The sequence below is a fragment of the Macaca mulatta genome, chromosome 6 (assembly GCF_049350105.2).
Source record: "Macaca mulatta isolate MMU2019108-1 chromosome 6, T2T-MMU8v2.0, whole genome shotgun sequence".
NCBI lineage: Eukaryota > Metazoa > Chordata > Mammalia > Primates > Cercopithecidae > Macaca > Macaca mulatta.
Genome location: NC_133411.1, coordinates 11,807,231 through 11,951,409, shown reverse-complemented (window position 1 = coordinate 11,951,409; position 144,179 = coordinate 11,807,231). Strand labels below are relative to the sequence as shown.

At 44.9% G+C, this 144,179-nt stretch overlaps 1 protein-coding gene and 1 long non-coding RNA gene across 2 annotated transcripts; one reads left to right on the top strand and one right to left on the bottom strand.

Annotated features, from left to right (window-relative positions):
• Nucleotides 1-44,546: 44,546 nt before the first annotated feature.
• Nucleotides 44,547-55,245, bottom strand: LOC144341381 (uncharacterized). Its single transcript, XR_013418268.1, has 3 exons — nt 55,063-55,245; nt 48,494-48,646; nt 44,547-44,691 (listed from the first exon to the last, which is right to left on the bottom strand). It is a non-coding gene; the product is annotated as an uncharacterized LOC144341381 (long non-coding RNA).
• On the top strand, nt 55,047-130,942 carry DAP (death associated protein). Its single transcript, NM_001257566.1, is given in 4 exon segments — nt 55,047-55,267; nt 68,296-68,392; nt 128,810-128,852; nt 130,247-130,942. Coding segments are annotated over 4 exon segments (309 nt in total). The 5' UTR covers nt 55,047-55,212; the 3' UTR covers nt 130,361-130,942.
• Nucleotides 130,943-144,179: the final 13,237 nt, after the last annotated feature.

Sequence of the window (144,179 nt, the reverse complement as noted above, 5' to 3'; positions counted from 1 at the left end):
CAGCTCATGTAAAGTAAAAAGCAATGTCCTTGCAAGAACTTAGAAGGTTCCACAGGAGCTGTCCACTCCCCACCCTCCTTACCTCTCTGACTTCATCTGTTGTGTCTCTCCCTCTTGAGGACTGTGTCAGCCACATTGGGGCACAAGCCAGCACATTTTGTTCACCTCGACTTTACCCTTCTTCCTTTCTCCTGGTCAGTACCCTACTTCTGCTGGGTCACCCATCTACCAATAGACTTGGGTTGGGTGTGGCTTTCTGGTAGACCACCAGAGGTTGAGAAGGTACAATCTGGCAATGTGAGGAAGTTAATTCCACATAAGGTGGCCTTTCACCAATGCAAAAGAGAATATGGGAGGGAGCCAGGCTGATAAACCCCTGCCTTTTGTGAATATACCAAGATGCAGTTCCTCCTTGCCATCCTTCCCTAGGACTCTGACAAGCCAAAGAAGATGCAACCTGCTGTGCCTATTGGCAGCTCATGATGCTGCAGCCAACTCAATATACATCACATTGCTTTACATCTCTCTCTCTCTCTCTTTTTTTTTTTTTACATGGAGTCTTGCTCCGTCACCCAGGCTGGAGTGCAGTGGTGCGATCTCAGCTCACTGCAATCTCCACCTCCCGGGTTCAAGCAATTCTGCCTCAGTCTCCCAGCCTCAGATCTCTTATCTCTCTCCTCTTCTTTCTATATTCTCCAAGTCCAGCCTTGCACCTCCCAAATCCTTGCTTCAACCTCTTCCTCCTAGAAGAGTAGAGCTAGCATTGATCGTATCTTATTGATTTGTAATATTTCATTATTTTATGTCTTCTTCCTAGAATGTAAGTTCAATGGGGGCAGAGATTTCATCTATTTTATTCACAGCAGAATGAATAGTACCTGGAACTTAATCAATATTTATAGAATGAATAGATGAGTTTTTAGTACGATATCCAGCACTGTACCTGGCACTTAGGAATTGCCCACTAAATGGAGATTTTAACTGTTATTCTTATTATCTACAATCTTTAGGATAAGCTGTACTATGTACTATGTATTTTACACAAAAATAAGTTTTTCTAGGAACAATATTAAAGACATGTATAGTGTAATATTTTATAATAACATTTCAAGACATTTTCTGGATTTGACTTTTTTTTTTTTTTTTTTTTTTTTTTTTTTTTTTTTGCTTAATACTAATTATACTCCAATGTCCTTACCAATGGGAAATAAACAAATACATATGACAAAAAAAAATAGAGGAATAAAAGGAATAGAGGATGTAGGCAAAACAGCAAAGAGGAGCAAAAAGAAGAAGCTAAGAAGGTAGAAAGATGTAGGATCTGTGAGGGAAGAACATTTCTGGATGCTGCAGCAATATATAAAACAAAGGAGTAAAGGACATAGAGAAGGAAGGGCTGTCAGAGAAAGAGGAGAGAGACAAAGACAATTAATAATTAATTACATATTTTTGCAATGTTGTCTCCAACCTTATAGCTTTGAGACTGTAATTAGAGTACTTAAAAAGCTATCTTTCCTTTCCTTGCATATATTTTTTTCCTAGCATGTTGCCAACAAGTTGTGGCAACTGCCTTGACTTCATTCCCATGGGTCATAAGAGACCTACTTTCTCAGAGATTCATATTTCAAACATTCCCTTGGAGTTTCTAACAAAAAAAAACTTTTCTCTTTATGATTATATATCTGGAAAATTCAAAAGAATCAAAGGAAAAGATACTATAATACTGAGAGAATTTAGTAAGGGAGCAATTTTTAGAATTAACAGAAAAATAAATGCTCATCATATACTGTAAACAAAAACCAGTAAGAAGATAGAAGACCACATCTGTGGTAGCAAAAATGAGAAGGAAATACTTAGGTATGAATCTTACAAAGAAGTACCCAAAACCTACATGAAGAAAACCAAAAAACACTCATGAGAGTGGCAGAAAAGTAGACTTAACAAATGGAAAGACACTCCATGTCCTTGGATAGGAAGACTTAGCATAAAAAAAAAATCAGCATTCACTAAGCTAATAAATAAATGTAATAGTAATACAAAATTGAAATATTCCCAGATTTTTACCTGAGCCAGACAGGCTAATTATATAGAATTTATTTGGATTAACATACAAGTATAGCAGCTTAAGAAAGGAGAGGAATGGCAGGGAGAGTGGTGGAAAGACCTCTTAGATGTTAAAACATCCTACAAAGCTGCCATCATTTCAAAAGCTTTATATTAGTGCTTAAATAGGTACACATGATTCAGAATATAAAATCTAGAAACAGACTTACGTGATTGTTAAAATGTAGTATACAATAAAGTCAACATCTTAAGTCAGCAGGGAAAAGATGGACTCTTTCACAGGTGATGTTAGGATAACTGGATAGCCATATGGAAGAAAATAAAATGGAATCTTTACTCGTGCTGTATGATAGGATAAATTTCAAATGGTATGTATTTAAATGTAAAAACAAAACCAAACCATAAGGCACTAGAAGGAAATGTGGCTGAATTCCTCTTTATCCTGTGAATGAGGAAAACTTTCCTAATTATGACTTGAAATCTGAAGCATTAAGTATAACACTTGATTAATTTGATCACCAAAAAACCTTTTGTATGAAAAAGAAACAGCATAAGTGAAGTAGAAAAGGAAAATAATAAACAAAGAAAAAATACATGTATCAAAAGTCAATAAACAACATAAAAGAGATTCTAAAAAGACAAAAAAAAGGTTCACAACTTGACCAACAGTAGTCTAGAAATATGAGCAGATAGTTTATTATAAGAATTAATGTCACTGATTTTAGACAAATGAAATGGTGCTCAACCTCACTTATAATAAAGGAAATTAATATTATACTAAGATGCCACTGGATTTAAACACATCAAATATGATTGAATTTATATGTTCACAATGATACATACTGGCAAAAAAATCTTCATTGATCAACTTTGGAGGTTGCTTGAGAACCAATTCATTATTGTGAAAATCGTAAGTAAAAAGAATCAAGCACTTGTCATGCTTTTCCTAAACGGACTGTCCCTCAGTGTAGTCAAAGAGGTAGTAAGGGGAGCTTTCTTTTTATAGAGCTGTTCCAGCTAATAAATAAAGAATGATAAAATTTAAATACCTATCACCATTTTGCAGCCCCTAACGGAATTCATGCCTTAGAAAAACCCAAATTACACAATGTATGCTGCTTTAGCTTGGCTATCCCACTTCTATGCTCTTATCCAATGATACACTGCTAAAAATCTGGAAATATATAGGTGATTCATTGCAGCACTATTTGTGAGACTGCATAAAACTTGGAACAATCCAAATGTCTGTCAATCAGGTACAAGGTGAATTAACTGGGGTGCATATACAAAGTATTAGGGTAGTATGCAGCTGTTAAAGACTAAGAAAGATTTCCATTATGAAGTGATCTCCAAGATTTATGATCAAATGAGAAAAGCAAGATGGAGAATAGTAAATACAGTAGTCTAAGACAGAAGAGGGATTGAACATTTATATAGAATTTGCTTAAAATTTAAAAGAAGATAATTTTTTTTAGTGGTTGCCTTATCGAAAGAAAAGGGAATAAAATAGAAGGGACAGGAATAGAAGCCGGACTTCTTTGAATAAATCTTATCTTGTAGTTTTAACTTTAGAACATAATTAGAAAACAAAATTAATTTCTAAAAAATCAATCTCTCAAAATCAAAGTGAACTAAATGAACTTAAGTGGCATCCAGTTGATAACAAAACCACAAAGAGGAACTATTCCAAATGCCGTTAAAACACATTTCCAACTGTACATCTCCAGCGACAAATCTGTAAGGCAAAAATAACTTTGAACACATTTTAAACTGTTTTCAGTAAACATATTGCTCCCACAAGTTTTGATATTGCGACATGAAACTTATGTCTGTGTGTCTTATGGGATAATGCGAATGAGTCATTACTTTGGTGTCACCGAGAACCTAAAATTTTAGCATAGAAAAAAATACAATTGTAAGACTGATGAAGCTAAGTAAAAACTCTGTGGTCCTAACTTTAAACTGTAAGCTTCAGGACATACACCAGATAAAGTTTATCTTAAACAGCAAATAAACAAACAACCAACCAAAAAAATGTTTTGTCTCTCTCTGTTGGAAGTCCTAGAATCAATGACCAGCCCAGTAGCAATAAACATCTCTAACATCTAGGTTTTGTCTTGACATTGCATTTCCCATTAAAACAAATATGTGCTCCTTGGAGAATGAGCTCTTCCAGGCCTGGGGTAGACATGTATAAGAAGAGTCTGGAACTTCGTGTTATGCCGGAAAGGAAGGAAGCCGTTAAAGACTGCTAGGGAGCTATCAAAAAGACGCAGGAGCCAAGAGGAAACAACTAAATGTCCATCAACCAATGGATGGATAAATAAAAAGTGGTACATCCACAGAATGGAATATTAATTGGCAATGAAAAGAAATGAAATATTGATACATGCTACAATGTAGAGGACCCTTGAAAACATTTTACTAAATGAAAGCAGCCAGGCACAAAAGACCACATATTATATTATTCAATGTATATGAATTATCCAGAACAGGCTCGTCTGTGGAGCTAGAAAGTGGATTAGTGGTTGCCTAGGTCTGGGGGTGGGGTGCAGGGACGGAAGAGGTAGGTGGAGGGAAATGGGGAATGAATGCTGGTGGGTACAAGGTTTCTTTTGGGGATGACAAAAATGTTCTAAAATTAATTGAGGTGATGGCTGTACAACTCTGTGAATATACTAAAAATCACTGAATTGTGCCCTTTAAATGAGTGTTTGTACTGTATGTTAATTATATATCTCAATAAAACTGTTGAAAAATATTCAGGGGCCAACCTGCCCAAAGATGGCAAATTTGATCCTGAATATGTCAAATATGTTTACATCCCTAAGTTCACAATTATACTAAAAGAAAAAAATCCTGATTATCTTTAGAGAATGTCTAGAAACAAACTCATTATTAAAATCAGTACATGCTATGATTTGAACATAGGTATCCCCCAAAATGCATACATGGGAACCTAAGACCTAGTGTGATAACAGTATTAAGAAGTTGGCCTTTGGGAGGTGATTAGATCGTGAGGGCTCTGCCCTCATGAATGGGATTAGAACCCTTATGAAAGGGCTTTGGGGAACTAGCCAGGCCTTTGGCCCTTCCGTCTCTCCTGCCACATGAAAATATAGTATCGGTCACCTCTAGCAACAAGGCTCTATCTTAGAAGCAGAAAACAGGCCCTCATCAAACATCAAAACTGCAGGTGCCTTGATCCTGGACTTCCAGCATCCAAAACGGTGAGAAATGAGTGTCTGTTCTTTATCAATCACCCAGTCTCACGTGTTTTGTTATAGCAGTCTGGAATGGGCTAAGATAGTAAGTAAACAGAAAAATCCAAGCGTTTATTGTGCCTTTCCTAAATGAACTGTCCTGGAGGGTATTAAATAGGTGACTGGTGGAAACTTTTTCTTTATGGAAATAATTCAGCTAGTGAATGAAGCGTGAAGAGTTAGGCCATCACCATTTTGCAGTCCCTTATAAATTAATGGATTTAGTCAATCAGGGATTGTTTCTCTGTGGCTCTCAGGCCAACAATGGAGTTTCTGTTTTTAAAGAGTGGTGAAATAAAACAAAAAAGAATACACAGCAGAGACCACAGGTGGTGTATTAGTTCATTCTCACACTGCTACAAGAACTGCCTGAGACTGGGTAATTCATAAAGAAAAGAGGTTTAATTGACTCACAGTTCTGCATGGCTGGGGAGGCCTCAGGAAACTTACAATCATGGTGGAAGGCAACAGGGACTCAAGGCACCCTCTTCACAAGGTGGCAGGAAGCAGAATGCTGAGTGAAGCGAGGAAGAGCCCCTTATAAAACCATCAATTCTCGTGAGAGCTCACTCACTATCATGAGAAGAGCATGGGGGAACCACCCTCACTATTCAATTACCTCCGCCTGGTCTCTCCCTGAACACGTGGGCATTATGGGGATTGCAATTCCAGATGAGATTTGAGTGGGGACACAAAGCCTAACCATATCAGATGGCTTGAAAAACCAGAATATCTACCATCTGGCTCTGTACCAAAGCATCCTGCCATCTTCAGTGCTCACCCGCCAGGTCCAACCTCACAAGGAGCTGTGAGGCATCCTAATGACTTTCAGTGGAAGGACGCGCAGCCCAGCACAGAGCTACCTTGTCAGTCACCCAACACCATCACCATGGCCAGTGGTCAAAGACAAAACATAGAGATACAAAAGGACGATGTCCTCACCTCAAAAGGGACCCACAATGTGGCAGGATTCCTGCCATGGAGCTGCCATGGGATCCGACAGAAGCTGGTCTCCAGCAGAGACCACATCCCCACCTAGCCCCGCACCCTCCACCGTGTGTCTTCCTGATCCCTCCTCCTCCTGAGAGTTCTGCCTCCATGGATCCCTCATGTCGTCTTCCCCAGCTCCAGTTCTGCTTCTGGGGAACTAAACTTAAGGCCCTGGCATCAGAGTGAGAGGGCGCAGGGGTTGGGAGATCTTTTGGTGCCCACGGCCCCTTCATAGCATGGAGGCATCTGCCAAATTCCACCAGTGCAGCAGGTTCTGATTTCACCCTTGTCTCAGGGTCTCCAGCTTGACTTCTCCCCTCCCAGAAGTCACTTCGTGGTTTTGACATCAGGGACACGGGGGCAGCCCCAGAAGTGAAGCAAGAGAACTTGCAACACTGTCAGGCAGGTTCTAGGGACATGACTCCACCCACCCTTCTCTACCAAGCAGTGGCAGCAACACAGATTCCAGAGGGACACCGACCCATCTTATTCCCAGCGGATTTCTTTCCTGCTGCACTCCTCCTTTCCTCCGCCATGCACAACTTCTCCATCTCAATGTGCACCGTGTCTGGGGATGCCTGGGGCTCATTATAGAACCTACTCAAGTCCTTGTCAGCAAGCCTCTCTGATGTGGCAGAGGGGAGAAAAAAGAAAGGAAAAGAAAGGGAAAAAATTATTACTGCTTTAAGACTCACAGAAAAAATAAATAAATAAAAACATGTTTCCCTACTAGATTTCACATGGCTAACAGTTTTAGCTCTCATTTCTCTCTTGGAGAAATGGAAAGAAAGGTGTTTTTTTATTTTTTGCTTTTTTCCTTATTTTGTAAGAGTCTGGAGAGAGAGGCAACGTTTTACTGGTGTTTTGTACGTTTTAGCTCTGTGTGGGTTCCTTGCTCAACTGATGGCCCAAAGAGTTATCAGTGAGGGGGAGAGTACGCAAACCACTTTGCCTTTGATCATTTTGCGGCACGTCTGGGCAAAACCACACTTGCAATGTATTAATGATTTCTGCATGTTTGCAGAGCAGATGGTTTTTAAGGGTATATGTGCGCTCTTGGAGGCCTGCTCCCTGCTGAACACTGCTGCTCGGGCATCTCGGATTCCAGAGTAAAAAGACCTCACAAAACCTCTGTATCCAACCAGCTTTCCAAGGCGAAGCTTCAAGTTGTCTCTGGGGGTCAAATGTCTTCCATGTAAGAACACATTTCAGAATATTCAACCAGAACTCTATCTTAAGTAGACTTAGAATGTATTTTCCAATATAGCTGCAGTGTCGGGGAAGCAGCATTCTCTCTTCTATTTAGTACTTGTCCCACCCAGGGTTTCAACTTCCTGCAGGTCATCCTAGGGTTGACACAATTTGAGTCGTGTTTCCTATTTCTTATTTTCTATGGACACAGTTTTCATTTTTTGACCTATTTTTGATCCTATTTTCCAATCTGGCCTGTCATGTTCATTCCATTCGTGTTTGTGAAAATGTGCCGCTTGTCTAGTCCTCCTAGATGACACGCTGAAAGGTGAGCAAGTCAAATAGGAAGGCAACTGAGTGCACACCTGAATAGAACACAGGCAGGCCTGATTCTGACATGAGACTTTTCCAAAGGATGATGGTGTTACCCTGGTGGAAGATGTCTGAGTTACCAAGGAATCCATATGGGTCTGCAGCAACCTCAATTCTTGCCTCCTCAGAAGAAAGAATTTGGCCAAGTGCAGTGGCTCACACTTGTAATCCTAGCACTTTGGGAGGTCGAGGAGGGCAGATCATGAGGTCAGAAGATCGAGACTATCCTGGCCAACATGGTGAAATCCCATCTCTACTAAAAATACAAAAGTTAGCTGGACATGGTGGCACATGCCTGTAGTCCCAGGTACTTAGGAGGTTGAGGCAGGAGAATCACTTAAATCTGGGAGGCAGAGGTTGCAGTGAGCTGAGATCGCACCACTGCACTCCAGCCTGGATGACAGAGCGAGACTCTGTCTCAAAAAAAAAAAAAGAAACAAAGAAAAGAAAAGAAAGAAAGAATTTGACTGAGAGGCATAAGGTAGAAAAAGAAACCAAGGAAGTTTCAGAGCAGGAGTGGAAGTTTATTTAAAAAGGTTTTAGAACAGGAAAGACAGGAAAGTACCTTGGAAGAAACCCAAGCAGGTGACTTGAAGAACAAGTGCGGTGTTTAACCTTGATCCTAGGGCCTTATAGTCCAATCCCTTTCCCACAATTCTTCCCTTAGGGTGGGCTGCCCGCACACGCAGTGCCCACACCCCTTGCCCTTGGGAGGTGAGCACCCACAGTGTGTTTAGGAAGCTGTGCACATGCCCGTCTGAGGTTTTCTTCCCTTTTCCTGTGGGGTGCCCTCGGAAGGTCATACTCTGACATTTTGTCTCTTAATGCACATGCCCAGGAGAAGTTGCTTCTCCCTGGTGTCTGCATTCAATGAATACTTTAGTGCAACAGGTGTGGGCCAGCAGGAAATGGCCTCTCCCTGGCACAGGCGACGAATTTGTCACTTTTAGAGAGGCAATGTGATCATTGCTGAACCATTACCCAACATTCCCAGTGGATGGGAGAGCCCTCTTCTGCCCTGCTCATGCCATCTGATGACCTGTAACAATGGGGGAGGTGAAAAAGAGTGACCCCACTAGATTGTAGCTTTGGGAAAGCATATGGCTTTATAAGGGAGATGGCACTGTGGCGGTTTTGAGTGATGGACGTGATTTCAACAGGTAGAAATGGGAAGGGCATGGTGGGAAATGTCTTTTGCAGAGGGAACAGCCTGTGCAAAGGTGAAAGGCAGGGAAGAATGGCCATATTCCCTGGATGAGAATCAGCCCAGTGTGAACTCAAGTCCAGAGCATGGATGGTAAGCAAGCGGGACAGTAGAAGCAGGTCCACACCAGATCAGAAGAGTCCTGAGAGGTGGGCCAGTGCTGTCACTGTTAAACATCCAGGAGCCACTACAGAGCATTCAGCCAGAGAGTGGCTGGACTAGAGGTAGTCCGTGTTTGGCTGTGAGGCCTTCCTTAACAAAGTGCCACAGACCATGTGGCTCAAACACAAATTTATTTTCTCACAGTTCTGGAGGCTGGAAGTCTAATATCGAAGCGTCACTAGGTCTTATTTCTTCTGAGGCCTCTGTCCTCGGCCTGTAGATAGCCGTCTTCTCCCTGTGTCTTTCCATGGTCTATCCCTGTGTGTGTCTGTGTCCTAATCACCTCTTACTATTAAGGACACGGGTCAGATTGGATTAGGGCCCACCCCAAAGACCTCATTTAAATTTAACTACCTCTTTAAAGACCCTACCTGCAACTACAGTGACATTCTGAGTTACTGGGTTAGAAAGTCAGCGAATGCATTTGGAGGGACACAATTCCACCTATAACATAGTGTATGTTTTTTAAAAATGCACTTAAAGAAGATGCGGACAACAGAGAAAGAGGCAATGGCACCACGGAGTCCATTGGAGTCTGGCACGATGAGTCCAAGAAGAAGCAATAAACAACAGAGAATGAGGACTTCAGAGATTTTGTGAAGATGGATGTTTAGAACTCAGCATCTGATGGGTGCATCGGGTGTGGGAGGGAAGAACTAAAGATAACTCCATTGGAACTCCACAAGTCAGCTTGAACCTGGCACAGACTTTTGCAGAACAATAGTTTATCAATAAATAGGAAGGGAAGGATGAATGGATCCACGGGAGAGCTGACTTGGGCAGGGACTAGGTGGGAAGCACACTAGCTCTCAACAGTACTTTGGTATTGCTTGAATTTATTCAAAAAACCAAATTCAATTCAAAAAATCAAAACCAAAATAAAAAATAATAAATAATTGTGGAACTTCAAGGGGTTTGCCATTCTGGGCTAGTTTTTCATGTCACTAGACTCTCTCCCTAAACCCTAGGCATGTTTGTTGAGGACCCCATCTGAGAAATCATGCCAGAGTAGAAATTGCAGTTGTCTAAGGTGAGGTCAACTGCTAGAAAGAAAAGAAGTAGAAATTCATGGGAACCACAGCAAAACAGTTATTTATGGAGACCAATTTGATATAAAGAGGATTAACCCTGGGCTCTTCCAAGAAGATTCAGTTATTGAGGTCCATCTCACCTCCCAACAAAGCCCACTACAAGGGGCTTCGGGTTGTTAAACTGATTGAATGAGATGACTCCTACAAAGTGCTTAGCACCACACCTAGTGCAGAGAACGTGCCCAGCAAGTGTTAGCTACTGTTGTGGCACTAATAAAGTCCTGTCATGCATTACATTTTGGGGACCTCCTCGGTGAGTTACATGGAGCAGAGGGTGCAGCCATTCTTGGTCACTGCCCCACAGCTCTTCCCCGTATTACTTACCAGCAGAACCTCAGCTATGTCCAGGGACTGGAAGTCCTTGAGCTTCTGGGGTCTGAGCTCCCTGTCTAGCCCCAGGATGAATTGGGATTGGTCTCGCCAGTCATAGTCATTTTACTCCTCTTATTGGTGGCTAGTTTAAGATTGTGTGATGGTTACTGTTATGTGTCAACTTGACCGTGCCATGAGGCATCCGGATATTTGGGTAAACTTTATTTCTGGGTGTGTCTATGATGGTGTTTCCAGGTGAGATTAGCATGGAAATTGGTAGAGTGAAGCAGATTGCCCTCTCCAATGTCGATGGGCCTCATCCAATCTGTTGAAGGCCTGATTAGAACAAAAGACTGAGCAAGAGGGAATTTGCTCTCTCTGCCTGCCTGACTTTGGGCTGGGATGTCTCTCTTCTGCCTTTGGACTCATGCTAGAACTTAATATCATTAGCTCTCCTGAATCTCAGGCCTTTGCACTCCAGATCTGGGAAAATTTCAGCCTCTATAATCATGTAAGCCAATTCCTTATTTTACACACACACACACACACACACACACACTCACATATATGTATATAAATATATCCATCTCCTATTGGTTTGGTTTCTCCGGAGAACCCAGACTAATACAGCTTGAAAAGAGGTCACAGTCATGGTCAAGGGCAGTGGAAGTGAGAATCTGCCAGGGAACCTCTGGGAAATTATCCCTTGCTCTTAAAAAGGGACAGAGATGTTGTCATCTACATGGCATGCCTGGAATTGTGGTAGCCATCTCTGCATCATGAGCGAAGCCAACCCTAAAAGGATAAATCAAGCCAACAAGGATCGCAGAGACAGGAGGGGGAGGAACTGAGGTTTAGAGGATTTTGTTGAACTGCTGAGTTAACCAAGCCTGGTACTGGCCTATCTCTGAACTTCTTGTTAAGGAAATAATGAATGACCTTAGCTTCTTTGTTACCTCGTCTATTACTTACAGCCAAAAGCACCCTAACTGGCAAAACATTGTTTGGTTCTTGTGAAAAGTTTTGGCTCCTCATCTGGTGCACCTCTCACTGTTTTCTTCATCCAGACTTGGGGTACAGTTTTAGGGGAGTCCCTGCTCAGGGGCCTAAAAACCAGCATTCTTCCCACAAGAGCATGTTACATATCCCTGAAGCATCTTCCTCCAGGAAAAAACTTGGGCAAACAAGTAGAATTTCCTGGTGGCCAAAGCCCATGTGTTTCACACTGAATTCTTCCCAAGTTAAGCCTTCTGTTCTCTCATAACTGCACTGCTTTTGCTTGGAGTCTTTTCAATGTTTTCAGCATCCTGGTGCTCATGTTTTCAGCATCCTGGTGTTCACGTTTCTAAACCCCAATACAGAATTCCAACTGTGGGCTCATCAGCTTTCTCCAGACTATTTTCTTTGTGCTTGCCAGGATTCTTTTCTGAGATGAGTCAGAATGTTTTTTCTACTGATAAAGAAACAAGTCAGCCTCACTGCCCCACAACCCTGGGCTGTCTGCCATTCTTCGATCCAATCTCCCCCAATGGACTTGAAATAGTAGCAATCATGACAATGCCTTACATTGCATTACATATTTCTCAATAGTTTACAAAGCATTTTCACACATGCCATCTAATTTACTCCTTGCAACAATGGATGAGATAAGTAGAGCAGACGTAATTATTCCTATTTTACAGAAGAAGCAGCACAGATAGAGAGAAGAGCTGGTTGGGCCAAGGTCAAATGGCAGATAGCTGGCCCAAGTAGAAATCAAGTTCAGAGTTAACCAGAGTTTCTCCCCATCTAATCCAATTCCACTCCACACATACTTAACCAGCCTTCCCCTTGTGCTCAGCACTTTGGGGCTTGGCTGAGACAATTGTGGACGGTGAGGATTAATGTTCATTTCCCTGCTTAAAAGAAATAGAAGGAAGCCAAACTGACATCAAACAGCAGTGGCTGGAATCAAGGAGCCTCTCACCTTGCCTTGGTTGTGTGAATTTAATGTGATTCCGGGAATTTATATATTCTATGCTTTCTTCTATTCGGAAAAGCCACTTTGGGTTTGTTTTTCCTTGAACTGTGTGTCAGGAATGAAAAGCAGGATGCAGAGGATGTTCAGTGCCTATGAAGCTGGGCAATGCCTGTGCTTAGCACGGACAGCAGAGGCCAGCAGGGACCAGCGAGGACAGTCATGCCAGAAGGGGCGAAGGCTCACCACAGGGAAACCAGTACTTAGGTGGGGAGCTGAACAACAAACTAAAGATACTAGCTACATTTATCCAATGTTTATTGTGCTCCAGGTGTTCCAGTTAGTTATCAATGAGCAACACAATACCCCCAAATACAGTGCCTTAAAATCACAACCGGCCGGGCGCGGTGGCTCATGCCTGTAATCCAGCACTTTGAGAGGCCGAAGCGGGTGGATCACCTGAGGTCAAGAGTTCAAGACCAGCCTGGCCAACATGGTGAAACCCTGTCACTATTAAAAATACAAAAATTAGCCAGGCATGGTAGCACAAGCCTGTAATCCTGGCTACTCAAGAGGCTGAGGCAGGAGAATTGCTTGAACCTGGGAGATGGAGGTTGCAGTGAGCTGAGATCATGCCACTGCATTCCAGCCTGGGCAACAGAGCGAGACTCTGAAAACACACATACACACACACACAACCATGTGTCAGTGTGTCATTTCTGAGCTGGCTGGGGAGGTTCTTCTGACCTAGGCCAGGCTCGGGGTTCTCAGCTTGGCTCGCTCATGTGTCTGCAGTCCACTAGCAGGATGGCTTCGCACAGGCATCCCTGTGAACCCAGAACGTGGCCAACCTCCTTCCAAGTCAGAGACCTCAACACAGCATTGCACAAGGAAAAAGGAAGGTCAAGGACAGCCCTGGCCCTGCCTGCTTCAGTGAGGCATGGAGGTAGCCAGGATTGGGGTACATAACAGAGTAAACACGTCATAGTGGAATAGTCCTTCCACTGCATGGAAGGGTGACACAAGGCCATCAAGCCCCAGAAAGAAGAAGAGGCTCTAAGCAGGTCCCTTGTTTTTCCCAGTGCTCAGAAAGACACAGATGATAGCCATGGTGAATGCTCCAGAGTCTTCCAGAGTCCTTATACTAAGCTAAAACTAGGTGAAAATTCTCACAGGCTGTGTTTTTTGTTTGTTTGTTTTGTTATTTTTTGTTTTTATTTTTTATTTTTTTTTTATTTTATTTTTTATTTATTTATTTTTTTTGAGACAGAGACTCACTCTCTTGCCCAGGCTGTAGTGCAATGGCACAATCTCTGCTCACTACAACCTCTGTCTCCTGGGTTCAAGTAATTCTTCTGCCTCAGCCTCCTCAGTAGCTGGGATTACAGACGTGTGCCACCAAGCCTGGCTAATTTTTGTATTTTTAGTGGAGATGTTTGTTTTATTTTTAACATTTTAGGTATTTACCTCATAATGGAGTAGAAGGCCTCTTTAAATGGTATTTCAAACATCAAACTAACCTGCCTGTCTCCTGGGCAATGGGGTGGGGTGGGAGTGCTGCTCTGAGCCTGGCCCCCTGAGTACTTCTGCCCATCTTCGGGACCAAGCCTCTGCCAGGGTTTCCCCCATCCACTCTGAGGCAAAAGCACTGTAGCCCAGGAACCCAGCATTTTTCCTCCCTCAGATGCTCAGTCAAAGCCGGAAGCAGGAAGTGAGAAGCCAGAAGCAGGAAGTGGGAAGTGGGAAACAGGAAGCAGCTTTTTGTGCTGCTTCAAGAGTCCTTCCTCTAAGGCCCAGGGCCTGGAGTATGGGTGAGGGCCCAGGGAACTTTCGTCTGGCCATGGCCCTTAAGATGATGGATATAAAGAACCCTTCCCTTGGGGTTCAACTGTAGAGAATATTTCTGGAAACTGTTGATCAGGGTGTTGATTTCTGGTATTAAAGAAATAGTAATGTGGGAAAAGAAAAAAATATTGGGAAGCCATTGTAGAAATGATGTTAATAAATGAAATGCTGTGATTGAATAACACTTAGGCACATTTTAAAAAGTCAACTTAACTTTGAGACAAGTTTTCTTCCATTATAGGAATTATAAATGGCTCATACCTGTCCTTTCCTTCTGGTGTTTTGGTTGGGTAGCATGGCCTAAAAAACAACTAGGCAGACATTAGCCTGTAATCAACATGGAGTGGACACCCCATGGTGACATTTTATCTAATATGATACTTGTATGCCTTCCTATCTGTAGTTGATGTGTTCTAAGAAAATTGAGTGCAAATAAAAATTTCCAAAGCCATATGGTATTTTAAATGTCCTTTAAGGTCTGTCTCTAATGTATGCATTCTAAAAGAGGAGATATTGTACTCAAGGGAGTGAAAATTTGAATGAGAGGGTGTGTGCAACAAATGGTACTCTTTTATATATCTTTTGTATATCATTTCATGTATTAGTAAAAAATATACAAACAATACATAAATAGGTACACAGTATGTCTTCAATATTAAAATTTCATTGGGAGAGTGATTAGGACAAAAATGTCTAAAAAGCCTTGCAATTGGGGAGGGAAGTAATGAGGAAAGAAATATTGAGAAATACTACTCCAAATGGACACTTTTGTGAAGCTCTTCTATTTTGAAGTGTCACCTTCTGATTAATTTTTAAAACAGAAATCTGGATTTTCACATATTGTGCTTGCTTAACGTAAGACAGATCTACAGAAAGTCCATTACTGCCAGAAGGCAATATTCATCCATCTTAGCCATGACATGGAGGCCCCCAGGAGAGTCTTCCAGCAGGAAATTTGTGCCATGCTATTATAAAATAATAAGGTGCTTATTGTCTACAGCTTGTGGAAACAGTCTCATTATTATTTTATGGCCAGATCTCTTTGGTAATAATAGTACTGATAATAACAAGACCACAATTCATCAAATCAAGACTCCACTGATTGTAAGATGCATCATTAAAATTTGACACAATGACACATTAAATTTGATACAGATGCCATAGGCGGTCAGATGCACTGAAGAAATGTTAAATTGTGGGAAAAAAAATGCATCTTAGGATTGATGAATACAGAATGAATAGCTGAAAATCACAGCCTTCTCTATGTGCCAAGCAAGACCTAGTTTATCTAATCAAACACTTTAAACAGTGATGCCTATTACATGCAGCGATATCTATTATTAACTCCAGTTTACAAAGGAGGACAGCTGAGATTCAGAGAGGTTTACTAACTTGCTGAAGATTGCATAGCTCCAAAATGGTGGAGGAAGGTCTCAACTTCAAGGCCTCAGGATCCTAATGTCTCAGCCTTCTGGTGAACACAAGGTTGTGTCTTTCTCTACCCCTGTTCTGTTTCCCCTGCTACTTAGAAAATAAAATTCACCTCAGTGCTTCTAAGGTACAAGTTTCTAGAAAATGCACAAAATGAAATGCTTATAGCGTTTAAATTGATGAGGGGGAAGTTAGTTTTTTAAAAGGTTGTTACATAAATAATACTTTTGATAATGGGGCACCCTCCTGACATGGTGAAAAGTTAAGTAATCTTGAGCCAGGGAAACTTGTGTTTGATTCTTTTTTTATTCTATATATAATAATTGTGCATCTTTATGGGATACAGAGAAATATTTCAATACATGTATACAGTGTGTAATGATCACATCAGTGTAATTAGCATATCCATTATCTCGAACATTTATCATTTCTTCATATCATGAACATTCAAAATCCTTGCTTCTACTAATTTGAAAATATACAATAAATTTTTGTTAACTATAGTCACCCTACAGCAATATAGAACACTAGAACTTATTCTATCTAGCTGTAATTTTGTATCCATTAACCAGACCCTCCCTATTTCCCTCTCCCCATTACCCTTCCCAACCTCTGATACTCACAATTCTACTCTCTACTTCCATGAACTCAAATTTTTTATTAACTCCACATATAAGTGAGAACATGTGGTACATATCTTCCTGTGCCTGACATTTCACTTAACATTACGGTCCCCAAGTTCATCCATTTACCATGAATTACAAGATTTTATTCTTTTTAAATGGCTGAATAATATTCCATTGTGTATATATACAGATTTTCTTTATCCAATTGTCTGTTGATGGACACTTAGGTTGATTCTATATCTTTGCTATTGCAAATAGTGTTGCAGTAAACATGGGGATGCAGTTAAGATACCTTTGATATGCTAATTTCCTTTAGAGTGTGTGTGTGTGTGTGTGTGTGTGTGTGTGTGTGTGTGTGTTTAAAGACCTGATCACTGTCACCCAGGCTGGAGTGCAGTGGCATAATATGGCTCACTGCAGCCTTGACCTCCTAGGCTAAAGCAATCCTCCCACCTCAGCCCCCCAAGTAGTTGGGACTACAGGCGCATGCCCCCACACCTGCTTAATTTTTGTATTCTTTGTAGATACAGGGTTTTGCCATGTTGCCCAGGCTGATCTCGAACTCCTGAACTCAAGCAATCTGTGATTTTTTTCTTTTGGATAAACACCCAGTAGTAGGATTGCTAGATTGTATGGTAGTTCTGTTCTTGTTTTTTTGATATCCCCACACTGTTTTCTATAATGGCTATACTAATTTGCATTCCCACCAACAGTGTGTAAGAATTCCCTTTCCTCTGAATCCTCACCAGCATTTATTATTTTTTGGTTTTTTGATAACAGCTATTCTACCTGGGGAGAGATGATATGTCATTGTGGTTTTGATTTGCATTTTCCCCGTAATTAGTGGTATTTAACATTTTTTCATATATTTGCTACCCATTTATATGTCGTCTTTTGAGAAATATCTATTCAGATCTTTGCCCACTTTTTAATCAGATTATTTGTTTTGTTTTTGTGTGTTGAGTTGTTTGAGTTCCTTGTAAATTCTGGATATTAGTCCTTTGTTGGATGAATAGTTTGCAAATATTTTCTCCCATTTTGCAGGATGTCATTTCACTCTTAGTGGTTTTCTTTGCTGTGCAGAAGCTTTTTAGTTTAATGTAGTCCTATTTGTTTATTTTGTTTTCGTTGCCTGTTCTTTTGAAGTCTCAGCCATAAGATCTTAACCTAGATCAATGTCCTGAAACTCTGGACGTTGTTTTCTTCTAGTAGTTTGGTAGTTTCAGGTCTTTCATTTAAGTTTTTAACCCATTTTGAGTTCATTTTTGTATATGACAATAGATAGGGGTCTAGTTTCATTTTTCTGCATATGGATATCCAGTTTTCCCAGCACCATTTATTGAAGAGGGTGCCCTTTCTTCAATGTATGCTCTTGGCACCTTTGTTGAAAATCAGTTGGTTGTAAAGATGTGGATTTGTTTCTGGATTTTGTTCCATTGGCCTATGTGTCTGTTTTTACACCAAGACTGTGCTATTTTGGTTACTATAGTTTTGTAGTATATTTTGAAGTCAGATAGTCTAATGCCTCTAGCTTTATTGTTTTTGATCAGTATTACTTTGGGTGCTTGGGGTCTTTTGTGGTTTCATACAAGTTTTAGGATTTTTTTTCTATTTCTATGAAGAATGTCATTAGTGTATTGATAAGGATTGCATTGAATCTGTAGATTGCTTTGGGTAGTATGGTCATTGTAACAATATTAATGTTTTCAATTCATGAGCATGGAGTGTATTTTCATTTGTGTGTGTCCTCTTCAATTTCTTTCATCAGTGTTTTGTAGTTTTCCTTGTAGAAGTCCTTCACATCCTTGGTTAAATTTATTAATAGGTATTTTATTTTATTTTTTGTAGCTATCATGAATAGGGTTGCTTTCTTGATTTCTCTTTCAGCTAGTTCATTACTCTCATATAAAAATGCTAATGATTTTTAATGTTGATTTTGTATCATGCAACTTTACTGAATGTATTTGTCAGTTCTGAATTTTCTGGTGCAGCCTTTTGGTTATATAAGATCATGTCATCTGCAAAAACGGACAATTTGGCTTCTTCTTTTCCAATTTGGAGGCCTTTTTTTTTTTAATTTCTCTTGCCTAACTGCTCTACTAAGGCTTCCAGTACTATATCAAATAAGAGTGGTGAAAAGAGTGGTGAAACTGGGCATCCTTGTCTTGTTCCAGTTCTTAAAGGAGGGGCTATCAGCTTTTTCCCACTCAGTGGGAAATGATGTTGCTGTGCGTTTGTTGTACATGACCTTTAGTGTGTTGAGGAATGTTCCTTTTATGCCTAAATTGTTCAGAGTTTTTAATAACAAAGGGATGTTGAATTTTATCAAATGTTCTCTCTGCATCTGTTGTGATCATATGGTTTTTGTTTATTCTGTTGATGTGGTAGATCACCTTTATCGATTTACAAACGTTGAGCTATGATTGCATCCCTGGGATAAATCTCACTTGACCATGGCATATCATCTTTTGGATGTGGTGTTGGATTCAATTTGCTAGTGTTTTGTTCAGGATTTTTACATCTCTGTTTATTAAAGAGACTAGCTTATAGTTTTGAGTTTTTTGTTGTGTCCTTGTCTGGCTTTAGTATCAGAGCAATACTAGCCTTTATAGAAAGAATTATGGAGAATTCCCTGTTTTTCAGCTTTTTAGAATAGTTTGGAAATTGGTATTAATTCTTCTTTAAAAATTCGGTAGAATTCAGTAGTAAAACCATCCAGTCTTGGGGTTTTCTTTGTTGGGAGGCTTTTTGTTACCAATTCTATCTTGTTACTTGTTGTTGATCTATTCAGCTTTCTGTGTCTTCCTGGCTCAATCTTTGTAGGTTATGAGTTCAGGAATTTATCCATTTTTTCTAGGTTTTCCAGTTTGTAGATGTATAGTTGTTCATAGAAGTCCCTAGTAATTCTCTGTATTTCTGGGTATGTCTCTTTTTGTTTGAGAGCTGTAATGTCTCTTTTCTGTTTCTGATTTTCTTTATTTAGATCTTGCCTCTTTCTTCTTAGTTAGCCTGGCTAGCAGTTTATTGATTTTCTTTATCTTTTCAAGAAACCAACTTTTCATTTTGTTGAATTCTTTCTATTTTTAAAGTCCCTTTCATTTAGTTCTCCTCTGACATATATTATTTCTTTCTTTCTTTCTAATAATTTGGGGTTTGGTTGCTTCTTTTCTAGATCCTTTTGGGGCATCATTAGGTTGTTTATTTGAAATCTTTTTACTTTTTGATGCAGGCACTTTTTGTTATAAACTTTCCTCTGGGCCCTGCTTTTGTTGTATCCATTAGGTTTTGGTATATTATGTTTTCATTTTCATTTGTTTCACAAAATTTTAAAATTTCCTTTTAAATTTCTTCAATGACCCAGTGGTCAATCAGAATCATGTCATTTAATTTTCATGTATTGTTCTGGTTTCCCAAGTTCACCTTGTTATTGAGCTCTAGTTTTATTCCATTGTGGTCAGGGAAAATGCTTTATATGACTTCAGATTTTACACATTTGTTGAGACTTGTTTTGTAGGCTAACATATGGTTTATTTTAGAGAATGTCTATGTGTTGAGGACACATAGACTATGTGTTGAGGAAGATTGTGTATTCTGCAGCTGTTGGATGAAATGTCTATGAATTTTTTTAGGTCCATTGGTCTATAGTGTAGATTAAGTCCAATGTTTTGTTGTTGATTTTTCTGTCTACATCAGCGGTGTCCAATATTTTGACTTCCCTGGGCCACACTAAAAGAAGAATTATCTTGGGCCACACATAAAATTCACTAACACTAATGATTGCTGATAAGCTCAGAAAAAGAAAATGTCCATGCATAAATCTCATGTTTTAAGAAACTTTATGAATTTGTATTGGGCCACATTCAAAGCCATCCTGGGCTGGCTTCTGCCCACAGGCCACATGTTGGACAATCTTGATCTAGATAATCTGTCCAATGCTGAAACCAGGGTGTTGAAATCCCCAACTATTATTGTATTGATTCTATCTCTTTCTTTAGCTTTAATAACATTTACTTCATAAATCTGGGTGCTCTGGTGTTGGGTGCATATATCCTTATAATTGTCATATCCTCTTGCTGAATTGATCCCTTTATCATTATATAATTACCTTCTTTGTCTTTTTTTATTATTTTTTATTTTTCTTTTGTGATAATGGTATGGTTTCATATATATATATACACTTTAAGTTCTAGGGTACATGTGCACAATGTGAAGTTTGCACATGTTTGTAGATGGTTGTAGAAGTGTGGTATTATTTCTGTGGGGCTCTGTTCTGTTCCATTGGTCTATATCTCTGTTTTGGTACCAGTACCATGCTGTTTTGGTTACTGTAGCCTTGTAGTACAGTTTGAAGTCAGGTAGCATGATGCCTCCAGCTTTGTTCTTTTGGCTTAGGATTGTCTTGGCAATGCGGGCTCTTTTTTGGTTCCATATGAACTTTAAAGTAGTTTTTTTCCAATTCTGTGAAGAAAGTCATTGGTAGCTTAATAGGGATGGCATTGAATCTATAAATTACCTTGGACAGTATGACCATTTTCACGATGTTGATTCTTCCTATCCATGAGCATGGAATGTTCTTCCATTTCTTTGTGTCCTCTTTTATTTCATTGAGCAGTGGTTTGTAGTTCTCCTTGAAGAGGTCCTTCACATCCCTTGTAAGTCAGATTCCTAGGTATTTTATTCTCTTTGAAGCAACTGTGAATGGGAGTTCACTCATGATTTGGCTCTCTGTTTGTTATGGGTATATAAGAATGCTTGTGATTTTTGCACATTAATTTTGTATCCTGAGACTTTGCTGAAGTTGCTTATCAGCTTAAGGAGATTTTGGGCTGAGACAATGGAGTTTTCTAAATATTCAATCATGTCATCTGCAAACAGGGACAATTTGACTTTCTCTTTCCCTGATTGAATACTCTTTATTTCTTTCTTCTGCCTGATTGCCCTGGCCAGAACTTCCAACACTATGTTGAATAGGAGTGGTGAGAGAGGCCATCCCTGTCTTGTGCCAGTTTTCAAAGGGAATGCTTCCAGGTTTGCCCGTTCAGTATGATATTGGCTGTGGGTGTATCATAAATAGCTCTTATTATTTTGAGATACATTCCATCAACACCGAACTTATTGAGAGTTTTTAGCATGAAGGGCTGTGGAATTTTGTCAAAGGTCTTTTCTGCATCTATTGAGATAATCGTGTGGTTTTTGTCCTTGGTTCTGTTTATATGCTGGATTATGTTTCTTGATTTGCATATGTTAAACCAGCCTTGCATCCCAGGGATGAAGCCCACTTGATCATGGTGGATAAACTTTTTGATGTGCTGCTGGATTCAGTTGGCCAGTATTTTATTGAGGATTTTTGCATCGATGTTCATCAGGGATATTGGTCTAAAATTCTCTTTTTTGTTGTTGTGTCTCTGCTAGGCTTTCATATCAGGATGATGTTTGCCTCATAAAATGAGTTAGGGAGGATTCCCTCTTTTTCTGTTGATTGGAATAGTTTCAGAAGGAATGGTACCAGCTCCTCCTTGTACCTCTGGTGGAATTCGACTGTGAATCCATCTGGTCCTGGACTCTTTTTTTTGGTAGGCTATTAATTATTGCCTAAATTTCAGAGCCTGTTATTGGTCGATTCAGAGATTCATCTTCTTCCTGGTTTAGTCTTGGGGAGGTGTATGTGTCCAGGAATTCATCCACTTCTTCTAGATTTTCTAGTTTATTTGCGCAGAGGTGTTTATAGTATTCTCTGATGGTAGTTTGTATTTCTGTGGGGTCGGTGTTGATATCCCCTTTATCATTTTTTATTGCATCTATTTGATTCTTCTCTCTTTTCTTCTTTATTAGTCTTGCTAGCAGTCTATCAATTTTGTTGATCTTTTGGAAAAAAAAGCTCCTGGATTCATTGATTTTTTTGAATGGTTTTTTGTGTCTCTATCTCCTTCAGTTCTGCACTGATCTTAGTTATTTCTTGCCTTCTGCTAGCTTTTGAGTGTGTTTGCTCTTGCTTCTCTAGTTCTTTTAATTGCGATGTTAGGGCATCAATTTTAGATCTCTCCTGCTTTCTCTTGTGAGCATTTAGTGCTATACATTTCCCTCTACACACTGCTTTAAATGTGTCCCAGAGACTCTGGTATGTTGTGTCTTTGTTCTCATTGATTTCAAAGAACATCTTTATTTCTGCCTTCATTTTGTTATGTACTCAGTAGTCATTTAGGAGCAGGTTGTTCAGTCTCCATGTAGTTGAGCAGTTTTGAGTGAGTTTCTTAATCCTGAGTTATAGTTTGATTGCACTGTGGTCTGAGAGACAGTTTGTTGTAATTTCTGTTCTTTTACATTTGCTGAGGAGTGCTTTACTTCCAACTATGTAGTGAATTTTGGAATAAGTGTGATGTGGTGCTGAGAAGAATGTATATTCTGTTGATTTGGAGTGAAGAGTTCTGTAGATGGCTATTAGGTCCACCTGTTGCAGAGCTGAGTTCAATTCCTGGATATCCTTGTTAACTTTCTGTCTCGTTGATCTGTCTAATGTTGACAGTGGGGTGTTAAAGTCTCCCACTATTATTGTGTGGGAGTCTAAGTCTCTTTGTAAGTCTCTAAGGACTTGCTTTATGAATCTGGGTGCTCCTATATTGAGTGCATGTATATTTAGGTTAGTTAGCTCTTCTTGTTGAATTGATCCCTTTACCATTATGTAATGGCCTTCATTGTCTCTTTTGATCTTTTTTGGTTTAAAGTCTGTTTTATCAGAGATTAGGATTGCAACCCCTGCCTTTTTTTGTTTTCCATTTGCTTGGTAGATCTTCCTCCATCCCTTTATTTTGAGCCTATGTGTGTCTCTGCACATGAGATGGGTCTCCTGAATACAGCACACTGATGGGTCTTGACTCTTTATCCAATTTGCCAGTCTGTGTCTTTTAATTGGAGTATTTAGCCGATTTACATTTAAGGTTAATATTGTTATGTGAGAATTTGATCTTGTCATTACAATGTTAGCTGGTTATTTTGCTCGTTAGTTGATGCATTTTCTTCCTAGCATCAATGGTCTTTACAATTTGACATGTTTTTGCAGTGGCTGGTACCGGTTGTTCCTTTCCATGTTTAGTGCTTCCTTCAGGAGCTCTTGTAGGGCAGGCCCGGTGGTGACAAAATCTCTCAGCATTTGGTTGTCTGTAAAGGATTTTATTTCTCCTTCACTTATGAAACTTAGTTTGGCTGGATATGAAATTCTGGGTTGAAAATTCTTTTCTTTAAGAATGTTGAATATTGGTCCCCACTCTATTCTGGCTTGTAGAGTTTCTGCCGAGAGATCCACTGTTAGTCTGATGGGCTTCCCTTTGTGGGTAACTGACCCTTCTCTCTGGCTGCTCTTAACGTTTTTCCCTTCATTTCAACTTTGGTGAATCTGACAATTATATGTCATGGAGTTGCTCTTCTCGAGGAGTATCTCTGTGGTGTTCTCTGTATTTCCTGAATTTGAATGTTGTCCTGCCTTGCTAGGTTGGGGAAGTTCTCCTGGGTAATATCCTGCGGTGTTTTCCAACTTGGTTCCATTCTCCCCGTCACTTTCAGGTACACCAATCAGATGTAGATTTGGTCTTTTCACATAGTCCCATATGTCTTGGAGGCTTTGTTCATTTCTTTTTGCTCTTTTTTCTCTAAACTTCTCTTCTCACTTCATTTCATTCATTTGATCTTCAATCACTGATACCCTTTCTTCCAGTTGATCGAATCGGCTACTGAAGCTTGTTCATGCATCCTGTAGTTCTCATGTCATGGTTTTCAGCTCTATGAGGTCATTTAAGGACTTCTCTACGATGGTTATTCTAGTTAGCCATTTGTCTAATCTTTTTTTAAGGTTTTTAGCTTCTTTGCAATGGGTTTGATCTTCTTTCTTTAGCTCAGAGAAGTTTGATCATCTGAAGCCTTCTTCTCTCAACTTGTCAAAGTTATTCTCCGTCCAGCTTTGTTCCATTGCTGGTGAGGAGCTGCATTCCTTTGGAATGGGAGAAGTGCTCTGATTTTTAGAATTTTCAGCTTTTCTGCTCTGTTTTTTCCCCATCTTTGTGGTTTTATCTACCTTTGGTCTTTGATGATGGTGATGTACAGATGGGTTTTTGGTGTGGATGTTCTTTCTGTTTGTTAGTTTTCCTTCTAACAGTCAGGACCCTCAGCGGCAGGTCTGTTAGAGTTTGTTGGAGGTCCACTCCAGACCCTGTTTGCCTGGGTATCAGCAGCAGGGGATGCAGAAGAGTGAATATTGCCGAACAGCAAATGTTGCTTCCTGATCATTCCTCTGGAAGCTTTGTCTCAGAGGGGTACCCAGCTGTGTGAGGTGTCAGTCTGCTCCCACTGGGGGGTGCTGCCCAGTTAGGCTACTCGGGGGTCAGGGACCCACTTGAAGAGGAAGTCTGTCCGTTCTTAGATCTCAAACTCCATGCTGGGAGAACCACTACTCTCTTTAAAACCTGTCAGACAGGGACATTTAAATCTGCAGAGGTTTCTGCTGTCTTTTGTTTGGCTATGCCCTGACCCCAGAGGTGGAGTCTACAAAGGCAGGCAGGCCTCCTTGAGCTACAGTGGGTTCCACGTAGTTCGAACTTCCTGGCCACTTTGTTTACCTACCTACTCAAGCCTCAGCAATGGTGGTGCCCCTCCCCCAGCCTCACTGCCACCTTGCAGTTAGATCTCAGACTGCTGTGCTAGCAATGAGAGGGGCCCCGTGGGCATGGTACCCTCCAAGCCAGGCACAGGATATAATCTCCTGGTGTGCTGTTTGCTAAGACCCTTGGAAAAGCACAGTATTAGGGTGGGAGCGACCCGATTTTCCAAGTGCTGTGTGTCATGGTTTCCCTTGGCTAGGAAAGGGAATTCCCTTACCCCTTGTGCTTCCCACATGAGGCAAAGCCTCACCCTGCTTTGGTTCTTGCTCAGTTGGCTGCACCCACTGTCCTGCACCCACTGTCAGACATGCCCCAGTGAGATGAACCTGGTACCTCAGTTGGAAATGCAGAAATCACCCGTCTTCTGTGTCACTCATGCTAGGAGCTGTAGTCTGGAGCTGTTCCTATTCGGCCATCTTGGAACCACTCTCCCTTCTTTGTCTTTTTTATGTTTTATGGCTTAAAATCTTTTTTGTCTGATATAAGTACAGTAGCTACTCCTGCAAACTTTTGGTTTTCATTTGCATGGAATATTTTTTTCTCATCCCTTTACTTTTGTCTATGTGTGTCTTTATGGGTGATATTTCTTTATTGTATGCTGCATACAGCTGAATCTTGTTTTTTTAAAACCCATTCAGGGAGGCAGTGGCAAGATGGTTGAACAGTAACAGCTCTGGTCTGCAGCTCCCAGCAAGACCAACGTAGAAGGCAGGTGATTTCTGTATTTCCAACTGAGGTACCCAGTTCATCTCATTGGGACTGGTAAGGCAGTGGGTGCAGACCACAGAGGGCAAGCAGAAGCATGGTGGGGTATCACCTCACCTGGGAAGTGCAAGGAGCCAGGGGACCTCCCTTCCCTAGTCAAGGGAAGCCTTGAGGGGCTGTGCTGTCTGGCCCAGATACTACATTTTTCCCATGGTTTTTGCAATCCGCAGATCAGGAGATTCCCTCGTGTGCCCATACCACCAGGGCCCTAGGTTTCAAACACAAAACTGGGCAGCTATTTGGGCAGGCACAAAGCTAGCTGCAGGAGCTTTTTTTGTACCTCAGTGGTACCTGGAACCCCAGCAAGACAGAACCATTCACTCCCCTGGAAAGGGGGCTGAAGCCAGGAAGCCAAGTGGTCTCGCTCAGTGGGCCCCACTCCCACAGAGCCCAGCAAGCTAAGAACCACTGGCTTGAAATGTTCACTGCCAGCACAGCAGTCTGAAGTTGATCTGGGATGAACCAGCTTGGTGCGGGGAGGGGTATCTGCCATTACTGAAACTTCAGTGGACTGTTTTTCCCTGGCAGTGCTAAGGAGGTTGGGAGGTTTGGACTGGGTGGAATTCACCACAGCATAGCAAAGTGGCTGTGACCAGACTGCCTCTCTGGATTCCTCCTCACTGGGCATAGAATCTCTGAAAGAAAGACAGCAACCCCAGTCATGGGCTTATGGATAGAACTCCCAACTCTCTGAGACAGAGCACCTGGGGGAAGGGGGGGTTGTGGGTGCAGCTTCAGTGGACTTAAACATTCCTGCCTGATGGCTCTGAAAAAAATCACTTGATCCTGACAAGGAGGATTCTCCCAGCACAGTGCTCAAGCTCTGCTAAGGGACAGACTGCCTCCTCAAGTGGGTCCCTGACCTCCATGCCTCCTGACTGGGAGAGACCTCCCAACAGGGTTCTACAGACACCTCATACAGGAGAGCTCCAGATGGCATTAGACCAGTGCTCCTCTGGGACAAAGCTTCCAGAGGAATGAACAGGCAGCAATATTTGCTGTTCTACAGGCTCCACTGGTGATACCCAGGTGAACAGGGTCTAGAGTGGACCTCTAGCCAACTGCAGGAGATCTGCAGAAGAGGAGCCTGACTGTTAGAAGAAAAACTAACTAACAGAAAGCAACAACATCAACATCAACAGTAAGGACTCACACACAAAAACCCCATGCAAAAGTCATCAGCCTCGAAAATCAAAGGTAGATAAATCTACAAAGATGAGGAAAAAACAGTGAAAAATGCCAAAAATTCTAAAAAACAGAATGCCTCTTCTCCTCCAAATGATCACAACTCCTCTCCAGCAAGGGCACAAAACTGGACAGAGAATGAGATTGACAAGTAGGCTTCAGAAGGTTGGTAATAACAAACTCCTCTGAGCTAAAGGAGCATGTTCTAACCCAATACAAGAAAGCTAAGAACCTTGAGAAAGGTCATTTAAGGTCTTCTATATGCTTGTTTATTCCAGTTAACCATTCATCTAATCTTTTTTCAAGGTTTTAACTTGTTTGCGGTGGGTTCGAACTTCCTCCTTTAGCTCGGAGAAGTTTGTTATTACTTATCATCTGAAGCCTTCTCTCATCTCGTCAAAGTCATTCTCTATCCAGCTTTGTTCCATTGCTGGCAAGGAGCTGCATTCCTTTGGAGGAGAAGAGGCACTCTGATTTTTAAAATTTTCAGCTTTTCTGCTCTGTTTTTTCTCCATCTTTGTGGTTTTATCTACCTTTGGTCTTTGATGATGGTGACGTACAGATGGGGTTTTGGTGTGGATGTCCTTTCTGTTTGTTAGTTTTCCTTCTAACAGTCAGGACCCTCAGCTGCAGGTCTGTTAGAGTTTGCTGGAGGTCCACTCCAGACCCTGTTTGCCTGGGTATCACCAGTGGAGGCTGCAGAACAGCAAACATTACAGAACGGCAAATGTTGCTGCCTGATCCTTCCTGGAAACTTCATCTCAGAGGGGCCCCCAGCTGTATGAGGTGTCAGTCTGCCCCTACTGGGAAGTGTCTCCCAGTTAGGCTACTCAGGGTTCAGGGACCCACTTGAGGAGGCAGAATGTCCATTCTCAGGTCTCAAACTTCATGCTGTGAGAATCACTACTCTCTTCAAAGCTGTCAGACAGGGACGTTTAAGTCTGCAGAAGTTTCTGCTGCCTTTTGTTCAGCTATGCCCTGCCCCCAGAGATGGAGTCTACAGAGGCAGGCAGGCCTCCTTCAGCTGCAGTGGGCTCCATCCACTTCAAGCTTCCCGGCCACTTTGTTTACTTACTCGAGCCTCAGCAATGGCATATGCCCCTCCCCCAGCCTCACTGCCGCCTTGCAGTTCGATCTCAGACTGCTGTGCTAGCAGTGAGCAAGGCTCTGTGGGTGTGGGACCCTCTGAGCCAGGTGTGGGATATAATCTTCTGGTGTGCCGTTTGCTAAGACTATTGGAAAAGTGCAGTATTAGGGTGAGAGTGTCCCAGTTTTCCAAGTACCATCTGTCACAGCTTCCCTTGACTAGGAAAGGGAATTTCCAGACCCCTTGCACTTCCCAGGTGAGGTGATGCCCCACCCTGCTTTGATTCACACTCTGTGGGCTGCACCCGCTGTCCAACAAGCCCCAGTGAGATGAACTCAGTACCTCAGCTGGAAATGCAGAAATCACCTGTCTTCTGCATTGTTCATGCTGGGAGCTGTAGACTGGAGCTGGACAGCATGCAGGTGTGCAGTGGCCCGATTACTGGAGGGGTGGGATGCTGCTGGTGGCAGCAGCCCTGGGCAGGTGGCCCCCAGGCTCTGGAGAGCATGCACTTGGGCTCCCTCTGTTCTGACAGTAGCCTTCCTGGTGTGCTGCACTGCCTGTTGTCTGTGTGGCAACAGGACACTGCATGGGCTAGAGTGCTAAGGATCCAGCCAAACCACTGGATCCAGATGGTGTTGCGATGCTAAAGACCTCTGGGTGGACATGGGGTCAGCTCATCAGGGGCTCCATGGATGTGGAAATGCAGGGGATATTGAGCTCCAGGGCAGAATGTAGGCTGGTGGAGGCTGGACTCTCAAAATGATGCCATGGCGTAGCAGCTTGGGTCTTAGAGGGTGAGAAGGACCCAGCGTTTCCTCTCGAGGACAATGCAGTCATGCATACTCCAGGCAGCTCCCTGTACTAGTCTCAGGGCCTGTGAGGGCCAAGGGGCTCTCTCATGGCCAGTACTGCAGGAGTCTGTGGTGGGAATGTGGACTGTTGGGAATCTCTTGCTTATCTTTTCCCCACAATGGGGAGTTCCTTCTGGCTTTACACCAATCGTAAGTGGGCCGGCTGTTTTGCTTTCCCCACCTCCATGCCTCAAAGTGTCTCTGCCACTTCCCTGCTGAATTCCAGCGTATTATCCTAGATGTACTGTTTGATGTGTGGTTATCTATTTGCTGTTTTGGTCCTTCTTTGTGGAGGAGGCAAGTTCTGGGTGCCTCTATTCCTGCTCCAAGAATTTCTTATCTTCTTCGGACCCGTATGCTATTTTCATGGCAAAAGGCAGAAGAGCATTAGGTTTGATTCTATCTCTTCCACTGACCAGCTGTGAGAACGTGGGTGGAAGTTTACCTTTGTGAATCCTGGTTTCCTCCCTCAGGAGCCTCTTGCAGGTGGAGGTGTGTGAAGCTTGACCAGATTACATGTAAAGCAGCCTGCTGTTTGCTGCCCCTTTCCTATGTATTTGTTTGTTTGTTGAGTTGTCTGTTTTTGAGACTTTGGATACTACATTTACTTAAAGTGATTATACCCAGACTCATCAGCTCCTTTCCTCTTATAAGCTGGAGTTTAATGTTTATCTGGAGTTGGAAAGAAGGTGATGCCTCATAAATTCAAGCTCTGATCATCTTATAGCTTCATTAATACTTTCCTGAAGGATGAGATGATAAACCTACACTTCTGATAGGTTTACAGCTTTCTGCTTGGGGGCTAGTGTCAGGGGGGAGATGTTCTATTTTTTTTTTAATTTATTTATTATTATTATACTTTAAGTTGTAGGGTACATGTGCATAACGTGCAGGTTTGTTACATATGTATACTTGTGCCATGTTGGTGTGCTGCACCCATCAACTCGTCATTTACATTAGGTATAACTCCCAATGCAATCCCTTCCCCCTCCCCCCTCCCCATGATAGGCCCCGGTGTGTGATGTTCCCCTTCCCGAGTCCAAGTGATCTCATTGTTCAGTTCCCACCTATGAGTGAGAACATGCGGTGTTTGGTTTTCTGTTCTTGTGATAGTTTGCTAAGAATGATGGTTTCCAGCTGCATCCATGTCCCTACAAAGGACACAAACTCATCCTTTTTTATGACTGCATAGTATTCCATGGTGTATATGTGCCACATTTTCTTAATCCAGTCTGTCACTGATGGACATTTGGGTTGATTCCAAGTCTTTGCTGTTGTGAATAGTGCTGCAATAAACATACGTGTGCATGTGTCTTTATAGCAGCATAATTTATAATCCTTTGGGTATATACCCAGTAATGGGATGGCTGGGTCATATGGTACATCTAGTTCTAGATCCTTGAGGAATCGCCATACTGTTTTCCATAATGGTTGAACTAGTTTACAATCCCACCAACAGTGTAAAAGTGTTCCTATTTCTCCACATCCTCTCCAGCACCTGTTGTTTCCTGACTTTTTAATGATCGCCATTCTAACTGGTGTGAGATGGTATCTCATTGTGGTTTTGATTTGCATTTCTCTGATGGCCAGTGATGATGAGCATTTTTTCATGTGTCTGTTGGCTGTATGAATGTCTTCTTTTGAGAAATGTCTGTTCATATCCTTTGCCCACTTTTTGATGGGGTTGTTTGTTTTTTTCTTGTAAATTTGTTTGAGTTCTTTGTAGGTTCTGGATATTAGCCCTTTGTCAGATGAGTAGATTGCAAAAATTTTCTCCCATTCTGTAGGTTGCCTGTTCACTCTGATGGTAGTTTCTTTTGCTGTGCAGAAGCTCTTTAGTTTAATGAGATCCCATTTGTCAATTTTGGCTTTTGCTGCCGTTGCTTTTGGTGTTTTAGACATGAAGTCTTTGCCCATGCCTATGTCCTGAATGGTACTACCTAGGTTTTCCTCTAGGATTTTTATGGTATTAGGTCTAACATTTAAGTCTCTAATCCATCTTGAATTAATTTTCGTATAAGGAGTAAGGAAAGGATCCAGTTTCAGCTTTCTACTTATGGCTAGCCAATTTTCCCAGCACCATTTATTAAATAGGGAATCCTTTCCCCATTTCTTGTTTCTCTCAGGTTGTCAAAGATCAGATGGCTGTAGATGTGTGGTATAATTTCTGAGGACTCTGTTCTGTTCCATTGGTCTATATCTCTGTTTTGGTACCAGTACCATGCTGTTTGGGTTACTGTAGCCTTGTAGTATAGTTTGAAGTCAGGTAGCATGATGCCTCCAGTTTTGTTCTTTTGACTTAGGATTGTCTTGGAGATGCGGGCTCTTTTTTGGTTCCATATGAACTTTAAAGCAATTTTTTCCAATTCTGTGAAGAAACTCATTGGTAGCTTGATGGGGATGGCATTGAATCTATAAATTACCTTGGGCAGTATGGCCATTTTCACGATATTGATTCTTCCTATCCATGAGCATGGTATGTTCTTCCATTTGTTTGTGTCCTCTTCGATTTCACTGAGCAGTGGTTTGTAGTTCTCCTTGAAGAGGTCCTTTACATCCCTTGTAAGTTGGATTCCTAGGTATTTGATTCTCTTTGAAGCAATTGTGAATGGAAGTTCATTCCTGATTTGGCTCTCTGTTTGTCTGTTACTGGTGTATAAGAATGCTTGTGATTTTTGCACATTAATTTTGTATCCTGAGACTTTGCTGAAGTTGCTTATCAGCTTAAGGAGATTTTGGGCTGAGACAATGGGGTTTTCTAAATATACAATCATGTCATCTGCAAACAGGGACAATTTGACTTCTTCTTTACCTAACTGAATACCCTTGATTTCTTTCTCTTGCCTGATTGCCCTAGCCAGAACTTCCAACACTATGTTGAATAGGAGTGGTGAGAGAGGGCATCCCTGTCTTGTGCCAGTTTTCAAAGGGAATTTTTCCAGTTTTTGCCCATTCAGTATGATATTGGCTGTGGGTTTGTCATAAATAGCTCTTATTATTTTGAGGTACGTTCCATCAATACCAAATTTATTGAGCGTTTTTAGCATGAAGGGCTGTTGAATTTTGTCAAAAGCCTTTTGTGCATCTATTGAGATAATCATGTGGTTCTTGTCTTTGGTTCTGTTGATGTGCTGGATTATGTTTATTGATTTGCGAATGTTGAACCAGCCTTGCATCCCAGGGATGAAGCCCACTTGATCATGGTGGATAAGCTTTTTGATGTGTTGCTGAATCCGGTTTGCTAGTATTTTATTGAGGATTTTTGCATCGATGTTCATCAGGGATATTGGTCTAAAATTCTCTTTTTTTGTTGTGTCTCTGCCAGGCTTTGGTATCAGGATGATGTTGGCCTCATAAAATGAGTTAGGGAGGATTCCCTCTTTTTCTGTTGATTGGAATAGTTTCAGAAGGAATGGTACCAGCTCCTCCTTGTACCTCTGGTAGAATTCAGCTGTGAATCCATCTGGTCCTGGACTTTTTTTGGTTGGTAGGCTATTAATTGTTGCCTCAATTTCAGAGCCTGCTATTGGTCTATTCAGGGATTCAACTTCTTCCCGGTTTAGTCTTGGAAGAGTGTAAGTGTCCAGGAAATTATCCATTTCTTCTAGATTTTCCAGTTTATTTGCGTAGAGGTGTTTATAGTATTCTCTGATGGTAGTTTGTATTTCTGTGGGGTCGGTGGTGATATCCCCTTTATCATTTTTAATTGCATCTATTTGATTCTTCTCTCTTTTCTTCTTTATTAGTCTTGCTAGTGGTCTGTCAATTTTGTTGATCTTTTCAAAAAACCAACTCCTGGATTCATTGATTTTTTGGAGGGTTTTTTGTGTCTCTATCTCCTTCAGTTCTGCTCTGATCTTAGTTATTTCTTGCCTTCTGCTAGCTTTCAAATGTGTTTGCTCTTGCTTCTCTAGTTCTTTTAATTGTGATGTTAGAGTGTCAATTTTAGATCTTTCCTGCTTTCTCTTGTGGGCATTTAGTGCTATAAATTTCCCTCTACACACTGCTTTAAATGTGTCCCAGAGATTCTGGTATGTTGTATCTTTGTTCTCATTGGTTTCAAAGAACATCTTTATTTCTGCCTTCATTTCATTATGTACCCAGTAGTCATTCAGGAGCTGGTTGTTCAGTTTCCATGTAGTTGAGCGGTTTTGATTGAGTTTCTTAGTCCTGAGTTCTAGTTTGATTGCACTGTGGTCTGAGAGACAGTTTGTTATAATTTCTGTTCTTGTACATTTGCTGAGGATTGCTTTACTTCCAATTACGTGGTCAATTTTGGAGTAAGTACGATGTGGTGCTGAGAAGAATGTATATTCTGTTGATTTAGGGTGGAGAGTTCTATAGATGTCTATTAGGTCTGCTTGCTGCAGAGATGAGTTCAATTCCTGGATAGCCTTGTTAACTTTCTGTCTCGTTGATCTGTCCAATGTTGACAGTGGAGTGCTGAAGTCTCCCATTATTATTGTATGGGAGTCTAAGTCTCTTTGTAAGTCTCTAAGGACTTGCTTTATGAATCTGGGTGCTCCTGTATTGGGTGCGTATATGTTTAGGATAGTTAGCTCTTCCTGTTGAATTGATCCCTTTACCATTATGTAATGGCCTTCTTTGTCTCTTTTGATCTTTTTTGGTTTAAAGTCTGTTTTATCAGAGACTAGTATTGCAACCCCCGCTTTTTTTTGTTCTCCATTTGCTTGGTAAATCTTCCTCCATCCCTTTATTTTGAGCCTATGTATGTCTCTGCGTGTGAGATGGGTCTCCTGAATACAGCAGACTGATGGGTCTTGACTCTTTATCCAGTTTGCCAGTCTGTGTCTTTTAATTGGAGCATTTAGTCCATTTACATTTAAGGTTAAGATTGTTATGTGTGAACTTGATCCTGCCATTATGATATTAACTGGTTATTTTGCTCGTTAGTTGATGCAGTTTCTTCCTAGCCTCGATGGTCTTTACATTTTGGCATGTTTTTGCAATGGCTGGTACCAGTTGTTCCTTTCCATGTTTAGTGCTTCCTTCAGGGTCTCTTGTAAGGCAGGCCTAGTGGTGACAAAATCTCTAAGCATTTGTTTATCTGTAAAGGATTTTATTTCTCCTTCACTTATGAAACTTAGTTTGGCTGGATATGAAATTTGGGTTTAAAATTCTTTTCTTTAAGAATGTTGAATATTGGCCCCCACTCTCTTCTGGCTTGGAGAGTTTCTGCCGAGAGATCTGCTGTTAGTCTGATGGGCTTCCCTTTGTGGGTAACCCGACCTTTCTCTCTGGCTGCCCTTAAGATTTTTTCCTTCATTTCAACTTTGGTGAATCTGGCAATTATGTGTCTTGGAGTTGCTCTTCTCGAGGAGTATCTTTGTGGCGTTCTCTGTATTTCCTGGATTTGAATGTTGGCCTGCCCTACTAGGTTGGGGAAGTTCTCCTGGATGATATCCTGAAGAGTGTTTTCCAACTTGGTTCCATTTTCCCCCTCACTTTCAGGCACCCCAATCAAACGTAGATTTGGTCTTTTTACATAATCCCATACTTCTTGCAGGCTTTGTTCATTTCTTTTTCTTCTTTTTTCTTTTGGTTTCTCTTCTCGCTTCATTTCATTCATTTGATCCTCAATTGCTGATACTCTTTCTTCCAGTTGATCGAGTCGGTTACTGAAGCTTGTGCATTTGTCCCGTATTTCTCGTGTCATGGTTTTCATCTCTTTCATTTCGTTTATGACCTTCTCTGCATTAATGACTCTAGCCATCAATTCTTCCACTTTTTTTTCAAGATTTTTAGTTTCTTTGCGCTGGGTACATAATTCCTCCTTTAGCTCTGAGAAATTTGATGGACTGAAGCCTTCTTCTCTCATCTCGTCAAAGTCATTCTCCGTCCAGCTTTGATCCGTTGCTGGCGATGAGCTGCGCTCCTTTGCCGGGGGAGATGCGCTCTTATTTTTTGAATTTCCAGCTTTTCTGCCCTGCTTTTTCCCCATCTTTGTGGTTTTATCTGCCTCTGGTCTTTGATGATGGTGATGTACTGATGGGGTTTTGGTGTAGGTGTCCTTCCTGTTTGTTAGTTTTCCTTCTAACAGTCAGGACCCTCAGCTGTAGGTCTGTTGGAGATTGCTTGAGGTCCACTCCAGACCCTGTTTGCCTGGGTATCAGCAGCAGAGGCTGCAGAAGATAGAATATTTCTGAACAGCGAATGTACCTGTCTGATTCTTGCTTTGGAAGCTTCCTCTCAGGGGTGTACTCCACCCTGTGAGGTGTGGGGTGTCAGACTGCCCCTAGTGGGGGATGTCTCCCAGTTAGGCTACTCAGGGGTCAGGGACCCACTTGAGCAGGGAGTCTGTCCCTTCTCAGATCTCAACCTCCGTGTTGGGAGATCCACTGCCCTCTTCAAAGCTGTCAGACAGAGTCGTTTGCGTCTGCAGAGGTGTCTGCTGCGTTTGTTATTGTTTACTGTGCCCTGTCCCCAGAGGTGGAGTCTACAGAGACAGGCAGGTTTCCTTGAGCTGCTGTGAGCTCCACCCAGTTCGAGCTTCCCAGCAGCTTTTTTTACCTACTTAAGCCTCAGCAATGGCGGGCGCCCCTCCCCCAGCCTCGCTGCTGCCTTGCCGGTAGATCACAGACTGCTGTGCTAGCAATGAGGGAGGCTCCGTGGGTGTGGGACCCTCCTGGCCAGGTGTGGGATATGATCTCCTGGTGTGCCTGTTCGCTTAAAGCGCAGTATTGGGGTGGGAGTTACTTGATTTTCCAGGTGTTGTGTGTCTCAGTTCCCCTGGCTAGGAAAAGGGATTCCCTTCCCCCTTGCGCTTCCCAGGTGAGGCAATGCCTCGCCCTGCTTCAGCTCTCACTGGTCGGGCCGCAGCAGCTGACCAGGACCGATCGTCCGACACTCCCCAGTGAGATGAACCCAGTACCTCAGTTGAAAATGCAGAAATCACCGGTCTTCTGTGTCGCTCGCGCTGGGAGTTGGAGACTGGAGCTGCTCCTATTCGGCCATCTTGCTCCGCCCCTGAGATGTTCTATTTTTATCTCTTTTTTTTTTTCCTTTGTTTTGATTGCTGTTCTGTAAAGGATCTTGGCTGTCCAGAGCATATTTCACTCATTTGGCTGGGATACTTTCGAATGGTATAGAGATAACCAATTGTAGAGTTTATATTGAAACTGAAGATTTTGCCTCCCTCAAGAATATTATAATCTTAACTTATTGTTTGAGGCTCCATTGCTTTTGAATAAATACAGAATGTATTTTCTCTTCCCCTATTCAAGTGGGCAGTGTTTTAAATGGACTGTAACAGGAGCTTTCTCTGTTTGCATTGAGAGCCATCTCAAGTCTACATCCAGAAAACCTAATAAAAATTTGAGCTGCAAACAACTCGGTGGAAGCAGAAGAATGAAAGAAGTTGTTTGATGAGGATTTTGCAGAATGATGGCAAAAGGCTGTTGCTTGCAGAAGGACTTAGCAATTTCTCAGGAAAGAGGAGTTTGATCCTACCCACTCCAGTCAGTCATTTCTGAGGGTTCAGATGACCATTAATTCCTCTTGCAAAACTATCCCACACAGGTGAGGTGGCACATCCTTCTACACGGGCCTCACTTTGGGTGCATTTCTAGTAAATTTTCCTTTCCCCTAACTCAGTGTGATATAAAGCTGTTCAAAATTATTATAAACAAAACCAAAACAAAACAACTGAAAATCTCATCAGAGTAGATGTCTCCTGGAGCTTATACAGTAATATTTATCATTTTGCCAATTTCTGGACGGGAAAAAATTCTACATTTGTTAACTATACATTGTGTCATAAATCAAAAGCGGGTGTTTTCTTTATAAGATTTCTCCATTGTTTTAGTTGACTGGAGCACATATTATCAATTGAACCAGTAGATTTTGGCTAGTAGATGAGATGGTGTGTCAGTTCTGTTTCTTGTTGGTGTTTGGTATTATGGTGGTCTTTGATATGGAAAACCATTCCTTCACTTTACCCAACTTGTGATTCCTTAGTACCTACGCCAGCTGTATTGTTTACAAGAGCTGACTACTAGTGCCTCTTACCAACACTGTTTTCAGTGACATCATTTTGGTAGCCCAAAATCATTTATGAGTGGAGTGTTTACACCACAGAAATTGGCAAACTCTACAAATCAGGGCTCTCCCCCGTTTCCCTGACCCCCAGAGAGCCAATTGCTAAACAATTACAGACCCCCAGCGCCCCTGGCAGTCAATTCTCAATGCCTCAAACCCTAGAAGACAGAGGACTAGTGTTGGACAGAAAGTCACCATCCAGGAAATTGATCTGGGTCTTTACCAGCAGATAAGTAAGCTGAGCATTCCTACTGTCACTGCCTCTGCCTGCCACCATGCAGCTGTAAGTAGCTCTGCCTGAGTGTGTGTATACCTGTGTGTGTATTTATGTGGAAGGCCTGCGTGTGTGCCTGTGTTTATGTGTGGATTCAGGCATGTGACTGTGTGCATGCATGTGTGCAGGTGTATGCCTCTGTGTGCCCATGTGTGTGCATGTGTGTACCTATATGGGTGCATGTATACCTACATGTGTGCATGTGTGTGTGCATGCATGCCCTGTAGCTCCTGCAAGCAATTGTCTGAAGCAGCCTCTGTCCTCTGCCACACATTTTTTCTTTCTGCCTAACACATCTTTCCCTTCCTCCTCAGCCCATCAGAACAGAGCTAGGCATTCACTAGCCTGGGCAATCAGCTGCTCAGAGCCTTGCATACAGTGGAAACCTGAGGAATGGTTCTTTCTAGAAGAACGTGAGAATCAGGGGCAACTCCTACCACATCTTTTCCCTTCTCTTGTCTGCCTCTCCTTCCTTACCTTTCAAATTCACATTTGGGAATCTTTAAAGAAAAAAAGATGCCTGGACTGGGAAGCTTGTGGGAATGAGGAAGGAGGGAGAGCCATTGCTGCCTGTTTGCCCAGCAGTGGTAGAGAGTTTGTAGACTGGCCATGGATGTCAGAGTCTGGGGGCTTCTCTAGGATCTTCTGAAGGGCCTCTCCCTTCTCACCAGTGAAAACCTAGACTGATCTCCAGGACCTGAGCCTTTGTGATAGCTCTTGGGTTTTGTCAGGCCTCTGCAGCTACTGTTGAGCCCATTAGGGGCAGCAGCCTGAGTTACCACTCAGAGTTAGAGATGAGGGCCAGAGCCCTGGCCTTCTCTCTGTGCCCTGACATGTGCTCACAGTTTGCCTGTATTGTTCTATAGTCTTTAAACATAATAGCTTCTTTAAACAAGCGCCCACTGAAGCAGGCCCCTCATATTCCCATTTCACTCTTGCAGAAACTGAGATATGAATAGGTGAAGTAACCCCAAATCTTACATCCAGCAAGTGGCAGAAGCAGAATTGGAAGCCAAAGTTCCAGGTTCTCAGCTAAATCTCTAATGTGCGACTCAAGGGCCGGAAGCAATGTTTCCGTTTATTGGCTAGTTTCTGTAATCTCTAATGTGAATGTCTCTTCAATCAGTTTTGTGTCTTAAATGTAACCACAGAAATCCAAACTTCCCAGGCTAAGCTGGGGATCTTGGTGTGGAGTCCACTCCTGCTGTGGGGCCTCTAACTCTTGCTCCACTCTATGTCCTGACTTGGTTGCAACCAGGGGATGGCTCCTTGTGCAGACTCAACAGGTTAAAGCTGGAGGAGCCATCCATCTCTGAACACAGCCCCTTGCTGTACCCGGGGGGAATCGAAAGCTGAGAGAGTAAGAGATTTATCAAGGTAGAATGCTGGATTCAGGCTCCGCCAACCCGGCCTAGGCCCATCTCCTGTTCATCCCTCCACGTGAGGGTGCAGACTAGGCTCTGCTGGCGAGTGGAGAGTGGGTGCATGGGAGCCCCTAGACGGGGACAGATCATTGCTGTTGGCCACTGGGAGGAGCTGCAGCAAGAAGCACAGAAGCATGTCTTAGAATCATTCCAGGGCATGGTGGAGCTGCAGATAGATACCCACGTAAGCACGGGCATTGGCAAAGTGATGTGAACACTGGGGCTGGGGTCTCTCTGTCCTCCCCAAAGACCGGAGACCTCACAGAACTATGATAAGCCTAGAGGAAGACTTATTTTTATTTCATTTTTTTTCTTTTTTACCTCTAAGGTGATGCCTTGTGCAAAGCTGGTGCTCAAAATATATGATTATGGATGGATAGATCAACAAAGACACAAACAGCAACAATGCTGGTTGCTCGGCCCTTTTGCTCTCTTCATTGGCTTCTTTTTCCAGAGCGTGCATCTTCTGACAGGTCTAAAGTGATCAAATGGGACCTCCGTTCTATTCCTTTCTTCACTGTAATCACGTGTTTGGGCACGGCTGTCATTTTACTGCCTGCTAGGAAAAGGGAATATGCTTGAATTTTATACGTTTCTGAATTTCATAAATTTTTTATTTTTAGAGGTGCTCCAGGCTGACTCCACACCTCCCAGTGAATGACAATTGTTCTAAAGGTGGACGTTCTTATTTAAGATTTTCATCAAGAAAAGTACTCTTTGTAGTGAACAAGGACACTCATGCAATTGGATTCACGGAGAAATGTTTGTTTTTCTCCCACTTGTTTAGTGTTGCTGGTGTTAGATCAAGTCTAGCCTTTACTGTTCCACTAAAAAGTGACCATTTGTGATTACATATTTACAAAACTATATTCAGAAGGATGTTTCAGATATTACATTTTTTCTAACAGTTCATTTCAGTTTTGAATAGAAGCCTTAAAATAGTTGGCCGGGCGCAGTGGCTCACACATGTAATCCCAGCACTTTGGGAAGCCGAGGTGGGCAGATCACGAGGTCAGGAGATTGAGACCATCCTGGCTAACATGGTGAAACCCCGTCTCTACTAAAAACACAAAAAAATTAGCCGGGCGTGGTGGTGGGCATCTGTAGTCCCAGCTACTCAGGAGGCTGAGGCAGGAGAAGGGCGTGAACCCAGGAAGAGGAGGCTGCAGTGAACCGAGATCGCGCCACCGCACTCCAGCCTGGGTGTCAGAGTGAGACTCCATTTTAAAAATAAATAAATAAATAAATAATTGAAAAAGAAAGAGTTAAAAATAAATCATGGAAAATCATAAAGTGATTCATTATCTGAAATACTTTCTGAGTACAAAGCACTTTGTTTCCACTTCTTTGCTAGTACCTGCAAGTGAGCTAAAATGTGAAGGAAGGCATTTGTGATCTGATTTTGTGTCTACAAATGCTATGCCTAACCTTGAGCTGCTGCCTTTGTTGGTGTGTGAAGTGATGCAGCAAAGCAGGCGTTGGCAAACATTCTGCAAAGGGCCAGTCCATTTATTTTACTTTGGGGGCCAAATGTGTCTGCCACGACTCCTCAACCCCGCCATTGTAGCCGAAAAGCAGCCATGAATAATATGTAAAGAAATGGGCATGACTGTGTTCCAATAAAACTTTACATGAATAGGCACCAGGTCAGACCTGCCTTGCAGGCTGCTGTTTACCAACCCTGTAGTAAACAATACTCAAATGTACTCTAGTTGAGAATAAAATGAAAATTAGTGATAATGGTACAGTACAGCTAGAACATTATTATTTCTGACACAGCAATAACGTGCCACATATATAAAATGCTTCAACATAAATATGGGCAGATTATATTAACAGGTTGTATTGGCAATCACCATCCAAGTAGTGACCCCTGACCTGTGACTTCTCCTGTCATCTACAATCATTTAAAAAGCTGTCGAACCACTGGGGTGAGAGTGGTAAGATGTGAAATCTTCCCTTTGTCACCCTAATGATGAATTTCTACCTAGTCAGTTGGAACAGTGATACCATACATTTATTTGAGTTGATAATATGGCAAAAAAAAAAAATAATCATGGGGCTGCCCATGAAAATCCTATCTGTTTAGGAGATACAGGCAATATAAATGAAAGAAAAAGCTCCTAATAATAATTACCAAACCTGAAATCAAGGTAGAGGAAGACGCTTGCCCATGAAGATGTTTTAAGTCTGAATGTCCAGAAACAAGAGTCAGCCAAGTTGAAAGGTTGAAGAAGTCTGACCAAGTCTTCTCATTCCTAATCCACTCACGGAAGCAGAGAAGTATGTTATTTCAGGCCTCGGGCTGACAGCTCCCAGGGCTTGCCCTTCCATTCTGTCCCTTACACCGCATCTTGGATATCCCAAAACTGAAACTCGACTTGGTGTGTGCCCTGCCTGCCGGCCTTTTCCTCCTTAAAGGAGAGTAACAGTGGGCAAGAGGCAGCAGCCTCCACTGGCAGCATCACAACTGACCCCAGCCAAGAAGGACACCATGACATTCATGCTCTTCTCGTGCCTTTCAGGGGAATCCATAAATCAGACCCATTCATGGCCACCTGGGAAAACACTGGGAGCTGTTTGTAATCACAGCACATGAACACAACACCATCAGTCAATGTCTTCTCCTCAACTGTGATCAAAATTAATTTAAAGAGATTTAACTTTAAAAAGGAACATTGATGCGATGTTCATAAATCAATGAGCTAAATATTAGTCCTCATAACTGTTATAAAATCAGTTAATGATCCTTTCTGCTGTAAGCACAATTCTTAATCATTAGCACCATTACACATAGCTTCTCTTGAAACGCATCACCCAATACATCACAACACACAGTACTCACTCTCTAAGCAATCACGTGAAAGAATAAGGAGATATCAGTAATTCAAAACTGAAGCAGGCTTCTGACTTCCTAGTAGGCAATAGTCCCCTAGAAACTATAGATTATGTGATGTTCAGCAGTTCTCAAGCTTTAGCATGTATTCGAAACACCAGGAGGGCTTATGAAAACACAGATTGCTGGGGCCCAGCCCAGAGTTTCAGATTTAGTAGATCTATGGTAGGGTAAGAACTTGGATCTCTTTACAACCTCTCAGTGGTGCAGATGCTACTGCTCCAGGACCACACGAAGAACCACTGTTCTAGAGAAGGGGCCTACACACTTTCTCTAGAGGGTCAAATTAATACTTCTGCTTTACAGCCCATGCCACCTCCATTGCAACTACTCAGTTCTGCTCTTGTAACACAAAAGCAGCCACAGATCATACTTAAGTGAGTGATGTGGCTGTGTTCCATTAGAACATTATTTACAAAAATAGGCGTGGACTGGACATGTCCTTTAGCCACAGTTTACTGACACCTGCGAGAGAGAATGAAGGACTATCTTCAGAAGACTTGCCGCATCTCTCTGGCATGAATAACTGAAAGGGATAAAGTGTTGCAAGCCAGCCTCTCCCTACCCCAAATTTCTTCCTGAAAGATCTTGCCTGCACATAACATAAAGCATGAATGCCATGGCACCTGACTTTTATCTTTTAAAATGTGTTCCAAGGAACTGTCCAGAAACAACACATTATATTAATATCAGAAAGCTTTAGAAACTGGATCATTATTCAGCATTTCAGTCTGTTTTAGAGGAGAATACCAGAAGCCTACCTCTGTCACTTGTCACCATGTACTGTGTCGGCCTCCAATGGACTAGAGTATAAGCTCTGAGAGAGCTGAAACTTGATCTTCACTTTATAGAAAGGTGCCTGGAAAAAGGAAGGTGCTCAAAAATATTTTGTTGAATAAAAGAAAGTATGAAATCAACAAATCCGTTCCTGGCCTTTAGATTTCTAGGTTTACCTTCAGAGCCTGGTAGCCAACTGTGCCTCCCTCCTCTCCATCACTACAGCCCTGGGACCGTAGGAACAGAAAAGAGACCAAGAGGGAGGCTCAGGGTCAGCGGATGTCTACCAAGACCACCACACTTGGGCTGATGATAAGGACAGACTTCCTTTGAGTCTCTCAGTTCCTGTACTTTGCTGTTTGGACCCTCAAGGACCACTCAGCTCTCCAGACACCTAAGTGAAAGTTGGAAGTGGAAACAAACACCAGGGAACTGAGATCAAACAAAGCAGAGAGCCTAGGGCTGTTGATGGAAAGAGCTGGCTCCATGAGACAGGCAGACTTTAGTATCAGAAAGGCCAGCAAGGTAGGTAGGAGTTGAGGGGGAAAGGAGATGGAAAGCAAAACTTCCTGTTTTAATGAATTTGTTAGAACAGAAGCAACCTAAGTGTCCATCGACAGATGAATAAAGAAAATGTGACATCTGTGCACAATGGAAAACTATTGGGCCAAACACTGCAAGACCCCACTTACATGAGCAAGCCAAAACAGTCAAACTCATAGAAACAGAGTAAAATGGTGGTACCAAAGGCTGGGAGAGGGGAAGACGTATCTCTTGGTATATTTCACAGTTTGCAAGACGAATACATTCTAGAGATCTGCTACACAGAGCCGTGCCTGTAGTTAGCAATACAGTATTATTCACTTAAAGATTTGTTAACAGGGTAGATGTCTCATTAAGTGTTCTTACCACCATAATAGAGAAAAAGCCATTAGAGGCTCTGCTTTTTATGTGCAGTTTGCAAGTTAGAAAGGAGAAAAACTAGAACTGAGGTCTGAAAATCAGATTAGCAAGAGAATTTATATAAGATATAATCTGTGATGATGAACTAAATTAGTACGAGGTCATTTTGCAGCTGAAGTCTTTAACAATAGGCACAATTTATGAACACTATTCCCTACAAGGGGGAGGTTTAGGAACAGATGCAATTATCTTAAATGTGTTTTACAACTTGGAGTTACACAAGGTATGAGGTTAAGGGGTTACATTCCCAATGGGTAAAGATAGGCTCTGGGGTAAAACACTGGATAATAGGAGTGCCCTCATCTCTTGAAATCAAATTTCAGAAAAACTTGGCAGGAAGATCAGTAACTTATGATAGATAACAGAGGCTAGTCAAATGTGACAGGGCTACTTGGTTAGCTCACTAAGTCGTAAAAGTTCTCTCCACTTCAGCTTACACCCAGGAAGGTCATGTACAGGATAGCACCTGAATCACAGTAGGTTCAGGCCCAAGAATGTTGCATGCTCTCTGCAGCAGGTCTGGAATGGAGATCCAGAAGAGAGGAAAGTCATAGCTGAGCATGTCAGTCAGGGTGCTCCAGAGAAACCGAACCAATAGGGGTGTGTGTGTGTGTGTCTGTGTGTGTGTGTGTGTCTGTCTGTCTGTCTGTGTGTGTCTGTGTGTGCGTGTGTGTGTCTGTGTGTGTGTGTCTGTGTGTGTGTCTCTCTGTGTGTGTGTGTGTCGGTCTGTGTGTGTGTCTGTCTGTGTGTGTGTATGTCTGTCTGTGTGTGTGTGTCTGTGTGTGTGTGTCTGTGTGTGTGTGTGTGAGAGAGAGAGAGAGAGAGAGAGAGACAAAGAGATTTATTTTAAGGAGTTGGTTCCTGAGATTGGGGCGCCTACATTCAGTCTTTTTTCTACTAAGTTCTTCACCTAATTGGACGAGGCTCACCCACACTATAGCGAGTGCTCTGCTTTACTCAAAGTTCACCAATTTCAGTGTCTATCTCATCTAAAAAAGAACTTCACAGATACATCTAGAATAATGTTTGACCCAATACCTGTGCCCCATAGCCCATCCAAGCTGACACATCAAATGAACCATCACATTGAGTCATCCACCGGCAGTGTCCTAGGAGAGGTCGTTTATTGGTGTTTCCAGAACTTCCCTAGTTTTCTTTCTTTCTGAGGCTGCCAGAGTCCTCTCCTTAATTTTGTGAGCCCCTCCAGTACCCTGTAAATATTCCAACAAGAACTTGGAGTTGGTTTCTCCTTCTGAAACAAAAAGAGAAGGGAAAAGAAAAGGAGAATAACAACATTCTTAAGGGACAGAGGAACAATAAATAAGCCAAACCCAAACTAAGCCTGACCCAGCATGTTATTCCCCAATATTTGTGCTGAGGGATGTCATGTCAAGCTATACCTTTGCCACAACCTTGCCTGGAATGCTAAGTGTAGCTTTTCTTTACCCAAATGCCCTGTGGTTCTTTGTTAAGGCCATGAATAGTCATGTTGTAAGTCTCCAGTGAGCTACTGAAATTGTATATTTTCTTTTATTTTTTCCATGGTCAAAGGCATTTTATTAATTTGTGTCAGAGAAAAGCTTGTGGATGGTGCCCCAGAGGGTCCCTCCAAACCTGAAGGATGGCTTTGGGATTTGTTCTTATCTGGATTAATAGCAATCGTATTTCCCAAGCTTGGACCTTTTCTAAAATTGAGCAAGAACAAAGCGGGCTTTTCTGCAAACATACTGAGGACTAGGATCCAACAGAAGTCATTATTTACAACCCTCTCAAGCCTACAAAGTCACACACACATACTTCACCCTGAATGGAATAATTAATCAATTATAGGAAATCACTTGCTGAGAAGGAAGATGGTCTAAAAAGAAAATCAAGTAATTTCAGCAGGAAAAAAAAGGCTCTAAATTTTTTTAAGGAAATTACTTGCCATCTCTAACCCTACAACAGTGAGAGTCAATAAAGCTGAGATGGCAAGAGCCCAGGGGTATCTTCCAGACTCATGCCCAGGCATAGGTTTGTTAGTATAGACTCAACAATTATTGGGGAACTTTAAGGTATGATACAAAGAATTTAGCCCATGTTCATATTTAGTCCTATTATAGAGCTGAACTCACCAATAAATTAACTTAAATCTAATAAAGTGGCCATGCTTAAAAACCCTTTCTATCATGAGGTGATCAGGTTGACATCTTCAGTGATTAGACATGTTAATAACATGTACCCTTAACATAATGTGATTAAAAAAAAAAAAAAAAAAAAAAAAGGTCGCTATGGTCTTCCTTCCAAAAACCTGTAACTCCTGTTTTTAACTATGAGAAAAACATCAAACACAAATTAAGGGACAATTTACAAAACAAGATAGCTAAAAAGAATCCTTGTCTGTCTTTGTCTGGAAGCCTGGAGGAACGTACAACAGAATGTTACAAGTGGTCAACTTTACATGCTGGTAGGATTGCTGATAAGTGGTGACTTGCTTTTTCCTTTGGACGTTAATCTGTTATTTAGATTTTCCAAAGTGTATTATTTTTGTATTTTTTAAAAAACGTATTCATAAAAATTAATTCTTTCTTGAATGTAGTCAAAACATCCACATGGCCAGTGACAGAAGATACAACATGCTCCTTTAGAGGAAAAAATAACTCAGGCCAACAGCCTCTTCTTCGAGACCTTCTTCACTTCAAAGCCTGTGAAAACAGCCTTTCTAAAAAATGGTGTCACTAATGCTATCAAAACTCTTGAGATTGCCAAAACTACATTTAGGAGGCATATAGTACAGCACAAGGGCTGAGTGGTTCCCAGACAATGGGGGCTGCTGCTGTCCCTGGGGAGGACAAAACCCATGCATTCTTCCCGTCTGAAGGGGTTAGCCCTGCACCTGTGAGTGTGCCTAGAAGAGGGGAGCCGAGAGCCCACCCGCTGAGCAGGCCACTGCAGGGGTGACGCCCACTCACCTTGCAGCCCCTGCCTATTGCAGGGCTGACATCCCCACTGCCTACAGGGTGGAGGTTGTTTCCTTAGTACAAGTCCTTTTTTATTCTTCATCTTAAATTAATAAGTGTCCAAGGAATGAACTAGCGCAGCAGTTTTCAAAGTGTGGTCTAGGACCCCTGGAAGTTCTCTAGATGCATTCAGGGTGTTTAGGAGGTCAAAACTGTTTATGATAATACTAAAATGTTCTTTGCTGTTTTTCACTCTCATTCTTTCTCCAGTATATAGTGGGGTTTTTCAGGGCCTACACAAATGGCTATGGCAACAGACCGCAGAAGCAAAGGCTGCCTTCTGTCTGCCAGTCTTAAGGTGGCACTTCCAGACCTTCCATTGCCTTTCTACACACAGCCTGCCTGCAAGTCAGCCTGGAAGAATTGGGATTTAGAAACCGTGGGCCACTGTCCCTCTTGTCTTCTCTAGTCCTCCCTGTGAAGGCCCACCTCCTGCTGCCTGTCAGCTGGAAGGCTGCCGCCCACACTCCCTATCCATGAGACCTGCCCATTGTCTTCCACAAACAAGTGGGAATCTCTGATTGTTCTAGAACATTCACCATGTTCTGCTTTGTAATATATGTCTACTTTGCTGTTTCTCTAAAATCTCTAACAACAAGTTATGTGCTTTTAGATCTGGGTTTAGTTCTTTAAAGTTTACAAAGCATTCTCAACAGGCCATCACATGTACTTCTTATATGCCTTCCAGAGGGGTGCACTATTGTGCCTGTCTTAAGGGAAAGGTGCTGAGACTCTGAGAGGGTGCAGTTTTCCCAAGGTAACACATGCGATGTGTGGTCAGGCTAGGGCTCAAACCTAGGTCTCCAGACCTAGAAGCTCTGTCATTTATAGATTGTACTTCCTCAACTGATCCCACATGAAAAGTCTGAGCAGAGCCCCATGGTCCTGGTAGAGGTGACCCCCCTCACCACACTTCTGATATTTGTTGTCTCACTTAATATGACATTCTCACACCTGAAGAGCCTTTTGAAAGGTTTTTATGCATTTTTAAGAGTAACAGAGTAAATCAATGTCCTAGTACCACCAAATTCTGTATCGTTTCTTTTTTTTTTTAAAGGTAAAAAAATGTTGTTCTTCAATTTCAAATTTCAAGCTCCTTTGAGATTATTTTATCTTGCTGAAAGCCTCTTTATTCTTGATGTTTGTCATGTTTATCTTTTAGACTTAGAGCAATTCATATACCTTTCTAAAAAAATGTTATACAAGAAGATAAATGCTAAGACATAATATTGAATAACTATTTGAATCCTCAAGTAAGATAGGTGTTGTGGCCTCCAATATGGAAATGTAATTACAGAATGTGTAAGTAGCTTGCACAGGTCAAATAATGACTCAATGCAAGAGCTAGACATAAAATTATCCTTACCACTCCCCATTTCTCTGCTAAAACACATTTTTTAAATAAATAACTTACAAAGCATTTGAAATTGCCTAGAAAGTCAATATTCATGGTTGTATTACTGTCATCTTTTTTTGCAGTTTCTATTTTCTAACTTTTAAATAAAGATAAGAGGAATATTTTGCCAAGGTTCAGACTGGTTTTTTTTTTTCTTCAAATACTGTTAACTAAAGTATAACCTCGTATGTGACTAAAATTGATCTCCATGCTCTTTATTAGCTGTTGAATTACTTTTGAAAAATGCCTGAAAGTGTCAATGAGTGATAAGTTGAGGCCCAATGAAATCCCAAAGATCCCTCACTGTGTGTGTGTGTGTGTGCATGCACACGTGTGTATATGTGTGTGTAAAATATATTCTATCATTTTTATTTGATTTTAAGATATGAATATCCTCTTCAAGTATTTTATGTTTATGTGTGTATGCAAATAAATTATATTAAAATTAATTCAAAGCCTACACTACATAGTATAATAAGAAATATCCTGGCTATTACAAAGCAAAGTCAAGAATGACTGATGCTCTTCCCTTATGAGCAAAATTAACAATGGAGGAGAAATCAGAGAAATCCTGGGTCATTGTCTTCGTCCATTTTATGCTACTACAACAGAATACTGGTGACTGCATAATTTATAAAAAACAAATATTTATTTATCACAATTCTGGAGGCTGGGAAGTCCAAGGTCAAGGGTCCCGCATCTGGTGAAGGCCTTCTTGGTGTGTCATCCCATGGTGGAGGGTGGAAGGGCAAGAGAACACATGAAAGAAGAGGAAGGAGGGCTTAATTCATCCTCTTATCAGGAGCCCACTCCTGTGATAACAGCATAAATCCATTCATGAGAACAGAGCCCTCACGAGCCAGTCACTTATGAAACGCCCCGCTTCTCAACACCATTGCATTGGGGATTAAGTTTCGAACACAGGAATTCTGGGGGACACATTCAAGCCATAAAAGTAGTAAATAAGAATCCAAAATTCTCATCTATCAGACAACAGCACAAGAAGACAGGAAATAGAAACCAGCCTGGAATAAGAAAGCAATATTCATCGAAGTGATTGTTATGTGGGATTATTTTAATACACACTGGGACTATTCTTGTATTTCATGAATGCTGATAAAAAGGAACTCCCTTTGCAGTAATAACAGTACATTCTCTAGTATATTATGGCTTACAAAACACTTTTAAATGTACAACGGATAAGATAGCAAGAGCTGGTTCTCTTGGATCTCGCCACACTAGCTACCAATCCTTGCACCAAGCTTAGAAAATCCAGCTACAGATCCAGTTTCTCCACTAAAAGAGGGCAGAGAACTCCCTGTGTCTCAGGATCCTGTGGGGGGTAAATGGGGTGACACGGAGCTGTCCAAACATAATCAGATTTAGTCAAAGTCCTTCATTCTCACAACCTTTCTGGGAGAGGCATTAGCGTTCACATCTCTGACTTGCAGATAAGGAAACTGAGGCTCAAAGGTTTAGTGATGTAGCCACAGACTAAAAATACACACCTAGAGAAGAGAATCTGCATTTTCAGTTTCTTCAAATCCTTTTTCCAGTGCTTTCAGCATTCGCAATAAGTGAATTCACCACCATTTGGGATTAGAAAACAGCCTATTTACAGGCGGATCATCTGAGCTCAAGAGTTCAAGACCAGCCTGGGTAACATGGCAAAAACCCATCTCTACCAGAAATACAAAAAATTAACTCAGCATGGTGGCATGGGCCTGTAGTTCCAGCTACTTGGGAGGCTGAGATGGGACATCACTTGAGCCTGGGAGGCAAAGATTGCAGTGAACCGAGATCATACCACTGCACTCCAGCCTGGGTGACAGAGTGAGACCCCATCTAAAAAAGAGAGAGAGAGAGAGAGAGAGAGAGAGAGAGAGAGAGAGAGAGAACAGCCTATTGAGAGAAGAAAAGAAAATGTTCCCAAAACTCTATTTAGAAGTCAGTCCACAGCTGGAGGGAATGGAACTAGGGCTTAGAAAATCCAGCTTTGGGTCCCAGGTCACACTCACCAGAGTTGCATCCCACATAAGTCCAACAATCCTTCTCTTTTCCATTTTGTTTGTTTGTTTTTGTTTTCCTTGGTGCATGGGTTAACCTGCCTTACTCCTATTGTTACTGTGAGATTCAAATAAGATTATTCATTCAACAATTCTCATCCTATCTACTGAGTATGTACATCTACATAGAACATCTACATAGTACATCTACACCACCAGTGGGTGGTGACTGGTATTTATTCTCAGCATCTAGGACTGGAGGGGCTGGACACTCCCATGCATGCATGCACACACGTGTGCACACACATATGCACAAAGCATTTACAAGATAAAGCAAATGTCAGAAAAGATTAGCGGCCATGTGCCATCTACATGCTACATATATTTTTCATTCTCTGTTTAGTCATCATTCGCTACTCTTCATTTAGGTAGCAGTTGTGAGAAATTAAATGTATCTATGTTCTAGAATTACATGGAGAAAATATCTGTTGAATGCTTCTTCTGTGCCCACAATGGTTTTAGGTGCTGGGAATACCTAGTGGGCAAGATGGATTAGGTTTCTCCCCTCATGGAGCTGACATTCTAGTCAGTGGAGAAAAACAATAAGCCAGCAGACAGATAAATGAGGAATTTCAGATGAGGATGGAGTGCTATAAAGACAGGAAGACAGAGAGGTATGAGTTGAGTGCCCAGATTCTTCACATCTGATGGTCAAAGCAGGCCCCTTGAAAAGCTGATTCCAGAATGAGAAGGAGTTAACCACGTGAGGATCTGGAAGAGACGGTTCTCGGCAGTGGTGTTGTGGGACTTTCTCCTTAGCCTAGCTAAAAACAGGGTCCTTGTCACATAACCATGAAAGATGAGGCTCCTAGACACTTGGAAGGGTGAGGAAAATGGAGTTTATTAGGCAAAAAGGAAAAAAGGGAAACAGGGACTCTCAGCAAGAGTCCTGCTAGCCGGTTTCCCATCTCACAGATTGAATCCCAGGTTCCACCTGGGAACAGAAGACATCAGGCTCCTCTCCTCTGCAAAGGGCATAAATTTCTGTGACTCTACCCCATTCTTCCGGTGTGCAGGTAGTCAGAGTTTCTCTGGGGACCCCTTTATGCTTGGCTGTCTCAGTGGGAGTGGGTAATGCAAAGGCCCAAGGGGAAGAATTGGCTTGTCCTGCTAGAGGAACCTCAGAAAGGCCAGTGTGGCCAGAGGAGCCAAGAGGGATGAGCTCACAGTTGGGTAGGACACCTGTCATGCAGGGTCTGGTACGCCATGTGTGCTAGGGGTTGCATTTGGCTGCCCACGAAGACACCAACCACAAGGACTTCATTTAATAGAAATTTGTTTCCCACACAACAAAAGAGTCTAGAGGAGGAGTCCACAGCTCTGAAGAGCCTCCATGGACCCTCAGATTCCCACATGCCTTTGACCTTTCTGCTCTGTTACCTTTAGCATGTGATTTTCATGCCTTTGATGGCCTCACAGTTGCAATATGATTGTTCTACCTTTGGCTCTCTGTCTGAATTCAAGGTGGTACAAACGATGAAGTCATCAGAAGGAAGGGGTGTCCCCATATTAAGAATGCAAATTTCCTCCAAAACCCCTCAGCAGATTTCCATGGTCAGAACGGTGTCACTTGGCCACCCCTAGCTACAAGGGAAGCTGAAAAATAAATGTCTTTTTTTTTTTTTTGTCTGTGAAGTTCACTACCTTCTTAACAGTATTTCCTTCATTAGAAATGCTGTTGAGTAGACAGATTATTCCACACTGTAATGAGTAGCTTGGATTGTATTCTAGAGAAGAAGCTATTTGCTGGTAGGTGGGAGAATCAGGAGTTCTTTGAACACGTGAAATTAACTTGGCTGTCACACTGTCAGGAGCAGACTGTACCTGAATCACATAGCACCCAAATACAATACGTTAGTGGCAATGAATCTGTATGGGTCTGCAGCAACCTCAATTCTTGCCTCATCAGAAGAATTCAACTGAGGGGTATAAAGCAGAAAGAGAGACTGAGGCAAGCTTTGAAGAAGAAACGTTTATTAAAAAGCTTTATATCTGGAACAAAAGGAAAGTACACTTGGAAGATGGCCAAGCAGGTAACTTTAGAGATCGGGTGCATGGTTTGATCTTTGACTTAGGGTTTTATACATTGGCATACTTCTGGTTTCTTGCGTCCCTTGTCCCCTGATTCTTCCCTTGGGGTGGGCTGACCACATGCATAGTGACTTGCCAGCGCTTGGAAAGTGAGCAGGGGCCGTGTATTTATTGGAGGTGTACACACGCTCACTTGAGGAAATCTTCCCTTACCAGCCCAATGTTCCTAGAAGGTCATATACCAGTTAAACTCTGCCATTTTGCCTCTTGATGTGTGGCAAAGAGATCTTATCAGGAAGCTGTTGATCCCCACTTTCAGGTTTTTTCTATCTCCTGGGCGACTGCCTTTCCCTGGCGCTGACTGCAACCAATTATTATTTTAGAGAAATGGTGTAACAACTTCTTGACCATCACCTGATGGTCACACAACATTTGTAGCGGTGTGGGTTGTGGGGAAGAGTCCTCTCCTGCCCTGCTCAGGCCGACTAGCTACCTACTGTAACACCACCAGAGTTTCCCAATCAGTACAACCCTGGAGAACAGGTCACAGCCAAAGATACACAACCTGTCAGACCTCAGGGCAGTCCAGGGGCCACCAGGGCCCCTCTGGAGCTCTGCTCCTTCCTGCGAAGGCTTCCCCACCCCCACCCCCCAGGGTTCCTTATCATTAGCATTTGAGTCTAAGATGCTGTCGCTCATAACATGCAACTTTGTTTTAGGTGCCACTAAGGGTAAAAACACTACCAATTAAAGGATACCACCATGTGCTCTTTCAACTTACAATTTTCATTTTATACTTCCAAGAAATGGTTCTTTAGGCTTAAAACATAAGGCATGAGTTTTTAATTATATAGCACCTTTGCACATACATAAAAAGGAAACTACTCATGAAATTAATCGGTTAGGTACCCTTAAACCTTCAAGAATGTGAGTGACGCGGTATCTCTTTAAAGAGGACCCCAGTATTAACTTCAGGATTCTCTTCCAAACTGCTGGCACCCACTTGCAAGTTTGGATGTGAATACAACACAATGAGAAGCATGTCATGACTGCAGCCTGGCCAACGATTATCCTATTAGTGGTGTTGAAATGTGTGTATGGAGTGGGGAATGCAAGACCAGTGTATGCTATGTGCATTTCCACGTGTGCCCTGATGCACAAAGAGTTGCGCAGCACTGAGTTAGACAACAAATAGAGAAGCCAAGGTGGTGGTGGTGAGTCTGGAGTTCAGTGGAGGGGCAGAAAGAGAGAAATGAGGTTGCAGTTTTGGCACCGGTAAGCATCTGCAGGTGGTGATGGTGGTGAGTCTGGAGCTCAGTGCAGGGGCAGAAATAAATGGGGTTGCAGACTTGTCACCCGTAAGCATCTGCATGATAGTTGTCCACACGGGGCTCCATGTGACTATCTATGGGAAGTCTGGATACAGAAGAAGGCCAAGTAAGCCGTGGGATACTCAAATGTTTATAAATCTAGAAGAGGGCGAACCGCCAAGCTGACAGAGTGAGCAGCCAGGGTGGCCAGAGAACTGGAGGGTAAGGCAGTGATGTGGCACCTCTGGACGAGCAAAAGAGGAGGGCGATGGCCAGCTACATCAAGTGCCACTAAGAGCTCAAGTAGAATGAAAGTGGAAAATGACAGTTGGATCTGGCAGCACAGAAGTTGTAAGTGACTTCCACAAAAGGACCTCCCATGGTTGAGGACAGCGCTGCAGAGCTTGATGAAAACCAGACAAACTGGACTGGAGGGAGTGACAAGAGATGAGCTCAACCTCCTTGAACAGTTTTGTTGTCAAAGGGAAAAGTACAGTCAAGAGAGGGGTTGTGTTTCCTTCGCTAGAGAGATTAATCCTGTCTGAATGTGAATCCAGCAAGGGCAGCGAGGAAGTTAACAGCAGTTGCAAAGCACTGGGGCAGGCGGGAACAACACGATCCAAGACACAAGAGCCAGGCATCAGCCACGGCAACAGGAAGATGATGGTGAAAACCAAAAGTGTCTGAGACTGGTCTCAACTTAGGAAGTTTGTTTTGCCAAGGTTGAGGATGTGCAGTGACACACCCTCAGGAGGTTCTGATGACATGTGCCCAGGGTGGCCAGGTAACAGCTTGGTTTTATACATTTGAGGGAGACATGAGACATCAATCAATACATAAGATGTAGGTTGCCTCTTTAGGAGGTAAAATGTGAAGTGGGGACACCCGGGTCATAGGTACATTTAAAGGTTTTCTGATAGGCAATTGGTTGAGAGTTATCTAAACACCTGGACTCAATAGAGGGGAATGTCCGGATTGCATTACGGAGTTCTGGAGACCAAGGTGTTATCATGCAGATGAAGCCGGGAATACACTGCAAATGTTTCTTATCAGACCTTAAGAGTCGTCTATCATAGGGTCTCCGTGCGAATATTTGTGAGGCCATGTTTGACTTCCACTTCGCAGCAAGGGCTGAACTAGTTTTTCACGACAACTTAGAAGGCCACCAGCGGAGTTGAGGGTCCATCCGTTGGCTGCGGCGCTTAGAATTTTATTTCTGGTCCATACCGGGGGAGGGCAGCGCTGGCCCTCACTCGGAAAGCAGGCTCTCCCCTCGCATCCTCTTTTAACAAATTCCTGCTCTCTCGACCCCCGTCGCTGCCATCTGGGCTCGCCTTTCCGCGCTTCATTAGGTCCTGCCGCGGCGGGGGCTGAGGGCCTCAGGGGACGGTTGCCTCCCCGCCGGGACGCCCTGGCCCTAGCCCGCATGTTGGGCGCCGTCACCCCGCCATCGCCGCATAGCCAGGAGACTGGCTGAGCGCGTTCGCTGCAGGAGGCATCCTCAGCTAGATCCTGCTTAACTTCCCGCAGCCAGCCGAGGACCCCGCCTCCCTCTGCTTCCTTCTCCCTCTCACTCCCCCACCCCTCTCTCCCTTCCCTCCGCCGCCCCCCCGCCCCCCCCGCCCCCCCCCGCCTCCCCCGCTCCGCCCTCGGCCACAGCGACCGACGTGGCACGGCCGGCTGCGCAAGCTCCGTATACGTAACTCGCGGCCCGGCGGGGCGGGCGGGCCGCGGTGACGTCAGTGCGCACGTCGTGGGTGGGCTTGGCTGCGCCACGTCGGCACGCGGCGGCCGCGCCCCCTTAACGGCAGTGGCACTCGCTCGGTTCAGGCGGCTCCGGCGCCCCACGCGCACGCACGTCGCTTTCCCGCCCGCTCGCTTCCCGGAGTTCACACCCGCGCTCACTCGCGCACTCCCGCCTGGCCCGAGAACCGCGCCGCCGCCTCGGCCCCGCGGAAGCCCCGCCGCGCCATGTCTTCGCCTCCCGAAGGGAAACTAGAGACTAAAGCTGGACACCCGCCCGCCGGTACTGACTCGTTTCCCCTTTCTCTCCACGCGCGGGTGCCGGGGGCGGGCTCGAACCCGGGGGCGCCGGGCGGGGGCTCCGCGGGGAGGGCCCCGGCGGGCGCTGAGACTTGGTCCGGGCCCTGATGTCCGCCCGAGGGGCGCGGGCCGCGGAGAGCTCGGGCGCCCAGGCCCGGGACGAGCCCGCCTGAGCTTCGGCCCGGCTTGCCGGCGGCGGAGACGCGTTTCTTCCTAAGGCGCGCGGGCCGCCGCGTACCTGTGCGATTGCGCGCGGGCTCCGGTGCCTTGGGCGAACCCAGTTGCACAACTTGTAACAAAGTTTTGGCGGATAATATTTACTTAGAAGGTACAAGTACAGATGTCTAGAAAGAAAATAACAGAAACAATGAAAAGTCAGTGGTGTTAATATCATGGTAATGATTAATTAGAGGCTGCCAGCGTTTCATACCGATTCAAGAACCAAGGAGCGGAAATAATTTTTATCATTAATCACTCAATATGACTTTCACCGCCAGTTTTTTCCACATCCAGATTTTTTTTTTCCCCAAAGGTGCTTTTTCTCTTTTTGAGCAAATCCTAAACTTCTGAGCCGAGGAAGTTAACGCCAGGAAAGAGCGGTCTGTCTTAGAACCTAGGGATCTAAGCAGCCTTCATGCTCCTGCGACCACCTCTTCTCTCTGGGCACGGTTCCTGTTTGCACTTTGGACTCTCTCCAGACGGGTCTGTTGCCGTTTCTTCTCTCCTTTCCAGTGGCATTCGGCCCATATGGAGGGACACTGGTGAGAAGATCAAAGGCCTTGGGTCTCAGAAGCCAAGTCACCTCAATGTGTGGATGCGTGGGTTCTTTTAGGGTCTTAATAGCACACCTTAGTGTCATAAACTCAGTCTTCTAGGAACAGAAGTCTTTGAGAAACATGGCTTCTTTTGGTGGCACATTTGTGCCATTTTCTTGTTACAATAAAGATTCCTGGCCGGGCGCGGTGGCTCACTCCTGTAATCCCAGCACTTTGGGAGGCCAAGGAGGGTGGATCACTTGAGGTCAGGAGTTCAAGACTAGCCTGGCTAACGTGGTGAAAGCCCGTCTCTACTAAAAGTACAAAAATTAGCTGGGCGTGGTGGCGGGCGCCTGTAATCCCAGCTATTCAGGAGGCCGAGGCGGGAGAATGACTTGAACCAGGGAGGCAGAGGTTGTAGTGAGCCAAGATTGAGCCAAAGCACTCCAGCCTTGGCGACAACGCGAGCGAGACTCCATCTCAAAAAAAAAAAAAAATTACCATTATCCTTCTCTGCTGTCCTCTACTGTAGGGCGGGAATTCCTTGCCCCAGCACAACGAATAGGAGCGGTTCTTTAAATATGTTGCAGTCCAGAGTAGGCAATATTTTTCGGTGGTGATGGAAGCTCTCTACGACAAAACTAACTGGCACTAGAAAAGAAAAATGTCTAACTGATGCCAGAGAACTTAAGAGGCATGGGGTTTTAGAAAATCATTCCACTGGGTGGAAAATGGGCTTTGGGGGAATTTGTGTTGCATTGGTTTTAAGGAAAAAAGAAAAAAAAGTACCTCAAAGGGAGATTTTTTTTTTAATGGGATTTCCTTTAAGGATAACTGACTTCTATTCTACCACAGCGGGTCCCTGTCCTCCATGGGGAGGAGCGCCTTGATTTCCACCTGGGGCAGGGCTGCCTCCAGGAACTGCGCTGGCCCTCCGCTCTCCAGGACCTGGATTACATTAAAGCATATCTATTGGAATGATACAGAACCAAAGTACAGTAATTAAATTGCATACAGGGATATACCCATATGGAGGATTTCTTTGTTTTGTTTTTTGTTTTGTTTTATTACTTTTTTTTTGAAACAGAGTCTCACTCTGTCACCTAGGCTGGAGTGCAGTGGCATGATCTTGGCTCACTTCTACCTCCGCCTCCTGGGTTCAAGAGATTCTCCTGTGTCAGCCTCCCGAGTAGCTGGGATTACAGGCACCTGCCACCACGCCTGGCTAATTTTTGTATTTTTAGTAGAGACCGGGTTTTGCCATGTTGGCCAGGCTGGTCTCGAACTCCTGACCTCAGGTGATCCACCCGCCTCAGCCTTCCAAAGTGCCCATATGGAGATTTTTAAGGTCAGAGGTATAAACTGTACATAGTCACTCCCTGGGAAAAATTTCTTTCTGGACTCTGGTTTTCTTTTGATTGCAGAGTAAACAGCTAGGCTTTGTGAATTACAGAGTAAGTAGCTTATTTACCCCTCAGGAGGGAAGAGGCAGCTTATTTGTGCTAGTGTAGCAGTGAGCTTGGGTTCTGAGTTTGAGGACATCACTTCACGCTTCACTGGGAGTCAGTTTTTCTCCTTTATGAAATGCGAGGTTTGGGCCTCGGGGCAAGTCGCAAGGAGGGGCTGCGTTTGCTGCCATGACTCTCCTGGCCCTCTTCAGCGTCAGAGTACCAGCACTGTTCATCCCACAGGTAGACTCCTCTAGTGACTTCAGGGCAGCTCCTTTAGACTTATGGGGTGAGCTCTTGGCTTGTGGCTGTCACCGTCTGTCATCAGTCTCCAAGACGATAGTTAAGAGGAGGGGCCTGATGGCAGCACCCCTCAAATGCCAGCAGCACCCCTCAAATGCACTTTCCCAGGTGTTACAGAGGACTGTGTGTGTTTTTTGGCAGGAAGCTCCGGTGTTCTTGTTTAGTCTGGCATTGCCAGACAGTAGGTAGCTCTGAAGGGTAGATAGTTAAAAAAAAAAAAAAAAAGGCGGTCCACTGCAATAAAGGATAATCATCAAGGATTGCCAAGAGCACAGTTCATAAACCAAAATCACTGCCTTAAAAATGTTGAGAATGCTTTCATTAAGTGCTTAAATTGAATAACAGACTTGTGCCTCAGTGCTCAATCAGAAATAATAAAATTCTCTTACAGTGACTATCTTAATGTTCTTTTGTGTCTTCTCTTTATTGCTGTCTGGCCCATATCTCCTCCTGTACATTCCTGCAATCCCCTTGTTTTCCTTCGTGCTCTAACCTTTGCCTGTCGTCTTCTTGCTTCCGGGGTTGAGTCTTCTCCATCTCTTTATTCCCTGGGGCAGCACAAAATACTTAATAAGCACTCCTGAGTTTCCCCAGGGCCTCTTCTCACCCCTCACTGCCCCCATAGCATACCCGGCCCACAAGTTCCTTGGCTCTGAGCGCTCTCTACTGTGCACAGGGATGCAGGTGGTCCTCTCAGCCGGTTCAGGCAGCAGACTAGTGGAAACACTAATGAAGTTTGTTCAGTGTCACAATGTGCTGACACACTTCTAAGCACTTGGCACGTTTAACTCATGAAATCAGCAGTCATCTTACTGTTGACATACCGAGCACAGTGCCATTTAAAAACGTGACCCAGAGCCGAGTGCGGTGGCTCACGCCTGTAATCCCAGCACTTTGGGAGACGCGGGTGGGGAGAGCACCTGAGGTCAGGAGTTCAAGACTAGCCTGGCCAACATGGTGAAACCCCGTCTCTACCAAAAATACAAAATTAGGTGTGGTGATGGGTGCCTGTAATCCCAGCTACTCCGGAGACTGAGGCAGGAGAATCTCTTGAACCTGGGAGACAGAGGTTGTGGTGAGCCAGGATCACGCCACTGGACTCCAGCCTGGGCGAGAAGAGCAAAAACTTAGTCTGAAAAAAAAAAAAAACCTTACGCAACTGTTTGGACTATCTGTTGCCAACTCGCCTGAGCTAGTGACCTAGTGGGAGCAGCTAGAAAGGCTGTTGCCTTTTGGAACTTCAGCAACCCGTCGGACGACTCTATCACTGGCCAGGTGCCTCCTCCCAAGGTGGGAGACGAATGAGGCAGTTTGTAAAGGCTTCTGAAGAGTGTTAGAGAAAGGTGCCGTGCAAATACAGGTATTGTTATTTACAAGTGATGGATGGCACTGCATCACGTCCTGGCAAATGTGCTGTCGTCTGCAGTCCTCTGTAAAAGTAATCCAGCCTTAATGATTTGAGACCTCACCACTGCTCCTGACTACAAAATCTTTGCAGAGAAATGGGGTGAGACTGCTTGTTTGATGAGTTATTGCAAATGCAGATTAGCAAAGTTAGAATTAGCGAGATTCTGTTTCATCTAACAGCAGTCATAGCATTCCATAGCAGAAAGGGGCACCTAATTATAAGCCTTGCTGTTACTCATTTCTGCCAGTCTTTGTGAGTCTGTGGCAGTGAGATGGGTAAAATTTATTTGTTAAATACATTTTGCTGGCCCCGTTCCCCTCCATTTCCCAGTGGAGCCAAAACCATGTGTCAGTAGAGTTCTCATAAATCTGCTACATGATAGCTTTGAATGTTACTAATCTTACATATGGTTTTCTTTGAAAAGCAGACTCTACATCCCCTCTCAAAGTGAATTAAGTGGAAATATAAGCACAGTTGTATTTGTTTCAAGTAAAATGGAAAATAGACCATGTTACTTTTTTTAGTAACTTCAAAGTAACTTAGTTCTTATACTAATTGATCCTTCAGACATGAGTTAAGGATGCCTTTCAAAACTCGAGTGTAATTCCCCCTGAATTTTCTCCCTGAATTATCTCCCTGCAGAAAGACTTTCAGATTATCGATTGCTAGAAACGGAAGACTAATTTGTCTTCTATTAGCCCTGCGGTCACAGATTTGCTAAGCATAGTCCCAGTGTCAACCAGTCAGGACCATAGATTGAAGGGTCCAGATAAGAGGTCTGCTCTTGTTCCCAACATGCCAAGGAAAACAAGACCCCTTAGTTAGCACAGTTTTTTTAAAGAAGATTTCTGTCAAGACAGCCCCTGGCATTTCGCCTCTTCCCTAACATTTTTTTTTTTTTTTTTTTTTCCTCCAGACAGGGTCTCACTCAGTCTTGAGTGCAGTGGCATGACCTTGGCTCACTGTCACCTTGGCCGCCTGGGCTCAAGAGATCTCACCTCAGTGTGGTGAGTAGCTGGGACTACAGGTGTGCACCATCATACCCAGCTAATTTGTGTACTTTATGTAGACACAAGGTTTTACTATGTTGCCCAGTCAGGTCTCAAACTCCTGGGCTCAAGCGATGTGCCCACCTTGGCCTCCCAAAGTGTTGGGACTCCAGGCATGAGCCACCACACCCAACCTTCTCTAGCCATTTTTGGTTATCTGTGCCTTCTCATGTCTTTGGTGAGTGTCCTTTTCATTTCGGCCAGTGCCCTGTGCATTCTTACTTGGTTATGTGACTGCTTTCCCCTTCCCAGCTTCAGAAATCTTTTTTGTTTCTATAGAGAATATTCACTTTTGTATAAAGTACTAGATTAGGTATAGAAAATGGTACTTCGTCTTATAACAAACAACCTAAATTCTCAGTGGCCGAACTAATCCAAGTTTATTTCTGTCCTGGGGGGCGGTCTTCTTAACAAAGAACAATTCAGAGGCCCAGACACCCCCTGCTGCATAACACTAGCTCTTCAATGTGTGGCTGCTGCAGAGGGGATGAGTGTAGGTCACCGTGCTGGGGTCTGTATGGTGTGGCCCGCAAGTGGTGTGTGTCATCACATCAGTTTCCTATGGCTGCTGTACCAAATCACAATACACTTAGTGGTTTTAAATAACAGTTTTATTATGTTACAGTTCTAGAGGTGAGACGTCCCAGATGGGTCTCACTGGGCTAAAATCAAGGTATCCACAGGGTGACTGGTTCCTTCTGGATGCTCAGGGGAGAATCCATTTTCTTGCCTTTTCCAGCTTCTAGAGGCCGCCTGCTTTCCTTGGTTCATGGCCCCTTCTTCCACAAGCCAAGGAAAGCTTCTTCAAAGGCAGCAATGACCAGTCACATCCTCACATTGCACACTCGGATCCCTGATTCTTCTGCCTCCCTCTTTCACATTTAGAGACCCTTGAGATTACATGGGCCCATCTGGGTAATCCAGAATAATCTCTTCACCTTCACAGTCTGTGATTCTAAGCACAGAATAGCAGTTTCCTTTCTTTCTTCCTCAGCTTAAGGTCAGCTGATTAGCAACTGTAATTCCATCTACAACCTTCATTTCCCCTGGCCATGTAGCCCAGCACACTTACAGGTTCCAGAGTAGGGGAACATGATGACATGATGCTGCCCACCAAAGTCACTTTTCCCCATATGGTTGGGCAGGACCCAGTTTGATGCCCCCAATCCAACTATGGGGAAGCCGGGAGTGGGACTGGCGAACACCTGACTAGTCCTTGCCTCAACCAACTCCCAATGCCAGCTTTTCCAAAGCACCTCCAGGCAGCAGATCCTACTTTCCCCTAAACTTTCTGAAATCATCCTCCCTATACTCAAGGATATACATGTAGCTGCTCCATGTACCTCCCAGCTTGAAAGGGGCCCAGTCAGCTGTCCGGCAGGGTGCCCATCCTGGCCCAGTCGGTACTGAATTTGTCCTTTGGGTCAAAAACCATGTCATGGATGGAACACACACTGCTGTGGAAGATAGAGTCAGGCATTACTACTTCAGAGTCAAAGCTCCATGGCCCAGGGGAGTCCTACTATGTCTCTGAACTTCATTCTTTAACGGGGTTGCTCCATGTAATTTAAGAGCCTTCTCACCTTCATAGTCTATGATTCTGAGCACAGAATAAATAGCAGTATGAAGCCAACAAGAGTGCAAATTCAGGAATGTATCTGGGGCTCCGGCTCATTTTTTAGCACAAACCATTACTTCTAGCTTATATGTGCACACGTGAAAGCTCCTGTAAGGGCTCCACTTGGTCTGGGGGCAAGGTTCTCATTGGGGTCTTCAATAACTTGTATCTGTTATTGGGCCAGACTGTCAGCACTCACTCTCTGCATACATTCTTACTGCCTCTCACCTCTTTATCCTCTCCACTTTTTAGGATTCCCACCTTCAGGTGCATGGGCTTCCATAAACGTGAGTCTCCACTTGCCAGTGATTTTCCTCTCTCCTGGTGGCATCATTCTTCTTAACTAAGATAAGCCATAGTCTCTTGCTCTGTTCACATTGGGAAGTTCTACCCACCTAATCTCACCAACCCCTTTGCTTACCTGCCAATACATTGCTCTACCTAAAATCCTGTGGTTTAATCATAACCTGCAGCAGTGGTGGTTTTCTGTTTTGTTTTGTTCTTTCCACCGGAACAGTCCTCAGAACCTTTCATCTCTTCTTTTAGGTAGAAGAGCTTCCCTTTGAATAATATTTCAATAACTCTTCTCAGGAAAGAACAAAGGTAGCATATACTTGCGCGTCATGCTCCAGTACCTGCAGTGAATGCTTTTGGGACATTTGTGTGAATTAACAGCCCTTCCTAGTCCCCTGCTGTAAACCGCTCCCTGGTTCATGGGACTCTTCCGGTATTTCCCCTTTCTTCTTCCCGCAGTAGCATTTTCTAGTGTGCTATTGAGCACTAGCAGATAGCAAGCCACCAGTGACTCCGTCTTACAGCCAGGCATCCTGACACTTGAGGATGGATGCTTGGCCCAGGATCCCATGTAGTCATTTGCTTCCCTGGTGTTTGCTTACCTCCCGGATGTGACCATGGGTAAAGCTTCCTCCACCCCCCTTCCCATTTGGGTGGGCAGCTGCTCTGTAGAGAGCTTTTCATTTCAAACTCACCTTCCCTTATCTAGGTAGGGTAATAACCTGGCCCTATCTGTAGGCCGTTCCTTTGAGTTACTCTCAGAAGCCATGGTGCCCTGTTTCCTGGAAGGAGTCTGAGCAAGGAAAGGCTTACCTATGATTAAGGGTGGAACCCAGTCTGCTGCTTGCCAGCTGTGCGATTTGGGGCCACTAGCTTCCGCTTCTCCCTGCCTCAGGATCTACTCCGTGGGGCTGCTGTACAGTGGAAAGATGCGTGGACTCCACGTGGTTAGAGCAGTGCCTGGCACAGAGTGGTGATGAAGAGAAGTTAGATCTGTAATTCTCCAGAAGCTTCCTCACTTAGGTGCTGATGTAGTGACAGAGGTCCTGGTGGTGATCAGCACCACGGTGGGCAGGTGCTTTACAGGGCATGGCCTTCATTCCCCAGCAACCCATAGGGCAGTGCTCTTTAAGGAACTGCTGTGAAGAGAGGGTGAAGAACTGGAAAAGCACCAACGATTTGAGGACCCTAGAGGCCTCTCTAAGTACTAAATGTTAAATTAAAAACCCGTTTAATAAGACTAGCTAACAGTCGAGCACATCCTGTGTGCCAGACCCTGTTGGAGGCATTTCATGTGTGCTAACTCATGTAATCCTCAGTTGGCCCTGAGAGAGGGGAACATTGTCACCCTTTCTTCATAGGTGGAAGACCCTGAGGCACAGAGAGCTTCAGCAACTTGCCCACACACAGCCACACACACACACAAGCACATACGTAGGCACACATGTGCACAGGCACATGCACACACAGGCAGAACTGGGATTTGAACCCAAGATTCTGGCTCCAGCATCTGTGTTCTTAGCCGCTGCACAGCATTTCTGCTAAGAGGAAGCTTATTCTTTACATTCAAAGCTCTCATTTGAATAACAACCACCACAACAAAAATCTAAGGTTTTTCTGTTTCTCCTAAAAATACTTATTTGCAAATCATTCTGCAAAGATTTCTGCAAAAGTAATTCTGCTTTTGTAGTTTTACAAATGAAGAGTTCTAGAGACAGTGATGCAACAATCATAATAAATATGTGCTGTCATATTTTTTGGCAGTACTGCAAGTTAAAATGAACCTGTCTCAGCTTTGAGTTATTATGATTATTGCCACTTTTTATTGCTACATTAATCACCAAACATACTGAGAGGGATTAATGAAGTTAATTGTTTTTAGAAACTAAATTAAATGCAAGTGCTAATGCTGGGTGACTGAGCCCTGACATTGTGTGCTTATTTCAGTGGAGGAGTGGACAGGCTGCTCTGCAGGAGCTGCGGAAGACTTGATCATTTCAAATGTCACCTTGACATTCATCATTAGTTTTCTTTGTAGTTAGTTGCACAGCTCTTTTTATTTTTACTTTATGAACACATCTGTGAGTTATAGTTTAAAAGTTTTACGTGTGCCAAGTTGAAAAGATTCAGAGATCATTTTTAAATGGGCATCTGTATTATTGGTTCATCCTGCCTTAACAAAATACCACAGACTGGGTGGCTTAAACCACAGACATTTATTTCTCCCAGCTTGGGAGGCCGAAGTCCACGATCAAGGTGTCGGCAGCCCTGCTTTCTCCTGAGGCCTCTCTCCTGGTCTTGCAGACGGCACTTTCTTGCTGTTTCCTCACAGGCCATTTCTTTGTGTGTGCACATCCCCGGTGTCTCTTTCTCTTATAAAGACACCATTTCTATTATATTAGAGCCCTACCTCAATTCCTTATTTTAACTTGATTATCTTTTAAAGACCCTCTGTCCAAATACAATTGCAATTTAAGGGTATGTCAGGACTTCAACCTATGAATTTTGGGGGTATACTATTCAGCCCATAATAGTATCTTTCATCAATTTCTGATGAGTATGAGAAAGAGGTGGGATAGAGCGGGGAGGAAAATTAATTTTTAAAGAGCATTTAGTGGGACAGTTCTTCTAAGCTCTTCCTTGGGCCCAAAACATTCATAACTCTGAGATCCTATGCTTCAAGAGAGTGGAAAATGACCTTAAGGTGTAGATAATTGTATTTTCAGTCTCCATTTCTGATTGGGAGGCCAACTATGTAGGCTGGGAAATCTTAGATTAAAAAGCTGCCTGCAAATGGTAGTTCTCTTCTGTTTTGTCTTTGGCTTTTTGCTTTTTTTAAAAAAATTTGACCTTGAAGTGAAAGGAATTCCTAGAAACCCAAAACGAAGAAAGAACTGAAATTCAGACCTTTAGCATGAGAGGTGGGCCCACAGGAGGCAGGGAATAGCCAAGGCTGGATGCTCAGAGGCCACACCCCTGGGGAAAGGGTGGAAGAGGGAAACCTGCCCAGTGGCCCTGGGAGGGCCAGGAAGCCGGGCTGTGTCAGCCTGGGCTCTACATGGGGACAGAAGTCTCCTTGAGAATTTGTAAACAAAGGTTTGCGTTTACATGAGTTCTGTTCATATTTGCACTGTTTGGCAATTTGTCTTCTGAGAAATCTGCCTTGAAAAGGATTTTCAGACACCCATACTCCTGACTTGATAAAAACACATGTAGCATCTCCCCAGAGGGTTGCTGTCATCACAGGCCCCATAAGATCCTTACTGGTAAAGCCCAGTGAAGACAGATTCCTCCTCCACAGTCTCCCAGGACAAGAGCAAGAATCCAGAGACAAAAACAGACAGCAGAATTAGACTCCAGAGGACTTTAGAAAATCAAATAATTGGATATATAACTAAAATGATTATATAAAGGAATTGAACGCACAAGAAAAGAATAAGACCCCATCAAATACAGACCTAGTGAATTTGAGACAAAAGCTCTAGATTTTTTAAAAATGATTAAAAATAGGCCGGGCGCGGTGGCTCACGCCTGTAATCCCAGCGCTTTGGGAGGCCGAGGCGGGCGGATCACAAGGTCAGGAGATCGAGACCACGGTGAAACCCCGTCTCTACTAAAAATACAAAAAATTAGCCGGGCGCAGTTGTGGGCGCCTGTAGTCCCAGCTACTCGGGAGGCTGAGGCAGGAGAATGGTGTGAACCCGGGAGGCGGAGCTTGCAGTGAGCCGAGATCGCGCCACTGCACTCCAGCCTGGGCGACAGAGCGAGACTCCGTCTCAAAAAAAAAAAAAAAAATGATTAAAAATACAATGATTAAAAATCAATTGATGCGATATAGAGCATATTTTTGAGAGAATTACTGAACAGGATTCTGTTTCCTTCTGCCCTAAGTAGAATCTCCTCTCTGTTGATAAGAGGTGCAGGCAGCGGGGAGATGTTAGTTCTAAACCCAAGCCAGCAGAGGAATGGTTTAAACACAGTTCTTCATTTTCCTTGCTCTCTTTTGCCCTTTTCTAACAGCCAGCTGCTGGGGCAGTGCTGGTCCTGGGAGCAAATGTCACCATCTCCCTCCAGTCAGGGGCTGACAGAGTCTTCCAGGGAAATGGAAGACCAGTAAACCTGAAGCATGTAAGCCCCAGGCTGCCTCTCCCATTCTCCTTCCCGTTCATCAGCGGCATAAAGAAACTTGGCCTGGACTTTTGTGACTCAGCAGGGTCCACCCCAATTTAAAATGCCAGAGGACATGGTGTGGCAAGTTGACTGTATCATGATGTTAGCCATCTTGTGGCGGAGACTTGAAGGGTAAAGCTCTCAGTAAGGCCTGCACCCAGAGCCTCGGGGGCCAGTGACTGCAAGGAAAACAGCCCTGCTTTCTAGCCAGCACCCCACTCTCCCGAACACCTCTCTTTCAACAGTCTGAGGAGGTTTATCTCCTTTCTGCAGATGAAGCAGGGAATCTTTGAGAATCAGACTCTAGTCTGAGACCACATAGCTAAGGGCATGGAGGAACGTGCTGACCCCAAAACACATGCTGGTGGCTACCATGTGAGGCTGGCTTTTTGGATATAGGGGCAGCCAGCTTTTCCAAATTCCGTTCCATGGAACACTGTGGTCTTGATGGAGGATAACTGGTATTATACCAAAAAAAAAAAAAAAAAAAGTTGTGTGGTCAGATAGGCTGGGGAGAGCCGGCATGCTCTATGCCTGCCGTAAGTCTTCCTCATGCAGGGTAGCACACTAAGGGCCAAGAAGGTCTCCCTTGGGGAAACCTATTTAATTTTGTTCAACCTAGCATTTCCCACTCTTATTAGATCCTAGGTCACCCTACCCCTTACAACACAGTATTAACATATTAGCCATAAAGGAATTGCAAATCAAACCACAATAAGAGACCACATCACACCCATTAGGATGGCTATAATTAAAAAGACACACAATAGCAAGTGTTGGGAACATGTGGAGAATTGGAACCCACACACTGGTGGGAATGTGAAATAGTGTGGAGGCTTTGGAAGACAGCTTGGTGGTTTTCAGAAGGATAAATTCAGAGTTACCATGTGGCCTGGCAGTTCCATTTCTCGGTATATACTCAAGGAAATGAAAACATATGTCCATACAAAAACTTGTGTATAAGTTCTTCATAGCTGCATTGTTCATAATAGCCAAAAAAGTAGAAACAACACAAATGTCTAATTGACAAGTGGAGAGATACAATGTGATATATCCATGCAATAGAATATTATTTGACAAGAAGAGGAATGAGATACTTACATGTGCTATAACATGGAGGAACCTTGAAAATACGCTAAGTGCACGGAGCTAGTCACCAAAGGCCACATATTTTATAATTCCACTTATATCAAATGTCCAGAATAAGCACGTTCAGGTGACTGGCGGCCTGGAGTTGGGAGGGGTGGAATGGAGGGTGACTGTTCATGGGTGTGGGGTTTCTGTTTGGGGTGATGAAAATCTCCTAAAACTGATTATGGCAATGGTTGTACAATTCTGAATGCACTCAAAGCCATTGAATTACACCATTTAAATGAGTGAATTGTATTCTACATGACTTACGTATCAATAAAGCTGTTTTTTGAAACTAAGCTAACATTGGCCAGCAGTAGGCTTTCACAGCACAGTTTGGGTAAAGCTGCAGGAGAAGTTTTGTTGCCAATTGCCTGGGCTCTGTGAAGGCACAGTAGCTGTCCGATGTCACCCATCACCATATCACCCCATCAAAAACATCTTCGATATTTGAGAAGGTAAATTTCAGAGGGGAGGGTTGAGGTGAGCCCTTGTGTTGAGGCTGTGGAGAACTGAAATCAGCAGCCATGCTCTTTGTGTAGTTTGTGCCCTGGTTACATGGCTGCTCTTACAAAATACTTGAAAGGTGACCAAATAGAAAAGCAAGAGCCTTGGAAAGTTTCTGAGCAGATCTATAGTAAGAGATTATGCTGAGTGCTGTATCATTTTGAATTTACCCCGACAGCCTTGACCTTCCCTAGTTAATCATTGTCATTGCCAGATTCTCCAGACTAACTTGTGGCCATTGAGCAACCAAAACCTTTCCAACTGGTCCCCCTGATCCACAGGCAGCCCCATTTCCACATTAATCCCACTCTGTCTGTTTTCATTTCAGTGAAAGCTGGTGGAATGCGAATTGTGCAGAAACACCCACATACTGGAGACACCAAAGAAGAGAAAGACAAGGATGACCAGGAATGGGAAAGCCCCAGGTGGGACGATGCTGGTGACTTGAGCATGTTTCCCAAAAACCGTATTCAGTTAAACGTTAACATTTGTTCTCTGTTCTATGATTCTGATAACTCCTGGGCTATGTGGGGCCCTGTTCTGTGTATTTTTCCCTTCCTAATCAGGGAGGAGGGGGCTTTGTTCTCAGGGGAGAAATAGAGCCCCTAGAGGTCCTCTTCCCTGACCAGTTCCCACGAGCCCACCCTGTTCCCACCCCACATCCAGGGCTGGTGCCCCGTCTGTCTGCACAGTTAGAGACCTACCTCCACCTGTCCAGGTGCCTGGGTGTAGCCAGTGTGCCTTCCTTCCCAGAAGCCAGGGCAGGCCAAGCCAAGCAGGAGCAACTGCCTGTGGCCCCTTCGTTTTCTGATGGTGGACACAGCTGCCCGCCACCCTCTCCCCAAGGCTAGACCACCAGAGTGGACAAAGCAGGCAAATTCTTGCACCTGTGAGTCTTTTGTACTCCAGGTTTCTGTTGTCATTCTAGAGAAACAAATACTAACAATTTCTGGGCAGTAGTTTGCAACTTAGGCTTCCATACTGAAATCACATGGAGACCCTTGAGAATTGCCACACTGGTTGAACCTCAGGGGTGGACCTGTCTGTCTGTGGAGCCGGGGCAAAAACTTCTGATTTAAGAATGGTTAAAGCATTTCCTCCCTCAGATCATCAGCCAGATCTAGAATTACAAGGCCATGCCCTTATGAGGACTGGGTGTCCTTATATGATACCTCTGCTCCCAACCCTCCTGGGGCCTGCACAGGGGTCTCCTTGCAGACCCCTCCTCCCACACTCAACACCTATTTTCCGTAAAGGTTCAGATTTCCAGTTGGGTTCAGGGAGCTTGAAAGGAATCCATTTCCCTCGACTTTGCAATACGCAAACAGGCACCACTAACACACCTCTGCAGGAACTCGTCCACATAGAAGAAAACACTAGAGCTCTCTACTTATAGCTTGTCTCCAGATGATGTCTCGGCCAGAAGAGGAGAGGGTGTGGAAAGGGAAAGAGGCTGTGGAAAGAAGCTAACCTTGATTCCTGCGGATTAGGTGCATGCTTTTATTTCATTTCATTCCAGCAATCCTGAATAGTAGGTGGTATTCTCCCCAGTTTGTGCATGAGGAAAAAGAACCCCAAAGAGGATATCAGCTTGCCCGTATCATGCATCTTGCTAGGTAATGGAGCAGGAATTTCAACCCAGTTCTCATGCAGTGTTCAGTGGGCTGGGCTTCCAAATGGGTACTTGCCAAGAGCAGGCACCCACATGAGGAAGTGGTACATGTTCTTGGTAACCCTGCCTGTCTGCTTCTAAGTAGCCTTCCCCATTGAGTATTGTCTATAAAACCTCAAGACAGTATGAGTTATGGAGCGGCCATGTGAGGGAAGGACAGCATTTTGGGTGACGTTTCTGAGTGATTATTAGTGATTATTGTCCATTTTAAATCATGAGATTAGCAGTGTAAAGATTCAGTCCCAGTTCTGGTTTTAAAAGAAGGCAGTTTAAAGAAAGTGCTAGAATTTTCCGGGCATGGTGGCTCACGCCAGTAATCCCAGCACTTTGGAAGGCCGAGGTGGGTGGATCACTTGAGGTCAGGGGTGCGAGACCAGCCTGGCCAACATGGGGAAACCCTGTCTCTACTAAAATAAAAATCAGTCAGGTGTGGTGGCATGTGCCTGTAATCTCAGCTACTCGGGAGGCAGGAGAATCACCTGAACCCGGGAGGCGGAGGTTACAGTGAGCCAAGATCGTGCTACTGCACTCCAGCCGTGGCAACAGAACGAAACTCCCATCTCACAAAAAAAAAAAAAAAAGAAAACACTAGAATTATTTTTCTCATTGACTGTGTTCACAAAGCTGTGTTTGGAACATAACAGCGTTAGCAACTCTCCTATAAGTTCCCAGTTGTATATCTGAAAGTCTTACAGCCCAGCTTATTTTGGAATGGAGAAATTTGGGGGTTTAGGAGGATAATACTGCTTTTAGGAGAATAAAACCTTGCACATACCACATAGCACCCCCAGTGGGGTCTGAGGCAGCATATTGTAATCTGTATGTGATGTTCAAACCGAATTAGATAATTTTTTTAAATTTAGGGACTCATGTCACTTCAGGTTAAGTTTTGCCTCAGTATAACTTTTAGGAAACCTTCCATTTTCCGAGCATTCTTGAGTTTGGGAATTGAGGCTAAGAGTGTGTAAGCTTGTAGTAATTTCCCTCTAAGAAACCTGGGGTGTCGTTGCCCTTCTTCAGAACCACCTGTTTCCCTAAGGAAGAAAGAGGGCAAGAGATAACGCCTTGCCTGGAAGAAAGAGTCCTGGAAAGTTAATGAAACACATGCTTTTCTTGGTGAGTTTAAGTGGAATAAGGTCCCAACAGCTAGTTCCCTGCCTAACACAGTGTCAATACAATGAGAGGTAGGAATTTATTAGCAAGTTTAGAAATAAGGACAGAACAGCCCACTCGTTTTCTTTGTATTGATTTTTTTCATGAGTTGAAATGTAGCTTTTCTAGAAGATGAGCAATTTAAATAAATAAGCCAGAGGATGAACGGTTGAAGAAGAAAGATGGAGCACCCCAGCACTGTAGATTGTAGCATCTTATTTACCTTAAAGATTTGTTCTCTATCTCTAGAGAACCAGATATTTTGAAGCAGGCCCACTGCAGGGTATGGTTTGCAAAGCACATCAGCAAGGCTTTTGTTGATATTGTTCCCTGCAGCCAAATTGCTAGGATACATTCCTGATGAGTGTGTTAGCACTTGTCCTCTTGACTTTGGCTTGGCTGTTTACTGCTGTGGGTTAAACAACTTGACACAGCATTTACAGAATGGGGTAAGCCTGTGTATACTCTTCAGCTATTGATGTAAGGTGCCAAAATAGCCCTTTCTAACACACTCCACCAGGCCTGGTACTCTGTGTAATAGTTTACTTTTACCACCGTGCACTCGCACTCCCCATTTCTCTGGTGGGCTGATTGAATAATCATAATTAATAATCATCATCACTCATTCTTACAGAGTGCAATGAGCTTGGCCCTGTTCTAACTGCTGTGTTCATATTAATTCATTTGATCTGTGCTACTACTCACTTTGTCATCATCCCTATCTCACAGCCGGTTATTATTGGCCATTACTCCCATTCTGAATTACTACTCTCTCTTCAACAGCTCTGAGAGTGAAGTGACTTTTCCAAGGGCACATGGTAAGTGGCAGTGCCAGCATTCCAGCGCTGGTGGCAGTTTCCGGATTCCCTACGCTCCTCCACAAGGCTTTGCTTACCCATTGAGCTCTTGTTTTGGCTGGGCACTTGCTAAGTGCTTCACGTTGGATTTAATGCTCATTGCACCCATAAGTTGGTATTACTGTGCCCATTATAGAGATGAAGAAAGCAAGGCTTAGGGAGGTTTCCAACCTAATGATATGTAATCAGTCATTGGCCTGGCCAGGGTTTAGCCTTGAGTCTGTCTTGATTTGGAAGCCCTTGCCGCTGATATGTCACATAAGTCCCTGGATCCACAGAGACTACAATCCTGATCTCTGTGTAAATGAAACTTATTGATTCTGGGGTTGCCCATAACCTTGTCTATGCTCCTGAAACCCATAATCCTACCCTTTTCATGCCTCACCATCAGTAGATGCTCTAATTATCACTTTACAGTAAGGTTTCAGGGGACTGGACTGGTTTTACTTTAGGTATGGAAAAGCCTACTTAATTGCAGAATGTATAAAACACTTAATTATCCTCTTGGAAATGTCTTATGGCATATGTGACTTTCCTATCCACATTACGCTGATCCTAAAGTTTTGTATTTTTTAATTTTGATCCCAGTGTTGTTCAGATATGAAAATGAGTACCTAACACCAAATGCCAGTTTCCTCCTTAGCCATAGATGTACATTTGCAACACTTCCTTTTCCTTGCCAGACATTTAAGACTAGTTTTAAATTTACTGACTCATCTCTGGTGGCTTCCTTCCCCATTAATTGGAAAATCAAGTACTGATTACAGAGAAAAGGGACAAATGAAAAATGAAAGATGTTATTGTGTTGACAGGAAAAAAAGCCCTGCAACTTTTACTAGTAGTTATTTTTCTTGCAATTGTTTATGCAACTCTTATTCCCTTGAATCTTGTAGTTTTCCACAGACTTAAACATAATTTCTTATGCTTCCAAGTTGTTTTGAGAAGCTGTGTTAAAAAAAAAAAATAGAGCCAAAATGTGAAAATGCTGCCAAAGAATTTCCATCAACCTGAGTTCTAGTTACTGGTGGCTCTTCATGTCCAGGAAGAGTAATAGCCTTCATTATTATTAGCTAATACTTCCCTGTGTGGCTGCTTGGTTCCATCTCAGAGCTGACCCAATTAAGGAAAGTGGTGGTTTTCAAGCCTTTTGTCAAGTGTCATAGATGAAGTAGCCAGTTTCATTATGTAAAGGAGAGACCGCAGACATAGAATGGACTTCAGGAGTCAGGGTTCACTACAGAAAACAGTTGAATGTCAAACAGTTACTGACATTCTGCCATAAACTGGGCTTGGTACAAGATATTAAGAAGGAATGGGTAACAGAAGGGGTAAACCAGAAAAGAACAGGTTTGGTCACTGACAAATGGTGGATAGGAAAGGAGTGGAAGGAAGGGAGAAACTGGAATGGGGAATAAGGAACAGTTCTTCCCTGAGCTTGGCTTTTTGCATAGTTCTGACCTAGAACCACGGCACTGTTTCACATACCTGACGAGTAAGCCAACAATGCACATCAACCAAGAGGTGGGAGGGACCCAAAATGGCACACAAGCACTGACGGATTGAAGGGAGTGGGAAATGCAATTGCTTGATGTAACCAAATTGAGGGGAGTGGGGAGTTATTAAGTAACTTTGGAAAACAACATTTTTAAGTGGTTACTATAAGGCCAAAGACAATAAAGAACTATGCATAAATGGTGTATTTCAGTTAGTAAACAGGCCTCTTAAAGGGCATGGTTTAGCAATTCTGAAATTGCCTTATGTGAATACTAGGATTCAGCAAACAAAGAGCGAAGTTCCTCACTGTCAGAGAAAGAGGTTACAAATAGGAAAGGGAGAAGATCGAAATGAACTTGGTGCTGTTGGATGGGAACTGGAAGTATCTGTATGAACATATGGTTTGGATAGATGGACGGATGGATGGATGGTAGATACAAACATACCTATACAGATATACAGAAATGAATATGGATAAGAGGGTTAGTGTCATACCTGTATTTCCTAGCTTTGTTCACTGAGAGGGCCTGAAGAACTGACACCCATGCAGCCATAAGCATCCCTGGGGCCCAGATCGTGGTGTCTAAACACCATTCCCCAGTCAGAGGAACCAGGGTTCCTTGGAGAAGTAGTTGATTCCAGGCCACGACAGGAAAAATACTAGATGAGCCTGGAATACACTGTAGTGCCAGAACATAAGGAAGTTCTCCAGAAAGGTTTGGGGCAGGGCAGAATGTTACAGAAGCCCAGCTGAAGGATCTCCTTATATGGCCTTAGCTGGAATAATTTGCAACAAAGTCATAGTATTGGGTTTTTGTTTGTTGTTTTTTTTTTTTTTTTGAGATGGAGTTTCACTCTTGTTGCCCATGCTGGAGTGCAGTGATGTGATCTCAGCTCACTGCAACCTCTGCCTTCCAGTTTCAAGCGATTCTGCTGCCTTAGCCTCTGAGTATTTGGGATTACAGGCACCCGCCATCACGTCCAGCTAATTTTTTTTGTATTTTTAGTAGAGATGGGGTTTCACCATGTTGGCTAGGCTGGTCTCGAGCTCCTGACCTTGTGATCCACCTGCCTCAGCCTGCCAAAGTGCTGGGATTACAGGCATGAGCCACCGGGCCTGGCCGATAGTGTTAGATTTTAACCGATACGGTAAAATAAATATCCATGAGTCCATACTGATATAAATAATTAAATTAATAAGCCAGGAGAACAGATAGCTATTTTTTGTAGAAGAACTCCAGTTACTTAATGTGTAAGAAAGGAGGTAACTAGAATATCACCAGGAGGCGAACAGCATAGTAATTGTTGTAGACAAGATCCACTGATGGATGTCAGAATTAATGGGTAAAAGTTTGAGGAAAAACCCGGTATTTATGTAGTCAACAGGATATTTGCATAGTCTCAAAGTATCTTCCCCAATATATTTGTTAATTACAAAACAAAATGATAAGAGTGTCTTTACCGTGGAAGCCATGAGAAGCACATTGTGTACAGTATGAAAATGGAAACAAGGCAGAGCACCACCTTCAGCCTCAACTGGGAAAATGCAGGTTGATTGTCACAAAAAATACTATAAAAAGCCTTTGCTGCTCTACCTGTGTCTGTGAGTGACCGTGAAGGTGCAACGTGTGTTTGATTTTGGGGTTACAAATAAATTTTAGCAAGTAGGCAAGTTTACAAAAATGGAATACATAAATAGTAATGATGGACTGAACTTATTGTCTCGCCCTTTATAGAACAGCTTTGCCAACCCTCATTTTAACTTAGTCTGCCTTCAAAAACTAGTCTACTACTTTATAAACAACTTAAGAAACTTACAACAGTATACTTCTAATTACCACTCTACCCACTTTGTGTTTTATCATATACTTCTACCAGTACTATAAAAAATAATGTGCTGGTGATTACTTGACTCCTGGCCTTCCAAGAAAAAAATGTTAAAAGCCCCAATTTGTAGCATTTGTTATTTTTATAGTGTGAATACTCCTACCACAGCCACCCCTCCCCCCCCACAACCTGCTTTTTTTTGAGATAGGGTCTCATCTTGCCACTCAGGCTGGATTGCAATGGCATGATCCTGGCTCACTGTAGTCTCAACTTCCTGGGCTCAAACGGTCCTCCCATCTCTGCCTCCCAAGTAGCTAGGACTAGAGGTGTGCACCACCACACTCAGCTAATTTTTAAATTTTTTTTGTAGAGACCAGGTCTCACCACATTGTCCAGGCTGGTCTCAAATTCTCAAGCTCAAGCAATCCTCCTACCTCAGCCTCTCAAAGTGCTGGGATTACAGGCATGAACCACTGCACCCAGCTACAGCCAATTTTAAACTAACAACATGACATCACTAAACATAGACTTGTGAAGGCATGTATGTGAACAGTCAGCTCTACATGCCAGTGTCAGTCAGCTCCAACACACCACTGACTACAACTTCCACTTATATTGTTATTGTTTTTAATAGTAGCCTTTTAAAGATGTTTAAAGAAAGATAGATATGAAATATCTTTTAAAGATTCATTATGTGCATCTAATGTTCATTCTGTCTGGTGTCCTTTCTTTCTTCCCACCAGGTTTCTATCTGTTTTATTCTCTTTCTGAAAATATTTGTGATAGTAAATGTCTGCTGGAGATGAATTCTTCCAGGTTTTGTCTTTCCAAAAATGTCTTCGTTTTGCTTTTACTTTTGAAAGATGTTTTCACGGCCGGGTAAGGTGGCATTCCATTTTTTCTGGCTTCCATTGTGTACAGTGAGAAGTCAGCCGTAATTCTTGTCATTTTTCTCTGTACGTAATGTTTCTGTTTACCTATGGTTACTTTCAAGATTTTCTCTTTATTTCTGTTTTTCAACAGTGTGTTTGTGATGCACCAAGTTTGGTTGTCTTTGTATGTATCTTACTTTCACTGAGTATTTTTGATCTATGATTTGGGGTCATCAGCTTGGAAAAATTGTTGGCCATTGTCTTTTCAAAAATTTCTTTGCTTCATTTTTCTCTTCTTTTTTTGAGACTCCAGCTATACCCGTATTAAACCATTTGATATGTTCACAGGCCTCAGATGCTCTGTTTTTCTCCCCTTTGCCACTGACTCCTTTTTCCTCTTTTATTTCAGTGTAGATGGTTTCTTTTGAACCTGACTCTTTTCTCTTGTGCCCAGTGTGGTGATAAGTCCAGTGAAAGAATTCTTCATCTCTGATATCCTGTTTTTCATTTCCACTTCCATTTGGCTTTTAAAAATACATAGCTTCCATTTCCATGCTGAAATTTTCTGTCTTTTCACACGTATTTGTCACAGTTATTTTAAATCTTCATCTGATGGGTCTGACATCCAGGCTTGGTCCTTTGTTCTGTTAACTGTTCCTTTACAATGGGTCACATCACTTCTTTGAGGGTCTTTTAATTTTGAACTAAAGTAAAACCTGGTGTGTAAAAGAATGACAGAGACAGAAATAACACTAGAAGCTGAAGTAAATAATATTTACATCAGTCCAGAAAACAGCATGCTTTTCTGTTCAAACCCATTCGTGTGTGTGTGTGTGAATTTAGTATTTATCGTTGAACCGGGTCTGGGCTGTGTTTCTGCTTTAGTTAGACTGAAGACTTCACAAACATCAAATTAATTGAAGGTAGGATTATAACCTTCCCACTTGTAGTGGCTTAGGATATGAGTGCCTCGAAGGTGTGTCTATTTTCCTGCCCTGCCGTTGGACTTCAGCAGGCTCTGTGTGTATGCTGAGCCTTGTGGGTAAGAGCCTTTCAATTCCCCCATCCCTTTCCAACCAAGGTGGGCCTCTGCTTAGTCCTGGGTGAGGCCTAGAGTGCCAGTGGGAATCATAGTATTTGCCTCATGTGATTATAATTCACTGGTCAATTAGACAACATGTAAAAACACCTCAACCATCTCAGTCACATATTAAGTGATAGCTATTATTACATCTGTGGGAATTTTTAAAACTTTTTATTTTGAAATAACTTCAGACATACAGAAAAGTTGCCAAAAAAAAAGTACTAAAAAAATCCCATCTACCCCTTACCATATTCCCCATATGGTAGAATTTCCTCCCATTTCTTACCTTCACATATGCCTAAATCTACATCTGTCTGTTTATACGAACTTTCTTCTGAAGAGCCCTTTTACTCTGGAATACTTTAGTGTATGTTTACTAAAAGCAAGTACTGTATAATTATCAAAATCAGGAAACTAACATTGAAACAGTAGTGTTGCCTAATCTACAGACTCTTCAGACTTGGCCCGTTTTCCCACTACTGCCACAAATTTCAGCCCAGGATAATACCTTCATTCAGTGATATCTCTTTAGTCGCCTTTAATCTAGAACAGTTGTCCAGCTTTTTAAAATCTTTCATGACCTTAACATGTTTGAAGAGCATAGGTAATTTATTTGTAGGATGTTCCTCAGTTCAGTTTTTCTGATGTACCTCCACGATTGAATTCATGTCCTGCTTTAAGGGCAGGGACCGCACGAAGCGAGGTCTTGTCCTCCACTCCCCATCTCATGGCCAGTGGTGCTAGCTTTGATCATTAGGTTAAGATGGCATCTGCCAAGTTTCTCCTCTATCAGTTTACTATTTTACCCTTTGTAACTCATACGTATCTCACGGGGGAATACTTTGCAACTCTATTGGTATCGTGTTTCTCATCAAACTTTCGCCTGCTACTTTGAGCACTCACTGATGATGCTTGCCTGAAACAGTGACTACTGTAGAGATACTGTATTTATTTCCCAGGGCTGCCTTAACAAAATGCCACAACCTGGGTGGCTTCAAATAACACATTTGTCATCTCAGTTCTGGAGTCCAGAAGGCTGAACGCAAGGTGTTGGCAGGTTGGTGGCTTCTGAGAGCTGTGGGAAGCATGTGTTCCATGCTGCTCCATTGCTGGTGGTTTCCAGCAATCTCTGGCATCCCCTGGCTTGTAGATGCGTCACTCCAGTCCTGTGCCTTTACATGGTTTCTCCCTTTGTCTCTTTACATCGTCTTTCCTCTTTGCATGTCTCTGTGTCCAAATTTCCCCTTTTCATAAGGACGCTGGTCATACTGGATTAGGATCCATCCTGATGACTTCATTTTAACTGGATTAATAAAGATCCCATTTCCAAATAAGCTCACATTCTGAAGTGCTGAGAGTTAGGATTTCAACATGCCTTTTTTGGAAGACGCAAGTCAACCCGTAGCAGATGCCAAATGGTGATCTATGGCAATTTTTAATGGTTCTCATTATTATCATTGTTAAGATAATAAACAGAAAATTTTAAACTTCAGTGTAAAGATGGCCCAGCCATGTGCCAGCTTAAATCTCAGGCCTGTATGCCTGGGAATTTTTATCTTTGAGCCATGATTTGCATGTTTGAACTTTAAGCCATTTGGTGAACCAATTTCGACATCACCCTTAAGTTCCAATGTCACCTTTTGTATCCAGGCTAGTTGTCAGCTGCCTTTTAAAAGGGGCGTGTCCCTGTTCTCTATGATGTGTGTGGAGATTTCAGCAGACCAGGGATGCTGAGCACCGGCCAGCTGTCAGCTCCAGTGTGTGTGTGTGTGTTTGTTTGTTTGTTTGTTTGTTTGTGTTGAGACAGAGTCTCGCTCTGTTACCCAAGCTGGAGTGCAGTGGCGTGATCTCAGCTCACTGCAACCTCCACTTCCCAGGTTCAAGTGATTCTCCTGCCTCAGCCTCCCGAGTAGCTGGGATTACAGGCTACATGCCATGCCTGGGTAATTATTGTACTTTTAGTAGAGGTGGGGTTTCACCGTGTTGGCCAGGCTGGTCTCAAACTCCTGACCTCAGCTGATTGCCTGCCTCCGCCTCCCAAAGTGTTGGGATTACAGGCATGGGCCACCGTACCGGGCTCAGCTCCAATATTGTGAGTGCCCCGTGCTGGCAGGCAGGGCCCACCACTTGCCAGCAGCAGCTGACCCAGGTGCTGGAGTGCCGTGGGCCACACAGCCCTGCCCTGGCCAAAGGCAGAGCCGCAACATGGCCTGGGCCCTGAGCGACATGGAATGTCTGTTTGAGGGGTAACTGCTTGTCACTGCTCATGGACTGAGATGCCTCTTCCAGGGAGAAGCTGTATGGAAGGCACAGCAAGACCCCCAGAATAAAAAGCAGAACTGATTTCATGGCAGCATAAAATAGTAACAAATAGCGCATCTGCCCTGAGAAGGAGAATCAGGAAGACTCCCGTTGCTGTTGGGCAACTCTTCCTGTTGGGTTTGTCAGACTGAGACTCAGAGACCAAGGCTGTAGGCAAAATGGGGCATTGCTGAAGTGTCACAGATTATGTGCCAGCAGGGGAGTGGTAAAAGTAAGCGTTTTGCCTGTGGCAACTTGGGCAGCAGAAAGTTGACAGAACAAGCACAAGCCCTCAAACCCCCTGACGGCAGCCGAGTCTGCTGGCAGCATCCGCTGTGTGTGAAGCCCCATGCAGGATGACATCTGTGCGAGCGAGGCTGCCCAGGGAGAGCTGGCACCTGGCAGCCTCTCCAGAGGCTGCAGGCTGTCCAATGGCAGCATCGAGATTGCCATTAGGACAAACCCACTCTCATCTCCACCCACGTTAGAGTGGGCAGAACTTCCGGGCAGGCTGGCTGCCTCTCCGCCGAGAAGCAGCACATTTGTTTTCCTAGGGCTCCCATAACAAAGTTCCACAAACTGGGTGGTTTGAAAACAGAAATGTAGCGTCTCACAGTTGTGGAGGCCAGAAGCTTGAGATCAAGGTGTCGGCAGGACCACACTCCCTTTGCAGGCGCTGGGGAAGGTCTGTCGCGGGTTCTCCCAGCTTCTGGTAGTGCTTGGCTGGTGGCAGCCTCACTCTGCTGCCTTTGCCTGACGTTCTCCCTGTGTGCCTATGTGTGACCAAACTTCCCCTTTTTATAAAGACACCCGCCCCATTGGATTAGGGGCCTGCCCTTCTCCAGTATGACCTCTTCTTAACTAATTACATCTACAACAACCTTGTCTAGATAAGGTCATGCCCTTAAGTACTGAAGCCTAGGATCTCAACCTATGTTTCTTGGGGAAACGTAAATTCAACCCACAACAAGCAAGCAGCACCTTGTGACACTAGGCATCAGCTGGCAGTTCCCGGCTCTGTGGGCATCCCAACAGCAAAGACAGCACGGTAATTTGTTGACTGTGATGCTTACACGGTAAATGATTCTCTCTTCCCCTGTGCCAGTGTTTACTGTTGCCCAGGCTGAGCACTGCAGCAGCCCGCTTTCCTGACCAGGGGCATGCTGTGTACGGTGTTGTAGCCCCAAATTTGATCACACACTCCATCAATTAAGAAAAATGTTTTCTGGCCAGGCGCGGTGGCTCACGCCTGTAATCCCAGCACTTTGGGAGGCCGAGGCGGGCGGATCACGAGGTCAGGAGATCAAGACCATCCTGGCGAACACGGTGAAACCCCGTCTCTACTAAAAATACAAAAAAATTAGCTGGGCGTGGTGGTGGGCGCCTGTAGGCCCAGCTTCTAGGGAGGCTGAGGCAGGAGAATGGCGTGAACCCAGGAGGCGGCGGAGCTTGCAGTGAGCCGAGATCGCGCCACTGCACTCCAGCCTGGACGACAGAGCGAGACTCCGTCTCAAAAAAAAAAAAAAAAAAAAAAATTTTCTGCATGCATCCCCAATATATATATATTCATTTTAAAAGTATACATGTGCACTACACTGCCATTAGATAAGTTATGAAACATACACAAAATGGATGGTAAGATATTTGATAAAGATGAAATAAGCAATATTTTAAATGTCTTGCTATTTCTAGTGACTATTATTAGGTAATCTCAAGGTCCAGATACACTGGAGATGGGATTTCTCGTTAATAATTCAGGATGTAAATCTAAATTTCGAATGGGCTTCCAGGCAATTTTAGGTTTTGTGGGGGAGAGCTGCTGCTTGTCAGATGTGATTGGGTCGTTGACATTTGTAACATGGAGACCAATGACAACAGGTAGGAGCGCTTCTCTTTGCTTATGTTCACTTGTGCTTGTATTGCGATTAACTTCAGCCTCCAGAGGTTATTTTTTCAGGAATTTTGTTTAAGCCACTTGTCCATTTTGTAAAAGTCAGCTTAAATTCACTCTAAATTCAACATCTGAGCACAGTTTGAGGCACTTGGGATATATTCAGGATGATACTAGAGAATTGAACTCATTACCCCGTTAACCAGATGGAGTCATGGATATGTTGCAAGACACTGAAAGCAAGTGAAGGGCATGGAGGCCTGTGGGTGGCGGCCCCGCTGCTTCCCCGGGAGCTCTCAGGACCAGGAGGCTGGTGAGGGACAGTCTGCCTGGGGGCCACATAGTAAATAGTGGCAAAGCTTAATTCATTTTGTTTCTTTAGATAAAAAATAAATGTGAATAGAATATATCTTCATGTTTAGCTCATTTTCCCAGCTAAATAATTGCCTTCTTAAGCACAAGGGACTGCCTTAATCATAGATTAATTCATCATGGCCCAATACCACTTTTGCTGTTGTATATAATAGAAATTAAACATTTCTCCCAACACCTGTGGATATGTGTATTTTAGCATGATCAGTAGAAATTACACTGTGAGCATTTTAAGGAGTTTTGCCCAGAATCGCCCTATGAACACAGAGTAATAGCACTGTCAGGATTCCCAGTGAATGTAGCCTGATTCCTCCTCTCCTGGAGGTGGACGCCAGAGAAAGGCTTGAGGCTGGCAGGCAGTGAATCAAAGCCTCGCCACGGAGAGATGGAGCATATGGGTACCCATATGTCATGAGATCCTGGCTGAACTCCTTAGATTTGGGAATGAGAAAGAAAGTGCGGGCGGCCAGGCTTTCCTCCGGGGCCAGTGGCTGCTGGTAATAGGCTGTGAGACAGTGTTTGTACAACATCTGGCTACATAACGGATGTGGAAACCAGGTGTGATTTATGAGCTTCCGAATGGCCCCTTCCTGCTGTCTCTCCTTCCACAGGTCCCAGCCTCCTTCTAAGATTGTCATACTCCCATCTACACCGGCAGGGCTCTTTTGATCTGATGGGAGGAGGGAAGAAAGGAAATGGGGCTATCAGTTCTCCCTTCCAGGCTCTGCTCTGTGTGTCTGCACTGCAGTCAGCCTGTTGGAACGGACGGCTCTTTTGTTTTTATGGTGTGACTCAAAAGGTTGCACTATTTATCAGGAGTGTTTTCTTATTACATAAACATATGAACTGAATTTAAATCAACTCTCCAGTGCTTGGATTTTATAGAATGAAATATGTAATAATAACCACATCAAAGTAAGAGCCCTTATTGAGTTTATTACATTAAAATGACTAGGCCTGAAGTTTTTAAATCCTTTTTATCTAAATAAGCCGTGTTGACTTCAATTGTCTCAGAAGGCATAGCACTCAGAAAACACTTGGTGAATCACTAATAATCATCTTGGACTTTGATTCTCTAAAGATAATATAGTCAATTAACTTTATTACTTCTTATTTTCCAGTTGGTGAAAAAAAGTGAATGCAGTAGTAGCCATGTTGGGGAAGAAAATTCTTTATCCTCACATGTTCTGTTGGGCCTTCCCTTCTCTCTAGGCAGGATGTTTACTTTGATTTTTGTGCACATCCCCTAAGGCAGGACTGTAGTCATTACTGTAGAATTAATATGGGCTGGAGTATCAAGGGTGGTGTTCTACTCAAGGGATTCTCATAGAATCAGCAGCTTTAGAGTTGGACATAACCTGAGGATCACTTAATCCAGGTGCTCCTAAGTGGGGGCCTTGAGAGGTGAGATGTCAGATTTTGCTAAAGATCCAGAAGGATCTAGATAACCAAAAGTGAAACATATATCGGGTAGCAATCCACAAAGTGTTTTGTGTTAAAAATTAGCCCTTGTCCTCTTCTGGGCATATATCGAAAGCAACAGGGTCACCAAGAGATATTTGTACACCCGTGCTCATAGCAGCACTGTTCACAGTAGCCAAGAGGTGGAAACGACTCAACGTGCCCATCAACAGATGAATGGAGAAACAAAATGTAGGGTACACACACGCACACACACAGGAATATTATTCAACCTTAAAAAAGGGGGAAATCCTGTCATATGCCACATCATGGGGAAACCTGGAGGTCATTATGCCAAGTGAAAGAAACCAGCTACCAAAGGAAAAATACTGCATGATTCTATGTATGTGCGGTATCCAAAGTAGTCAGACTCATAGATACGGAAAGTTAGAATGGTGCTTACCAGGGACTTGGGGAAGGGGGAATGTGGATTAGTGTTTAATGTGTACAAAGTGGCAGATTTGCAAGATGAAAAAGTTCTGGAGATCTGTTTCACAGCAATGTAAATATACTTAACACTACTAAGCTGTACACTGAAAATGGTGAAGATGGTAAGTTTTGTGATATATGTTTTTTAACCATAATAAAAATATTTTTAAAACAAAAAACAAGGCCCTTGCTGCTGTGGTAAGCAGTTTGTTGGAGCCTCAGAAAGCTGAACAGCATTTCCATGTGACCTGGCAGTTCCCTTCCTAGGTATACACTCAAGAGAACTGGAAACAGGTGCTCAAACAGGAACTTGTACGTGAGTGTACCTGGCAGTTCCCTTCCTAGGTATACACTCAAGAGAACTGAAAACAAGTGCCCAAACAGAAGCTTGTACATGAATGTTCATCCCATCATTATTCACAATAGCCAAAATAATTGAAACAGCCCAAATGTTCATCATCTGATGAGTGGAGAAACAAAACATGGTATATTCATACAAAGAATGGAGTGGTTGATTAATGGTATGGTCACGGAGGAACTTTGAAAACATTGTGCTACTTAAAAGAAACCAGACACCAGGCCACATATTCAACAAGGCCATTTATATGAAATATCCAGGATAAGCAAATGCATAGACACAGGCAGCAGATGACTGGTTGCCAGGGGCTGAGGAGAAAAAGGGGAATGGTGAGTGGCTGCTTAATGCGTATCGATTGCTTTTGAGGATGATCAAAGTTCTGGAATTAGATGGTGGTGGTGGTTGCATAACATAGCGAATGTATTAAAAGCCACTAAATTGTACAGTTTAAGGTGGTTAAAATGGATTTTATGTTCTGTGAATGTTACCTCAATAAAAAGGAAGTCCTTATGCCTGACAACTGGGAACCATGGCTAGGTTCAGCCCGCACATTGTCATTGCTGAGAAAGTGGAAGCTCACTGTGGTGACAGGACTTTCTGGAGGGCCATGACTGAACTCCTCAGGGACGTCAGGCCCCTTCAGGGTTGGGGAGAGAGGCATCTCATGCAGCCAGGCTGCAGGCCCAGGCAGCAAGGACACATTGACTCTTCGAAGAAGTCTCAGGATGGGATTGACCACAGGAGAGGTGGGTCCCTGGGACTCTTCCAGGGCCACCTCTCTGCCCTCCTCCTGGAGCAGCTGCCTCCACAGGCTGGCAGAGGGTTGGCCGTAGCGGATCCATGCTTCATACCCAGACAAGTGGCATTGAGAGGGAGAAACAGGCATCTCCTCTTTCATCTCTTTTTAGGAGGAAGTAAAGCTTTGCCAGAAGCCCCCTAGCAAACTCATTGGCCAGAATCGGGTGATCTGACTATCCCTAAGTCAGACATTGCTACAGTTGCCTTAGATGTGCGGTTTGCAGTGCCATGGAGGTTGGGAAGTCAGGCACAAAGACCAGCACCACAGGCAGTGTGGCCGGGCAGAAGCCAGGCTCAGGAGGTCTCCTGGAGTAGTGGGGATGAGGAGGTGGCCCAGGTCTGTACAGAAAAGGAATGAAGTGCAGGGAGCACCGCTGAGCCAAATGTTAGGACCTGGAGCCTGGGCATTGAGGTTCAGGAACCCTCGCACAGGGCTTGGGATCTGAAGCCAATGTGGCTGGTAGCAAGAGATCAGAATCCAGGTCCAGGTTCTGAGGTACAACTGGCACCAGCCAAAACTATGGAGAGATTCCTCCCTTCCCCCGCAGGACTCTTCATAGAGAAAAGATTCCCCCCTAACCAGGGCTCTCAGTACAGAAAGATTCCCCCCGCTGGGGCTCTCAGTACAGAGAGATTCCCCCCGACCCGGGCTCTCAGTACAGAGAGATTCCCCCCGACCCGGGCTCTCAGTAGAGAGAGATTCCTCCGACCCGGGCTCTCAGTACAGAGAGATTCCCCCCGACCAGGGCTCTCAGTACAGAGAGATTCCCCCCGACCAGGGCTCTCAGTACAGAGAGATTCCCCCCGACCCGGGCTCTCAGTAGAGAGAGATTCCCCCCGACCAGGGCTCTCAGTACAGAGAGATTTCCGACCCGGGCTCTCAGTACAGAGAGATTCCCCCCGACCCGGGCTCTCAGTAGAGAGAGATTCCCCCCAGCGGGGCTCTCAGTAGAGAGAGATTCCCCCCAGCGGGGCTCTCAGTAGAGAGAGATTCCCCCCGACCAGGGCTCTCAGTACAGAGAGATTTCCGACCCGGGCTCTCAGTACAGAGAGATTCCCCCCGACCAGGGCTCTCAGTACAGAGAGATTCTTCCGACCCGGGCTCTCAGTACAGAGAGATTCTTCCGACCCGGGCTCTCAGTACAGAGAGATTCCTCCGACCCGGGCTCTCAGTAGAGAGAGATTCCCCCCAGCGGGGCTCTCAGTAGAGAGAGATTCCCCCCAGCGGGGCTCTCAGTAGAGAGAGATTCCTCCGACCAGGGCTCTCAGTACAGAGAGATTCTTCCGACCAGGGCTCTCAGTACGGAGAGATTCCTCCGACCCGGGCTCTCAGTACGGAGAGATTCCTCCGACCAGGGCTCTCAGTAGAGAGAGATTCCTCCGACCCGGGCTCTCAGTACAGAGAGATTCCTCCCGACCCGGGCTCTCAGTAGAGAGAGATTCCTCCGACCAGGGCTCTCAGTACAGAGAGATTCCCCCCGACCAGGGCTCTCAGTAGAGAGAGATTCCCCCCAGCGGGGCTCTCAGTAGAGAGAGATTCCTCCGACCAGGGCTCTCAGTAGAGAGAGATTCCTCCGACCAGGGGTCTCAGGACAGAAAGATTCCCCCCGCCAGGGCTCTCAGTAGAGAGAGATTCCTCCACACCAGGGCTCTCAGTGCCCCAGTCTTGTAGTAGACTTGTATAGGACAGGGTTTCGTGTCCTCATAATTTTTTCAGCAGGAGCCCTTGGCTGTTTTCCCTGGCACACACATCTGAGCACCTACTCACTGCACATGGGCATTTGCTTATTCCCCTGATGTCCGTAAGTACCTTGTCTGTGCCGGGTACTCTCTGCACAGTGGGGACACATTAGTGAGCAAAACAAAATCCCTCTTCTCACAGGGCAGGCGTGCCACTGGGAACAACAGATGATAAGCACATGGACAGCTGAAGATGAGCTGTGGCAAGTAGACTTAGCAATGCTGCAAAGAAAGCACAGAAGGCAAGGGGCAGTGAGGGGTCTTTATCTCCTGAGAACACCGCCCGTGAGGACAGCCTGATTGAATTTTTGTAACCACCGTTAATCGTAGCCAAGGCCCTCTGCAGAATGCATGTGGAAAAAGGAAATGAAGACAGATGCTAGGGTAGCTGCCCCAGGACACAGCTGTGCAGTCAGTGTCCTTGTGGGCCCACAAATGCATGCAGAAGCTCGCCAGGCAGGCTCTGGCAGCACCCAGATGTCCGAGCACGTCTGCTCCACTGTTAACTTGGGGTCGCCGTAAAGATGAATTTTCTGCTAAGGGGAACCAGAGTAGCATCTCTGTTGGACATGGCTTCAGGATGTATGGGCAAGCCTGAGGCTAAGGATCCTGCAAACTAGGCACGATCAAGAGTGTTTGGTGTGCTAGTCAGAATGTGGTTGGCTGTAGTTGCGCTGGCATTCTAGGTAGGACAACCGAAGAAAGAACACTGGAGAATAGGGGATGTCTTTGGTATTCCAAGAATTTGGCAAAACCTCTAACTAGATCACTTTGAATTTATGTAAGTCAGGAATAAAGATTATAAATGACGTCTGTTGAGCATTCCTTTGTTGCAATTTCAGAGTGATAATGAAATTTAGGGCAATTTTGGCCAATCTAAATTAAGAGAAGTAATTGCTGTTTACTTTTTGGGGGAACATCGTGGGAGGTAGGAAATGAAGGGGAGGGAAGCTAAGATGATGGAGTAGAAATATACATGTTCTGATATGGGAGCCTATTTTCAAAGATGGAGGTTGGGTATAAAGTTTGTTTGATTATAAGAACATGAATTCATTGCATTTATCTAACATTCCTACCTACAGAACAGCAGAGCATGACCTCTGTAGCTAAGGTTAACTTTCAACTATCCTTCAGTGGGAAGTGGACATGAGGGAATTGTTTTGACATTTTTGAAACCTACACTCTTTGTGGGAAAAGTGTGGTTGATACCCTGCAATATTAAATAAGTTATGTGGGTTGAGAAAAAAACTAGGACAATTAACAACATGGATGTTGTCAGTTAACATGCTGTTTAATTAACATGAGAAAGTTGATACCCTTTGAACCTAAAAAATCACATAGACTTTCGATAGGTGGAAATACGGCGAGTCTGTACTGATTGGGGGAACAGCATCAATGTTCATTTTGAAAAAAGCACAATAAATGATGTCACTGATGCTGGGAATGGTGCTGGCTGGCCCTCTCCCCCTACCTTTTCCTCTCCGCATCTCTCCCCCCAGTTCACTCACACTTTGACACAAGGGTGCCACATGGGGGTATCTCTCCAGACCTCCTTCATGGGTTAGCCCCACAGCCCAGCCCCCTGCCCAGTGCTGTGGTCACGATCAAAAGTTGTGTCTAAGGCAAGACATGTTTTTCATAGTGTGTGATTAATTTGAACCCAGGAGTTTGGTGATTATATCTGTTTACTTGAACTTACTGGAAGGTCAGGTTTTCTCAAGAACAATAACAAATCAGTAATATCATCAATTAGTAGCACTGCTTTAATTTCTTAAACTCAGAATTGACTTGTCCATACATCTGTTTATATTTAATTTCCCTGAAGCTCTGAAAATAGGGCAAAATAACATAGTCTTGGTCCATCAGAGGTATTCTTCACTGTCTTTTTGGCCTATCCCTTGGGCTCAGTCTAAATCTTTCCCCCAGCATTTTAAGTAACTCCACACTTAAGGATTCTAAAAAGTAGCAGTGATAGCAGAAAACCTAATACAGACTAAAAATGAATGGGAAGTTCATATAAGTCAATAATAAACACATCAAATTCCCAATGGATTAAAAAGAAGATTAACGAATAATTATCAAAAGAATAAATATTTGTAAACAAATATTAGTAAATAAATACAAAAAATAAAATTTCACTTTCTGATGTCCAGAAAAAAAAGTAAGTTACGACTGCCTTCATGTTCTTTTCTTTGCCTATTAATCATAGACAGTCAGCCTTCTGTATCTGTGGGTTCCCCATCGAAGGGTTCAACCCACCGTAGAGTCAACCAACTGTGAACTGAAAACATTCAGGAAAAAAAATATGGATTATTGCATCTGTACTGAACATGTACAGACTTTTTTTTCTTGTCATCTTCCCTAAACAATACAGGGTAACAGCTTTTTACATAGCATTTACATCTTATTAGGAATTGTAACTAACTGGAGATTATTTAAAGTATATGGGAGGATGTGTGGAGGTTATACACAAATACTACACTATTTTATATCAGGGACATGACTGTCTGTAGGATTGTGGTCTCCACAGGAGTGCTGGAGCCGCTCTCGCATGGATGCCAAGGGATGACTGCATAGATTGGATATCTCAATTTATACTCCCAGAAACATAGCAGATTGCCTACAAACAGCACACCATTTTCATCCCTCAAACTCTGCTCCCCTTTCCATCTTGTTACTAGGCTCTCCTAACTTGGATACAGAGTTGTCCAAGCCAGAACCAGGGAATCAACATGTACTTCTCCCACTCCCCAGTCCCCCACATCCAAACCCTCAGAATGAAGTCAGGCCCTTTAGCATCAGGAGCAAGGCAGCAGGCCCCATCCCCACCACACTGTCACGGCCGACTGTCAGGGCTCCCTGCCTGGCACTCAGAACCAGCCAATCTAAACATCAGGTCTCAGCTCAGAAGTCAGCCCCAGGAACGCTTTCCTGACAGCCCTGCCTTCATCAGGGTGTGCTGACCCCTGTGTGTTCCCACAGGCACCTGGGACTTCCCCTCTCATGACACTGTGGTTCCGCTGTGGGTAGTTCTCAGACTACAGGCTCCCCTGAGACAGTGGCCAGGTACTGTTGCCTGCTGTGTGCCAGCCACCCATTCTGACACATGGGCACATTGAGAGACCGTTCCCACGAACATCTCATGTTTCTGCACAGTCCAGGTCCTCTGAGCAAAGACATTTACAGCCAAGTTAATAATGTTTGTATAAGGAGACATTTTAGGACAATACAGCTTACAGAAGTCTCCTTTCCGCTCCCCTGAAACAGCTGCTTACATTCCAGGATCAAGCTAAGTCTCTGTCTCTCCCTCTCGATAGTGGAGAGGGAAGGTCACCAGCAGCCCTGTACAAGGTCAGTGTTCCCTAATTCTGGGGTTTCTCTTCTGTGATGATTCCACTACATGTCTAGGTAACACTTGGCCCTCACCGTGTCACATCACTGTGGGGATTGGCACTTAGCAAACTAGTGCCAAGATGTTCTTGCTGCTCTCTCTGACTCGGAGGTCTTGCACCTTCTGTTATGAACACCCATACACACGTGCACACACACACACACACACCCTTCCACACACATGCACACACAGTGGCAGGCTGACGTGTTAGCTGACAAGTGGGATAAAACCTCAGGCCCTTCACAGTTTTGGGTATAACGAGGGTAAGCTTGGAGGGTGATGTGACTTGCCCATTGTCCGTCAGCTAAGCCAAAGTGGCAGGGGCTGAAGAGCAGTCAGAACCCAGCCACCTGCGCCAGGGCCAGCATCTTCACCGTCACATGTCTGCCTCCGCTGTGTGACCAAGGAGCCTCCCAGATTTTAATGTGCTTGCAGATCACCTGGGAATCTGGTCAGAATGCAGATTCTGCCTCAGCAGGGCTAGGGTGGGCCTGAGACTGTTTCTCCTGAGCTCCTGGAGTTCACGGTGCTGCTTGTTCCCCACCACGCTGTGAGCAGCGCTCATCTGAGACATGCGCACCATCCCAGTCTCTGCAATGCAAGTGAAGCCTACACATTTCAGAAATGTGTGAACACTGTGTTAAGGGAGGAAAATGGTTCATGAACAGTTATATTCTTTCACTGTGGGTGATAATGATAATTTCCCAATTGGCCACCATATTTATAAGGACTCCAGAGTATAAATGACAACTGTCCAACAGGCAGAATGGAAGGTTTTTTTTCTCCATGGGACTTGAATCTATTTTGAAAGCATCTGTGATGTGTCCTGTTGAGTTTATGATTATGTCTCATCTTAATCAGGCCTTGGAGAATGAGAAGTTTAGAAGATTGTCCCTGGTATGACTTAAGCAATTCAGCAACATTCAGGAAGTCTAATAGCCAAATAACAGCAATTACAGCTACCTTTAGACCAGGTGCTTTACATACTTAGTCTTATTTAGTCTTCACATCCTACAAGGTAAGTGGTGGGACTCTCTTTTATGGTCAAGGACATCTACTGAGAAAGACTAATGACATGCCTAAGGCCATTACCAAAGTAACTGACAAATAAGATGTGAATCCAAATGTGTCTGACTCCAAAGACTTCCAGTCTCCTGCCCACCGTTTCTGCTCTGTTAACTAGTCATCTTTCCCCAAAGAGTTGTGGGGAAATTATTGAGAAGAAAGCCTAAAATCCTACATTAAAAATGTTTAAGCTGAGAGTCATCTTTTCAGCACTAGGATTGTGTTATTAGGTACTGATTTGCATCCAGCTCATTTAAGACAGAGGAGTTTCAGTGATTTTCCTTTTACCCCAATTGTCAACTGAAGCTTTGGGGCTTTACAAGACACCCCGGTAGTGTTGGAGCAGCTCTGCAGTGGCACCGGCTTCTGCGGAGGCTCCCTGTCTCCACCGGAACGTCAGCTGCTGCCCTGGTGAGTCTTCAGATCTTGCAGGCAGGAGCCTCAGAACCAGGAACACAATTGAACTCTCAGAAATCCCTGGCCCAGCGTGCAGGAGCCCACGCACCTCAGGACTAGAGATAGCCCAAGCTCAGGACCCGATATAACTATGTCAGAGGCTAGCGATTGGAGACTTTCAAGGCACTGCAAAGAAAGGAAATTAGACTGGAAAAGTACAAATAAGAGGAAGCTGGAGCCAGAGTAAAAACCAATGACTCACCTCTACCAAATTAGTGATGACTATAAGTGGAAAAAAAATAAGCCTGAAATGGGAAGGGTGGTGCCAAATGGGCCCAAAACAAACACAGCTGAAGAATGGAAGGTTTGTTTTCACTTTGCCAGGGATTCCAAATGTGATCAGAGATAGAAACAAATGCAGCCATTTCCCGGCCTTAGTGAGGCCAAGCCCATGGGGTGTTGGGTCAGAGGGGAGCCTGAAGGGGAGAGAGGTGAGCAAGAAGCTCAGGTCGGCACGCAGCTGCAGAACCACCGCCTTCTCCTCCTGGGGGGAGGAGGGAGCTACACCCTCTTGCGGCTTTCGGGTTTTTGAGAGCTTGACTCTGTCCAGATGGCTGCGTACCCCGGTGAGAGGCCCGGGGCAGCACCAGCACTCTGCCCTCCAAGTCACTGGAGCCCTCATCCCTTAGGGACACAGAAACAGAAAGGAGGAATGTTTCCTCTGCAGCTTTAGTTTGACCTCACCCAGGCTGAGCCTTTGGTCTGTTAGTTCATTTACTGGTTATAACTTTTTGAAAATCCTGGACCACATTTATGACTCCTAAATCAAGCAATTTAGGTACACAGAGTCTGCAAGAGCCAGCTTCCCCTGGTCTATCTCGAAATGTGTGTGAAGCATTTAGTCTAGGAAAGCCCTAAGCTGATGGGCCCTGGGGTGCTGGCCCATTGCTCCTGGGTGGCCCCTGGTAAATCATGAACCTTTGGTGCCTGTTTCCTCATCTGTAGCACAAGATTTGTGCATGTGTCTGTTTCTCTTATGGGATTTTTATGGAGAAAAGAAAATGAGGGGAAAATAGGAATACCTGTAAGCTTTGAAAAGAACTAAAAGCACAGCACGAGTTAATAGCAGTCCCATATTCATGGGGCTCCTGTTATAGAGGTGGAACCTTGCTAGACTCTGAAGAAAATAAGAAAGTATAAGTCAGTCCTCAAGAACCTTCCAGAGATTGATTAATCCTCACCGAGGCCATCTGCATTCCTTTGGTGGCAGAGTAGTTCCTGGGTAGGTATTTATAAATCATTTCAGGCTTAAACAGGATTAGAGGTGCTGTGCTTTTAAATCATTTTAATTTAGAGTTTTTACCGGAAATTATCCTATAACATTTTGAGGGTAGCACAAGGAAATAGATTGCCTTTGCTGTATGGTGCCTTGAAGACATCCCACAGGTTTACTTTTTTGCTCTATGTTTTTTTCTGCACCCAAACGATGCACCATTTGTATTTTGGCATTTACTTCAATAATCTTCCAAGTAGACACCTGGCAAGTATACTTGGATAGCAAACAGTCCTCTAAGATGCAGAGCAAGATGTGCGAGTCTCCTTCTGTATCCTTAGGAGTTCTGTCAACGCAGAAGGTGTCACGACTCAGCATTGTAATGAAGATGAAGATTATGGCATATAATAACACGTAGGACTGACTCAGACCGGAGATCTTTAATGAGGTAGGAGTTTGGTTTCACACGTTCTTTTGCTTTAGTATCTGGCCTGGAGCCTGTGATAGAATCTGTCCTCAGAAAGGGCTACGTGTTAATTAGTGGCTGTAGCATACTGCCTTTTTCTTTACTTAAAATGCTCAAGAACTGTTTTGTTTCTTGCCTGGGTCTTCTTAATGATTGTTTCTGTATGTTCCTCCATTCCTTCTCTGCTATTTCTTCCCCCGATATCCCAATGAAATGAGCTTCACAAGAGTAGTTTTGCTCGGATGACCCAAAGGAGCTAAGTACTATTTCCAAAGTTTTGCAGCCACTGAATTGTTCTTACAAGGCATCATGCTGCAAAACAAGGACTGGCCTAGAAAACCTGAGCTGACCACTGCACTGATAGCCAGCTGAGCGGCCCTGTGCACATCAAATTATATTTACAGGATAGACTATGTGTAGGGAGTTGAATTAATTGCCATGGCTTTTACCATTCTTATCTTCTAATTTTTTTTGACCTGATGGGCTATTATTACAGTATCTTCCGTCTCTATCAGTGTGAGTTTGTTATTGTAAGTGCTGTTTTACAGGGACTGAACATTTAGCTTTTCTTTTTTTAATTGCTTACTCTTTTAGAGGAGACGGTGATGGCAAGAGGGAGGAGACATGGCAAAATACATAAGGCATATCTGTCTATATTTCTTTGGCATTGACATTTCATCAAGGGACATGACTCTGAAAGATGGCTGTCCCTTCTAATGGCTGGACTTTGCGGCTGCAGTGGCCAGAAGCATAAAGACGTGTAAAGAGGATTTTTCGGTACATCGAACACTGAATGTCTTGCTATGCAGCTTCTGTGATTGATATTCGGTTCTGTGGGCTCCTTCCTTCCTAAGTGCAGTCTGTAAAGGATGGTGGGGAATAGTAATTTCAAGAAAGATTTGGCATGAGTATCAGTCGTTGGGTGGTGGGTGTGAGAAGGGCGTTGCTGTTGGTGGGTAAAATGTCGTCACTTAGATGTTGTCATTTTCCCCCATATAGTTTTCATTAAGGTGACATTCTTGTGGCATCTGGGTCCGGGCAGGGTATAGCAGCCAGCATCTGACCATCTGCAGTCGTGAATATATATATATGTATATATATATATATATGTATGTGTATATATATATATATATATATATATATATATATATGGCGAGAGAGAGAGAGTGTTTATTAAGTATTAACTTACACAATCACAGGGTCCCACAGTAGGCTGTCTGCAAGCTTCAGGAGCAAGAAGAGCCAGGTCCGAGTCTCAAAACTGAAGAACTTGGAGTTCGATGTTCAAGGGCAGGAAGCGTCCAGCATGGGAGAAAGACGTAGGCCAGGAGGTGAGGCCAGTCTCTCGCTTCATGTTTTTCTGCCTGCTTCATATTTGCTGATGGCTGATTAGATGGTGCCCACCAGATAAAGGGTGGATCTGCCTTCTCCAGCCCACTGACTCAAATGTTAATCTCCTTTGACAACACCCTCACAGATGCACCCAGGATCAATATTGCATCCTGCAATCCAATCAAGTCGACACTCATTATTAACCACCACAAGTCCATCCCTTGTCAGCTTGAACCCATACACATTTCCTGAGATCATACATCTTCAAATAAATACAGTAATAAGGTCATAGTTACACCCAACATAATACAGCTATCCTTTGTACAACCAGAAATGCACCGATCCCTAACCCAAATACTATTACATAAGGTTAACAATACTTAAATGCTGATGAGGTCAATAAATCTTATGTCTCATGATAAAGGAAAAGGAAATAAAATAAAGATATTTTCTTCGTACAAGCATATACATGCACAAATATGTTTTTAGCAAAAAAAGGAGGAAATACTCATGACAATTACAGTCCTCATTTCTGGAGCCGGTCACATGGTCGTAGCTGGTGTTGATGACTACCTTCTTCTACCCAGTCTGTATTCCCCTTGCCTTCAGCAAGCACCTCAGCAGGTCATGGTTTTTACCCTGGTGGAGTGACCCAAACCTTCATTCTTGAGGGGTCTGAGCCATTTGTAGTCCTGCCTGGGCTGTTGTAGTTTCCCATCGACCTTAATCACAGGGCTTGGTAAGACTAAGAGATGCCCTAATAGATCTCCTGTATTCCATGCGTACTCTTCCTTACCTCCGTTGTGGAGTAGTAGACTGATTTCATCTAGAGAGTCTAGGTCAATCAGCCCAGCCAACACTGAAACTCTCTTCTTAGCCTGTTGACTTAAGGTAAGAAGAGCCTAAAGTGTCCAGGCGGCAATCTTAACTCCAGTTGAATGAAATCATGGTTGTGTCTCCTGGTAGCAGCGTTCCTCCCTTTGGAACTAAGACCTCTAGGCTAGCAGAACGTAATGTTGTGGAAACAAGAAGCAAAAATTTTGCCAGTGGATCATTAGGGGTGATGGTGAATGGTGCCATTCCCACTTCCACCCCTTAATTACTGGACCCGTGAATCCTGGCTATGGGAGAAACAGTATCATATATTGGAGGCTGATTGAGAGCATACACAGCCTTCTGGAGAACTTTGCCCCAGCCCTACAAAGTATTGTCACCTAGTTGGTGTTGTAATTGTGACTTCAAAAGGCCATGGTGCCCACCCAATTAAGGGTGGGTCTGCCTTCTCCAGCCCACTGACTCAAATGTTAATCTCTTGACAACACCCTCACAGACAGACACACCAGGATCAGTATTGCATCCTTCAATCCAATCAAGTTGACACTCAGTACTAACCGTCACAGTTAGTATAGGGGCCTACCCACAAATATCTAGACTTCAAAAGAGTGTACTTTGCATGATAGATGTGTTCCTGAAAAGTTTATTGTAAAGCACAATTTCTCTTAGTTGCATTTTATCTTCTTACCAACAGTTTCAGGGCTTATCCAGCTTCATTCTGCCCACTCTTTCTTCACCAGTGGAGCTCAGTTTCTGTGTCCCCTGTCACGTTCTCATCACCTTGAAAATGGGAAATAATTGGCAGGCAACCCTAGGACACCACACTTCTAAAATTGACCACAGCTATCAGCAAAAGGGAGCAATGCCAGTATGAGGTGGGCCCACACTGAGTGAGATGGACATTAATGAAAGCAGCCCTGGGTTGATACTCACATCCTCTGCTGGAGACATTAACAGCAGTGTTTATCTCTGCTAAATCTGGGCATGGTGTATCATTGAGAGGTTTCCTGTCAGGTCCAATTTGGGATCATCAAATTAATTGTTACACGTGACAAGCTGACATGCAAAGAAAGCGATAAATACCTCAGTGCCTTGTTGGAATTCCATGGTGAGTTCCTAGGGCCGGGGGCATGAACGATAAATGAGGCTGATGGCCTCCCTGCCTACAGCAGCCTGTCCATTCTCTCTGTGGCATCGGAAAACTCACCCCTGTTTTCCTTGAGACCTTAGTTAACTCACTCACTTCCTAACAATTGTGTTAATTCTTCTTAGCATTTTTCTTTTCCTTCCGAGAGGTGCTATGTACCTAGAAATGACCCAGCAGCTTCTTCAAAAGTACCTTGCTGGGTCCTCAGGCACTGCTTGGTAACTGACCCACAAGACATTGCCAGTGTGCCTGCGTTTCTCAAGCTCAGAAGATTTTGCTGTAGGAACCCACTGGCAGCTCAGGCTTCTACTCCATGTCCTCAAGGGTGGAATGGTGCAAAGTGTGGCCAGGAGCAGTTTAGACCCGGAGTGAGTGGCACCTGGAGGTGGGTGGGGCATCAGCCTGATGGTTGGGAAGTTGCTCCTGTTGCTGTCCTGGGCCCTGTAATCTGGCTGCCATTCCTATTACTTCACAAATACTCCCTAGTGCAGGTACAGCAGCATCCTCCCAAGGACCAAACCCAAGGGACATCAGGCTACTGTGTCTTTAACCTCTCCAACATTTTACGTTTGGGGCCTCCTCCTCTCCTCCAAAAACAGGAACTCAGCAACTGTCCACATAACTCCCTGCACTTTGGGCACAAGCAAATTTAAGTCACATTCGTGGCACAACTCTGGAAGACACGGAGACCTTTATGGCCTGCATATCTGTATATTCATATGTGTTAATCCATTTTTGCACTATAGCAGTGTAAATACCTGGGAAATACCTGAGACTGGGTAATTTATAAGAAAAGAGGTTGAATTGGCTCATGGTTCTGCAGGCTGAACAGGAAACATGGCGGCTTGTGCTTCTGTGGAGACCTCAGGGAGCTTCCAATCATGGCAGAAGGCAAAGGGGGAGCAGGCGTCTCACATGGTGCGAGCAGGAGCAAGGAGAGCAAGAGGGGAAGTATTGCACACATTTAAACAACAAGGTCTCACGAGAGCTTACTCACAACCGCGAGAACAGTACCAGGGGGATGGTGCTAAACCGTTCATGAGAAATCCACCCCCATGATCCAGTCGCCTCCCACCAGGCCCAACCTCCAACCTTAGGGATTACGATTCGACATGAGATTTGGTGGGGACACAGATCCCCATATCGCTGTGTATCTGAATATCTGTGCTTCCTCACTTTTCAAATCCTTTTGAATTTTTTTCTTTATATTTTTCCTGACTTTGTTTTTATTTGTATTACCTGTTTTCTTGCCAGAAGAAGTATGAAGTACAAATATCAAAATATTACTTTAAATTGTAATTTTTTTAAGATTTAATAACAAGGTCTCCTGATAGGTCTGGTCTGATCACTGCCATCACTTTAGAGTAGTGATGAATGTCAACAGTATTTCTTGGTATCTGCAACAACAGGAATGTGATATAAAACTATTAATATCTGTGATTTCTGTTGATGAAAAAGTTACAGGCACTGCTGATACTGCTGAGTTCACCCTGAGAAGTCATGCTAAATATCAGCCAGATGTCAGTGGAGATAAAGATGGAGGGTTGGTTGGTTTGTTGGTTGGTTTTTCCCCAGCCTAGTTCATGGGTGTTCTGAATTTTATTTCTTGATCCATTAAATTAAGAATCTTTACCTTATACCTCCTAGATCTGTGTTATGTCAAAACATATATGTCTACTCCAATTTTTAATTACATCAGACAACTTTCCAAAGGTGTGGATCTCAGTGTGACTCTCACGGTTCTACACCCCATATGCCCTTTCCATGTGGAAAGAACACGCAGCCTAGTTTAAGTGATTCCATTGCAAGCCTGCGTTGCTGAGAGTCCTAATTACCTTTTTCATTGTCAAATATTAAGAGGAAATACATGGGCAGCCTGATAGGATCTTGACTGCTCCCTGATGTGCAGTTCTCAGACCTCTCTGCCTTCTTCTGTTCACCGTCCATTAGAGAACTTGCATGTTCCCACCTTTGTCATCACCCAAATGAGGAATAAACGCAGCAGCACTTGCCCAGCCCTGCTTCCCCACCAGAGCACACCAGGCGTGCCTGCTGGCTAGAGGGATGACTCCTTCCTGGTCCAGCTTCACCTCAGCCTCTGGTGGATGGAGTGCACAGGGCTTGGGGCAGGAGACTTGGGTTTGAGTCCCAGCTTTGGGACCTGCTGCCTGTGTGATTGTGGAAAACACTTCAACTCTCAGCGCCTGGTCTCTTAGCTGGAAAATGGAGGGTAAAACAGTAACCCCTCTCAGATGAAAAGATGCCAGCCTTGAGCAAGATAAAGCACGTTATGAATGGCTGTTGGTGGTAGTTCTCTGTTACACTCTTCTGCCTCCCTCATTCCCTGTTCCTCCTGGGCTTGAAAATCAGTCATTGTGATCTCCTCCTCTGCTGCCCAGCCCAGTCCTGCTGTCATGCCTAGAACATAACTCCCACGAGGAAATGCTCCGACTGCCGCAGATCCTAGGCTTGGTTTGCCGCAGAACCTCTTACTGGTCACCTTGTCTCAGTCTTGCCCCAGTCCAGTTGACCTTCCATTCCGACGTTAGGTTGTCTTGCCTGGGATTCCAGTTTCCCCAGCCCGTAGCCTTTACTCCCTAGGAATCAATTATGGAGCCTTTGGCTTGGGAAGGTTGCCTGCAGAGTTCACCCTGAGAGGGCATGCTAAATACCAGTCAGATGTCAACGGAGATGAAGATGTAAGGCAAATTGGTTGGCTAGTTGGTCGGCTGGTTGACTGGTTTTCCCTCAGCCTGGTTCATGGGTGCTTGTGTCATATGGAGGCCTGCACTAATGAGTAGATGCCTTGGAGTCCACCTCAGGCTTCTGCCTCCCCCACTTCAATAGGAGCCCCACCTAGATCCATTTGATATCTTGAGGTTCATTCAGATTTGATGTTTTAAAACAGGATCTACTGCTATGGAAGAAGTTGATAACCACTGAAAGAGTTCAACATCGTCATTCTGCAATTGAATAACAGTAGCCCTGAGAAGCTAAGGGCATTCCCGCCAACTTCAAGGCTAATGTATGGACCCACGGGACTTCCCTTGCCCTGGTCTAGAACTCTCTCCCCTGTGCCATGTTGTTCTTATGGGCTCCTGCCCTTTGTAACCTGTCACTTAAGACCCTGCCCAGTCTCCCCCACCCCATCCAGCCCTCCTCACAGACATCACTGCCTACCTTTTCCATGAATCAGGACCTCAGAGGCCAAAATCTACTCAGCAGAATACACTCAGTCCTCAGTCCTCCTCCACACCTCTGCTGCCCTTCCTATGTGGAGGGGTCTCCCAATCCCCCCATACCCTGAATTGCACCAGTCCTTCCAGGCCCCACTGAAGTGGCTTTTTCAAAGCCTTCCGTTATGACCCCAGCCCACAGGAGCTTCTCCCATCTGAATTCTTTCTGCACATGCTGTGTGTGTCACTGCGTTCGTTTGCTAGTGTTGCCTTAACAAAGTGCCACAGACTGGGTGGATGAAGCAGCATAAGTTTGCTGTCTCCAGTTCTGGAGGTGGGAAGTCCAAGACCAAGGTGTCAGCAGGGTTGGTTCCTTCTGAGACCTCTTTCGTTGGCTTGTAGATGGCTGTCTTCTCCCTGTGTCCTCAAATGGTCTTCCCTCTGGGCCTATCTGTGTCCTGCTCTCCCCTTATAGGGACACCAGTCATACTGGGTGAGGGTCCACCCTAATGACCTCATTTTAACTTAATCACCTCTTTAAAGGCCCTGTCCCCAAGAAGAGTCATACTCAGAGATTCTGGGAGTTAGGACTTCAACGTATGAATATGTTGCTGGGAAGGACAGGGGTGAAACTCAGCCAGAACAGCCTCTCACTTGGCACATAGTGGTTGCTTGCCTCAAGTCTTTCCTGCCCTGCCTGGTCCTGTTTTTAAGGAAGGATTGTGTAGTATATTACTTTGTACCCACGCAGTGCTTGCAAATGCTAGACACACGTCATTTTTCATTGAAAAACTAACTTACTCTTGAGTCCCAAACTTGGGTTTAATGAAGTCAGTGAATCAGCAATTCTTGAGGCTCTATTCAGAGCTCTGTGTGAGAAAGAGTAAACAGACGTCCCACCCAGAGTGAGGTGGCTGAGGTCTCATCAGGAAGATGGGGATAGACAGTTGGAGGGCGGGGTGGTGAGAAGCACCGACTCCAGGAAATAGAGGAAGTGCTGTCAGAGTTCGGAGGATTTTTAATGCCAATAGAGTAAGAGAGCGTAGAAGTCATCACTCTCACAGAGCATAAACGCTGGAGGAGGCAGGTGCGCGTGTGTCCTCAGAGGACCAGTGTGGGGGCAGTCATAAGGAGAATCCTTCCTCAGACCAGGGTAGTGAGAGACCACCTTTGTCTCTAGTTCCACCCTGTCCGAGGCTGGCCTTCATAGAGGGTGAATGCAGACATGGATCGCTTGGCATCAGGGCAAAGTTCGAATGAAATTCTGATGAAGGTAAAAGCTCCAGGCCACCCCAGGTGGGTAGATTTCAGCCGCAACTGGGAGCCACGCACTACTCTTGGCCCTGCTGATCCCAGGGTCTGCTCATACCGACCTTCCCCTTGCTGTGTACAGAAGAGCAAAACCCTTTTCTCTCCCTTCATTTCAAAACATGGAAGTGTGGACCCCCTGGCCAGATTTATTTCATGTTGACAACTTCAGATGTTTAAAGAGTTCAAGTCTTAGATTCACTGATATTTAATTAAAGACCTCAGTTGTTATTTATTAGCTACACTGCCTTTTCTCTTGGTCCCTTCTGTCCTCACACAATACGCTCCGAGGTAAATTCATTTCAGCCACAGTTTCTCACACCGTGCCTCCGCGGACAACCTCTGAGCCCTCACCACTTTCCCGGCTCAGCTTGGTGGTGTAACTGGGCAGCTTGATGCAGACGCCCAAGATCCCTCAGTTGCCCCAAACAATTCCGTTTGCCCCTCCCTTTTGTACCTGCTTCTCACTGACTCCACAGTGTCCCTTAACACCCGGTGATTGGGACTCAGGCACAGGTGCAGGGCTGAAGGACGCTCCCAGCCTGCTTGCTCTGTCACCCACAGAAGCCAGGGCACGTTCTGCCATCAGGGAACCTTCTCCGGCCACCTTCCCAGGCGCTGTGCTTCCCACCAGCCCCTCCATCGGTGTGGACCCCCATCCCTTCCTCTGCACCCTCCAGAGCACACCCATCATCCCACCACCCTTCGAGGCTCGATGCCAGAGGCCTCCTGACCTCACTCAGGGCGTTCTGTGGCCCTAAGCCCCATGAAAGGCTTCTGTCGCCCCCTCATGGTTCTATCTGTGTTGGGGCCTCGCTCAGAGCGCTCTGTGGGCCCTAAGCCCCATGAAAGGCTTCTGTGGCCCCCTCATGGTTCTATCTGTGTTGGGGCTGTGGACACATTTCCCAGGAGGCCTCTCAGTGCAGTGGGGTGAACACGGAGAACAGGAGCTAAACCTGCCTCTGCCAGGGCCGTTCTGTGGTTTGGGTCAGATAACTGCGACTCCCTGAGTCTCAGCTTCTCATGTTGGAGATGGGCCTGTGATACCCGTTTACAGGACTTTTCAGGGGATTTGGTGCGATTGAGGCTGTGAAGGCTTCCGTATGGCCCCTTGCCAAGAGCAGGCCCTCAGAAGGGCCCTAGCCACCTCTCCCTGAGGCTTTGGGGCTGGATTGTTTTGGAGCCCAGGGAAGGGGAGGGGTCATTTGCTGAGGAAGTGATTTTTCCCTGATTTGTTTCTGAAGGTGGAGGTGAGGGAAACTCCCAGGCAGCCTCTTTATGTGGGCACTGCTCCCTCATCACAGAGCCTGGCAGTCAGCCTTGAGCAGCGCCAGCATCACCTGAGGCTGGTCACACACAGATCGCTGGGCCCCTGTGTTTGAGGAAGGCTTATGTCATGTATAGAAATGTGCGTTCTGACCAGTCCCAGGTGAATCCATGCCGATGCCCTGGGTCCCAGGACTCCACTCGGAACCATTGCCCTAAAGAATACAAGAGGGGCTACAGCGCTCACCACTCTTCCCTTTGGGGGTATACCCTGGGACATGTTACAGGTGGGTGTCAGCCTCTGGTCCGTTGCCCACATTTTAATGCCCTCGTGGAGGGTGGGAACCCTGCTGTGCAGCAGAGTTCCAGGCCTGCTCCTTGGCTTCCTGTTGTGTGGTCGGAGGCAAGCAACCTCTAGGATTCTCTCCTGGAAATTCATTATGCACCTTAGCTTGTGACCTGGCCTGGAGACCATGCCTCGGAGAAAGCCACACAGCCCTGTTTAACCATTTGCCAAACCCATCTGACCAGGAGGCAACACTCTGGGCAGTGTGGTGGGATGTTTTGAACACACCCGAGCAATGAGGTTGGATTTGAAAATCCCTTCCAAGCTCTGCCCAGTGGTGGGATTGATGTACTGGGCTCCCTTACCTATCTCGTTCCTCTGGGAGTGTCCTGCGTTTGGGTCTGGCACACCACACCACGCAGTAGTCACACTGTGTGAGCGCCACAGCTGCAGCATCACATAGTCAGACTTTTATTCATCTTTCCCCAGTAACTCGCCTGGGTTTTTATAGGAATGCATGTACACGTCCTGAATAGCAAACCTAAAAACATTTATAACGCGTACCTCATACGGTAGAACTTCAGCTATTTGTGTTAATTATAGTGAATGGTAGTCAGATGTGCTTTTTAAAAATCCAGGTTATTAAATATTTATAAAGAAATGTGGTGGTGTTACTTTCATGATCAAGCCATAGCATACACTTGTCTATTCCAGAGGTGCCAAGTGAGTTCCTCGTAGAGGAGATGTGACTGAAAGCACAAGGGAGGATTACTTCTAATGAACGTATCAATTATTTGTAGATTTAGGGTCTTTTGGTTTTAATATTCTTTCTACTATCTTGTTTACGTTGCCTATAACCTTTGACCCAATGAACATGAACTTCAAATTAGTGAAATCCAACGAAATAAGGTTTTACTCTGTCAGAAAAATCACTCACCTGACAACAGGCGCAGCTGTGCTCCTGTGCTCACACCCTAGTTAGAGGTGCTGAGAACGTTTCGCAGCGTCCAGAGCCTTATCTGCTGACCCCAAACCCATTCCTATATGGGCCTGCAGCATAGGAGTCCACCTGCACAACCGCACAAGGACTCTCCCCCATTGCTTACGATGACAGAGAAAAGTGAAAGCGTGGAAACTGTTGTCATTAATGACATGGTTTCAGAGGCGCCGTGCTTTTCACACTGTACGCTATAGCCCGCTGGTGGGTCGTGAAGTCGGTTTAGTGGATGGAGATCAGCAGGGCTGGGACCATGCAGAAAATATTAGTGCATCCCAGGATACAAGGGGCAGAATTGTTTGTTTAGGGAGATGTGTGTGTGTGTGTCTGATATGTGTGTGTCTGATACGTGTGTATGCGTATGCATGTGTGCGTGTCTGTGTGTGTCTGCATGTTTATGTGTGTCTGTGTGTATCTGTGTATCTGTGTGTGTCTATGTGTCTGTGTGTCTCTGTGTATGTGTGTATCTCTGTATGTGTGCGTGTGCACTTGTGCCCACTGCGTCACACTGTAAAATGATCCAGGTTTTTATTGCTGGTGATGCTGAAACTGTAGGAAAGCCATTTGATAGAAAATCTTTTAAGCAATTACAGAGTAGAGAAGAATTAATAATTTGGTTTTAAAAGTTTTGTCCTCAAAGTGATCATTTGAGTTTATATTCTCCCAAGTTATTTCTCTGCTCTGACAGCATATGCCCCTTATAATCTGCCTGTTGGTATATATGCCTGGAGTTGTAACAATGCTCAAGTTCGTATTGCCCATGGAATTCCTTTGTACTTAATATTAAAGGATGATTCAACTCTTCAGTGTAGCATCTAACTCTTAAGAATTTCAAGCCTAAATAAGAATAGAGCCACTTGGAGGTAGTGACAGCATGGGGTGAGGCACCAAATTAAGGTGATTCATGGAGAATTTAATCTAAAAGAGAACTGGATGATGAGCAGAGCCAGTGCTCATCCAGTACCACCTATCCATCACACCACCCTTGCACCACAGCACCTGTGCGTCATGTGATTTCTACGCCACACCATCTGTGTGCCATACCACCCACACACCACACCACCCATGCATCACACCACACCACCCATGCATCACACCACACCACCCATGCATCACACCCCACCACCCATGCATCACACCACACCACCCATGCATCACACCACACCACCCATGCATCACACCACACCACCCATGCATCACACCACCTGTGCACCACACTGCTCACAAATCACACCACCCATGCATCACAACCATGTATCACACCACCTGTGCATCACACCACCTGTGCACCACTGTCCGTGCACTGATTGCAAATCACACCACCCATGCATCACAGCACCCGTGCATCACACCACCTGCACATCACACTGCCTGTTCACCACATAGTTTATGTACCATGTCACCCATGTATCACACCACCAGCTTTCCTGTCCTCAGCTGAGTGCTGGGGCCGCATTGTTAAGGGATTTTCAATATGAGTCTTTAAATTACTCAAGTTTGTGCTGCTGTTGAGAAAAGGCAGAATCCACCCTTGGGCAGTTCTCCCATTCCCAAGCCCACCCATGTGTCTGCCTCTCAACACTTGCTCAGCTGACTAAGCTACACCTTTCAGATATCAGCTGAAATCTTGCTGGCCCCCCAAACCAGTGTAAACCCCTGCCCTATGCTCCTCTAGCACCTTGGCCTTCCCCTTCATAGCACTTGGCTTAAATGTAAATGCCCAGCTGATTTTTCATTATTCATTTGACATTGAGCCCCAGCCTCCTCAGACATTGCAAACTGACCGACTGACTTGGGGACAGACCCATGGCTTCCCTTTAAAGCCAGTCCCCTCTGACTTCTCCGTGTGGGTTTTTAACTTAGCCTGCCATCCTTCCCTCTTATAGTTGTGGGAATTCAGATCAAGAAAGGAGGAAGCACGTGACCAGGTTACCTAATTACGGGAGGACACAGGAGGTTCGTGTTGTTCATGAAGGTGGACCTGAAGCATGCCTTGTGCATCAGGTTTTTCTGGGCTTTTCTGGAATGCTAAGCCCTTTTCTCCAGGGCAATGCTCCCACCTACAGCATAGGATCAGGTGCACACATCTGTTGGCCTCTTCATTAGGTACAATTTAATGTGTTAAATTCGGATACTGTTTTTAGGTTAGTACAAGCATGTCCTTATCAAATCCCATCATCATTTTTGTCTCATAAACAAGAGACAAGAAATTCTTCCAGGTAAAATGTTTCTCAGTTACCTCGTCACTGATTAGGAAAGTGAGTTTATCTTAACAAGTCTGTCTCTGATTTTCTGACAAACCAGGTAACATTTGAATAAATTCTCAAGATTGTGCCCAAGCCATATAAGGCGTTAATGCATTTGAGGTTTGGATTTGAAAGCATCAGCTGCAGTTAGGAGTCCAGGCTTTGGTGTCACACTTGTGAGTTTGGTTCCTAGCTTCTCCTCTTACTCACTGTGTAACCTTAGGCAAGTTATTCAACCTCTCTGTGCAGGTGTCCTTATCTGTAAACAGTGATTATTAATAATACTTACCTAAGCTGACTGTTGTGAAGACTACATGAGTTAATGTGTCTCCAGTATATAGAATAGTTCTGGGCCCAGAGTCAGAAAGAAATACTAGCTATTATTAGTAGTATGTTCATTAGTACTTGATGTGTCTCCGTCATTTTATAGTCAAGCACCTGGAACTAAAAGTAATCCTAACACCCTGTAAGTGGATGGCTCTGGTTAATACAGAATATGTGGGCAAAATGTGTTTATGAAGACACTTCTGCCTGTTTTTGTTGTGTGCTGCTCTCCATGTTGTGCTGTTGGATGCAAATGCTGATGTGAGCTGAGCTCTCTGCAGTCCAGAGGGTTGAGGTGACTGTGGCTTCTTTCTCATCTACCTGAAATGATGCATGTTCGAGACATGCTTTGTTTCTCGGGCTCTTACATGATTCAGGGCCATAAATCCCCAAAGGAATGTCACTTTTGTACGGCTCATGGAACTAATGTCTCACCAAGCACACTTGGTCCAGCACACCCACCTAACCAAGGATTTCATAATTTCTGGAATTTCCCAACACATAGATATATCAAATCATAACAAAAGAAAATCAGCACTCAAAGGTGTGACAGCACCTTACGTTTAAATCTGCTTCTCTCCCCGTGAAAGATGACACTGAGTAGGAAAAGAAAACTGCAGGAGGACAGAGAGCCTCTTAGACCAAAGCTGAGTTCTCCTTTCTCCATGAAAAATGCCCGTTGTCTAACAGGTTTTGCCCAGATAGTACATACCGTGGGGACATGCTGTGTGGAACTGCTTCTGTTTCATCACAAATGACAAGGCAACTGAAAGGCTGGGGCCAAAGGTACAGCCTTGTCCTCACACAGCAGTGGAGAGAGCCCAGGCTTCCGCCACACAGACTTTCCTTCCAGTGACCAAATAGCACATGGCCCAGTGGTGGAGAAAAAGAGGATGGAGAAATGGATTCCCTAGCCCGGGGCCTCCGCTAGATCACTGTGGCCCCTCTTTAGCCTCTGAGGTAAAACTCTTTCCAAAATGTGTAAGCCATCTTTACCTCTACATAAAATATGGAACACAATTTAAACTCTGCCTTTAATACTTGTCTCACAGCCCTCTGTAGTGTGGGCCACAGTGGGTTGATGCTAATGGAAGTTCTGCCCAAAAGGCTTCCTTATTCAAACACACTCAGGAAATGGGTGAAATGAAGTTAATCTGGTTTCCTTAAGATGGCTCAGAGCCCCAGTACACTAAGGGGCATTTTAGTCTCTCAGAGGAGGATGCAGGAAGTAGTGCTTCCAGAATTTAGTTGACCACAGGTTACTCAAATTGCATTGCAGGACGAGAGCCAGGCAGAATGTATTTTGGGCCACAATTCTGAGGTTGTGCATCCGACAGGTGTAGGAAGACCAGAGCTTGCCAGAGAATTTGAGGACCCAGGTGCTTATCCTGGCTCCACTTCCTCCCATTTCCATGACCACAGGGACTGTCTGCCTCTAAGCTGCTTCCTCACCTGTATGAAAAGGAGATCAGTGATGCTTGTGGGCTCCTGGCCCTATACACTGCACAGGAAAGACTGAGGGACCACAGGCAGTGGGCTCTGAAATCAGCGAAAGGCCGCACAAACAGAAGACAGGTGTTGGTGCTCAGTTCTGTTGACCCAGAAAAGGCCAAGATACAATTTGGGGGAAATTCCCTGATTGCATGTGTTCTGTTCTGCTTTGCCAAGGGTTTCACTTAATTGGATGAATTCAATTTTACTCTATACAGATAAGTGTAGAGAGCTGACCGTGGCATCTCCATGTAATCCAGGAGTAATCTTTTTACCTCCTGACAGTTTTACTGTCTTATCTGTTTCTAATCCATTTCCCTTTCTTGGCAGCAGACTGGGCGACAGCACAGAGACGCATAGGAAGTGGTGAGCGAAAAGTGCCCATGTCTCCAGGGCAAGCGAATACACATTCCAGAGCCCTCGGAAAACTGCAGAGGGCTTCATGTTTTCACACTGAAACCCATGGTGGCAAAAGTTGAACTGATGTGAGGCTCTTTATGGTCCCTAAATCCTAGTTAGTGTAATATTCATACATTTTGCTGTAGAAAAATGAATGGATTTGAATATGGGGTGCTGCCCAAGTCCCTCTAGAGCTGTTCACTATATATGATTTTTATGACATGTTACCTTTATAAAACTTAAAAAATCCCCAATTCTGAAATCTATGTAGCCCCAAGGGCTCCAGGTAGAAGAGATCGGGGACTATGAAGGAAACTAGGGTACAAAGGCACCTGTGGAGATGAAGGTCACCAGGCTGGCCTGGTATTTGACAGGCAGGACCTCCTGTTCCCAGGTTCAGGCAAGAGGTTGCCCAGCCCTCGGGATGCTGCTCTCGGTCACAGCGTGGTGCTGTGAATTCTCCCCATCCTCACCACTGCTGCATTTGTTGTGAAGCTACAGAGACAAGCCAGTGCCTGGCCCCCGCCAGGCTGGAGAGGCAGTGAAGGCACATCCCCCCATCGAGGCCCTGTGCTCTCCTCTACGGGGGTCCCTGGGTGGGCAACCAGCCAGGGGAGGCTCCCTGTGCCCCCCACACCCAGGCTGCTGTGTACAGAAGCAATTGGCATGCACCCCAGGACACTAGCTACCGCCAAAGCCAGTAGTATTTTATGAGCCTTAAAAAATCTTGTTATACCAGTCTGTTATGAATTATTGAATTAACACTGCATATTTATAGCAACTTCTTAATAGTTTAATAATTTATTCATCCCTTATGGATCCTTTGGTATGTTTCTTTTAATTGTTAGAGAAAAGAGTTTTTTTAGAGCTAACTGCACTGGACTACTTCCTCAGTGGTGCTTCCGGAATACTAAAATAGAGCTCTACACAGTTGTTCCAAACCTTAAAGCACTTAAAGCACGCAGCAAACAGAGCTGCCCACACGGGAGTGGGTGACAGCCCCCTGCCTGTGCACAGGGCTGCAGCTACTCTGTAGAAGCCCACAGCCAGCCAGGCCCAGCTCTCAGCCCCAAGGCTAGCACGCTAGCGTTTCACAGCCTACGCTTGGATCGCGTGTCTTCTGAGACAGTTTAGGGACCGTATTGTTTGCATCATCCATATTGTTTCTAAAGGGAAAAACATCTTTCTGTGTCCCAACAAGTAAGCTCCCTATCTTGGGAGCACCCTTGCTTTGTAAGGTGTGTCCTGCTGCCCAGAGTGAGTCATTCCTCACAGAGCCTGCAGCTGGCTCCTGCTCCCAGGTGCTTGGTGATAAGGGGAAATCAACAGAAACTGGCTGTTTGCCAACACTCACTTGCCGATGACTAAACCCAGAAATTGTGGGGTAGCCTTAGGTAAGGAGACAAAAGTTGAAAACTTAAGACCCAGATCCTTCAGGCATTTGAGACTCTGGCTGAGGAGGCAAGGCATGCCAGATGGTCTCTGCTCAGGGTAAGGGTGCACATCTGTCTGCATGTTACTGTCCCTTTTGCATGGGTATTTTTGGTCATGAGTGGCATCGCACTTTATTAAAAAGACATCTTTTCTTTACAAGATGAGCTACCTTTGATCCTTAGTCTTTCTCTGGTTTAGGCAAGAGTCCTGCCAAGGCATCCAGCTGTTGTTGGCAGCTGCCAGGAGTTGCCGTAAAGAAGGTAGATGGGCTTTTTCCCGTTAAATTTGTTAATTCAGGCTCGTGAATGTGTCTTTGATGACACCCCATTCCTCTTTTCTGTACTGCCTCTAGCTTACTGTTTTTGTCATTTAAGCTTCAACTCATGGTTCTATCACCATTCTCAAGTTTGACTTGAAAAGATCTGAAGTACCTGTTAGCCTGAGCTCCCTCTAAAGAGGGAGAAAAGCTAATCTTCCAGGTCAGTCTGGCAAAAGCTGGAGGAAGAGCCCGTTTGCCTGGGGACTCCAGATATCACCCCATAGCCAGCAGATCCAGCGCAGCCAGATTGTCAGGTCACAAAAATAAATCCACTATCTCTAATCGCTCTTTTGCAAGCCTTTGAGGCAAGCAGGGCATGAGAGTTACTTATTCCTAAGAAATGAGCAACAAACAGTCCCAGCTAAGCACCCTGGTTCATTCACTGCCTGGCCACGACCACAAACTTGGGCTAAGCTGAGGGTCACTGACCGGTGATGTCATTTGGTGCTCAGAGCATTTGTCGAGTATGTGTGTGCACCAGACCATGTGCCAGGCGCTGGGCACACAACAAATTCCACCATGGTCCTTGACCTTGAAGGGGAGTCATGCGTGCAGAAGCTTAAAGCTGTGTTGTGATAAGTGGGAAGTTCTTGTGGAAACACAGCTGGGAAAGTATAAGTCCTGCCCTTGGAGGGGCAGGAAAGTGATGGAAAGAGAACATGAGCCAGCCTTGAAATTGCTGTCTATCAGCTGGCTCAAGTATCAAGGTGGAACCAAACACAGGCAATCCGAGCATTTCTTCCATGAAAAATGAAACTTAAGAGCCCCAGAAAAGTTCAGGATCATACCAGAATTCCGTGTCTCAGCTTGGAGTGACCATGCAGCATATTTAGTCTGACATGCTTTGACAGTGAGAGAAAGCACTACTAGTAATGACACCAGGACAGATGCCTGAACCCAGACTGTCCTGGGGAATCAGGGATATAACCACCATCCTAGGGATAACTTGAGGCCTAATTTGCTGCCCTGAATGAAGTTCATTCTCCCTCTACTGGTCAGAGAGGAGATGGCAGGGGATTGGTTGCACCGTCCCACCCCACCTTTTTATTTATTTATTTATTTTAAGAAAATGATAGAAGACAAATACAATGTCATCTGACATTGCAATCATTCTTGGAAACTACAGTGCACAGTGTGTTTGTACTTATATCCTTGAAAACCATTTTAGGGCTCACTGTCAGCCCTGTTACTGAACCATAAAGATGCTGGGTTTAAAAATATTCAAATTGGTTCCTTATTGAGGCAAATGCTGAGGAAAAGCAGCAGATTGCATCTTGAGCTTGAAAAGAACTCCTCTTTGACTTGCATTCTCTGTGATACGGCTGACTTCTTTTAAATCAGTGTTCTGACTTAGTGCTCCCGTTCCATCTTCACCTGCCTTTATTAAACAAGCAACACAGAGGCAGATGACTTCTCTGGTGCTTTATGCATGTATCTCACTTTAAACACTGCATTTTTTGTTTCCTTGGGAAATAAACCCTCATAGCCAACAGTTGCTTCAGGTCTTGACCAAGTACCCACATGCCCCAGCCAGATGCCATGGTTAGCCTCCTGGGTGTTCACCTCTATGTGGGCTTCTTCCCTCTGGTTTCTAAGGTGACAGCTTGTTCATCAGATGCATGGAACAGCACAGACACAGGCATTTCACACCCGGCTACTCAGAGCAGGGGCCACATGGCCCAGCTTTTCTGGGAAAGGTCTGGTTTCACACATTCTCTCTTGTGCTGGTCAGCCAGTGTGTTCTGGTTTGAGATAACAAAATGTAAAACCGTAGGGCCATCTTACCTATAGCACGTGACCCAGAGAAACAAGGGCCCTGGATTAGTTTGCAAAGCAGTTCAAGTCAGCCTTGAGTCCTGTAATGCTGCAGAGAGCCCAGCACCCTCATACCCCAGCAGGGCTGGCCCCATCTGGGTGGTCGCTCCTGGGTCTCCAGCACCTAGCACTGGGTGGTTGCTCAGTGAATATTTTACCTGATAGAAGCGCCCAGGCACAGTGGTGGTGAGCACAGATCCATGCATGCTGACTGCCATGCCCCACACATCCACGCAGCCCCTGGGGCTCCACAGTGCCAGTGAGAGCTCCCCCCCAGAACCTGTGCCTCAACTGGAAACGTCCTTCCCTTCTTCCATCCCTAATAAGACTCCCCTTCCTACAGGTCCCAGCAGGTGTGAAAAGGAGAACAAAGAGCCTCCAGTTCCTCCTTTGGCCCCAACCTTAGTTTGCATTCTAATTCATTAACATTTGCAGGGCTGTCCTTAGAGATGGTGGTGGCAGTTCTCCTGAAATGCGCTTGTGTTGTTCTTGCACTTTCTGTCACTTCTCTAGTGGGTCTCAGAAGTCAGATGGGTGGACTTACCTGCCCAGCCATGTGGAGGAAGGAAGGCTGCCATGTAGGTGTCTACTCATGCATACCACCTCAAAGTGAGGATTATACACTACGAATCAGTTCCCCTCTGACGTCTTAGTGGAAAGTTTCCATTGAGCCCTAATGCTCCCTAGAAGCATGTCACATCCTGCCCGTGGAGGGGCCCACGCAGAGCTCCATTCTGGTTACCCTTTTCCTGCTGGAGGCCATGCCCTCCAGGTGCATCTCAGCTCGGAGAGGAGTTCTCCAGGTCGCAGCTTGCTCTGTCCATCATCCAGCATCTGCCGCCTCACTTTGTAAATAACAAGGCATATGGATGTCTTCACTGGTGAGATTTGCTGGTGGTAAAGCATGTTATCTGGCTGCCCCATGGAAAGCAAAGGAAGCTGCCTCAAGGTAGAGGACCCCCCCCCACCAGGGAACCTTTGGGAGAAGCAAGTGGGAGTGAGAGCTGTGGGCCTGGGGCCTAGTGCAGCACACACTGGACATTCCCCTTACTTCCTGCCCCTGCCCTTTCATTATTCTCTGGAAAGGCTTATTCGCCAAGTTCACAGAGATTCTGTGGTTCCCTATCTGTCCTCAGGAACAGCTGTGGGGGAGTTCTCATCCCTGATGAGGATCAGTCTTGTGGAAGTCCTTCCTGTCGATAAGGACATACTTAGTTTTCATGTGGTTGCCACAGAGACTGGCCACATCAAAACAGAGACAGCCCACGTTTCCAGAAACCCATGGTGACCTGCTTTTGCATTAGCTTCTGGGAAACCTCACAGGTGTGGCCTGATGGCCTCTTGCTATTTAGGGAGCCCTCTGGGACCAATCTTCACCTCAGTCCCTAACCCAGCATCCTATACAGCTTGTGAACACCAAATGCCTGTTAGTGGAGAGGAGGAAGAAGGTGACAGTGATAAGAAGCAGAGACAAGCTCTTATGTCCCTCTAGCAACTGGACAGGCAGGAAAAGTAGGAAATGCTCTAGAGATTGTGCAAATGCTTCCTTATTTTCAGGCATGCTTGATACTTATAAACACCATAGACAGACAGACAGGTAAGTAGGTAGGTAGGTAGGTAGGTAGATGTGAACAAATATGAACCTGGAAGGGCCAGTCTTCCAATATAGATCCTTAGTGGCTCACTGGGTCCAGATTTTAAATAGAGCCAAGTGGCCATTTGCTGACTAGGAGTCATATAGGTACTCTGAATTTCCCCCAAAACCTGCACCTTTTTATCTTTGGGACTTTTAGAGCTCACCTGAACCAAACAACCAGGGCTCAGCTGTATCAGCCAATCAGAACTAAGCAAACTTCTCTTTTTTTTTTTTTTTTTTTTTTTTTTTTGAGACAGAGTCTCCCTCTGTCACCCAGGCTGGAGTGCAGTAGCACAATCTCGGCTCACTGCAAGCTCCGCCTCCCAGGTTCACACCATTCTCCTGCCTCAGCCTCCCAAGTAGCTGGGACTACAGGCACCCGCCACCACGCCTGGCTAATTTTTAGTATTTTTTGTAGAGACGGGTTTCACCGTGTTAGCCAGGATGGTCTCGATCTCCTGATCTCCTGATCCGCCCGCCTCGGCCTCCCAAAGTGCTGGGATTACAGGTGTGAGCCACCACGCCTGGCCCCATTTTTTAAATTTGAATTAACAGACCTGATTGGGAACCTGGGTAGGAACTTTTGCTCTAAAACCCAAGCCTTCCTTTGTTCTTTGGAACATAACTTCATTTTATATTGGAGGCTGTGTCTCCCTGGTTTGCAAACTGTTCACTGGCATAAAGTCTCTTTTCTCCAAACTCCTTTTTCAGAGAACTTTTGTTGACAGATAGATGATTGACTGATAGATAGAATGACATCTACATATGTATATATATATAGTATGTATGTGAATAAATGAATGAAACCACTAATCAATAAACCACAATAAACCTTAGGGCCCTGAATATTAATTTACCCGGGAGAGACGCAGTCACTAGAGATCAGGGCATCATGAATAGTCAATATCAGGGAGTCAGTGAAGACTCTAATTAGTGGCTCACAGTGCATTTTCTCGAAACCCGAACTTTAGGGGACTTTGATGCTGGTCTATACCACAGCCTGCCCTACTGTGCTCCCATGCTATTCTAATACTCTGCAGTGTTTGCTATAAACGTGGGTGAAGGTAGGGCTGTTGGGTTGAATGTAAGTTGTCCTAACTCACTAGCTGGTTTTGAAAAGTAAACAGAATTCGTTGTGGGTTTAGTTTTCTGCCTATTTGACCCTGCTCTCTCTCTCTCTCTTTTTTTTTTTTTTTTTTTTTTTTTTTTTTTTTGCTAAGTCTGGAAAAGGCCCAAGTCTTGGTATGGTCTTAGGAGGGCTTACAGAGCTAGCATTTCCAATCAGGTAGCAGCTGAATTTGCAGATCCAGAGACCACTGAGGCCACTTACTGTGTCAGCCTGGCTGGCTGGCGAGTAGCTGTGCTCTCAGCTCACCAACTCCCTCCCTTGCTGTGTGTGGGAAAGGTGGATTAAGGACATAATTCCTGGTGAATCCAGCCACAGAGGAATCAGAAAGCCCTCCTCCATCATGCAGTGTCCCTGACTTGAGCCCACACTGTGCGTGGTTCTCCCAGGCCATGCTTTGACTCTTGCAGGATGCATAGCTCCGTGACTAAGAGATGCCTGGCTGGAAAGTATCCTCATTACAAGTTAACTCTGGCATCTCTCTAATTCTGTTGCTGGTTCTGCATGAAAACGTCCTAGTGACAGCTGATCCCATTGAAGGTCAGCCGCCTGTGCTTCCAGAGATGGAAGTAGACTCAGACCAGATGAGTTTTCTGGTATTGGATTAGTGTGTGCTGCTTTCTAATAGGAATTCCATTGACAGTTGTCTCGTTGGATTTTTTCTACCTGCATGATCATTTTCCCTTTTAGAACCATCATAGTTTTATCCTATTTAAAATACATACTTTGTACTTTGAACCATGGACACCCACCTCCCCAAAATTATACCATTTATCATATGACCCTTGAGCCTGAAGATTGCATTTCAAAATATAGACAATTAATAGAGTGATTTTTAAAGCACCTGTCTAATCAGCATTAAGCAGTCACCAGCACCTTCCCATAATTGAAATTCCCAAGAATGACTCTAACACATGGACGTGTTCGGAATCAAAGATGGAACCGTTTTTAGGGTAAATGTTACATCCTGAAATCAAGCAACATGTAAAGTTTTTAATACATAGATGATCGTTATACAGACTAATCATCGTACCAATTGTCCTCAGCCCTGCTGGACAGCCGCGCGTCTCTCCGTTGTAACGAGCTAACCATGTAATAAAGCACGGTGAGCAGGCACTTCCTAGGGCGGTGCCAGGAGCCTTTCTGAATCCTGCAAAGGACTGTGTCCAACGCCTGATCTAGCGTTTTTAGAGGTGGCCCACCTACAGCCAAGGTCTCCCAATGGTGTAGCTTTGGAGCTACACCTAGGCGGGCTTCCCCCCAGTATCTTCCACGTTGCCATGTAGTTAAACATGCACACTTTTTTTTAAATTTGCCCCTTGCCTTTAATGATAACTTACATTCTTCCTAAAAGTTATCTTCTCTGGAACATTTCATTAAGTAAAGGAAGCAGCCATTTTTGCTGCTTTATAGTGTTTGAATTGTTCAGGAGTGGAGGTGGGAGTGGAGGTGAACAGGGATTCCCACTCTTTGGTGCTGGGGGAAACTTTTCTCATAGTAATGTCCTCAAACCCTGCCCCATGGCACCGTGCAATGCTTAGAACAAAGGAGTGAGGAAACTCAAGGTGGGCACACTGGCATTCTTCAAAGAAGCCCTGAGAAACTCTGAAATTCCCCAGACTTGAAACAAATGAGAGAGAGAGAAAGGAAGTGTTATGCTTTAGAGGACAAAAAGCAATGACTTGACTGTCTTCACATAGGAAACTAATTCATTACTTATCGCCACTAAACATGAGCTTGTCAGTGGATGTCTATTCCAAACACAGTGAATACACTATTTTATGTAAACTCCCTATTCTACAAAGTAGGAATCATTCCCATCTTACAGATGGACACTGAGGCTTTGAGAGGCTGCTCATCTGAACTGAGATTTGACCCCAGAACCATCTGTTTTCTAAGCCCAAGCCCTCAAACGTGCCATGACACTGCTTTTGTCTGTGGTTCTGAATCACCTCTGACTCCTGTAGAGATGGCAGCAGAATGTCTGGGATTTCTACACCAGGCTGAGGCCTCCCCCCAACCCCCTACTCCCTCCCTCACTGTCAGGAAGCGGTGCCTGGGCCGTGCCCCTCAGATGTGGTCGCTTCTGTATGTGTGATAAATTTTGAAAGTCTCAGTGGTGCAGGACCATCAGTACGTATTAAATCCATAAGATGTAAGAAGGGTAATTAACACTTCCTGTCATTATTTCCCCTTCTTTGCATCCGGGGAAAGAGGTAGAATAAGGAAGAGCAGCAGGAGGGAGGGAGGAGCCACACGCCAGACGCTGAAGTGGTCTGGGATGGGTAGAGTGCTGGGCCCACAGGAGCTTTCTGGAGCTGTGTCTAGAGGGAAAATGAAGGTCCCCGCCTATTTAAACTAGACGCCCAGTCTGTGGCTTTCACACTGCATGCAGAGTGTGGAACACGTCATCTACTGATGAGCCCTGTTCACCCGACACATCAGAACTTGGGGTTTTAGCCTTTCCTAACTAAAAAAAAATCTCTGTGAAGTTTTGACATCTGGATCAACAATTAGCCAACCATCTGTGGGTGGAATGCTACCTGGAGAGAAATATTTCAGAACCCCCAAATGACAGCATCCTTCCCACACAGACCCAGACCTGGCCCAGACCCAGAAGAACAGGTTGGGGTGAGGTTTTGTCCTGAAATCACAGTGTCCTGGAAACAGTAGGTCTGAGGAAGGGGCAGATTGCTGTCGCAGCCTCTTCACTGAGGGATTTGAAGACACTGATTCCAGTCATATGAAACTACCACCTCACTGCAAAGAAGGTGCTGTTAGACCAGTGCGAACTCAAGTATTCTCCCCTAGAAGAGCACCTCTGGCTGTGCCCTTTTGAAACATTTTATAAATTTCATATACCAAATTTAGAAGGAATTAGGTTCCAGGTTATTTTCTCTTGGGTTTAGAATTGTGTTTGCAGCGCTGGAGTTGAGTTCTATATACCTTTGGTCGGACTCATGTGACAATTAGCCACTCCTGGGGAGAAGGGGCACCTCGTGTCCAGGTGCCAGCAGCCCTTGCCCGCAGTGCCTGGCCAGGTTCCATTTCTCCTCGCTGTGGCCGAGCTGGCCGGAGCCTTCACGGGCTGAGAGGACCAGCAGTGCCATCTTGTGGGAATGTTGTCAGTGCTGAAGCCAGGCTGAAGGAGGGAGACGGCTTCACCTGTGACACTCTGAAGAAGGACGTTGCCCAGAAATGCCTGGGTGCAGTCGAGTGAGACGTTTCCCTCTGCTCACCAGCCATGCTAATTATTATTTTGCTGTCCAGAAAATTAATAGCCCAAATAAATTAAGACCAAGCCAAGAAGGTATTTCAAGAACTAAAAATGCAGGAATGGATTTGTTTTCCATCGACTTACTAGGAAATGTTTAAAAAGTCACCCCAGGTGGGACTATATTTTCCATAAACTCTGGAAGCGCAAAGCTACAGATTCCGAGCAGAGTCAAAACAAGAGTTTTGGAATTTATTTCTAGGCTGCCCTGCAGGCTCCGTGCTTTCCTGAGGAGAGTGGACCAAGAGACTGCTTTTCCCAGTCAATGAGCGCCTGTGCTGGGCCGCAACCTAAGTCGCCCCTTCATCAGTGCATGAGAAGGGCCCCCGGCCCCAGTCACTTTGTGCGGGCAGAAGCTGATCGAGGGTGCCCCGTCCTCCCACTGCGGTGCTCTAGCGTCGTGTCCTCTCTGTTACACACGTGCTAAGCGCACACTGTGACTACCTTTCATCAGCACACAGACACGTGCTGAGCACACACTGTGACTACCTTTCATCAGCACACAGTGGGCGAGGCCCAGGGGCCTTTTCTTCTGCACTGACAGAGGGTTTGATTCGAGGTGCAGCCCAGTTCTCAAGGTCATTACCCTGGAAGAGCAGTCTCTTTGCCTTCCCTCCTCAGGAAAGCACGGAGCCCACCAGGCAGCCCAGAAGCAAATTCTGAAACTCTCTTTCGACCCTGTTTAGAATCTGTTGCTTTCTGCTGTGTGTGTGTGTGTATGTGTGTGTGTGTGTGTACACATGTATACAGTCACCTAAGGAGGTAGGGTCTGTTGCTGTCCAGTTTTATGGACAAGGAAACTAAGCCTCAGAAAAGCCAAACACCAGCTCACCAGCTTGTCCCTGGCAGAGTCAGGATTTTAACCCAGATCATCCAACACCAGAGTCCACACTCATGGTGTCCATTTGCCACTGTCCCTCCTTTCTGTGGTTCTGAATCGTCTCTGGACCTGTCGGCTGCCTCTGGATCTGTTGGATGGTTTGAAGCCTCCCCTGCATTTTGTTCCCGAGACTGAGGAACAGAGTCGTCTGAGATGGTAGAGATCTCAGCAACCCAACCGAAGAGCACAGCCCTTGTGCTTTCTCCCGGGCTCTGCCCCCAGGACTCCAAGCAAGATTCCAGCCTCTCTGAAGCACCATTTCTTCCTCCATAAAATGGAACATCGCCTGCCGAAGGAACTCAGATGAGCGAATGATTTATGTGGAAGTGCTTTGTGTGATAGTTAAATGCTAGAGACATAAGTGATCATTTTTCAGGAAAAAAAAAAATCCACTATCAAGTCAGAAAGTAAATCTTTAGGTAGATTTGAATGTATTGTACTGTCTGGTTGAATAAAGGACTCTCAGGTTACATTTAGATTGCTTACCTTAAAACTCTGCGTCTCTAAATCATATACAGAAGACAAGCTAAAACTTGAGGCAGCTAAGCCCTTTAAAATGAGGGGACTGGGCTTGGGGCCAAGATTACATGCCCTGTATGGCCCTCGTTCCAAGTCTGGTTCCCAGCACTTATCACTGTGCAACCCTCAGGCAAATGACCGGCCCTTTCTGATTTACCCTTCTAATCTGTGAAATGGACAGCTCCTGCCTCACAGGACCAAGAGAGTTAGATACAGCACTTCTAAGGGGAGCACCTAACTCAGCAGCTGGTCCATAGTACATAGTGGTGATTGGTAAACAGTAACTTTTATCACCTGAGACCATTTCTGTCCTTTAGGGAAAATAGAGCCCCAGTGGCTTATTAAAGGCCATGTGTCCCTGCCTTGTGTGTACACACTTCCCACTGATAGAGTACATTTACATGAAGAGGAGACAGCATTTGCAGAGGATAACTTGAGTAGACTTCCATAAACGCAGGTCAAAACTAACATGAAAATGATTCTGTTACATACAACTCTACAGTAATGCCTTTGCTGCCATTTTTATTACTTTCAGCGGGATCAGAGACTTGACCAGATTCCCAGTTTCACTACTACTCCGCGCACAGGGGTGTGTGTGTGTGTGTGTGTGTGTGTGTGTGCATGTTTCTCCCCATCCCAGAATGCAACTGCGTGGTAACTAAGCTGACCCTAATCCCTACCAGGATGCTTGGGAAGGAAGAGGCTGACCAGTCAGATGCACGTCGGACCCCTTGCTGTTGCACAGAATCCTATTTTGGGGTGAAGAAGGGCACTGCATTTTTCCAAGAGTGCAGAAGCTCCCCCAGGGTTAAAGGAAGAAGGGTAAGGACCCCACAAAACTAGCTATGGTGAGCCAGGCTGGAGCAGGGCAGCAGATACAAATTACTTTGTCCACAGGTTGCCTATCGGTAGCAATCCTGTTTGAAGATTATTAACAGTCGGTCCTTTTGGGACACCCGGATTCATTTTCTGGCTGACCTGCTCTCTGTAGCCCAGGAGAAAGTATTATTGCAATATCGGTGTCCTGTGGGGACTGAGTAGGTACATGTGGGGTGTCACATACAGTTCTAGGCAAAACTCTAGAAACCACACTGGAATGCAGTTGGGAGAATAGCTGAGAGAGTGAAGGAATTTGAAATCACGCCTTTGAGTCTGGGAAAGGGATGTTCTGGGGGTTTGTGGTAACCTTCTTCAAATATCAAAGGGCTGTCCTGTGGAAGAGTCATTAGACTTGGGATGGGCGCTGGACTAAGTGCAAGCAGACAGAATCCGGGCCCCTGGGAGACATCCAGGAGGCCCCCACTGAAGGCCCTCAAGCTCTTGACTGCAAAAGGATGAAGGTGTAGATTGCAGCAGCCGTCTGTCTGGTAGGGAACCTCCTGTCCAGCCCTAACTCACAGAGCGCGTCGCTTTACCCCTCTCAGAACTGGCGCAGAAACCACGCTGTCAGAGCCCCGCGATGGCGAGGGAGGGTGTAAAGCCTTAGAACACAAACGAACGTTAAGTCTTCTCAATTTTTATATGAGTTACGTGTTGGGATGGCAGTAATTTGAATATATTGAGTTAAATAGTTGCTGTATGGGAGTTTAGGGAAGTTTTAAAACTATGAATTTGGGTTTCTCTGCCCTTTCCACATTCGTTTAAAGATGAGACCATCAAACTCAGTGTTGATGAGATCTGCATTCCGCAGGGTTACTCCCTCACTGAGCGTCTCTGGCACTTCATCCTGCCTGTCTGCAGTCTCCACAGAGTGCCAATACGGTGTAAATCTTCTTCATTAAGAAAATTTAGAAAATAAGAAATAGTGAACTTTTGTTAAGGACAAAGGGTCCTTTTCAGAGTTTGATGTGGTCCTTACCAGATGGACAAGAGAGACCCACGTGCACGCACAGCAGGTGGCTGCTTAGTCTAGGTGTGAAAAAGCTGCAGTTTCTGCTAGTGTATAGGAAGTGTTATCTGGATTCTAATCCTGGCTAATTCTGCCTGGCTTGCAGTTCCTTTACATTTAAATAAGTGTGATTTTTAAAGTCTGGAAAGGCCTGAGGATACGGGGCAGGCAGGGTTGATAGTTTTCACTCTCTCTGTTTCCTGAGAGAAAATAATGTTGCATCTTCAAAACCGCATCTGTCAGAATGATTTTCATCAGATCAAATAAATCCTCAAAGCAGCTATCATACTTTATAGACTTGAGAAATGCAGGTTATACTTTGCATGGAAGCCTAATGGCATTTAAAATAGGCGTGTTTTGCCTGTACAGCCTTACACCCAGACTCTTGACCAGGGTTTCTCGCTTGTGAGATTTTGTTCAAGCTACCATATCTCAAAGAGTTTAGTAACTCTTTTGACTATATGAACATCATAAATAATTATTTGCCAATTTAAGTTACTGTTAATTATAGTTGGAAAAAAGGATTGGGCTGTGAAGCCTTTGGACCAAACTTGATGGAAACCTTCAGCAGCATACGCTGCGTCACGGGGTGAGTGACGTGAAGATACATATCGCCGCTAGACATCTTGGAAGAGGCCTGCCTTTTGCCATCTTTTCATGGGCAGCTGCCATATGTCCTTACAGCCAATTATGGCCTTTTCAGTTTTAGAGGAGAGAAGACTTTTGGGGGAGGACTTTTGGTTCATAAAGACTTTTAATGATTAATGATCAATACAGATTGATACTTATTATTCTGCGGCAGGGAAGCTTATTCTTAAAAATTAGTTGCTAAATCTAAACCACAGTACGATACCTCTTCACACCCATTAGAATAGAGCCTTTATCCAAAAAATCAAAATAAAACAGAAAACAACAAGTGTTGGCAGGGATATGGCGAAATAGGAACCCGTGTCCATTGCTGGTGGGAATCTAAAATGGAACAGCCGCTGTGGAAAACAGGGTGGTGATTCCTCAAAAAGTTAAACACAGAATTACCATATAACCCAGCAATTCCACTTCTGAGTTACACACAAAATAATTGAAAGTAGAAACTCGAGCACATATTTATACACCCACGTCCATAGCTGCACCATTCGCAGCATTCCAGGTGTCCATCAGCAGACAAATGGATAAGCAGAATGTGGTCTGTCCGTACAGCGGAATGTTATTCAGCCTCAAAACGGAATTCCCACACATGCTGCCACATAAATGAACCCTGACAATACTATACTAGATGGAATAGGCCAGACACAAAAAGACAAGTACTGTATGATTCCACTTAACCTGAGATCCCTAAGATAGTTAAACGCATAGAGATGTCCAAGGGCTGGGAGGAGGAGAGAATGGGGAGCTAGTGTTTAACGGGGACAAACTTTCTGTTGGGAATGATGAAAAAGTTCTGGAAATAGATAAAGGTGATGATAGCATAATATTATGAATATACTTAATGCCACTGAGCTGCATAGTTAAAAATGGCTAAAATGGTAATATTGTTTGTAATTAGTTGCTGAGCTGGCTGGGGTTTCCAAACGAAGTTAGAAGGGAGGGAGAGCTTGGACTGTCTTTAGCGATAACGTTTGCCTGGAGCAGACCAGAGCTAAAGGAGACCCCTCAGTCTGGTGTCCTGTCACTTCCCACCGAGTCGCCTCTTGGGGCTCGATAAGACTTTCTCACGAAATACAATTCTTGAATATTGTGTAAAAAGTGCAGTCTTAAAGCAAGGACCTCACCTGCGGAAGTGCTGGATACACAGGGTTCTTTCTTTCAGTGCCTTATTTCTTACCGGCACCAAACAGATGGGGGCGCTGAAGAACAGCAGTGCAGGATGAAGTCTCAGGTCTTCATGTTGCTCTTCCCCAAGTTAATTGGGTGGAATGCACACTGTTATGGTTGTGCCCCAAAAGACTGCTCTGACCTAAGCTCTGACCTAAGCCACTGAGTGACTTTCCCTGTTCCTGCTCCTCAGCTCGGAGTCAGCCCTCAAGGTGTGCACAAGGGCAAGTTCATGGCCTTTCCGTCCTGAGTCCCTTTGACTGCAGCGCCAGACCCTCAGTCTTGCCATCACTCAGCCAAGTTGCCAGCACCACATCCAGCAGAATGACTGGCCACTTTGTATAGGATGTAGCACAAAGCACACCAACCCCTGGCTCATCGCCGCACCCGGCGGGCCTCACCTCACCCCCCACCACCCGATGGCTGGCAGAGGCACATTTCTTACGCTGAGCCTAGCATGATTTTCACTGACATGCCCTGTCTTTATGAGCAGAATCCAGCAAGCCACTAAAGCTCAGCAGATTCAGTCATGGCTCACCACAAAGGATCTAACCCCATAAAATTTGGGGTTTTGCAAGGACAGCGCCATCTGTGAATGCCTCCCGTGGACTCTTAGAATCTGCAACCTGCAACCACGGCCCTGGACGCTCCTGGAATGAGCTGGGACTGTGGGGGAAGGGTCATTCTTACTCCTGGGGGTCTCCTTTAGCCCCCAGAGTCTCCATGGCCATTCAGCAGTTGTGATGGGACAGTGTCCTTGAGTAGCTCATGTGGGAGTGAGGTGCTAAATGTGGGTTTAGGAAAGGAAACAGTGTGAACTGGGAGTCAGAGGCTGGGTTCTAGGCCTCAGCTTCCCTGTGTGTTTTCCAGCACTCAGGCTAGAGCAGAGTGGTCATGATCTCGTATCATCACTGTTCATACACATTTCCCCTGGGACATACTCGAGGCCTGGAACCCCACCCTTGTCGTGATCAGTGCAGGAGACGCCCAGAGGACATCATCTCTGAGGAGCACCGAGGGCAGGGAGGAAGGGTGGGACTGTGGCAGGTCCCTGGGTTTCAGACATCCGTCATCAGTGCACACAGGGGACCAGTGCTGGAAACAGACTCCTGATAGCCAGGTCCCCAGAGAGCCTCACGTGGTAGCTACTACATAGTGGGACTGGGCTCAACCAAGGAGCCTGTCAGGAAGACCCAACATGGAGGCCTCTCCAGGCTGGCACCCTGCTGCTGGACAGCACCTCTGCGTCCAGAGTTCCATCCACCTCTGCAAAGGGTGGCCTACTCACAGCGTAGACCACCCTCATTGCTGGGATCTCCTTTAGCCCCCAGAGTCTCCATGGCCATTCAGCAGTTGTGATGGGACAGTAATTCTGTGCGTGTGTCAGTCTTTATAAATACACACATAAATACAGAATTACAAGTGATTTTAACTTTTTTTGCTTGTCTGCTTTTCAATAATGAATATGTACAGGCAGACCTCAGAGATATTGCAGGGTCTGCTCCAGACCACCATAATAAAGCTAATATTGCGATAAAGTGAGTCCCACAAACTTTTTGATTTCACAGTGCACATAAAAGTTTTGTTTACACTCCATTGTAGCCTATTAAGTGTACAGTAGCATTACGTCTAGCATTACATCTAAAAAGCAATGTGCATACCTTAATTTAAAATTAAAAAACAATTAAAAATTCTGTATGCTGATGATCATCTGAGCCTTCAGTGAGGCTCAGTCTTTTTGCTGGTGGAGGGTCTTGCCTCAGTGTTGATGGCCGCTGACTGATTGGGCTGGTGGTTACTAAAGGTTGAAGTGGCTGTGGCAGTTTCTTAAAATAAGACAACAGGCCGGGTGTGGTGGTTCACGCCTGCAATCCTAGCACTTTGGGAGGTCGAGGCGGGTAGATCACTTGAGGCCAGGAGTTCAAGACCAGCCTGGCAAACATGGTGAAACCCCATCTCTACTAAAAATATAAAAATTAGCCAGCCATGGTGGTGTGCGCCTGTAATCCCAGCTACTCTGGAGGCTGAGGCATGAGAATCTTTTGAACCTGGGAGGTGGAGGTTGCAGTGAGCAGACATCGCACCACTGTATTCCAGCCTGGGCAACAGAGTAAGACTCTCTCCCTCTCTCAAAAAAAAAAGACAACAATGAAGTTTGTGAGATAGATCAACTCTTCCTTTCAGGAAAGATTTCTCTGCAGCATACGATGCTGTTTGATGGCATTTTACCCATGGTAGAACTTCTTTCCAAAATGGAGTCAGTCATCTCAAACCCTGCCACTGCTTTATCAATTAAATTTATGTAATATTCTATATCCTTTTTTGTTATTTCAACAGTGTTTACAGCATCTTCACCAGGTGTAGATTCCAGCTCAAGAAACCACTTTCTTTGCTCATCCATGAGAAGCAACTCCTCATCCTTGAGGAGTTTAATCACTAGATTGCAGCCATTCAGTTCCATCTTCAGGTCCACTTCTAATCCTCGTTCTCTTGCTGTTTTCACCACATCTGCAGTTACTTCCTCCAGTGAAGTCCTGAACCCCTTCAAAGTCACCCATGAGGGTTGGAATCAGCTTCTTCCAAACTCCTGTTAATATTGATATTTTGACCTCCTCCCATGAATCATGAGTGTTCTTAGTGGCATCTAAATTCTTTCCAGAAGGTTTTCAATTTACTTTGCCCAAATCCACCAGTGGAATTACTTATTTCTTTAATAAGACTTGAAAGTTGAAATTACTTCTTGATCCATGGGTTGCAGAATGAATGTTGTCTTAACAGATATGAAAACAACATTAATCTCCTCTCCTTGTATACGTGGTCTTGGGTGGCCAGGAGCATTATAAATCAGCAGTAATACTTCGAAAGGAATCTTTTTTTTGAGCAGTAGGTCTCAACAGTGGGCTTAAAATAAGCAGTAAACCTTGATGTAAACTGATGTGCCGCCATCCAGGCTCTGTCATCCCATGTATAGAGCACACACACAGTAGATTTTACATAATTCCCAAGGGCCCTAGGATGTTTGGAATGGTAAATGAGCATTGGCTTCAAATTAAAGTCATCAGCTGCATTAGTTCCTAATAAGAGTCGGCTGTCCTTGGAAGCTTTGAAACCAGTCATTGACCTCCCCTCTCTAGCTATGAAAGTCCTAGAGTACATCTTTTTCCAATAAAAGGCTGTTTTGTCAACATTGGAAATCTGTTGTTTAGTGTAGCCACTTTCATCAATGATCTTAGCTAAATCTTCTAGAGAACTTGCTGCAACTTCTTCATCAGCAGTTGCTGCTTCACCTTGCATTTTTGTCTTCTAGAGATGGCTTCTTTCCTTAAACTTCATGAACCAATCTCTGCTAGTTTCCAGCTTTTCTTCTGCAGCTTCCTCACCTCTCTTAGCCTTCATAGAACTGAAGGGAGTTAGGGCCTCGCTCTAGATTAGACTTTGGCTTAAGGGAATGTTGTGGCTTGTCTTCTATCCAGACCACTCGAACTTTCTCCATATCCACAATAATGCTCTTTTACTTCCTTGTCACTCACCCCAGTGCTCACTGGAGTAGCATTTTTAATTTTCTCCAAGAACTCTTCCTTTGCATTCACAACTTGGCTATTTGGTAGAAGAGACCAGCCTGTCTGAGCTTCCGACTTGTCTTCCTCACTAAGCTTGGTCACTTCTAGCTTTTGATTGAAAGTGACAGACATGCGACTCTTCCTTTCACTTGAACACTTCTAGGCCATTGTAGACAATTGTAGAGTTGCTAGTTGTCCTAATTTCAATATTGCTATGTCTCAGGGAGTAGGAAGGCCTGAAGAGAAGGAGAGAGACAGGGAATGGCTGGTCAGTAGAACTGTCAAAACACATGCGACAAGTGTTGATTAAGTTTACCATCTTATAAGGGCACAGTTCGTGGTGCCCCAAAACAATTACAATAGTAACATCAAAGATCAATGACCGCAGAGCACCATAACAGACATAATAGTAATGAAGATGGACGCCCATAGACCTGCTTATGCAGAGTTGCCACAAACCTTCAATTCCTAAAGAAACACATTACCTGTGAACTGCAATAAGCCGATGCCATAAAACAAGGTACTTGTGTGTGTGTGTGTGTGTGTGTGTGTAGAGGGGAGGGTGTTTACCTATATATGTACATAATTACTCAAGCTTCCTCAGCCACCTTTTAGGGCTCAGTTTGATGGGGAAGCTAATTCCCTTTATTATGCATGTATTCTTACTAGATTGACTCTCTATGGATGACATTTTTATCAAGTTTCTGGAGTGGGGTGATCTCCTGTATTTCCGCCTTTCAGAGCCTTGACAGATTAAAAAGCAAGTAAGACATGGAGACAGTGAAAGCCACTGTGCACTCCTGCTGTGGAAAGACGGCTGTGCCTTGTTGAAGATGATAGTATATGATTTGCTACCAGAGTGGGGCCATCCCTGCTTAAGGCTGTTCATAGATGTTTAAAAGAACATTCCAAAGGACTTTAAGAAACTTTGCACTGCTATTTCTGTATTCCTTTCCAAATCTTTTATAAAATGTTAGAATTCAGACCACAGTTCCCAAGCTTTGGATGCAAACTCCTTGGCCTGAATCCCTGGAAGCCCTCCCCTGTTAGTGGCATCAGGCACCACAGCAGGGTATGCTTTAAGAATCAAAATGAATTCAGTTATACCACGTGGTGGGGCTTAAACTGGAGCTGAGCTTACTCATCTCTGGCCGGCTATTAATCCTATAGCTAAATCATATACGTAAAGGAAGGGGAAGAAAATCCAACCTTGGTAACCGTACAACTAACATTAAATAAAACCAAGGTCATGTATGGGGTATCTCTGTGCTGCTTCGTAAAACTTGAAATTTCTTAATCTCGCTAAGTAACAGAAATTACTTGGGGGAATTTCAGGTGCTTTTGGTAAACTCTTTGGGGAAGTAAACAGTCAGTGAACTTTCTGAATGCTGGGACTTTTGCCTGCAGCAAAACAAAACTAAGACAAGTTAAAAAGACCACCAGCAGCAGAGGAGAAGTAGAGCTGGGAAGAGACAGGCTGGGGAGCTCAAGGGATAAATTCTACCCCCTCTGCCCAGCAGGGCTGGCCTTAAGCAAAACTGAGCCAAGTGGGAGATGCTTCTTCTCCACCCACCTCCATGAGTGTTCCAGATCGATCGTGCTGTCCCAGCTGGGCTGACCTTGTATTCACCTCCTGCTCTTGGGTGCCTGTACCTCTTGGTGGAGGCATTTTGGAAGTGCACATACCTTATCCACTACCTTAAACTGTGTCCTGATGTTTTTAAATTTTGGCACATGTAGCCATCAAAAATAAATGTACAGGAGAGTATATAATTACATGGAGAGATGCTTACCATAGTCTTAGTTCAGAAGGCAGATTACAAAACAGTGTGACTATTTTTGTAAGAAAAAAGTTAAGAAGACAAGCACGTACATCTATGCATAGAAGGAAAGCCTGGAAGGATAGCGCCGTGTTAACAGCCGTGTTTCCAGGTGGTGGACCTGCTGGTGATTTGAGCCTGTCTGGGCTTCTCTGTTTTTTCACACTGGGCTGTATTGCTTTGGTACTGTATCCGTTCCCTCAATACTCCACAGTGTGGTGAGCTCAGTGTGAGTTAACATGTCAAGAGGTGACAAGTTTCCCAAGGACCTTATGTTTGTAATGCTCGGGGATTGATGGGGGATGGGAAGTCCGTGTTGGCTCTGGAATCTGCCCTGTGAGGATGCTGGAAGGGGAAGCCCAGGGTTGAGGAGGCAGTGAGAAAGTCTCCAAGTCCACGCCATGTAAAACTACTTCTCCCCTGCTTTAGCGAAGCGCCTGTTTCATGATCTCATTAAATCAAAAGAATTGGGCTTGCCCACAGTTAAAAGTGTTGATTTAACCAAAAAAACAAAAATAGGCTAGGCACGGGGGCTCATGCCTGTAATCCCAGCACATTGGGAGGCCAAGGTGGAAGGTTGGCTTGAGACCAGGAGTTCAAGACTAGTTTGGGCAACATAGCAAGACCCTGCCTCCGCAAAGATAAAACAATTAGCCGGGTGTGATGATGCACGCCTGTTGTCCCAGCTACTCGGGAGACTGAGGCAAGAGGATCACTTGAGTCTAGGAGTGGAGGCTGCTGTGAGCTATGATCGTGGCTCTGCATTTCAGCCTGGGTGACAGAGACCCTGCCTCTAAAAAAACTACAAATAGAAAGTGCTTGTAGGCAATTCACTTGCAGTTGGCTGCAGTCTCTTTCTCTCTCGTACTCGGGGCTGAACTAGCCTCAGGAGAAGGAGGCTCCCGAGCCCCGTAGTGTGGTCATTACAACAAATAATGCAGAGGAAGAGGTTCGCTCCCCATTCCGCCTCCACGCCCTCCAGCCTGGCTCTGCCACTGTGTCCCCTTTTTTGGACTGTTTTGTTAAATCTGCCTTTTCCCTTCTTGTTTTCCAGTCCACCTAAACCCACTGTGTTCATCTCTGGGGTCATTGCCCGGGTAAGTCTGGGAGTGTCTGCCGTGGGTTTGAGGCCTTTGCATGGCAGCATGGAGTCTCCTGGTTCCTTCTGGTTTTATTAAACTCTACCTGGAATAACCCAGCACCACTGCTCATCTCAATTGTGGCCATGGCTCTCTTGGTTGCCACATTTCCCCAGAGGGTGCTTCTGCAGACCCCAGGCCAGACTCACAGTTTGGGTCACATCCTTTACCTTTCCAGAGCCGCCCTTTGGTGAGACCCAACATTGTGACTTAAGCGCAGGCCTCCCACCAGTAAACCATCAGCGAACCCCCGCCAGCGAACCCCTGCCAGCAAACCCCCACAGTATTGCCGTCCACAGGGCTGCTGTTCTCAGGACATTCACTTTCTTATCAGAGGATGCCTGAAGAAAGTGCCAGCGTTGGGGATAGCCCACTGTTGGTGGAGCTGTGACCACAGCCAGCCAACCTGCCAGCCAGAGAAGTGTGGCTCCAGCCTGCTCGTGTGGGCCCCACTCTGGCCACACCCACAGTTGGCACGAAGCCCATTGATCCCTCTGGAAAATAGCGGGTCCCTCATGAGACTGGGCAGGCCGAACCTGGCTCTGTCTCGTAGGCGCCCTATGCATTTCCTTCCCGGCCAGCGCCCCAGGCCTAGCTCACAGCTGTGGTGGCACATCTGAACTTAAGATCCTGGATTTGGTTCTGTCCTGCCCCCAATGTAAATAGTCACAAATACAAATGTAGCAGAAGAAAGCCCCAGGCATCCAAATCAGTTCTGTGGGAGTCGCGTGTTCCTGTGTCTCACGGCATGGGGCAGAGCCAGTGAGCATTCTTGCTGTCCTGCCAGCGTGTGGGCCTCAGTGCCACCTGCCATTCCCCGGTTCTGATGGCCTGGGCCCCCCACCACCCAGAAGGGACAGGCTTCCACCCTCCTTTACCCATTCACAGTCCATGCCCGCCCTGCACGGACACTGGTGGGCGCTGGCCTGGGGCTTCCTCACACATGAATCCCATGCTTCCTGCAGAGATGCTGTTGGGCGCTGGCCTGGTGCTTCCTCACATACAAACCGCATGCTTCCCGCAAGGACGCTGGTGGGCATTGACCTGGCTCTTCCTCACATACAAACCCACTGCTTCCTGCAGAGATGCTGTTGGGTGCTGGCCTGGGGACTGCCTCACCCATGAACCCCATGCATCCCGCAGGGACGTGGGTGGGCATTGACCTGGCTCTTCCTCACATACAAACCCACTGCTTCCTGCAGAGATGCTGTTGGGTGCTGGCCTGGGGACTGCCTCACCCATGAACCCCATGCATCCTGCAGAAATGCTGGTGGGCACTGGCCTGGGGCTTCCTCATCCATGAACCCCATGCTTCTTCTTGATCAACCTGAGCTTTCTGTGTATCCTGACAGGGTGACAAAGATTTCCCCCCGGCGGCCGCGCAGGTGGCTCACCAGAAGCCGCATGCCTCCATGGACAAGCATCCTTCCCCAAGAACCCAGCACATCCAGCAGCCACGCAAGTGAGCCTGGACCCCACCAGCCTCCCCCGCGGCCCCGGCTCTTCTGTACTTGGTATTTCCCTGACAGAGAAAACCAGCACTTTCTCCCAAATCCTGCTCTGCTGGGAAATCTAAGGCAAAACCAAGTGCTCTGTCCTTTGCCTTACATTTCCATATTAAAAACTAGAAACCGCTCCAGCCCAAACCTTGTTTATGGGGAGTCCGGTTGGATGTCGTTTGAGGATGATAGCGCCCCTAGAGGTGCCATTAGCAGAATTTGCCAAGATCTGAGAAAAACTTTTAGCTTTAGTTCTATTTCAGCAGTCGCCTGACATCCTTGTCTGTGGTCTTAAAAACAAGAAGGCACACATTTGAGAGGATGAGATTAAGGTTAGGGGAAAAGCTCAGCCATTGCATGCTTTTTAGTATTGGGACAGTAAAATCTTAACACCTGCGGGAAAGTAAGAACTAAGGGAATGAGTTTGGGCGGCCCCTCAGAAAGACCGTTAGAGGCAGGGAAGAGCAACGCCAAATTTCCCTCCCTTGTGAGATGGGGGATCCTGTGCAGGCTGAGGAGGCACCCATGAGAAAAGCCAAAAAAGCAGAGCGAGACTCCATCTCAAAAAAAAAAAAAAAAAAAAAAAAAAGCATGCATCTTAGAAATAGCTCCTCAATTCCAAGAGTCAACATTAGAAATAGCTCCTCAATTCCAAGAGTCAACATGCCAAAAAATGAGGCTGGAGGCAGGTAGCTCCGAGGGAGGACTGCTGGTATGAGATCTCGGCATGTCAAGCCCAGCATCGCCTCAGCCCAGACAGGCTCCACCAGGAGATCAAGCAAAGCTGGCCTTAAGGAATCACCTCCTGAGCCACTTCAGAGTCTGGAAGTGACCACGGACCAGGGTGGAGGAATAGACTTCTACTTCATTCCGGGACACTTGAGCCAGGGAGTTGAAAGCTTGGAAAGAGCAGATAAGAAACCTGCCCCTTGTCTCCCTAGGGACGTGAGACACCACATTCCATTTGTGCTAGAAAAACCTGTCCACTGATGGGTCTAACCGTTCCAAATGCTTTCCACCCCGTGTGCACAGCTGCCTGGGTCCGTCGTCACTTGGGTGCGTCACGTTGTCCTCCGATTTTTAGATGAATTTCCTGTCTAGAGATGTCCTAGTCTGCTCACTGGCTGGTGGCAGTAGAGTACCCTGCATCTCCGAAAAGCCAGAGGGTTCGCCTAGTCAGACGAAACTCCAGAACGGTGCTTGCGGAGGGCCTGACTGTCCTGCTCACCCACAGCCAATCTGCTGCAGGCCAGCAACCATGCCGTGAGCACCTGCCAACCACCAGCCTTTCTGGTACTGTTCTGTTCACATCTGCCTGCTGGTGAGGGCAGAGGCAGACCTGGTCAGACCCAGCGCCCATCCTCCCTGAGGGAGCACAGCACAGCCTCACACTTGAAAGGCAGTGTTTGGTTTCCCATCTAATCAACTTAAGGGAAGCCGGCGTGTACCCTTCAAGACCCTGTCGCCACCTGTTTCCTCATCAGTTTGGTATAAACTGAGGGTGGCTTTTGGAGACCCAAACTTGGTCAGCAGCGCTACCATGGAACACCCCAGCAAGCACCTCCCAGCCTGCCTTTTGGAGTAGCACCCAGGAGGGGATGCTGCGCTCCAGCAACACCAGGTCAGGCCCGTGCAGACCCCTGCCCCTGCCGCTGCAGAAATCCAGAAGCATGCTGAACGCTTCTCAGTCTTCAGCCGGAGGGAGGGCTGTGATTTCCAGAGGTGTGCTTTTTATGTACTTTTAGCTAGATCTGGCATGCATCTGTGGCCTTTAGATCATTAAATCCAAACTGTTTGCCTAAGTGAGTGTATCAGTTGTTAACTTCAAGAATATTGATGATTTATAATAAAGCTCCTGCATTTCTCTCCAGCTTTGTTTTTTCTTGTAGATCAGAGATTCCCTTTTATATTTTACCGGGGTTGCCAGATGGTTTCAATAGAAGTACAAATACCCATACATGTGTACATGATGGGCGTTTTCAAAACTTATTTTCCAGATACAAAAGTCGAACTCTTGGACACCTGGTGACTCGAGTCTAATTATCTACTTAAAATGTCATAACATGGAAAAGCTTAATACCATTGATTAAAGCATATTACTTGGGCCCAGCAGCTGGCCTGTGCCAGGAAGGCCCTTTGGGAACAGATGTAAGAGAGAATGATTAATAGTAAGCCCAGGGGTGACGGTGAGCAGCTTTTGATGTACAAGACATTTGCCTTAATCAGAAGGTCTCCTGTAACCCTTGCGAGAAAATAATCACAACTATTAGACTGGCGATCCAGAATCAAATCGGAATTTGAGTGGGAGGGGCCTGAGGTTTTCTCACCCAGGGCTGTATTTGTCAGAGAGCACCAGAGGGAGCACCAGGGGCCGCATTCACAGCCCCAGCTTGGGTGTAGCTGGAGTCTACACCTCCAACAACCCTGGCCTTGTCGGGTGTTGCCTCTGAAGCTGCTGCTTGTATTCCTGCCTCCTGTCTCCCATGCTAAGCTGAGGAAAGGAACGAGGGGCATACTCATTTTCTGTCACTGGGCAGAGTCCATTCTCAGTAAATATATGGTGGTTGCCAGAAATGCCAAGCATCCAACAAGCATGGAACAGAACCACCCCCAGGGCTCTCCACATCATTCCTGAACATCATTATCCAGTGTCAGTTTTCTATTGCTGCCTTAACAAAGTCACAAATTAAGCCACAAACTGTGTGGCTTAAAACAACGGGAGTGTGTTCTGTCACAGTTCTGGAGAGGTTTGAAATCAGTGTGTTGGCCAGGCCACACTCCCTCCGCAGGCCCAGTGGGACTTTCTGGCCTCTCCCAGCTCCTGGCGGCTCCTGACGGCTGTGGCCATCCTTGGCGTCCCTTGGCTTGTGGGCAGCATCACTCCGGTCTCTGACTCCGCCGTCACATGGCCATTCCCTGTCTGTGTGTCTGTCTCCAAATCTCCCTTGTTTTCTGAGGACACCAGTCATTAGATGAATGCCCACCCTATTCCAGTATGACCTCATCTTCCCTGATTACATCTGCAGAGACTCTGTTTCCAATTAAGGTCACATTCAGAGGCACTGGGATTTAGGACTTCAACATATCTTTTGGGGGAACGTCATTCACCCAAGAACATCACCTATGTGCCGAAAAGCCAGAAACCTCACTCCCAGCTCACACCATTTGAAGAACAGTTCACTTAGTGCATTGCTTTTCTGCAAAAACTTTGCTGGGAGAACCTTTACCTGCTGCAGGTTTCCTGATACAGCATCTCTGGCCATGCAGCATCCCAAGCCTGGCTGCAGGAAGAACAGAGAAAAGACTGGAAGCAGAGACATAAAGGGACAGGACCCTCGGCTGCAGAGGCTGCCTGTCCCTGGGTCCAGTGGCTGTGGGATCACTTGTTGTCAGATGTGTCCTCAGCCCAGAGAGTCACAGTGTTGCCACTGTGCTCCATGGATGGTGGTTATACTATTTCACAGGAGGAAAGACTGAAGCTCAGGGTCCAGTGTCAAAGCCAGTGTTAGTAGATGGCCAATAAGCACATCAAAAGATGCTCAATGTCTTTAGTCACCAGGGAGATGCAGATCAAAGCCACAATGAAATACCACTTCACCAAGATGGCTAGAACCAGAAAGTCAATGACACAAGGGTACTGACAGGAATGCAGAGAAATTGGAACTCGTACAATGCTGTTGGGAGTGCAAAATGTGCAGCCACTTGGGAAAACAGTCCCGTGTGAAAAAACAGTGAGAAAACAGTTCCTCAAGTGAGAAAACAGTTCCCCATACAATTAAACACAGAGTTATATGACCCAGCAATCCACTCCTAGGTATATACACCCAAGAAAAATGAAACGACATGTCCATGCAAAAACGTGTAAACATGATTATAGCAGCAGCATTCATAATAGCTGAAAGGAAGAAACAACACAAATGTCCATCCAGTGAAGAATGAATGAACAAAATGTATAGCCACATAGTGGAGTACTACTCAGCCATGAAAAGGAATGAAGGACTGATAACACACAACAACATGGTTAAACTTTGAAAACATCATGCTAACTGAAAGAAGCCAGTCACCAAAGATCGTATGTGTGATGTCATTCATATGAAATGTCCAGAACAGAGAAATCTATAGAGACAGTGCTTGCTTAGGGCTGGTATGGGGCAGGGGGAGTAGGAAAGTGATGGCCAAAGGGTACAGAGTCTCTTCTTGAGGTGATGAAAATATTCTAAAATCAACCATGTGAATACTTGCACATACCCATGAATATGCTTTTTAAAAGCCATTGAACTGGACACTTTAGGCTAGCCCATGGAGAGGGCAGCTTGCGGTTCTGAGGGAGGCAAGAAAGACTGGCAGTCAGAAACTCAGGGGAGCCAGTCAGCAGGACAGCAAGGAGCCATGTGAGGAAAGTCGAAGAAATGAGAAGACCTGGAAGGGTCAGTGTGGATGCTGAGACCCCAGAGACTACGAAACTGATACTGAAATCCTCAGGGAAGCAGCACATCCCAGGGGTGATTAGATGATAGCAGCCAGGACCAGGAAAGGGTGAGCTTAAACAGAAGGCACAAAACACGGAGAAAGGAGACCTGTGAGGAGCACAAGTGCTGACCTAAAAATCCCCACAGGGAGCAAGAAACTCTGCTTAGCTGCTGCCCCTGGATTAGGGACACAGTGTGGGGGACAAGCTGTCCTTTGCTGCGCAGAGCTGGGGAAGACAGGGTCATGAGCACATATGTGCCTTAATGGCCAGGTGGTGAATGGCAGGCTTGAGGAAGGGCGAGGGGGGATGGCACTGCACCGGGGCAAGCACAGGCTCTAGAGTCACCGCTGTGCAGGCTCAAACCTCAGCCCTGCCGGAGCAAGAGGCTCCATCAGCGTCTCTGGACCCCACCTACCCAATTGCAACTCTGCACTCACGGAGCTTTGTGAGCATGAAAAGAAGTCATACACGCTAACCTCATGGTTAATACAGATGCTCAGTAAATGAGAGGCATTACTGGGATCACGAGGACAGGGTTCCCAGCATAGACAAAGGGTGCTAGAGGGGTACAGAGGTTTGCAGTTGGCAAGAAGATTCCAGAAAGGGATGGTTGGATCAATGCCACTCAAGATTGTGTTCAGGAACAATGAGGAGATGGAGAGGTGGCCAGGGGCCCAGGTGAGTGTTGGCGGAGCAGGGATGGGCAGAAGGGTGCTGGGCCCTAAGGACCCTGCAGGGGCCACCTGTCACCCAGAGGTCAGCAGCGCATGCGTGCCTCTGGTTCCTGCATGCCATCCACCACAGTCTTTGTTTGGTCTCAGGTGGCCCCAGCACAAAGCGCAGCTCTTTGAATGTTTTCACTGAGAAATTCCTTCATAGTGTTTGTAAGTGTCACTGGAATGATCCAAGACTGGAGGGGTTACCAGGAGGAGCACATCGTTTTCCAGTGCCCCTGACTCATTCATCTGCTGCCCCATGGACCACAAGTCCTGAGCTCTCCCCTGCGACCACCCGAGAAACAAGCAAGACCAGGGTGGTCTCCCCTGCGACCACCCTCCCCACACCTGCAATGTGTCCCTGGGACACCCCTGTTGCCCCGCCCTGACCCAGAGGCCAGGTCCCTGGGGCCGCCCGCTCTCTCAGCAGGCCCCTCCTAGAGGGAGAGGATCCCTGGGACATTTCCTTTCTGGGTCCAGGCAGGAAGGAGAACTGGGACCCTATTCAAATGTGTCCTGGAGTTCTGACATTTTGACACCATTTCAAAGAACCTCCTCAGCTCCAGTTCAAACTAGAACCAGCCCCTGATGGAGCCAGTGCCTGGACCGCAAAACCCAGAAGCTCAGGCGGGGCTCAGGTTCAGGTGCCTCCTGCCACTTACTAGGTTTGGGCACCAGGTGACCCCCCGTGTGTGTATCAGGAAGCTACAGGGTGTGATGTGCCCATGGCATGGACAGGAACCTGGCTAAGGAGACCGTGGAATGACCACCAGCCAAGTGGAGGGTGCAGGCCTGGATGAGGGCCACGCAGGCAGCCTGAGAAAGGGCAGGGATTGGGGGTGAGAGAGCAGAGCCATGGGGAGATATGGCCAGACCCAGCGGGTTTGTAATTCGTTGGTTATTGTTAAAGCATCTGCCACTGCCTCGGCAGCCCGTGCTATTCTGCAGTTCTGCAGCTTTTCTTATCTTCACAGCTGCTGTGCTGGTTAAATACTTCTTTTTACAAATCCAAAAGTAAACTTCTCTTTCCCTAAGACTTGGCATCTTGCTGGCCTCTGCAGTATAAAAACAAAAACAAAACAAAACAAAAAAACAGGCATTTTGCAACCCTCCCAGGAGGCGCCTACAGCCATATGCGCCTGAAGAACGGGGAGGGAGGGAGGGAGTGGGTGGTGGTGGCGAACCATGAGGCTTTGCGAACTTGAGACATCCTCATCACAGTTGTATTCACCGGGTCCTCCAGAGAAATAGAACCAGTGGGGGTGTGTGTGTGTGCGCACGTGTTTATCCATGTGTACACACACATGCACACATATAGGAAGAGACTTATTTTAAGGAATTGGCTCATGAGATTATGGAGCCTAGCAAATCCCATATCTGCAGGGATGGCAGGAAGCTGGAGGCCCAGGAAGAGCTGGTGCTGCTGTTCAAGTCCGAAAGCTGTCTGCTGGCAGAAGTCCTTCTTGCTCAGGGAAGGTTGTTCTTCTGTTCATTCAGGCCTTCAACTGATTGGATGCGGCCCACCCACATAATGGAGTACAGTCCGCTTGACTCAGAAGGTCTACTGATTTAAATGTTAGTCTCATCCCAAAATGCCTTTACAGAACCATCTAAGATAATGTTCAACCACATCTCTGGGTGACATGACCTAGCTGAGTTGACACATAAAATTAGCTAATGTAAGTATTCATTGTGGCTGATTTTTCTCTTGTAGCAGGATGAGCTGCAGATAAAACCTCTCAGACACCGAGTTGTAGAAGGAAGAAGGGCTTTATTCAGCTGGGAGCCTTGGCAAGCTACTGCCTTAAAATCCGAGCTCCCCGAGTGCACAAATTCTGTCCCTTTTAAGGACTCACAGCACTGAAGATTTCATATGAAAGGGTTGTGATTGATTGAGCAATCTAGGGGACACATGACAGGGGTTTCATGCACTGATAGAAACAGAACAGGGCAGGGAGTTTCACAACATTCTTCTATACAATGTCTGGAATTTATGAATAACATCGGTTTCTAAGTTATGAGTTGATTTTTAACTACTGGGTTTAGGCCAGGCAGACCCAGGCCTGGTTTTGGGCCTGGCACCGGGCTGCTGTCTTTGGTTTTACTTCCTTGCTTTTTATTAAAACAGGTACTGAGTATAAAACAATATGAAACAATGTGAGAGGGTCTTTTTCTTTCCTCACTCTGGGTCGTTAAAGCATCTTGGATGTGTTTTTACTTCGACCTATCTGCAAATCTTTACAACCTTCTGTCTAGCATTTGCCTTGCTCTTCTAAACAGACTTTCTAAAATTCAATTAAGGGCATTCATGACAAGAGAAAATTATTTTCCCTCATCCTCCCCTTTAATCCTAACTATTTTCATAAATCCAACTGCCATGCTTTCAAAAAAATCTAATTTGTCAACTGGAAAAGCCCCAGCGTGGTCTGCTATAATGAACTAATATAATCTGGAGGATTTGGAACTCTACCCAGAGGCCTGGAACGAGCTTTTGATTACATTTCGACATCACCATTCTGCACTGCCGAGGGTCACTTAAAAGAAAGACTCCAACATTTTGTAGCATAAGGACTCAGTTTCCTGTGCAAGTCGCCAGAAACCCACTTGTGTTATTCTTTAAATAGGGATGTATTGAGAACATGGAATGTGCTTAGAGAGCTAATAATGATCTTCATTATTTCTAGGGCAATGACTGTCACCTGGGGGTGATGTTGCCCCCCAGGGAACATTTGACAGTGTCTGGAGGTTGCTAGTGGGTGGAGGCCAGAGATGCCACTAAAAATCTATCATAATGCAATTAAACAATCAAAAGCAAATTTCCCTCAACCTGGAATCCTGAAAAAAAAAAAAAAAAACGTGTTTCAGTAATGACAGCACGTTTCGTGGAAGCAACTGAAGTAGCTCAAGCTTGTTTGTGTTTTCCAGTTCCTGGAGCAGAAAATAGTAAATTGCTGTGATGCAGATTTGCTCCTGGACGCAGTGGAAAATTTTAGATAAAGCAAATCTTTGCCTTCAGGGAGAGTGTTCAGTTGCTCTCCAGCTTAATGGTGGTTTTCTCAGTCACTGATACAAAAAAGAGCCAAGATCAATGCCCTCAGTGGCTTCCCAGCACACCCACCTAGGGCAGGAAGGACAGTCACACTGGCTTTTGGCTCAGCTATTTAAATATTCTCAAAAACAGGTCTAGAAATCTCTTTGCAAACAATGGCAGCTGCTTTCCAAAATGAACCATGTGTGCCTCAGGCTGATTAACCTCCCAGTTATCAGTGGACATGGCAAAGGGATGAATAGCTGAGAGGAAAATGTGTGTGTTTGCGGAACAGCAGCATGAAAAGAAACCAGTGTAGGTAAAGATCTCCTTCAGGGCAGGGACTTTGGCCTTGTCCTGTGTCCCTGTCTGCTAGCAGAATTCCTACCAATCGCAGCCCCTCAACAAATCCCTGTTTCTATCACAGGAGTGAAGGCTAGATGTGAGCTCTGGGGGAATGTGGTCGTTTCTTACCATACCTGGCACTTACCCAAACCTCCAAACTAACTGGACGATAGACCAGGAATGCTGGCACCCACCATTTCCGTCAGACTCTGAAAATGTTCAATTAGTTGGTTCCGCTTTTAGCTGCAACATGTGCAACTAGATTGCGTCACGCATATATAAAAGACAAATTTCAGAGCACCGTCCAAAATCAAACTTTTCAAAAGATGCAAGTTTCATCACAAATTCCCTGCCTTCTATAGCAATGACGCCTCCATCCTCACCCAATGGGAGCAGTGGCCAATGCAAGAACCCACATCCTGAGACTTGCCCCATCACAGATAAGGCTGTGCCTAAGAAGACAGACTGGAGTACAAAGCATCTCTAAACAAAAACAACCACAGCCGTAATTAATACATGCATAAAAACAATACCTAAGAAACGGTGTTTGGGGTAATTATGAATCATTTCCATCTTGCATACTAAGGAAATCATCCCAAATTACTTTGTAATGTCACATCACATACATTTAACAGCCCTAACATGATGCTGAGGACTTCATATATGTAATGTTTAGTTTCACAGCTAAAGGATTTTCCCTGCCTTAATACTGTTTTTTTTCAGTCTAATAATTATTCGGCCATCCTCATAGATGCTCTTAGTGTATCAAAAGGATCCCAAAGAAAGTTATCCTAGGAAACAAAACCAAACCAAAAGATTATTACTTTTCAGGTGCAACACTATTGCAGTGTCCAAGAAAGAGCATTAGATCACTAAACCAGCATTTTCTTCAAGGACAATTAAGTAACCTGAACACAATAAGACAATGACAAATGGGCATTTATTAATTAATGCTTTGTTTAACCCATATAAATTTAGTCAGAGTTATACTATTTCTTTCATTAATCACAAAAGTGTTGAAGTAGACGGATTTCCCACTGAAAGAGATTCTGGTCCTAAATCACCATCATCATGATCCCCATCACCATCATCACCACCATCATCACCAGCACCATGATCACCATCATTATCATTACTATTACTATTACCATAATTACCATCATCATCATCACCCTCATCATCATCACCATCATCCCCACCATCATCACTATCACCATTACCATAATTACCATCACCATCATCACCATTATCATCATCACTATCATCACCATCACCACCTTCATCATCACTATCACCATCATCACCAGTACCATGATCACCATCATTACCATCATTGTCATTACTATTACCATAATTACCATCATCACCATCACCATCATCCCCACCATCATCACCATCACCATTACCATAATTACCATCACCATCATCATTACCATTATCATCACTATCATCACCATCACCACCTTCATCATCACTATCACCATCATTACCACCATTGCTGTTATCACCATCATTACCACCACCATCATTTGTCATCACTATCACCACCACCACCATCACTACCACCACCATCATGATCGTCATTATCATCCTCCTCCTCACATTTATTGAACACTTACTATGTGCTAGATGCTCATAACAATCCTACTGGTAGACATTTTTATCATTGCTATTTTACAGATAAGGAAACTGAGTCTTAGTGCGGTAAAATAATGTACTTCAATCACATAGCTAGTAGGAGGCAAAGCTAAGATCAATATGACAGCTATGATTTCTACCACAAACTTCTAAAGAGCAGGAAGCTCCACTGTCATTTTCACACATTTTTAATTGATTGAACCAATCAGTCCATCATTCAGGTAAAAGTAGGACCCCAAGAGTTAGAGGAACAGCTAGATCCTCCAATTGTCAACCATTTAGGTCAATAATTGGGGCCTCACAGGTGTCTAGGTCCAGCTCCCAGGATGGTAACACTGTAAGTCTGAAACCTATTAATCTTGAAGAGATGTCATCATTGTCAATGATAACAATGACAATGACAGTGGGCCATATCATGAAAAGGAGGAAATCTTTAAAGATCAGACTTAAGTCCTGCTTTCACTGTACAGAAATCCAACTCTATGCTCTAGACCCTGTCTCTCTCAGTACCAAATAGGACCCCCTATGCACACATTGCAGGGCTGGTCTTCAGGGGTCCTAGAATAGGGAACTGTAAGAGAAAGTCCTATGGGGCGAGCAGGTCTAGAATGGTGTAGAGCTCCAAAAATCAGAAAAAAGGATAGGGCCGCCTCCCTCTTGCCCCGCAGGAGACATTTCAGGGAAGAAAACACAATTAAGAAACTGACTTTCTTGGCTTTGCTGCCAAGTTGCTTCCCAGTGTCCATTCTTCCCTCTGTCTTTGGACTGGAGCCCCGTTACATACATGCCAGCAATTGGCCCAGTTCTACTGCTCCATTTTCCAACCTAGCAGGTAAGTGCGGCTCATGACTGAATTCTAATCAATAGGCTATGTAAGACGATGGTATCTTAAAAGGAGTTGACTCATCCAGAAGATTTGCCTGTTTTTCCCCCTCACTTCTTCCTCCTGACTGGAAAACAGGTGTGATGGCTTGTCCTCTAGCAGCTACTTTGGATCATGAGGCAATGAGGTAATGCCAGCTCCTTCCAAGGATGACTGAACAGAAGGAGCCTGGGTCCCTGATGACAGTGGCACCACCATGATCACCCCAGTCTGCCTCTCTGGACTTTGCTTATGGGGACACAAACCCTTAAGTATTTAAGCCACTATTTTCTTGGTTGTAACAGAAAAGTTCAGAGTACAGATTCTGAGGCTGAACACCCTGGGTTATATCTCAGCACCTTCACTCACTAGCATCAAGACCTTGGATAGGTTACTTGACCTCTCTATCTGTTTCCCCGTCTGTAAAACAAGCATGAAATGGTATCTATGTTACAGCGTTGTTACGTGACTGGCAATCAGAGGACCTAGCTGTTCCTCTAACTCTTGGGGTCCTACTATGGTAGGCACTTTTATAAGTATAGGCCATGATCATGATGATGACAGTGACAGTGACAATGATGATTACTGGATTTTCTGTGATATGCAGGTAAACCTGACCTGGTACATATGCTCACAATGGCCGAGCCAGAATGGGTTTTCCCTTGAACAAAGGAAGAGACACTACTCTTCAATACCTTTCAGTAGCTTCCCTGTGAAGCTGCGAGCTCAGAAGAGCAGAGGCCAACCAGACGTAATGGCTCACACCTGTAATCCTAGCAAGGTGGGAGGATCAGTTGAGCCCAGACATTCAAGACCAACCTGGGAAACATGATGAAACCCCATCTCCACAAAAAATACAAAAACTAGCCAGGCATGGTAGCACACACCCATAGTCTCAGCTAGTTGGGTGGCTGAGATGGGAGGATCGCTTGAGCCTGGGAGGTTGAGGCTGCAGTGAGCCAAGATCCCCAACACTGACTGCACTCCAGCCTGAGTGACAGAGCCAGACCCTGTCTCCAAAAAAATAGAGCAGAGCCCACTTTCAAGACAGAGCACACTGGAGCAACAGAAAATAACCCACTTAGCCAATTATTGGTTCAATTGTGCTAAGTCAGCATTCAAGTTGTGGACAATAGAAAGGATCTCCAAGGATGTGTGGGGAAAAGGAGGGAAGAAAACATACAGAGACTAAAGGTCAAGGTTGAGGCCCCAGAGGGAGCATGGGTGCCCAGCAGGGGAGTTGGTGAAGTTGTCCCCTTGGGTGGGGTCTGTTGTGACTGACTCATCCTTCACCGAAGGTTAAAACCTTCGTTGGGTAAGCTCTGCATCACTGGCTGTGGAAGCCAGGCTCCTGATTGCCTTTGAGGTTCTGCCATTTTCTATGTGTCTGTTCTCACGGCATGACCCTGTGATACAATTAGACCCAGTATCAAGTATGTCTACATGGATGTCAGTGGGCCTCTTGGGATTTGTACCAGTGCAGCCCAGAGCCAGGTACATAGGAAAAAATGTGGCCTTGCCCACAGAGAGGTCTGGCCATTTCCCTCAGCTCTAGGAGGTGACTGATGGCATACCTGATAGGAATGTCTTTGTTGGTGGCAAAGGCTGGCCACATGGAACCTTAGCATAGAGTCAGCCACATCTGACAGTCTCAGGATAAGAGCTGGCCATGCAGGAAAGACCAACCATGGTGACTTTGAGTTACACAATATATAGGTGACCTTAGTGCCTGATTTCAATTATGTATGTGATCAATCAATCATTTGTTCATGCTTGTGTAGTGAGGCCCCAATAAAAATTCTGCACACTGAAGCTCTGGCAAGCTTCCTTGGTTGACAATACTCCATGCATTTGCCACGCATCATTGGCAGGAGGGCGACGCATCCTTAGGACAGTGGAAGTTTCACATTTCAGAGCCTCCCTGACTGCCCCATGCTTCTCTGCCTTTGGCTCATTTCTGTTGGTGCCCTTGCCCTGTATTCAATGACTATAATAGCTTTCACTGAGTTCTGTGAATCCTTTTAGCAAACTCTTAAAGTGGGAGGTAGCTTGGGGAACCCTCCAAGCTTGCAGTTGCTGTCAGAAGTGAGGGCAGACTTGGAAACTGTGTCCTGAAACCTTACAGTCGGGGTGCCTGGTGCACCCATAACCTTTTTGGGAAACAGATGCAGACACAGGCATCAGATGGCTCCGCAGCCACCTCAGCCCCATTTCTTTATGCAGCTTCCTCTGGCCGAGGCCCTTCTCTTGGGGGAGCAGTTGCCGCCCGAGGGTCAGGGGCACGCCACGCTCTGTGCTCAGTCTGGGCAGAGAGTCTCAAATAAGACCCCCTTGCATACTGTTTCATTGGTCAGAAATACAGGGGCAGTGGGTTGTGTCTGAGCAGGCTGTCACATGCCTTTCTCAGCCCTGATTTTCTGAAGCTTCCCATATGTCCATAATTTCTTTATAAAAGCGGCATGATTTTTCCTCGCTTGGAGATGAGAAAACAAGCTGGACATAATGAAATCCTTCATCTATTGGCTGCGTTCTGCAGTCTAGAGGCAGCAGCAGGCCATGCTTGCTGGAGCTCTAGCCATGAGGATGCCAGCATGGGCTGCAGTTGGGTGCCACCTGCAGGGTGAAGGGCCGAGAGGAGAGGCTCCACCGTTTCACAGAAGGCCCACGTTTCCTGTCACCCTAGCTTTTCTCCTCGTTCCAAGTGGCTGGACGGTGGGAGAGCAGAT